The 144179-nt window shown below is 45.1% G+C and overlaps 1 protein-coding gene, 1 long non-coding RNA gene and 2 pseudogenes across 4 annotated transcripts in view; 3 read left to right on the forward strand and 1 right to left on the reverse strand.

Annotated features, from left to right (window-relative positions):
• Window positions 1-23362: 23362 nt before the first annotated feature.
• LOC309629513 lies at window positions 23363-85049 on the forward strand (annotated as a pseudogene). Its single transcript has 2 exons — window positions 23363-30399; window positions 81547-85049. The product of its transcript is annotated as an uncharacterized misc_RNA (transcript).
• LOC309629223 lies at window positions 40147-52536 on the forward strand. Its single transcript, XR_014244930.1, has 2 exons — window positions 40147-51707; window positions 52018-52536. It is a non-coding gene; the product is annotated as an uncharacterized lncRNA (long non-coding RNA).
• LOC309629216 (small ribosomal subunit protein eS10 pseudogene) lies at window positions 58169-67116 on the forward strand (annotated as a pseudogene). The gene has a single exon. The product of its transcript is annotated as a small ribosomal subunit protein eS10 pseudogene (transcript).
• A 50968-nt stretch (window positions 85050-136017) lies between the features above and the next one.
• CHRD (chordin) overlaps window positions 136018-144179 on the reverse strand; it is an 8949-nt gene continuing 787 nt past the window's right edge. The window contains 21 exon segments of the mRNA XM_082393929.1: window positions 136018-136216; window positions 136568-136670; window positions 136833-136987; window positions 137576-137678; window positions 138151-138254; window positions 138531-138587; window positions 138704-138797; window positions 138876-139148; window positions 139472-139585; window positions 140024-140244; window positions 140591-140747; window positions 141391-141510; window positions 141635-141741; window positions 141901-142048; window positions 142125-142207; window positions 142292-142432; window positions 142548-142689; window positions 143048-143135; window positions 143259-143358; window positions 143455-143583; window positions 143722-143851. Of these exon segments, the coding sequence (XP_082250055.1) occupies window positions 136164-136216; window positions 136568-136670; window positions 136833-136987; window positions 137576-137678; window positions 138151-138254; window positions 138531-138587; window positions 138704-138797; window positions 138876-139148; window positions 139472-139585; window positions 140024-140244; window positions 140591-140747; window positions 141391-141510; window positions 141635-141741; window positions 141901-142048; window positions 142125-142207; window positions 142292-142432; window positions 142548-142689; window positions 143048-143135; window positions 143259-143358; window positions 143455-143583; window positions 143722-143851 (2622 nt within the window). The 3' untranslated portion in view covers window positions 136018-136163.

Here is a 144179-nt window from a genome sequence, read left to right on the forward strand (position 1 = left end):
AGATCCCACATGCTGCGGAACAACTAAGCCTGTGCGCCACAACTACTGAGCCTGTGCCCTAGAGACCACAAGCCACAACTGCTGAGCCCGCGTGCCACAACTACTGAAGCCCACGCACCTAGAGCCCTGCTCTGCAACAAAGAGAAGCCACAGCAATGAGAAGCCCATGCACTGCAACGGAGAGTAGCCCCGCTCACCTCACTGCAACTAGAGAAAGCCCACACACAGCAACAAAGACCCAACACAGCCAAAAATAAATAAATTAAATAAATTAATTTTTAAAAAAACATGCATGCATAATTACAGTAACAGATTCCAATATAAATCTTTCAAAATCTGACAGATCTAGAAGATAAAAATTTAGCCAGGACATAGAGGATCTGAGTATTAAAATCAACCAGCTCAATTTAATAGATGCGTATAGAACTTTGAAACCTACAAATACAGAATATGCTTTTTTTACCTTATGTCAATAAAACATTTATATATTTATATATCATATTTCAATATCATGTATATTTCTATATCATACATATACATATATATATCCATCATGTACTTGGCCACAAATAAAACTTGACAAATTCAAAAAAGTGAAGATTTTTGTAGGATATATTCTTCTGATCAATGTTTTAGAATACAAATGAATAATAAATAGAAGACCCCCAAACTATTAACTACTTAGAATAAAAATAACCTTTAAATCAATACAGAAATAAAAATAGAAACCAAAAACTATCCAGAAAGTAATGAAACTTATGTTTTGGTATGTTAAACCTATATTCCAGGGAAAATTAGTCTTAAATGCATTCAAGAAAGTTGAAATTAAAGGAATCAAGAACTCCTCTTAGGAAATTAAAAATGAACAACAAAAAATCCAGCCAAAGGGATTAATAAAAGTAAAAGCCAACAATAGTGAAATAGACAAAAAAATAGTGGAAAGAATAAATAAATCCTAAATCTAATTTTTATATTGTGGTAAAATATACATAATATCTATCATTTTAACAATTCATAAGTATACAATTCCATGGCACTAAATACATTCACTATGTTGTATAACCATCACCACTATCTATATTCAAAACTTCTTCATCATCCTCAACAAAAACTTTGTACCCATTAAACAGTAACTCCCCCTTCTTCCCCCCACCAGCCCCTGGTAACATCTCTCCTACTTTCTGTCTCTATGAATTTGCCTACTCTAGGTACCTCAGATAAGTGGAATCATACAGTATTGGTCCTTTTGTGTCTCACTTATTGCACTAAGCATAATGTTTTCAAGATACATCCATGTTGTATCATGTATAAAAATTCATTTCTTTTTTATGGTTGAATAATATTCTATTGTATGCCTATTCCACACTTTGTTTATCCATATTTTGGTTATCTGTTGACAGACACTTGGGTTGTTTCCACCTTTTGCCTATTGTGAATAATTCTGCTATGAACATTGGTGTACAAGTATCTGTTTGAGCCTCTGTTTTCAAATCTTTTGAATGTATACATAGGTGTGGAATTCCTGGGTCATATGGTAATTCTATGCCAAATCTAATTTTTTTGTAAGATCAACAGATACCTCATGCCCACCATTAGTGACAAAGGAGAGATCAAATACAAACAATAGTAGAAATTAGAAAAGCCATATAACTCCAGATACAAAAGAGAGAAAAATAATCATAAGACAACATTATAAACAACTCTAAAACAACCAACTCGAAAATCTAGAGAAAATTGTTGAATTCCTGGAAAAATACAAATCAACACCAAAAGAAACAGAAAATTTAAACAGATCAGTTACTACAGAAGAGACTGGAAATGTAAAAATAATACAGTATAGGAATAGAAGGACACTTCTTAACTATGATAAAGAACATTTATCAAAAATCAGTAGCAAATATCTTACTTAAACTGTGAAACCTTCAAGCTATTTCCATTAATAGTAAGCACAAGGAAGGGATGCTCACCATGATCATTATTAGTTAAGCTTATTTTAAAGGCTCTATAGCATTATTAAAACAAAATGAAATTATAAGAACAAATTCTGACAGCAGAAAAAATTATCTATACTTGCAGATGATGTGATTGTATATGGAGAAGGACCCAAGGGACTGTAGTAAAAAGAAAAAAAAAATCTATCAGAGAAGAAATAAATAAACAAGGTATTTACAGACTGTAATAACTACTCTGCAGGAAATAGAGTAATGATAAAGAGTAGCTAGGCAAAGGGTCCTACCCTAGATAGACTGTCCAGAAAAGACTCTTTTGTAGGGGGGCTCCTGAAGCTGGACCTGGGCAATGAGAAGGAAGAGCTTGGGGTGGCATTCCAGCCAGGGGGAACAGTGTGTACACCGGGAGTTTGAGGAACTGCAGGAAGGCCACTATGGCAGCAGCAGGGAGGGAGGGGTGGTGCGAGATAGGGTGGGGTGGGGGTAGGAGCCTGTCGGCAAGAGCAAGGAGATTGACTTTTACTGTAAGTGCCATGAGAAGATATTGAAGGACTTCAAGCAGGGGAGAGATTTAGGTTTTTAAAATCTGATTTATATCAGTGTGAGTTGATGGATGTTCACTAAACTTATTGTAATCATTTCATGATGTATGTAAGTCAAATCATTATGCTGTACACCTTAAACTTATGCAATCCTGCATGTCAATTATATCTCAATAAAATGGGAAGAAAAAATTTTTTTAAAATCTGATTTATGTTTTTAAAAGAACATTTTATCTGCTTGTAGAGAAGAAGGCAAGAGGAGCAAAGGGAGACCAATTAGAAAGCTATTGCTGTAGTCCAGGTGGGAAATCACCATGGTTTGACTTAGGGAATGGCAGTGGGTGAAGAGAGAAATGGGTGGACTTGAGATGTATTTTGGAGCTGGACTCAGGCTAGACAGATGGAGGGATGTTAGTTTTCCCTGGTACATCTTCACTGACCTCTTTGTTTTCAAACTCTAAGTGTCATTTTGTTTTAGCTATGTGTTTTATCAGCAGAAAATAGGTAGATGGGTTGTGGTAGGTTTTTATTGGGGATTTTTTTTAATACTGGGATTTAATCCATCTGAAGTAATTATGATCTCTGCTATGTATCTTCTACTTTTTCTTTTGTATTTTTTAGTTCCAGGATTTCCCTTTCCCCTGGTATTTTGTCCCTGATTCTCGAAGGGTTGCCTGAGTTTTCTTGATTTCTCCTTTTTTAAAGCTTTAACGATTTGGAAGTTTAACATCCTATTTTTAGTCTTGTGGTCTAGTAACTGTTCAAAGTCTTGAGTCACGTTAAGTATTAATCTTACCCCTCTGTTCGTCTCCACCATCCACCCCCCGCCCAGTTCCTTTCCCTTTCTTTAGTGTCCTCATAAACATTTGTGATCACTTCGAGTTCTTTTTAGTAGTGAGTTTCCACAGGAACATGTGACGACGCTGCCTGGAATATACATATTCATTTCTCCTTTCTTGTCTCTCAAGGAGAATGAAGACCTGAAAGAGTGTAGGCAGAAGGCCTCCCCGCCTCCCCGGATGGAGGCTGCCACCGCACCGTCCTCACTGCCCCCACCCCACCGCCCCAGCCCCGGGTCTGCACCGTCCCAGGGTTAGTTGGCGTCCGGCTCTCTGCAGGCTGCGGGTGGGCGGAACACCCGGGTCTGGCGCTCTTGGTCCGTACCTCCCCGCAGTCAGAGTACCGGGACCTCGGGCAGTTCAGAGCTTGTCCACTAGGGGGCAGTGGCGCGCTTCCCAGAAGAGACCGCCCGGGGGCTTTTAGTTCTCGGTCCCCTCTCCAGAGTCCCACGACCGGTTAGACTGGTTCCGCCTTCTGTGGGAGATGCAGGGTGAAGGAGCTCACAGACCCCGCAGGCCAGCCAAAGTCGGGGAGGACGCAGAGCCCAGGCACGCCACCCCCCCGCCCCCCACGACATACACACAGGCATCTGGAGGCCCGAGTGGAGGAGGCGGGGGCGCGGGGCGACCCGCGGAAGAAGCCTGGTTAGGGATCAAGCCAAGAGCACGCGGTGGTTCTTAACGTGGAGGGCAGCAGGGGTACCTAGTCCAGTTTGAGACCAAAACTCTTCTCATCCCAGCCTCAAAGCAGTTCTCCCAGTGTTGCCACCATGCCTGAATCCCCACCATTAGAATCACTCCAATTATTACGGAAGCCCCCAGTCAAATGCTCATGTGTTAACCACTGTTACGCAAGGACAACTCATTAATCCCTTGGGACACAATGACACGTTAGCACAGATTAATTTTGCACTGAAGTGGGATTGGGGTAGGGAGACCTTTAGGCTGTAGGTCATTGGGGATGTTGTTATTACCTCAAGGATTGCAACGATGGTCATTGTTTATTTCACTTGTTCCTTGCCAGGCACCTGAGAGCTTTGTCCCATTATCCCTTCTAATAAAACAACATCTTGAGATCACTTGGTCTGCTGGGTTTTTCCACTGTAAAGTTACTATTTTTCTCTTTGTAATTAATGAATATTTAGGGGGAGATACTTTGAGACTGCAATATTCTGTTTATCCTCAAACTTCCCCCCCACTTCTCAGTGTCCTTGGACTGCCTCTGGGACACCTCTTCACGCTGGCATTGACAGTTTTTGCTCTTGGCTCACAGTTTTCCTTTCACCCCAACCCTGCCTGAGTAAATCACTGTATTTGCATCTCCCTCCCCGTCAACTCCCATTCTCTGCTTAATGCCTTTCACCCTGCACCTGGCATTGGCACTCCCAAGTGTTTTTGACTTCCAGGCTCCTGGACCCCTCTTCGGGCCTCTTCCTCTTTCATTTAACTCCTCTCCATTCCTTCCCTCCCCCCCGCCCCGCCTCCCCCAGTGGATTCTTCCTTGGTAGCTCCTTCTCTGTTGAATTCCCACATCCTTCAAACTCTGCAAATAATATCTCTTACCATTTTCTGGGAATAACCAAGCCTGGAGCCTGAACTGCATTGTTGGGCTGCACCCCCCAGGCCTACAAGCCCTGTGCTTGCCCAGCTTCAAGACCAAAGAAAGAGTCCAGAGTCAGCGACAGAAACATCAGTGGTTTAATGGACGGGGGAACTTACATGTCTGAAGCCAGGTCCTGGAGCGATACCCTACCATGTGGGGCGGAGGGAAGGCAGGACATGGCGGCAGGCTTCACTCCCAGAGGCAAAGAGAGATTACCAGTTATGGGGGAATTGACGTCAGGTTGTCTCATCAGTTACCAGGAAAACTAGCAGAGGGGCATGCCCCTTACCACCCCCTTTGATAAGCTATCAGGTGGAGATGTTCTGATCTAAAGTTAGAGCAATCATTAGCTGGGGCGGGAGCAAGTATGTAGGAAGGTCAGTCAGGTGAACAGGGTGTAGGTGAAGCAGGTGCTGGTCAGCAAAAGAACAACCATCCTGGGTGGCCTGATCATACCTAACTTCCTAATTCTTCCTCTGTGTTTTCCAAACATCTCCACCTCCACAAAGCATCCTTTCCTCCTTTCATCCAATCTCAGACAACTAGGAAAGGTCTTTGGGGCCAGCTGGAGCTCTGAGACCTCCTGGTAAAGTAGAAAGAACACCAGCTTTGGAGAAAGTCAGATCTGATTTGGATCCTAGTGCCACCATTTACTAACTATATGACCACTTTTTTTTTTCCTTTGAACTTTCTGAGCATCAGTGAACATTTCAGCGATGTCTAGATAGAAATACTAATTGTTAAAGATTTTAAGAATTGATATTTATGTGTGACAGGGACTTCCCTAGTGGCGCAGTGGTTAAGAATCTGCCTGCCAATGCAGGGGACACAGGTTTGATCCGTGGTCCGGGGAAATCCCACATGGCTTGGAACAGCTAAGCCCCTGCGCCACAACTACTGAGCCTGCGCTCTAGAAGCCACAAGCCACAACTACTGAAGCCCCCGCACCTAGAGCCCGTGCTCTGCAACAAGAGAAGCCACCACAATGAGAAGCCCATGCACCGCAACGAAGAGTAGCCCCTGCTCGCTGTAACTAGAGAAAGCCTGCACACAGCAATGAAGACCCAATGCAGCCAAAAAAAAATAAATTAATAAATTAATTAATTTTAAAAAAATATTGACATGTGACAAGTTCCTGAAACAGACTCTGACATGTAATGCTCAGTAAATGGTAACTATTATAATTACTCATGGTAGGGGTCCCTGCTCCCTCTAAAAACGTCATGCATTACCTCTCCTCTCTCCTACGTTTTCAACCTCTCACTCTCAACTGGTTTCTTCCCTCAGCTTATGAACAAGGTCAAACCTCCCCCATCTTTAAAAACAAACAAACAAAATAAATAAATAAAAAGAAAAAAAAAACCCTCTGTAAGAAAACCCACCAGCTCCCTCAAGTATGTTCACACCTTGTCAGGAAAGGAGAATTTCCACAGGAGGGAATCCTTGGCTTAACCAATGCCTGGTTCTCCCAAATTCCTGTCTCCTGTGGGAATCTCTCGTTTGGCTTTTCTGAATCAGAGGATTGGCTTAAGTCATCAGTTATGGAAAATTCTCAACCATTATCTTTTCAAATATTTTCTCTGCTCCATTTTCTCTCTCCCCTCCTTCCAGAACTCCAGTTAAATATATACTGGATTTTCTCACTGTATCTTCTATCTCATTTATCTTCTCATCTATATTTTTCATCTTTATGCCTCTCTGGGCTTCATTCTGGATGGCTTCTTCTGACTTATCTTCCTTTCCACTATGTGTTATTAACCCACTATTGCATTCTTATTGCATAATCATACTTTTCAGTTCTATACTATCTAGTTGATTCTTTTAAAACTCTGCAATGTTGCTTTCAAAGTTTCCATATCCTTACTTAAAACTTTAATTCCTGCTTTTATGTCCATGGACAAAATAAGCATTGCTTTATTACAAGTTGGATCTAGTAACTCTAGTATCTGGGATCCTGGTGGGTCTGTTTCTATGGCTTCTGTTGATTCTGCCACATATTTTTTTGTTTGTTTGTTTTACATGCCTTGTGTGCCTGTGTACTTCCTGGACCTTTTATTTGACATTACTATTTTGAAAATTAATTTGAAACCTAGGCTCTTCTTCCAGAGAGGATCTTCCTTTCCTTCTGCCAGCATCTGAGGACACTCAGGCCAGGAATGGGCCCTGAGAATATTCTAGATGACCACAGAGTCAGTCCCTGACCCATTTCCAGTTACAGCCCTTTGGGGTCCCTGTCCAGAGCAGAGAGTGGGCATATACTAGGTTTCCACCATCATGGACGGTGAACACTGTCCCTGCAGCAGATCACTCGCGTATCTTTAGGACACTGTGGAATAGATGCAATATCACCCCTCCCCCTCGCCCAAGAAGCTTGGCCTGTTCGCTGCCTTCTCCCATTGGGTGAACACATCTAAGATACGGAGCAAAGGGTCATTTTAGGGTCTTACCCCCTCCATGTTCTATTCTATTAATTCCTCTTTTTCTGTTAGGCCTTCAACGTTATTAAGAAGAAGTTTGATGTCTCCTCCTTTAACTTTTGTAGTTTCTTTAGAGGGAGGGCGGTTCATCCCTTAGTCTACCACTACTGGAAGCAGATGCCAGGGAATCTCTAATGCCCCTGTACCACTTCTTTCCTGGCTGAACCTAGGTCCTTCCTTTTATTCATCCACAGTTGAGCTTTACATGGAGATAACAGGAGGGCATTACAATACAGAGAGCAATGTACAACTGGCCACTAGAGACATCCTGGTCCCTACCCCTGGGTCCACTAGAGGCCAGGAGGCCATCTTCCTTTCTCCCTGACCATCCATCAGGATACATCAGCATCGCTGGTGTGAGTGCTGGGCTTCTGGTGTGGCAATCTGATATGGGTTTGATTCCAAGGTCTGTATAAGTGTGTAGACAGGTTCGATGTCTATGTGTAGACAGGTTCTATGATGAGCAGACCTCTCTGATGTAAGCCACCTGGGAAACAGGCCTGTTCTTAGGTAGGTAACATTAACTCAAACATGAAGCCTGCTCTGATTCCTCTAACATGGACAGAGTCTCTCCGTGCCTTGTGTCCATGGCTCTTTCTCAGTACCTGGTCTGGAGCCTACATCACCCTCCACCTTGTATGATCAAGATTTTATGTGCATGTCATGTCTTCCCTTTTGTGGTGGTGGTTGTTTCTGTTTCATTTTGTTTGCCTTGGTTGAAGAGGCTTGGATTATTCCTATTGCTCAGTCCATGCCATATTATTTTCCTTGGTCTGCACAGAGGCCATTAGTCATTTTATTAATTAACTTATTCTCTTCTATTTCTACTTCCTACTTTTATTACCCCCTCTCCACAGGTCATTATTTTACTGTGTTAATGGACATCTTTATTTGAATGTGTTCTTGAACATGTGCATTGTTGATTTATATGTGTATATTTTTTAAATGTGAAAGATACTACGAAATATATTCTATTCTGTTTCCTTCTCTCTGTGTTTTTAACATCCAACCATGTTCTGTACAATATCTAACTCAAGCCATCTAACCTCTGCATAATATCCCATCATGTGCACGTGCTCCGCTCTCCCAGCAATGAACACTCAGGTTGCCTTCAACTCCTGGCCTTCAACTACTGGTCACCATGGAAATATGCTGGGATGAACACCTTTATGAGAGTTCCCTTATGGGTCTGTATGAGGACTTTCCTGGGATGTGTATCCAGAAGCAGGATTGCTAGGTTATAGAGTGTGCTCACGTGGGACTCAATTTGACAAAGTAGAACCAGGCTCCTTTCCAGAATGGCTGCACCTACCTACACTTCCAACAGTGATACATGATTGACTTCTATGTTACCAAATCCCCTCCAACTTACATTACCCAGCTTTCTAATTGTTGCCAGTCTAATAGGTGCCAAATGATACCTTGTGGAGTATTGAATTTGCATTTTTCTTACCATCAGTGATTTTGAGCATCCTGTCATATGCTTAGTAGCTTCTTGGGTTTCCCTTCTGTTGTTTGCTTGTCCATGTTCTTTGCTCATTTTTTCTATTGAAGTTGCTGGATTTTTTTCTTTATTGATCAGCAGTATTTCTTTGCGTAGTCTAGAATAATTTTAATACCTTGTCAGTTTTAGACATTGCAAATGTTCTCTCCAATTCCACATTGCCTATTTTTTTATAAACATTTTTTTTTAATTTATTTAATTTATTTATTTTTGGCTGCATTGGGTCTTTGTTGCTGCGTGCAGGGTTTCTCTAGTTGCAGCGAGCAGGGGCTACTCTTCATTGCGGTGCACAGGCTTCTCATTGCGGTGGCTCCTCTTGTTGCAGAGCACGGGCTCTAGGGGCACGGGCTTCAGCAGTTGTGGCTCGCGGGCTCCAGAGCTCAGGCTCAGTAGTTCTAGAGCACAGGCTTAGTTGCTCCACAGCATGTGGGATCTTCCCAGACCAGGGCTCGAACCCCTGTCCCCTGCATCAGCAGGCGGATTCTTAACCACTGTGCCACCAGGGAAGCCCCACATTGCCTGTTAACTTTTCTATAATGTCCTTTATAGAACAGAGCTCCTTCATTTTATGTAATCAAATTCATTAAATAAATTAATCATTTTCCATATGATTTGAGCTTTTGAAACTTTAAAGAGTTCTTTCATGCCCCTGGGATGTAATATTTTCCTCCACTGTCTTCTGCTAACTGGATAGTTTTATCCTTCACATTTAGCTCATAACTCCATCTAGAGTCCACATTTGTATGTAGAGTTAGGTAGAGATCCATGTTTATGCTCCTCCCTAGAGTGGGTCTGTTTTTTCAACATCAGCTACTAAGCAATCCATCCTTTCCTCTTAGATTTGTGGCGCTCCCTTGTCGATTAAGTTCCCGTAGCCAGGCAGGCCGACCGCAGGAAAAGAGCCCCAGCTGCGCCTCTAGCGCAAGTCCCTGCCCACGCCCACTCGTGACTCTCACTTCCGCAGGTGTACAAAGGCTAGGCTGAGGGTCTTTGGGGGGCTGAATCATCCCCAAAGAAAGGCCTGTGGAGCAGTGACAAGGCCCCTGCGTGGCCGGAGCTCAGCAGGGGCTGGTCTTGGCCCCCATGAGGCTCAGAAAGGCCACTCCAGAGCTAAGGAACTAAGGAACTGGAGCTAAGGAACTCCAGAGAGGCAACGCAGGGTCTGAGGCAGCCACGCTGGGTCAATTCTAAGATGAGCTCAAGGGAAAAAGAACAGGAGAAGAGCCCATTCATAATAGAAAGGAGGGCAGAAAGGGAGGGAGAAAGGAAGGGAGGAAAAGAGACAAGGAAACGTATCTTTAGGCAATAGGGTGGAGCTGGGCTCAGGTAGAGATGAAACCCCTTGCCTCAGGCAGGGTTCTTAGCCACAAACCACGAAAACTGGCTCTGGCAGATTTAACTAGAAAGGAGGTTTATAAAAGGAGTCATTTGGAGGGCTAAGAGCCAAGGCAGAGTCCAGGGCAGGTGTGTAAGGCCTGTGCCCACTCCAAGGGAGGCCATGAAGGACGAACCTAGCATTTCTAGGTCCCTGTGGGGATCTGGGCCCTCCCCGCTACCTACCCATTAGGTGGGGAATTCCTTACATAGAGGAAGGGGGTTCAAATACTGAGCAGACAAACAGAATAACTATGTCCACTAAGCTCCTCCTCTCCTCTACCCATCTGTGTCCCTGAACTGTGTGGGCATGAGGTATGTCTGGAAAAATAAGAACTTGACCTCTGTTAACAGTCAGGGTTCAAAGATCACTGACACCCTGGAATCCTTGACAAGAGCCACTGTAAGAAGAAACAGTATGACACCAAAGAGAATATTTGCTACAAAGGAGGAAGGCACCTCGTACTACAAACCCCACTCATCTTCAGACCCTGAGGGTCCACATGATAGTGGCTTCAGGAAAACTGGGAGGCTGGCCCTCAGCCTTCCTCCCCATCCAGCCTCCCACAACCACAGGTGTGCACTTTGAGAAGACAGTCTAGGTGGAGGGCCTAGGAGAGTGGCCTCACAGAACGGTAGAGCCCCACAGAGCTCAAAGAAACTTCCTGCGGGGTCCCCCCTCCAGTGGAAGCAGAGCTGTTGCCACCTCACTTGGCCCGAGCATCAATCCCCGGGGAGAACTGCCAGAGACCGAAACCAACAAGACCAGGACCCCTCCTAGCTGTCGGGGCCATTGCCTGTGGAGCCCTGGCCCCAGAGACCCAGCTCAGCCAGCAGCAAGAGTGGGCTCCTCACAGCAATGGCAGCACCACAGGCCAAGACAGGGCTGGAAGCCTACAGCCCAGCAGGCTACGGCATCCCTGGCCGGCCGCTGACGGCGGCAGCTGCAGCATCAGTGCCCCGCGCGCAGCTCGGGCAGTAGTACGTCTACACCTGACCAGCCACCTGCTGACAGAGCAGTAACCAGAGCTGACTCTTGGCAGATGAGACTCCACAGAAGACAAACTGTGCAAGATCCGTAGACTCTCTGTGACCTTGCAAATGTTGGGGGCAAAGAGCCACTAATATGTGGACACTCGTGTTAATCAGACTGGACTTGTAGTCCCAGACTGGTGAAACCTGGTGTGCTGGTACCACAATTGTAATAACAAACACAATTGTCATGTCATGTCGCATCCTCGTGCATTAGCTTAATGCCGGGCAGACAGAGGCACCAGTGAAAGCACAGGGAGCAAAGCGGTATTACTGAGGCACCGCCTCCTGCCCCCGGGAGCACCTACCTGAGAGGTGAGCCTACCTGTTCACCAATTGTTGGTCCGTCGTCCGGCTCCGCCTGGTGGGATGGAAGGGGCAGTTGTCCCCTGTGAAGACCCCTGGGCTCTTCTCCTTAGGGCTGGTGTCCCTGCCCTGCTGGGCCCATGTCCTACTAAGACACACGAGGGCAGAGGTAGTGGCAGCAGGTACCCCTGGAAGAGGTGGGGGAAGCAGTTGTCTTCTTAATACCAGCCGTGCTAAGTTCTTCTGTTTTTCAAGGATAAAGCAGATGGTAATAGAGGACTAAGAAGAGGATGAGGAGCTGGTCCTTCTCCATACGCCAGGGCAGCAGGTTGCTGTGTTCTTCTTGCTGAGCACGTGGGGCCGTAATGAACTGGGCAGAGAGGCACATGAAGGCGGGCTGGGCAGCTGAGGCCTTTGGTGTTGGTGTTCAGGGCCTGAACAGCACGTTGATCAGCCACCTGGCTGCTGCAGCTGTGTGTGATGATGTGTCTCCTACCCACTGGAGACCCTGAGCTTCCTCACCACCTTCTGCTGCTGGCGCCTGGCCTTTGGGGCTACCGTGCCGGCACCATCTGCAGCCTCTGGCACCATTGTTGCCCCTCCGATGGAAGGGCAGGTGCCAGGTCCCACCATGCCTGGCAGGCCCCAGAGGCAGAGCTCAAGAAGCTCAGGGCAGAGGTCATGCTGCAGGATGGGGCCTCCTGGCTCAGACTTGTCCTTGGAAGATGCCCACACTTGGACAGACTATAGTGTCCTGAGAGCCACAGTTTGATTTCCTATCCCGTGAATCGTGTTCTTGTATCCTGGGGTTGTTTAGCTCCTGGGATGGCTTCAGGACCTGTCTGTCTGTCTGTCTGTCTCACTGTATGGAGGTGGTTTCCGGGCCTTTCTGGAGGCTTGGGGGTTCTAGAGGGTAGGCTGATATGGAGGAGTGTGGGGAATCAGGGTGGGCCAATGGACACCCTGGTCCTGGGCACCTGGACGAGTCTTTCCAGTTATCACTGGCGTGATTGTGACAGTGATGTTTAGGAAGAAGTGTATGTGCAGAGCCGTCTCTGCATAGGCTCATCATTGACAACATGCTTGTGTGTCTGCATTTCTTTCTGTCTTTTTTGAAAACACTGCTAACAGGTCAAAACCAAAACCATCTTCCAGGAGGCAGATGCTGGGTGTGGAGATGCAGATTCTTTCTACTGATCCGGGCAGGGTCTGGACGGAGAGAGAGGATTAAGCAACATGTCTGGACATGAGGTTGCGGACTGACTTCTTTTATTGAAGCATAACAGAAATACAGAAAGGTGGATAAATTGCAAGTGTGCAGCTCAATAGCTTTTCCCCAAATCACCTGTGTAACCAGCATCCAATCAAGAAATAGAAATGTACCAGAATCCCAGAAGCCTCTCCTGATTCTTTCCTGTCACTCCCCCTCATGCTAACCACTATCCTGACTTCTAACACCTTAGGTTAGTTTTGCCAATTTGAGGACTTAATAAGAACAGAATCCCAAGATATTACTGATGGACTTTAAAGAACAGAAATGTCTACTACCTAATATTGGGAGTTTTGCTTTGGGATGATATAATCCCCTACCATCATCATCCTCACACTTGTAATAAAGCCTGCTGCACAGATGAATGCCTTTTGTGTGTCTTTCGTTTTGCTTTCTAAAGGGTAGAGGTGGGAATCAGTGAAAGTGGCTGGGCCTCCCCTCTGGGCAGTACAAAAACAGACCAAACAGCGCTGCTGCAGAACGTGTTTATAGCAGATTCACACACTCAGAGTCTGATGGGGGCCCTGGAGTGCTCAGGAACCGTGGACAGAGGGTTGGATTTCTGAGAGTATGGGATGGGTAGGCAATGAGTCAACTTCACCTACATTTCAAAAGATAGGGTGATGCTCCACTAGCATCTGGGTTACAAACTAGATAAGCATGACATTTCATTAGAGGAGATACAAAGAACCACCCATAGGCATCTCTATTTGACATTAACTGGCAGGTTTATTCCCGTGTGAGTTACACCTGCATGAGTCAGGTTTCAGGGCTGAAGCAAACCAAGCATAGCCGAGTCTGGAAGAAGAGAGGGGAGGGAGGAGGATCCAGCCACACGTATGGAAGGGACCAGAAAAAAAAACCCTGCTGGCAGGGGGGTAGCCATGCAGCCACCTATGCAGAAGTGCTGCAGAGGGCATGGAGCGGGTCTCTGGGGCCAGTCTTGGGTAGCGAACGGACCAAATCGCAAAGCAAAAGAGAAAAGTGAAACTTCTGTGCACCCACCCCCCACCCAGCAGCAGCAAGAGTTAAAACCAGAACAGCACCCAGCTGAGCCTCCCAGGGATGTAGGAAGCCAACTCGAGCAAGAGGGCAGGACCCGCCCTTCTGACAGTAACTGCAGATCAGATAGTGTAAGGTGGTTCTCAACCTGACTGCAAATTACAGTCACCAAGGGAGAGTTTACTTTTCACTTTTTAAAAAAATTGTGGTAGAAAATACATAACATAAAATGTCCCATTTTGAGGGATACGGTTCAGTGGCTTTAAGTACATTCACACTGTTGTGTAACCATCACCACCATCCCCCTCCAGAACTCTTTCATCTTCCCACACAGAGACTCCATCCTCCTTAAACACTAACTCCCCATTCCCCCCTCCCGCAGTCCCTGGCAACCACCATTCTACTTTCCATCTCTATGAATCTGGCTACTCTGGGTACCTCATATAAGTGGAATCATACAGTGCTTATCCTTTTGTGTCTGCAGGGGAGATTTTAAAAGCATGAATGCCCAGGCCCAACAGCCCCTGATCAATAAATCAGAACTTGGGGTGGGGGCAGGAACCCCTCCCCATAGCAAATACATCTCAGCACCTGCTGGCTGATGCCTACAGTTCCTTTAGTTGTGGGTAAAGCTAAGGATTTCTCCTTTTTCAGCTGGAGATGAGGGGCTTAAAATGACTGAGGTATCACAGTGACTGAAACTCATCTGCTAAAGACTGATCTATCAGTCAACAAGCATAAATGACTATTATCAGGCACTGTCTACTTTGGAGAGCCAGGAGCACTCAGACAGCAGCAGACGATGAGATGGGGTGAGACAGACACACTGGAGACTCATGGTTACTTTTGGTGGGGGGTGGGAATAAAGGTTAATTCTGTTTACCTTTAGTTACCCTGTGGACAAAATAGGAGTTGGGAGTAGAGGAATTTAGGTCCAACGCAGCTGTGCACTTGCCTGGTTTACTGGAACGTGGCCACCCTGACATATGGTTCCCATCAACTGTATTTTTGCATGATTCTTGAATCCCTCCCCTTTTTTTTATTTGACTGCACTGACTTCATTGCAAAGGAACTTCACTTCCATGGGTTCTGAGGCATGACCAGTGCCTTGTTCAGAAAAGAGCCCCTTGTGTTGCTTGTTTCTGCAGAACTAGAAATACATAGAAAACAATCAGATGGGTTAGAGCAGGGGTCCCCAACTGCCAGGCTGCGGACGGGTACCGGTCCCTGGCCTCTTAGGAACCAGGCGGCACAGCAGGAGGTGAGCTGCCGGCAAGCGAAAGAAGCTTCATCTGCCTCTCCCCATGGCTCACATTACCCCCTGAACCATCACTCCCCACCCTCCTCACCCCCGTCCATGGAAAAATTGTCTTCCCTGAAACCGGTCCCTGGTGCCATAAAGGTTAGGGACCGCTGGGTTAGAGAGACAGAGAAAGACAGGCAGAGATACAAACATATACAGAATAACAGAATGACAAGAAAGATTCACATCAAGCTCCTAAGGCTGGCTCTCCCTATGAAGGGAGAAAGGTATGGGAAGGGGGCTGGAAGGATTTGAATGTTTATTTATTTTTTAAAATCCTGAAGCATACATGACAAAATGTTAACACTTATTCATTCTGTGCTGGCATTTGCTATGTTATATCACTTTTTACTTGTCTTTGTGCCTTTTGGTGTCTTTAAAAGTTGCCAGTATTGCAAATATATCTTTATAAATAATTGTACACATGAATATACATGTATAAAGAAATATTTTGATGACTAAAGAGAGTTCTTACAAAGTTTTTTATGTTAATAATTTTACCATAAAATTAAATTAATAAAGCCTCACAGAAAAGTTGAAAAATACCAAAAATAGAGACGCAAATTAACATTTCCCATAAAACTACCATCCAGAATTTGCCACATTGTGATGTCTTGATAGCTAAGCTTTTTCTCCATGCATTAAATCATTGCATCATTGGGACTTCCCTGGTGGCGCAGTGGTTAAGAATCCGCCTGCCAATGCAGAGGACATATGTTCGAGCCCTGGTCCGGGAAGATCCCACATGCGTCGGAGCAGCTAAGCCCATGTGCCACAACTACTGAAGCCCGCACACCTGGAGCCCGTGCTCCCCAAAAAGAGAAGCCCCAGCAATGAGAAGACTGCGCACCGCAACGAAGAGTAGTCCTGCTCACCACAACTAGAGAAAGCCCGTGCAGAGCAACAAAGACCCAACACAGCCTAAATAAATAAATAAAAACCTTCATTAAAAAAAAAAATCATTGCATCATTGATTTCAAGTTTTCAGGTAGTTTATGATTAAAAAAAATAATACTTGTTCATTGTAAAATGCAGAAAAAGATAAAGAAATGAATCACCCATGGTCTTACTACCTGGAGTGTCCTTATCAACGTTCTTGATGGCAAAACCCCGAACCTGATTCTAGTTAGGAAGAGAAAGACATTACTGGAAAGATTGGAGTAGCATTCATCATCAGTGTGGAGATGGGTTTACCAGTGTTTTTTATTTCATTCATCTCCTCCTCTGGTCTTTATGTGATAGAGTGACCCAAACATTCAGTCAGATTTTGAATGGCTGGACCCTAATGCCAATTTGACCTTAAATGTTATTTCTTTGATGGCTTAATCTGAAGGAGTCACTCACTATTGCAATAGTCTTTTTTTTTTGGAAGGGAGAGGGCTTACCCTTTATCATCCTCTAGCATTTTTCTTGTTTTCTTGAGTTTTTCTTTCTTGTCTCTCTTCTTCATTGTTGTATCCTCAGGGCCTGGAACAGCATCTGACATTAGCAGTATTCATTGTTGAATGAATAAATGAATCAAAGAGCCTTTGGTGGTCTTGCCTACGAAGAATCTTCCTTTAACTACCACTGGACATGTAGCCTAAGAAGGCAACCTGGTGAAGCACCGGGTTTCATCTGCATCCCTGCCCCCCACCTCCTTGTAGAGCAGCAATTATACATCCTTGTGTCCACTAGCCACAGCCAACACCATATCCCTCTTTTTTTGCCTGTTTGCCTTGTGCCTTGAGGAGCCTGAAATATCCATGTGAAGCCTCAGCTTCCAGTTCAATGACATAATCAATGTGTCCCTTGATGAGTATATTCTTCCCTTTGGTGCTAAAACTTTTACCCTCAGGGTCCAGTGTTGCTAGTATGGGAAAAAATATTTTTTATAGCCATTCACTCTTGTAGCAGTCTTAAGATTTTTTTAACTTACCATTTATCATTCTTTACCACTTTTCTTATTTGCCACTGAGGAGTGGGAGGAACTACGTCATCCTCTGTGAGGGGAAGTGTGTATTCTTTTTTTTTTTTTAAACATATAGTTAATGCAATTTTTTAAATTATTTATTTATTTATTTATTTATGGCTGTGTTGGGTCTTCGTTTCTGTGCGAGGGCTTTCTCTAGTTGCGGCAAGTGGGGGCCACTCTTCATCGCGGTGTGCGGGCCTCTCACTGTCGTGGCCTCTCTTGTTGCGGAGCACAGGCTCCACACGCGCAGGCTCAGTAGTTGTGGCTCACGGGCCTAGTTGCTCCGCGGCATGTGGGATCCTCCCAGACCAGGGCTCGAACCCGTGTCCCCTGCACTGGCAGGCAGATTCTCAACCACTGCGCCACCAGGGAAGCCCGGAAATCTGTATTCTTAAGGCCACAGATAAGCTCCACCCCAGCCACCATGGCCACACCGTACATGACCCCACTGAGCACACACTGGGTGGAGGGGAAGGGAGCAGAATGCCATCCGCAGAGTCGACTGTCCTGGTCCCTGGTCACTGAAAACCTCCACTGTGGGAATATTTTGTTCAGCATTCACATGAGATGCATATTCTGGACCCATTCTGAGAGTTCAAGACATTAACTCTTCCCCAAACTTTTTTTGTCATAAATCCTCTAATCTTAGTTCTTCTAGGTCATTGATCATATGATGAGATTTTAATCACACCCCAGGATTTAGTGGTCCTTGAACCATTCCAGAAAAAGTAGAAAATTTTTTAAAAATTTAAATACTCTGTTCAAAGTTCTGCCTCCTGGAAGTGTTTCTTTTAGCTGCTGTTCTTCAGGACTATCTGGAGCGGGACTATAGCACTGCTCAGGGCATCCCTGGTAGAGCCATCTGGAACCAAGCTTGAATGTTTCCCCCTCATCAAGCAGTCATAGAGAGCTCTACACGTGGCCCTACATGTTGGCTGAGGGAGGAGAGGGCAGAGAAAGCATGCTGAGAATGTGAGCAACACTTTCATGCCATTTATTTGTGCTTTCAGGTGATGCTCAAACCTGGCCTCATTGTACCATATCTGTTTGATGATGGAGCATTGTTATGCATGCCTGACTTTAGACTCAGAAAGCACCCAGATCACATGGTTACCTGATGTCCAATATGGAAAGTGTTCACTCTCCAGAAGAGTCCAATAGCAAGCTAAGAACAGTTTCTCAAAATGAGGATGGATGGTCATTTGCCAACATAGTCATGGTTTTGCTCCAGAATTATGGCGCCTTCACTGTGATTCTCCTATCTGGACTTGACACAGCCTCCAGGAAATTTACTACCTCTGGATCCACTAGGCAATAATAAAGCTGCTTGTGCTGCAACCTGTGCCAGTTGGAAGGTCTTCCCTTACATGGGTCTCCACCTAAAAACAAACATATATGGACATTCTACCCAACAACAACAGAATACACATTCTTCTCAAGTGCACATGGAGCATTCTTCAGGATAGACCATATGTTAGGTCACAATTCAAGTCTGAAAACATTTAAAAAGATAGATATCATACCAAGTATCTTCTCCAACCACAATGAGATGAAGTTAGAAATCAACTACAGAAGGAAAACTGGAAAATTCACAAATTTGTGGAAGTTAGCACACTTTCTTTTTTTATATACAGCAGGTTCTTCTTAGTTGTCTATTTTATACATATTAGTGTATATATGTCAATCCCAATCTCCCAATTCATCCCACCATCACACGCCCCCTCTGCTTTCCCCCCTTGGTGTCCACACAATTGTTCTCTACATCTGTGTCTCTATTTCTGCCTTGCAAACCAGTTCATCTGTACCATTTTCCTAGATTCCACATATATGCATTAATATACGATATTTGTTTTTCTCTTTCTGACTTACTTCACTCTGTGTGACATTCTCTAGGTCCATCACGTCTCTACAAATGACCCAGTTTCGTTCCTTTTTATGGCTGAGTAATATTCCATTGTATATATGTGCCACATCTTCTTTATCCATTCGTCTGTTGATGGGCATTTAGGTTGCTTCCATGACCTGGCTATTGTAAATACTGCTGCAATGAACATTGGGGTGCATGTGTCTTTTTGAATTATGGTTTTCTCTGGGTATATGCCCAGTAGTGGGATGGCTGGGTCATATGGTAATTCTATTCTTAATTTTTTAAGGGACCTCCATACTGTTCTCCATAGTGGCTGTATCAATTTACACTCCCACCAACAGTGCAAGAGGGTTCCCTTTTCTCCACACCCTCTCCAGCATTTGTTGTTTGTAGATTTTCTGATGATGCCCATTCTAACTGGTGTGAGGTGATACCTCATTGTAGTTTTGATTTGCATTTCTCTAATAATTAGTGATGTTGAGCAGCTTTTCATGTGCCTCTTGACCATCTGTAGGTCTTCTTTGGAGAAATGTCTACTTAGGTCTTCTGCCCATTTTTTGATTGGGTTGTTTGCTTTTTTAATATTGAGCTGCATGAGCTGTTTATATATTTTGGAGATTAACCCTTTGTCCATTGATTTGCTTGCAAATATTTTCTCCCATTCTGAGGGTTGTCTTTTCGTCTTGTTTATAGTTTCCTTTGCTGTGCAAAAGCTTTTAAGTTTCATTAGGTTCCATTTCTTTATCTTTGTTTTTATTTCCATTACTCTAGGAAGTGGGTCAGAAAAGATCTTGCCGTGATTTATGTGAAAGAGTGTGCTTCCTATGTTTTCCTCTAAGAGTTTTACAGTGTCCAGTCTTACATATAGGTCTCGAATCCATTTTGAGTTTATTTTTGTGTATGTGTTAGGGAGTGTTCTAATTTCATTCTTTTACATGTAGCTGTCCAGTTTTCCCAGCACCACTTATTGAAGAGGCTGTCTTTTCTCCATTGTATATTCTTGCCTCCTTTGTCATAGATTAGTTGACCATAGGTGTGTGGGTTTATCTCTGGGCTTTCTATCCTGTTCGATTGATCTATATTTCTGTTTTTGTGCCTTGATTACTGTAACTTTGTAGTATAGTCTGAAGTCAGGGAGTCTGATTCCTCCAGCTCCGTTTTTTTCCCTCAGGACTGCTTTGGCTATTCCGTGTGTTTTGTGTCTCCATGCAAATTTTAAGATTTTTTGTTCTAGTTCTGTAAAAATGCCATTGGTAATTTGATAGGGATTGCATTGAATCTGTAGATTGCTTTGGGTAGTAGAGTCATTTTCACAATACTGATTCTTCCAATCCAAGAACAGGGTATATCTCTCTATCTGTTTGTCTCATCTTTGATTTCTTTCGTCAGTGTCTTACAGTTTTCTGAGTACAGGTCTTTTACCTCCTTAGGTGCTTTATTCCTAGGTATTTTATTCTTTTGTTGCAATGCTGAATGGGATTGTTCCCTTAATTTCTCTTTCTGATCTTTTGTTGTTAGTGTATAGGAATGCAAGAGGTTTCTGCACATTAATTTTGTATCCTGCAACTTTACCAAATTCATTGATTAGCTCTAGTAGTTTTCTGGTGGCGTCTATAGGATTATCTATGTATAGTATCATGTCATCGGCAAACAGTGACAGTTTTACTTCTCCTTTTCCAATTTGTATTCCTTTTATTTCTTTTTCTTCTCTGATTGCCATGGCTAAGACTTCCAAAACTATGTTGAATAATAGTTGTGAGAGTGGATATCCTTGTCTTGTTCCTGATCTTAGAAGATATGCTTTCAGTTTTTCACCATTGAGAATGATGTTTGCTGTGGGTTTGTCATATATGGTCTTTATTTTGTTGAGGTAGGTTTCCTATATGCCCACTTTCTGGAGAGTTTTTATCATAAATCAGTGTTGAATTTTGTCAAAAGCTTTTTCTGCATCTATTGAGATGATCATATGGTTTTTCTTCTTCAATTTGTTAATATGGTGTATCACATTGATTGATTTGCGCATATTGAAGAATCCTTGCATCCCTGGGATAAATCCCACTTGATCATGGTGTATGATCCTTTTAATGTGTTGTTGGATTCTGTTTGCTAGTATTTTCTTGAGGATTTTTGCATCTATATTCATGAGTGATATTGCTCTGTAATTTTCTTTTTTTGGATTATCTTTGTCTGGTTTTGGTATCAGGGTGATGGTGGCCCCATAGAATGAGTTTGGGTGTGTTCCTTCCTCTGCCATTTTTTGGAACAGTTTGAGAAGGATGGGTGTTAGCTCTTCTCTAAATGTTTGATAGAATTCACCTGTGAAGCCATCTGGTCCTGGACTTTTGTTTGTTGGAAGATTTTTAATCACAGTTTCAATTTCATTACTTGTGATTGGTCTGTTCATATTATCTATTTCTTCCTGGTTCAGTCTTGGGAGGTTATACCTTTCTAAGAATTGGTCCATTTCTTCCAGGTTGTCCATTGTATTGGCATAGAGTTGGTTGTAGTAGTCTCTTAGGATGCTTTGTATTTCTGTGGTGACTGTTGTAACTTCTCCTTTTTCATTTCTAATTTTATTGATTTGAGTCCTCTCCCTCTTTTTCTTGATGAGTCTGGCTAAAGGTTTATCAATTTTGTTTATCTTCTCAAAGAACCAGCTTTTGGTTTTATTGATCTTTGCTATTGTTTTCTTTGTTTCTATTTCATTTATTTCTGCACTGATCTTTATGATTTCTTTCCTTCCACTAACTTTGGGTTTTGTTTGTTCTTATTTCTCTAGTTCCTTAGGTGTAAGGTTAGATTGTTTGAGATATTTCTTGTTTCTTGAGGTAGGATTTTCTTGCTATAAACTTCCCTCTTAGAACTGCTTTTGTTTCATCCCATAGGTTTTGGATTTTTGTGTTTTCATTGTCATTTGTCTCCAAGTATTTTTTGATTTCTTCTTTGATTTCTTCAGTGATCGCTTGGTTATTTAGTAATATATTGTTTAGCCTCCATGTGTTTGTGTTTTTTACATTTTAGTCCCTGTAATTGATTTCTAATCTCATAACATTGTGGTTGGAAAAGATGCTTGATATGATTTCAATTTTCTTAAATTTACCGAGGCTTGATTTGTGACCCAAGATGTGATCTATCCTGGAGTATGTTCCATGTGCACTTGAGAAGAAAGTGTAATCTGCTGTTTTTGGATCGAATGTACTATAAATATCAATTAAATCTATCTGGTCTATTGTGTCATGTAAAGCTTGTGTTTCCTTTTTCATTTTCTGTCTGGATGATCTGTTCATTGGTGTAAGTGAGGTGCTAAAGTCCCCCACTATTATTATATTACTGTCGATTTCCTCTTTTATAGCTGTTAGCAGTTGCCTTATGTATTGAGGTGTTCCTATGTTGGGTGCATATATATTTATAATTGTTATATCGTCTTCTTGGATTGATCCCTTGATCATTATGTAGTGTCCTTCCTTGTCTCTTGTAACATTCTTTATTTTAAAGTCTTAATGATATGAGAATTGTTACTCCAGCTTTCTTTTGATTTCCATTTGCATGGAATATCTTTTTCCACCTCCTCACTTTCAGTCTGTATGTGTCCCTAGGTCTGAAGTGGGTCTCTTGTAGACAGCATATATATGGGTCTTGTTTTTGTATCCATTCAGCGAGCCTGTGTCTCTTGGTTGGAGCATTTAACCCATTCACGTTTAAGGTAATTATCGATATTTATGTTCCTATTATCATTTTCTTAATTGTTTTGGGTTTGTTTTTGTAGGTCCTTTTCTTCTCTTGTGTTTCCTACTTAGAGAAGTTCCTTCACCATTTGTGGTAGAGCTGCTTTGATGGTGCTGAATTCTCTTAGCTTTTGCTTGTCTGTAAAGCTTTTGATTTCTCCATCAAATCTGAATGAGATCCTGCCGGGTAGAGTAATCTTGGTTGTAGGTTCTTCCCTTTCATCACTTTAAATATGTCATGCCACTCCCTTCTGGCTTGTAGAGTTTCTGCTGAGAAATCAGCTGTTAACCTTATGGGAGTTCCCTTGTATGTTATTTGTCGTTTTTCCTGTGTTGCTTTCAATAATTTTTCTTTGTCTTTAATTTTGGCAAATTTGATTACTATGTGTCTCGGTGTTTTCTCCTTGGGTTTATCCTGTATGGGACTCTCTGTGCTTCCTGGACTTGGGTGGCTGTTTCCTTTCCCATGTTAGGGAAGTTTTCGACTATAATGTCTTTGAATATTTTCTCGGGTCCTTTCTCTCTCTCTTCTCCTTCTGGGAACCCTATAATGCGAAAGTTTTTGTGTTTAATGTTGTTCCAGAGGTCTCTTAGGCTGTCTTCATTTCTTTTCATTCTTTTTTCTTTGTTCTGTTCTGCAGCAGTGAATTCCACCATTCTGTCTTCCAGGTCACCTATCCATTCTTCTGCCTCAGTTATTCTGCTATTGATTCCTTCTAGTGTAGTTTTCATTTCAGTTATTGTATTGTTCATCTCTGTTTGTTTGTTCTTTAATTCTTCTAGGTCTTTGTTAAACATTTCTTGCATCTTTTTGATCTTTGCCTCCATTCTTTTTCTGAGGTCCTGGATCATCTTCACTATCATTATTCTGAATTCTTTTCCTGGAAGGTTGCCTATCTGCACTTCATTTAGTTGTTTTTCTGGGGTTTTATCTTGTTCCTTCATCTGGTACATAGCCCTCTGCCTTTTCATCTTGTCTATCTCTCTGTGAATGTGGTTTTTGTTCCACAGGCTGCAGGATTGTAGTTCTTCTTGCTGTCTGCCCTCCGGTGGATGAGGCTATCTAAGAGGCTTGTGTAAGCTTCCTGATGGAAGGGACTGGTGGTGGGTAGAGCCGGGTGTTGCTCTGGTGGGCAGAGCTCAGTAAAACTTTAATCTGCTTGCCTGCTGATGGGTGAGGCTGAGTTCCCTCTCTGTTGGTTGTTTGGCCTGAGGCAACCCAGCACTGGAGCCTACAGGCTCTTTGGTGGGGCTAATGGTGTACTCCAGGAGGGCTCACGCCAAGGAGTACTTCCCAGAACTTCTGCTGCCAGTGTCCTTGCCCCTGCAGTGAGCCACAGCCACCCCCCACCTCTGCAGAAGACCCTCTAGCACTAGCAATTATGTCTAGTTCAGTCTCCAATGAGGTCACTGCTCCTTCCCCTTGGGTCCTGATGTGCACACTACTTTGTGTGTGCCCTCCAAGAGTGGAGTCTCTGTTTCCCCCAGTCCTGTCAAAGTCCTGCAATCAAATACTGTTAGCCTTCAAAGTCTGATTCTCTGGGAATTCCTCCTCCCATTGCCAGATGCCCAGGTTGGGAAGCCTGATGTGGGGCTCAGAACCTTCACTCCAGTGGGTGGACTTCTGTGGTACAATTGCTCTCCAGTTTGTGAGTCACTCACCCAATGGTTATGGGATTTGATTTTACTGTGATTGCACCCCTCCTATCATCTCACTACAGCTTCTCCTTTGTCTTTGGATGTGAGGTTTCCTTTTTGGTGAGTTCCAGTGTCTTCCTGCCGATGATTGTTCAGCAGTTACTTGTGATTCTGGTGCTCTCGCAAGAGGGAGTGAGGACACATCCTTCTACTCCACCATCTTGAACCAATCTTGAAATTAGCGCACTTTTAAACAACCAATGGATCAATGTTATTAGTCTGCTTGGGCCACCATTACAAAATACCACAGACTCAGTGGTTTAAACAGCAGATATTTATTTCTCTAGTTCTGAAGGCTGGGAAGACCAAAACCAAGGTGCTAGCCAATTCAGTTCCTGGCGAAGACACACTTGCTGGCTTGCAGATGACCACCTTCTCTGCTGTGTCCTCACATGGCAGACAGAGAGTTCTCATCTCTCTTTCTCTTCTTGTAAGGACATTAATCCCACCAGGGGGGCCCCACTCACATGACCTCATCTAAACCTAATTGCCTCCGAGAGACCTCACCTCCAACCAACTACCATCACACTGGGGGATTAGTGCTTCAACATATGAATTTTAAGGGAACACAAACATTCAGTCCATAACATTCTGCCCCTGGCCTCCCTAAAATCCATACAGATATACAAAAATATTCATCCCATCCCAACAGTCCCAAAAGTCTCAACTCATTCTAGCATCAACTCTAAAATCAAGAGCCTAAAGTCTTATCTAAATCAGGTATGGGTGAGATTCAAGGTATGATTCATACTGAGGCAAAACTCCTTTCCAGCTGTGAACCTGTGAAACCAGAAAAGTTACCTGCTTCCAAATACAGTCCTGGAACAGGCATAGGCTAAACATTCCCATTCTGAAAGGGAGAAAGTGGAAGGAAGGTGTTATGGTCCCAAGGAAGTACAAAACCTAGCAAGGCAGATATCGTTACATCTTATGGCTGGAGAATAATTCTCTTTGGTTCTATGCTCAGCCCTCTGGTCCTTTGGAGCAATGGTCCTGCCTTCAGGACCCAGTGGATTGGCAACGCCATCCCTATTGCTCTGCTTGGCAGGTTACCACCCCCCGCCTCCAGGTGGCCCCACCCCCAAGGCTCCAGAAGACCACTATCTGACCTGTTGAAACTGAGGTGATGCCCATCCCCCCTACCTTTTGAAACCAAGGAAGCAGCCCTGATGATCTCTGAATTGCCTTCAGGGTCATTTTTCCCTTGTCTTGAAGAATAGCACATGTTCACAGCCAAATAACTTTATGGTCCAGTCCTGTCTATAGGATCTAACAAGCCCAATAGCCTTCCCTCATTTGGTCTGAGCTCCATTCCTTTGGGTTGAAACTGGCAGTGTTGCTGATGGAGTGGCTAATTAGGTCTGTAGTCTATTCCCATACTAATCCCCTTATCAAAGGGTTGTTGGGCCCCACCTTACTGTTCTCTTCAGAAAAACTTCCTCATTTTTTGCAATATGGACAGGGTGAGAATTTTCAAAACCGTAAGTTAGGATCTTTTTTTTTTAATTTATTTTTTGCTGCCTTGGGTCTTCGTTGCTGTGTGCAGGCCCTCTCTAGGTGCAGCCAGCGGGGGCCATTCTTTGCTGCGGAGCGCAGGCCTCTCATTGCAGTGGTCTCTCTTTGTTGTTGAGCACGGGCTCTAGGCGCAGCGGGCTTCAGTAGTTGTGGCGTGTGGGCTCAGTAGTTGTGGCTCGCAGGCTCTAGAGTGCGGGCTCAGTAGTTGTGGTGCACGGGATTAGTTGCTCTGTGGCATGTGGGATCCTCCTGGACCAGGGCTCAAATCCGTGTCCCCTGCGTTGGCAGGCAGATTCTTAACCACTGCGCCACCAGGGAAGCCCTCAGGATATTTTCTGCTTAACAATTGCTTCTTCAATGCATTCCTCTCTTTTCACGTTATATTACAAGCAATCAGGAGGCACCAAGCCTCTCCTTAAACACTTTGTTTAGAAATCGCCTCAGTTAAACATGCATTTTCATTTCTCACAAGTTCTACCTTCCACAAAACACTAAAACATGAACATAATTGTGCCGAGTTCTTTGCCATTTTTATAAAATTTATCACTTTTTCTCCATTGTCTTATAACATGTTCCTCATTCCCATCTGAGACTTCACCAGAACAAGCTTTATAGCCCATATTTCTACCAACATTCTGTTCATGACTATTTATGCTTTCTCTAAGAAGATGGACATTTCTCTATAGCGTTCCTCTTTTCCCTATAGGTCCTCAGCTCAATCACCTTTAACTGCCTGTTCATGGCAATCTTGATCTTTTCTAGCATGCACCTCCAAACTCTCCCAGCCTCTACCCATTATCCTGTTGCAAAGCTGCTTCCACATTTTTAGGTATTTGTTACAGCAGCATCCCACCTCACAGTACCAAAATTCTGTCTTAGCTCAGTCTGCGCTAATGAATACCGTAGCCTGGGTGGCTTAAACAACAAATATTCTTTTCTCACGTTTTATAGGCTGGAAATCTGAGACCAGCGTGCCAAGATGGTTGGGTTTTTGTTTTTGTTTTTGTTTTATTTTGGACACACCACATGGCATGCAGGATCTTATTTCCCTGACCAGGGATAGAACCCTTGCCCCCTGCAGTGGAAGCATGGAGTCTTAACCACTGGACTACCAAGGAAGTCCAGATGGTTGGGCTCTGATGAGCGTCTTCTTCCTGACTCACAGACAGGCACCTTCTCGCTGTGTGCTCACACGTCCTTTCCTCAGTGCATGCACATGGAGAGAAACAGCAGAAAGAAGATAGGTAAGGAAACAGAGGACTTGAACAACACGATAAACCAACTAGATCAAACATATACGAACACTCTACCCAACAACAACAGAATTCACACTCTTCTGAGAGATCTTTGTCTCTCCTCCTCTGTCTATAAGGGCATTAATCTCATCATAAGGGTCCCACGCTTATGACTTTATCTAAACCTAATCATCTCCGAAAGGTCCCACCTCCAAAAACCATCACATTGGGGGTTAGAGCATCAATATATGACTCTTGCGGCGAGACAAATTTTCAGTCCATAACATGTATCATGTTGATTTTATTATCATTCATTTGCTTACCAGTGAGATTCATTATCTTGAATTTCATAGGTTTGTTAAACATTTATGGTTTTTCTTAGATGAGTAGCCAGTTTATGGCCTTTGCCCATTTTCCTACTGAGGTGTTCATTTTTAACTTCTTGATTTGTAAGAGTTCTTTATATTGTAAGAAGACTAACACTTTGTTACATATAGAGTAAAATTTTACAGTTTGCTTTTCTCTTGAAATTGGTTTTTTAACAGTAACTTTAATATATAAATAAATTATTAATTCTAATGTTTAATTTCTATTAATAAAAACTTTAAAAATTTACATATAATTAAGCTTTTCACTTTTTTCTTTATGATTCCTGCTTTGGTATCATTCATAGAAATACTTGAACAACTTCAGCGTCATAGGAATTTAGCAAGGAATATTAGTAATAACAATAGCAAAATTACTAATAATCACTGTCATTTTTTGAGTATTTATTATGTATCAGACACTCTACATACATTATTCTACAGGGATACTTCAGAGATATTGCAGGTTTGGTTCCAGACTACCACAGTAAAGTGAATATCACAATACAATGAGTCATGGAAATTTTTTGGTTTCCCAGTGTATATAAAAGTTATGCTTGGGACTTCCGTGGCGGTACAGTGGTTAAGACTCTGCGCTCCCACTGCAGGGGGCACGGGTTCGTTCGTCGGGGAAATAAGATCCCACATGCTGCACGACACAGCCGAAAAACAAAAAGAGTTATGCTTGCATTATACTGTAGTCTATTAAGTGTGCAATAACATTATGTCTAAAAAACCAATATACATACCCTAATTTAAAAATACTTTATTACTAAAAAACACCAAAACAATTACAATAGCAACATCAAAGATCAGTGATCACAGATATAATAATAACAAAAAGTTTGAAATATTGTGAAAATTACCAAAATGTGACACAGAGGCACGAAAGGAACAAATGTTTTTGGAAAAATGGCACCAATAGACTTGCTTGATGCAGGGTTGCCACAGATCTTCAGTTTTTTTAAAAAACACAATATCCACAAAGCCTGATAAAGAAAAGTGCAATAAAATAAGGTATGTCTGTATTTAATCCTCACAACAAACCTAGGAAGTAATTATTATTCCCATCCTACAGATTAGGAAACCGAGTCTCAAGAAGACAAAGTAACTTGCTTGCAGTCATGTGAGTTGCAAGTGTTGGAGCTGAAATTCAGTCACTGTGCAGATAAATGAGTAGACCCGGTCCCCATCCAGGCTCTGCTGTGCTGGCTGTTAGAAGGGACCCCATGCATGTCCCTTCCCCTCCCCCCCCGAGCCTTCATGTCACCTGTAAAATTTGTTTAGCAATAACTTCCTTATAGAGTTGTTGAGGGATTTTTAAAATTAATTTTTATTGGAGTATAGTTGCTTTACAATGTTGTGTTAGTTTCTGCTGTACAGCAAAGTGGATCAGCTATATGTATACATACATCCCCTATTTTTTGGATTTCCTTACCATTTAGGTCACCACAGAGCATTGAGTAGAGTTCCCTGTGCTATACAGTAGGTTCTCATTAGTTGTCTGTTTTATACACAGTAGTGTATATATGTCAATCCCAATCTCCCAATGTTGATGGAGTTAAATGAGAAAAAAATTATGTAACGTGCCTGGCACCAAGAGACCGTCAGTGGAAGAGAGGCCTCTTTCCTGGAGCACCTAACTCTTTCCCTCCCCTCTCTTTGTAGAGGGGTGGGGCAGAGCCTGTGAGAGAAAGGGCAAACCAGTGCCTGCAGTGAGGGGCAGAGGTTGAAATCCCAGGCCTGGCATCTAAGTAAGGAACAGAGTGTGGTGCAACGCACGCACACCATCACGCCTCCGAAAGAGGTCCCACCCAGGAGTGACTCAGATGCTTTGGACACCTTTCCCTGTGTGGGAAGCGTGGGTGGGGCTGGATCGGGAAGATCTCCCCGCGGTTCAAAAGCAGCCACTCTTGCTTGTGAGGCGTGCCTGCGGGGTTACTGCTCATCTCCCGCTGTCGCCCTGGTGGCCCTGACATACACACTGAGACCATGGGAACCCTCGGGGGACACCTGGTAGCAGGGATCTTCTTCTTCTTCTCACTCTACTACTTGGTGCTGGTGTCCTTGGCCCTGCTACGAGGACAGAGGTTCCTCAAACCCCCTCTGCTCCCAAGGGAGAAGCGAGGGCACAGGTGGTGGCAGCTGGTCCCTGTGGAAGGAGTGGGGAAGGTGGATTCCCCCTGATTCTCATTTTCCCCGAGTTCTTCCACCCGCCGGGAACAAAGCGGCTGATGACGGTGGACTGGGAGGCCCCTCGGCGACCGTTCACGTTCAAGGACGAGCGGCGGCACCTCACCACGTACGGGTCCTTCCTCCTCGGTGGCGTGGTGGACATCGCGAGCCAGGCGTGTGCAGCTGGAGCAGGCAGCCGAGGCGCTGGCCTTCTGTGCGCTGGTGCTGCTGGCGGTGACCCACGCCGAGCACACGGGCGCCCTGGAGACCCGCGTGCACACGCTGTTCACAGTGCCTGCCTTCCTGGTCGGCCTGTGCTCATCATCGAGATCTGGGTCCCCAGCCAGCCCAGCTCTGGGTGCTCAAGACTTGGGTGGGGCTGGTGCTCAGCAGCTGGCTGATGCAGTTGAGCATGCTGATGTACACGCCTCCCTCTGGGCGGCCCTGGAGAGGGGAAAACCCCGTGGACCTCGCCTTCCGCACCATCTTCTTCTGCTGGCACCTGGCCTTAGGGGCCGCCATCTACGGCCTCTGCAGCCTCCGGCATGATCGCTTCTCCTCCTGGAGAAAGGCCCCAGGTGCCAAGTACCACCTGTGCCCCATAGGCGAGGGCAGTGAAGAGCTTGAGAAGCGCCGGGCAGGGGCCCAACTACGAGATGGGGGTGTCTAGGTGTAGAATCTGTCCCTGTGCTGCACCTTTGTAATGAGAGCTTTGAGGGTGCCCACCGTGTGTCTAGTGCAGAAATGTCCTGGGATCTGCAATGTGGCTTTCCATCACAGGGGTCCCCTTCCTTGTTCCTGAATGAACCTTCCAGCTCCTAGGATTCCTGCTATCTATCTCTCTGTTCTCTCCAGGCCTGTCTCTTTCCTGTCTCGCTATTCAGTATGGTTCCTAACCATGGACATACATGAAGTAAGAGCAGGAGTAGTGTTTATCTTTGACAGCTTTTGGGATCCAAGAGGAAGAAATGAAATGAGGGAACAGAGAGAGACGGAGGGTCTCTGGGGACTCGGCAGGGCTCTGCGGGTCTGAGGCTGGGCTGGCTTAGCATGTGCATGTGTGTGCCGGCGGCTGAAGTGGTGAAACGTGTGACAGGGAAGGGGCTCTGTTTTCACATCGTGGTGAGGACTTCTGTTTTCTTCATTTCTCTCTGTTTTTTATTCACACTAAGTGTAGCAGGAAGAAGAGCTGGTTTTGTTGTTGCTGTTTCCTAGTCTAAACTGGACGAGGCTACTTCTGCCTGAGGGAGTAAGGGATGAGGAGAAAGGGGGTGGCAATCAGCTTAGCAGGGCTCAAGTCTGGGGAGAAAGGAGGCAAGGGAGGAATTCCCAAAGGTGGGTGTAAGAAATGAGGATTATATTTGTATAATTTTAAGTTGTTTGGGTTCTGCTGTGACATAAAACAACTCCATTGCTTATGCAGAGTCTTTCAGTAAAGTCATATGATACACATACAGGTGTCTTGTGTGAGTGATTCTGGGGCAAGATCAAAGAAAGGGCCCAGATTTCAGGTGGTGGGAGCAGAAGGGGAAGAACCGCCATGAAACATGGGGCACAGATGACCTCAGTGGTTCTGAAGATGCAGGGACTCGGAGCCAAGAGGGAAACTGCAGCCCCTGGAACCTGCAGAACTTTCCAGCCAGTCACTGAGTTCCTCCCAGAATGAGGAGAGGAGGTGCTAATAAATTCACATACTCAGTGAAATATATGAAAGCAAACTATATAAAAATACTTATCCCTGGGTACAATCAGAAAACTGCTTCTGATAGCATGTGTCTGCTTATGTGAGATGATAAACGCAGCATTTGGAAGTCTGAAGAGGCAGGAAGACGGGAGTAGATGCTGGCCATAGATGTGGACAAAGGACCACAGAGAAAAGTGCCCACACATGAAGCAGCGGCAATTCTGCCATGGCACACGCAGTCAGAGATGCTGTCCTCAGAGACAGAAAACCTCTACGAAGCACAGAGAGGGATTTGCATTTGCAGATGGAGGGCAAGATGGGCTGCACATTGTCCTCTGAAATATGCCTGGACACTCCCTGAAGAAGCAGGGTGCAAGAGTGTGGAAACAGGCCCTGGAAACAGTAGGACAGGGGTTAAAGCGAAGAAGGGGAGCAAGGGAAAGGATGGAAGTGGGGCAGGGGTCTGGCAAGTCACCTGGGCTGGGCTTGCAGAGGAAGGACACTCTGGGTCTAAGGAAGAGACATGTCCTCCTGCAGCAGCTGGAACCAGGCCAGTCTCAGCCTTCCTCCCCAGCAAAGCAGGAACCAACCTAAGGAAAGGTCAGCACCTTTCTTTCTGTCCCCACCCTAAAAAGCCCAGAAACAGAGCCAGCCTTACCGGCGGCTTGTGCACCCCCAGCAGTGAAAGCACCGAGTCCTAACCACTGGACTGCCAGGGAATTCCCAGGGCCCCTCATTTTATATCTTCCGTCCAAAGCCCTGGGTGAGGCCATAGCAAGGGGTCCATATGATCGTTTATCACTGAAAACTAGCAAAAGTTAGATATTTCTGTATTCTTTTTTTCTCCATAAAATCTGGCTGCACCTTCTCCCTGAAGACTTAACACAGATTTACTTTCAGGATGCCTTATGATAAACACACCTCTTTCCCTGTTGGTAGAACATCCTTTATTCAAGGATAATGGTAATACTCTTCCTTCTTCAGCTTGGAAACAAGAAGCTTAAAATGCTAATGACATCACACACTAGCTGAGAACCACCTGCTCAAGTAGAATCCCTCAGTCAACAAATGTAAATAAGTCTTATCAGATGCTGGGCCTGACTTAAAGAGGAGTAATTGGAGGTGCAGAAAACTGATGGCTAGGAGAGAGATGGGAAGTAATTTACAGAGGTGGGTCCTGTTTATCTTCATTTGTGCTGTGTGCGGGAATTCTTGTCCTGCACATCTGGCCCTTGCCCAGCGAATCAGTCATGGCTCTCTAGGGAATCAGAACCAATAGGATGTGGATAGACAGACAGAGAATTTAAGGAATGGACTCATGAGATCGTGAGGACTGGCAAGTCCAAAATCTTCAGGGCACGCCAGCAGGCTGGAGACCCAGGGGAGAGTTGATGTTGCCATCTTGAGTCGAAGACAGTCTGGAGGCAGAATTCCTTCTTCCTCAGGACACTGCAGACTTTTCTTTTAAGACTTTCAACTGATTGGATGAGGCCCACCCACACTATGGAGGGTAATCTGCATATTCAAAGTATACTAATTTAAATGTTAATCACATTTGTTAAAAATACCTTCACAGGGATTTCCCTGGTGGTCCAGTGGGTAAGACTCCACGCTCCCAATGCAGGGGGCCCCAGTTCGATCCCTGGTCAGGGAACTAGATTCCACATGCCACAACTCAAAAAAAAAAGATCCCGCATGCTGCAAGGAAGATCCCACATGCAGCAACTAAGACTCAGCACAGCCAAATAAATAAATAAATATTTTTAAAAAATACTTTCATAGCAACATCTAGACTGCTGTTTGACCAAATAACTGAGTACCGTGGCCCAGCCAAGTTAATTAATCATCATACTCAGCATAATGGAACATGGCCACTCAAACATGATTTATGTCAACTGTGTTTGTCATGATTGTTGGAGACCTTCCTAAAGAATAACAGTAACTTCATTTTAAATGAACTCCATCATTATTGGTTCTGACTGCAGTGTGACTACAACTATATAATGTTCTATGGACTTTATCCCTTCCCTGTATCCTCCAGAAGGAGAATGATAGAGTGATGGGTGTGCAGGTAGGTGACGATTTTCAATTAAAAGAATAATGCTTAGAGGCTATTTTTTCTTTTTCATGTTACATATTTTAGACATCTTAGAAAATAACAAAAAGTAGTTTAAAGTATTTTGAAATCTACCATAATGCTCTTACCCAGAATTAATTACTGCCTGGCAGGGCTAAAAGGTTAGAATGTATTTCAACCACACTAAGAGGTTGGATGGTAGGGTTTACATATCAGAGATGAGGCCTTTCCTGCTGAAGATGACTGATGTGCCTGATGACCAAGGCGTGGCTGACTGAAAAGTGTTGCAGGTGAAGGTCACTGAAGATAAGGAAATCCAGAACTGGGAGTCTAGTGCTGTGGGAAGGAACTGAGTAAGGATACTAACATGCCTGGAAGATGGCAACCTTGGGCTGGAGAAGAACCCAGAGCCCAGTCTGCAGCGAATTTGGAGGAGGAGGAGGTGGTAAGGTATCAAGGATGGCCAGAAGACAGAAAATGTGACTAACATCAGCTTCAAAGGAGGAAGTGATCAGGGTTAGGCAGACATGGTAATACCTACCCCACAGAGGTACTGTGAGAAATAAATAAGGTTCTGCATAAACAACACTTAATACACAGTCTGGTGTACAGTAGATGCTCAATACATATTAGTTTGAGATTCTGAATATACATATGCACAATGACCAGACCATATATAAAAATAAAACTCTGACCCACAATCGGCAGCAACCAGCCCAGGAAGCCAGCCTGCTATCTATAAATCAGACTTGTAGAAAGTCAGCTATCGCTCACTACTAACCAGTCCAGGTAGCCAAATAATAACCCCTATAACAACTGACCCAAAATGGGAAGGACCTGATTAATAACTAACAGCTTCCCTAATTTTTGCCCTGCTTCCAACTTAGGACCAACCAAAGAAAGCCAAATATGCATCCCTAAACAATCACATGATACCCCACTTCTAGTTAGCCAGCCTGCAGCTTCCCTATGCCAACAGCCTCCAATCAAGGCATAACGGATGCCTTCTCTTTTTTTTCCCACTATGAAGCATTCCCATTCCCCTGCCTGTCTTTGGGTCTTTGTCAAAAAGCAAATAAAGGTGGCTAACTCCCTTGCTATAGCAAGCCCTGAATATAAAGCCTTTTCTTGTTCTCCTTTGGTTGGTTTTCATCTATTTTCACATGTTTAATTCTTTCATTTATTCATTCAAGCAGTTATTCAATATTTATTGAGCATATGTTGATACTATATGCCAGACCCCATGCTGGGACATGAGAATAATGACGTGACCCAGATGCGCAGGTCCCTGCCTTCAAGCTCATTGTGGTTGTGGGAGAAGAAAGGCAAATAAACAGCAAGGTAAGTACAGTCTGAAAAGGACTGTGATGAGGGGCAGCTAATCCAGACTTGTGAATCAGGGAAAGCTTCCTAGAAAAGTGATGTCACCACAGGGACCTGAAGGATGAATATGGCCAAGGGAAGAGTGATGAGGGAAACAGTCAGGAACAAGTGAAACGGCCATAGGAAAAGTCCCCAGGCCATTGCATAAACACCGAAGGAAGTGAATGAAAGTGGGATGACTGGACCTCCGTGTTTGAGCCTGGAGTGGTGAGCCATGAAGGTGGAAAGGCAGACAAGGGTCAGAATCCTTCTAGGCCACATGAAGGCATTTGGCATTTATCCTAAAGCTGACAGTAATGATCAGATTTCCATTTTGGAAACATCACTCAGGCTCCATGTGGAGTGAGGCTTGGAGGGCAAACCTGGAAGCAGGGAGACCAGTTAGGAGACTAACAGGTGATGGTGGCTGGAGGAGAAGAAAAGTGCAAGGACTGGGAAGATGAGTTAGATGTTCCCACCCGGGACATCACGGCTGGAGGTCAGTAGGGTCGGGGGGTTGGAGTGGGTGGGACAAGCCAAAGCTTGTACAGCTGAGGAAGAAAGTAAATGCAGTCACTGAGAAAATGAAATCCACAGTGGGGGCTGGAGAAGAAGAGATGAATTCTGGATGGAGACATGAAGTTTAAGGTGTCGTTCTGCAAGAAGGTGGATGAACTTGTCTGGAGCTCAAGAGAAAGGATGGGTAGAGAGGGCAATCTGAAAGTCATAAACGGTCATTAAAGCCATTTATGGGGATGGATGAGATTGCCGAGGGATAGGGTACGGGGAAGAGGGCTTGGAACGGGACTCTGGGAGGCACTACACCTAACTGGAAAAAAGAAGGCAGGCACTCGTAAGGCAAACCAAGAAAGAGTAGCCAGGGAGATGTGGGGAAAACCAGGACCTTGCTGTAATATAGATACTAAATATTGATATTGTTTTAATAAAGGGAGTAGCAAACAAAGCCTCGTTTCTTATTCCCAGTTCCTCCTTCCCCTTCCAGAGAAGGATGGTCCCCAGGACACTGGGAGGGAACTTACTCTACTAATTACTAGTGGAACTGGTCATGCATTGCCCCATAGTGTTGCCCAAGCTGCATCAACAAAGTGCTAGCGTTGGTACACATCATTAAGTAAAACTGGATGATGAAATAATGGGAAGAAATGCACATGCTTAGGACAAGGACGTCCCCCTGAGGCAGGAGATAGATAGCCCCCCTCCCGCACCCTCCCCGCCCATGGTAAACAGCTGGAGTTTGTTCCCTGTGGACCGATACTCCAATATGAAAATAGCAGGACAATTGAGAGAGGAGGCTGGGCCCTGCCCAGATAAGAGATAAGAGACCACATATTTCTCATTCTCAAAGTCAAGGAGACCTTCCCGACTAGAAAGCTCCTTGGAGGTCAAAAGGGAAGTGATGCTAAGCTACCCATAGGCCTCTTCTCTGGAATCCATCTTAGCTGAGAGATGCGAGAGCACACATGGGAGGATCCTGAGATATACCAAATATAGACTCAGAACCAGGCAATTTAAAATGATTGGCCAAAGGAAACCTGGAAGAAATGCCCCATATAAGTGATTTAAACTACCATGAGGGCACGACTCTTTCTCTGAGTCCGCCTGTGTGTCTATCCACCCGTATTGTACTCTTTTTCCTCCTAATAAACACTTTATTTCACTACTCTCCGTCTTTGTGAGAATTCTTTTCTGCAAAGCCGAAGGGCCATGGCCTTGTCACTGACCACTGGTGTAGCGGCTAGGATTCAGCGCTCTCACTGCCGTGACCCAAACTCAATCTCCAGCCAGGAACCGAAACCCTGCTTCAAGCCGCTGCAGGCCGAGGCCACCTGGGATCACCCTTACGTCACGCCCAGCTGAGGATTTTACTAGTATCTTGGTTAGGTGGGACTGGCAGTTAATTCCAGGACCACCGTGGGCATTATTCCAGTTTGATGGTTGAACTGTATACAGTTAACTATTTAGTTCATTAGCCCGGGTTACTGAGTGCCTACCATCATATTTCCTCACTCTTCAATAGCCTGTGGGTACAAAAGGGACCACAGGAAGGATAATGGTTTATGTTTCAAGTCCCCCAACCTCTTAAGCCCCCTCTGAGGTACCCCTCCCCGTCCCCACAAGCCTCTCTCTCTCTCCGCCCCCCCCTCCACTTTCCCTCTCCCTCTCTCTTCTCTCCCCTCACCCACAAGCTCTGGGCCTTCCAGTTTCCAGGAGAGCCCAGAGATTACCCTTCCGCCTTCCTCACTGCCAGTGGTGTCCCTGGTAACGAGGCCGCTTTCCTCTCTAATTCGCAATTCTTTAAAGACTGCATAGAGGCCCTCCCCCCCGCCCAACCAGGAAAAAACGTCCTTCTCCCAGCACTGTGCGCCCACCCTCGGCGGCCCTCCACCCGCCTGAAAACAGTTCCTTAACTTCCCCTGGCAACCCCACTCTCCAGGGACACAGTCCCCAAGGACCAATCTCCGCGTGGCAGCATCCTCACTGCCTAGCGCATCAACCGGTCCTGCTGTCCTGGGACAGAATCTAGGCGCGTGGGGACTGGGAGACAGAGTTGGGAGAGACACTTCCCTTCTTTTGTACTTCTGATTGTTTTATCATGTACAAAAGAAAGAATACGGGTAATACGCTCGATTTCTTTTTCAACGAAATCAAAATTAAAACTGTACTAAGGGCACAGAACTATCTAGTAAACCGTGAGGAACGCACGGAGCCCAGTTCTGCCAGGCTGCCCCCGGCTGTGCCTGATGTGCTCCACGGCCACCCTCTTGTTACAGGGGTTCCGGCCTGAGAATGGCCGTGGTGCCAGGGCCCCTCACCCCTGCGCAGTTCCTCTCCCCTCCTCGGGACTGGGGCGGAGGTCCGGAACTCAGCCCGGAGCCCACCTCTGCGCGGGCGAGGGGCTGCGGGGACGCTGCGGCGCGTGGCGCGACCGCCCCAGCGTGCGCTCAAGGGAGGAGCGCGCCTCCCACCGCGCCGCACTTTCTTTTCCCGCCTCGCCCTGGAGGTCCGCCCTCGCAGCTCGCCCGGGAGAGTGTCCAGACGAGGTGGTGTACCCGCCCCTCCTGGGTCGTTTGTATCCTCAGCGCCCGGCACCACACCAGATTCGGGAGGCAGAGGCTGCGCGGGGGAGGAAGCTTCGCGTTCTGCGTGGGTGCCCAAAGCTAGGCCCCAGCACTGCTGTGCCCTCTTATGCCACGCCCGCCCGGGCGAGGGCAGGCCGGCCCCAGGTACTCATAGGTTACACGCCTGATCTGGGGAAATGAGGAGGGAGGTGGATGAATCACTGATGGATGGACTGATTCTTAGATCTTTTCTGCGTGCACTATTTCTCCAGCTCCTTCTAAGCACTCGGGAGGAATCGGCGAACAAAACAAAGCTCCCCGGCGCTCTCAGATCTAGAGTGGGAGGTGGCAGTGACCTGATTAGTTCATATATTGATGTTTAGCCCCAAGTGTCTACACCACCTCCTCCTACACCCTATTAAAAGCAAACTTTCCTTGACAAATTGGTCTCCATTGTGCACCAAGGGAGCCAGCAAGTGGCAAAAGCATGCTGATTGGGGGAGGGTGTGGGCAGGAAGAGGTATGAGGTTGGGAAACACAATGCCTACCTTAAGCAGAGACATTTTTTTCATTCGTAAAACATCATTTATCATCATCATTTGGGCTTCTCAAAATTTCCTAAGTGCCCCAACCTCTTTTTTAGTCGCTAATATTTGAAAAGAAAGAAAGGATGGCAGTTTCATTCCGCAAGGTCATAAAAACACTTCTATTCACTCGTTATTTAACAGTTTCTGGCAAGATGGTTGAGATGCCAGATGTGGTGACAGTTCGTCAGAAGAAAAAGCACAAGTTTGAAAGGCAAATGATAGGGATACATGAATGTCCTCAATGGGAATAACAAGGTTTAATGACCAGACAATAGTGCCCCAAATGTCCGATTAACAGGAAGCGTGGAGCAATGACAAAGGAATCAAAACCAGAGCACCGCCAGACAAGAGGAACTCCAAACAGGCCCTTCCCAGGCATGTTTCTTTTCTTTCTTTCTTTCTTCCTTCCTTTCTTTCTTTCTTCCTCTTGTGATGAAAACTTTTAAGATACACTCTCTTAGCAACTTTCAAATATACAATACAGTATTATTAACTGTACCCCCATGCTGTACATTACATCTCCATGACTTATTTATTTGATAGCTGGGAGTTTATATTTTTTAACCCTCTCCTCTCATTTCACCCGCCCCCTCTCTGGTGACCACCAATCTGTTCTCTCTATCCATGAGCTTGGATTTGTTTGTTTTTTGTTTGTTTTTAGATTCCACATATAAGTGGGATCATACGGTACCTGTCTTTCTCTGTCTGACTTATTTCGCTTAGCATAATGCCCTCAAGGTCCATCCATGTTGTTGCAAATGGCAAGATTTCATTCTTTTTTATGGCTGAATAATATTCCATTGTATGTATATACACTGCATTTTCTTTGTCCATTCATCCATTGACAGACACTTAGGTTGCTTCCATATCTTGGCTCTTTTAAATAATGCTACAATGAACATGGGGCTGCAGATGTCTTTTCTAATTAGTATTTTTGTTTCCTTTGGATAAATACCCAGAAGTGAATTGTTGAATCACATGGTAGTTCTATTTTTAATTTTTTGAGAAACCTCCATATGGTTTTCCATAGTGGCTGCACCAATGTAGATTCCCAACAACAGTGCACAAGTGTTCCCTTTTCTCCACACCCTTGCCAACACTTGTTATTTCTTGTCTTTTTGATGACAGCCATTCTGACAGGTGTGAGGTGATATCTCATTGTAGTTTTGATTTCCATTTCCCTGATGATTAGTGACGTTGGACACCTTTTCATTTACTTGTTGACCATCTGCGTGTCTTCTTTGGAAAAATGTCTATTGAGATCTTCTGCCCATTTTTAAATCTGATTGTTTATTTTTTTTACTATTGAGTCGTATGAGTTCTTTACATATTTTGGATATTAATACCTTATCAGATTTATGATTTGCAAATATTTTTTCCTATTCGGTTGGTTGTCTTTAACCAGTCATTTTTCTTAAGCTGCAAAGCAGAGTAGTTTGTGCCGTATTTAGTTTCAGGGCTTTTTTTGTCTTTTTTTGTAATTTGACACTACCTGCTCATTTAAGTGACATCCTGTGTGAAACCTACATTCACACACAGGATTTATATGCAGACAAAAGAGCATACCATGATTTACCTGTAGACAGAGTCAAGTTCAGAAAATTACTATTAATGATCCTACCAAACTCAATACCCTCTTTTTGTAACAAATACTTTGTCAAGGTCCTTTACTATCTTGAACTGAAATTCATAGATAATATAATCTGTCTACATACATGATTGCAAAGACTAGGGATAGATAGATGATAGATAGATAGATAGATAGATAGATAGATAGATAGATAGATGACACTATAATATCTGTCAATGCCTCCCAGCCAGAGACCCTCAGGAACACACAGTTGAATAAGTTAAATCTATTGCTCTTTGCAAGGAGGGAAAATATGCACCACAGGGAAATGTGGTAGAAGGGACTTGGAGGATTTAGGTTTGTGTTAGGTGGCTTTCAGGAGGATTCATGGAAGTGGTGCTTTGCTTTGGATTAAATGCTGTTGAGAAGTGGGAATCATTCTATAGTTGGCTCTTTTGATAAATGTGACCCAGAAGGAGGGTAGATTAGAGTAAGACTAAAGGTATCATTGTAAAGGAGCGGCAGACACCTGTACTAGCCAAGATAGGGAGATGTTTAGTCATTTCTCTGGTTTGGACCACGTTCACATTCATCTGTGTTCAGACATGATTACAGAGTGTTCTTGTTTTTATCTAGATCCATCAAGGTCTCAGAGTGGCTTCGTCTCATACTGGCAATCTGTGAAATTGTTGATGTGCAACAGGAGAACACAATGCTGAGCAGTGAGTGCCAGGCCAACTCCCAGGTGTCATGGATGGCTTTTCTCATTTTCATATCCTAAGTGAAATTAAAAGGAGAGATAAAAATGATCCATAATGAAATAATGTACATTTCAATATATAAATGCTCCAGCATAACTATATTAGAATACATAATAGAGTCAGATGATTGCATTCCCTTATATGAGTCATTCTGGATTTAAAAGTAAGAATATTGGAAGTGTTTCCTTACAATAAATGCAGAAGAATGAAAGAGAGTGGTTCCAACTATCATCAGAATTTAAATTAGTGTTAAGATATATAATAACACACCAGGCTCATTTGTATATGATAAGAGGAGGAAGGAATAACCTTAATGGAAACAGGAATAACATGTTAAGCAAATTATAGGCTGTCAAGGAAGAAAACATAAAGAACAATATTCTCATGACATTAGCCTTACTTGTGAGTAGTGAAGAAAAAAAAAACCTTTTTTGTATGACATGGAGGAAAAGAGTGATGAAATATCTCAGAGATCATATCTCCTGTCTTGAAATTTCCATACTCATTCAGTGCATGCATACTATTATTTAAAAAGACCTTAAAGATCATATACAATAAACCCAAAAATAAGTCGTATTTTAATATAATGGGATTCTCTCCAGGCCCCTGACCAGCCCTTGTTGCCAGACCTGAGTCTCAAACTGAGGCAGACTAAAAGGATAATAACACTTACCCTACAGGGTTGGTGCTATGATTAAAGATAATGTTTGGTAGCTCATACAACTCAATAACAAAAAGACAAACAACACAATCAAAAAAGGGCAGAAGACCTAAATAGACATTTCTCCAAAGAAGGCTTACAGATGGCCAATAAGCCCATGAAAAGATGCTCAACATTGCTAATTATTAGAGAGATGCAAATCAAAACTACAATGAGATACCACCTCACACCAGTCAGATGGCCATCATTTAAAAGTCTACAAATAATAAATGCTGGAGAGGGTGTGGAGAAAAGGGAACCCTCCTACACTGTTGGTGGAAGTGTAAATTGGTGCAGCCACTATGGAAAACAGTATGGAAGTTCCTCAAAAAACTAAAAATAGAGTTGCCATATGATCCAGCAATCCCACTCCTGGGCATACATCCAGACAAAGCTATAATTCAAAAAGATACGTGCACCCCAATGTTCATAGCAGCACTCTTTACAATAGCCAAGACATGGAAGCAACCTAAGTGTCCATCGACAGATGAATGGATAAAGAAGATGTGGTACATATAGACAACGGAACACTACTGATACTAAGTCATATAAATGAATGAAATAATGCCATTTGCAGCAACATGGATGGACCTAGAGATTATCAGATTAAGTGAAATAATCAGAAAGAAAAAAGACAAATACCATATGATATTGCTTATATATGGAATCTAAAATATGACACAAATGAACTATTCTATGAAACAGAAACAGATTCAGACATAGAAAACAGACTTGCGGTTGCCAAGGAGGAGGGTAAGGGGGGAGGGATGGATTGGGAGTTTGGGACAAGTAGTTGCAAACTATTATATGTATGTATAACTGAACCACTTTGCTCTACACCAGAAACTAACACAACATGGTAGGGAATTCCCTGGCAGTCCAGTGGTTAGGACCCTGTGCTTTCACTGCCGATGGCATGGGTTCAACTAAGGTTGCACAAGCTGCGGCAGCATGGCCAAAATAAATAAGTAAATAAATATTTTTAAAAATTGTGAATCAACCATGCTTCAATAAAATAATTTTTTTTAAAAAAGATAACGTTTGGAACATGTATAGTTCATGGTGCTCTAAAGCTAGCCATTGTCATCAGTTTAGTCTTTGGGCCCCGTGCGCACACACACGCGCGCGCACACACACACACACGTCTTTGGGCCCCGTGCGCACACACACGCACGCGCGCGCACACACACACACACACAAAGATGAAGAGATAGGATGTGTGCTTGCTTGAGTCTCCATGATTACATGGAAGGTGCTTGATTGAGTGTGTGTGGTCGAGTTTGCAGGAGAATCCCAGGCGACGCTGTTGCAGGCTTTTGACAGTGCAGGCCGGGTATGGGGGGATCACGGGAGATGGAGAGGACAGGTTGAACATAACTGAGTTGGAACTTGCTCAGTTGGGTATGTGGATACTTGTGTACAACATGCTTCAATATATTTACCTTTGTGCCTTTTTTTGATAGTACAGACCTCTGGGAAAATAGTTTTTATTAACATCGCAAAAATGCAGGGACTTCCCTGGTCGTCCAGTGGGTAAGACTCTGCACTCCCAATGCAGGGGGCCTGGGTTCAATACCTGGTCGGGGAACTAGATCCCTCATGCATGCTGCAACTAAGAGTCCACATGCTACAACTAGGAGTCCGCATGCTGCAACTGAGACCCAGCACGGCCAAAATAAATAAATAATTTTTTTTTTAATTGCAAAAACTGCAGCCCTACATTTTACATGCTTGACTTTTGGACCCCATTTATTTCACTGTGGCCTGGGGTTCTTTCGCTTCATCAGGTGGTGGAGAATAGAAGCTGAATTGGAAGAGAAGACAAGAGGTCTTAGAGAAGTTAGCATTGGGACTGTATCAGAGTAACAGTGAAAATCCTGAAAAACGGCAAGGAATCCAAAATAAATAAAAGAAAACACAATTTTCTTTGCATTGTGCTAAACATCTGTTGCTAATTTTTTTTAAATGGCCTACAAACCTATGTTGTCAGCAAATTATAGCTGAGGCTCAATCTGTGGCACATACAATGATATTGGAAAAGGGAATTATTGTTTCTATGAAATCATTTTCAAGGGTTGCGTTTTACTGTCAATGCCTCTGTATGAATTGTCATTAACTTTGAAAATAAATTTCCACTGTGGCTTTTTTATCCCTTAACCTCATCCATGTGAGCAGAGCGCTTCCTTGTCCCCCAGGGGGCTCTCGTCCACTAGAAATCAAAATTTCCTAGCCTGATCCCAACTCACAGCTGATGTTCAACAGCTTTCACCATCTCTTTGATTTTTCTTAGAACAGTATCATCAGAATTCAGTGGAATAAAAATAACATTTCAGTTGGATTTTTTCCTATCATCGTTCTAATAACCTATCGTTTGCTGGTAATTTGACTTTTTTCCCCCTACAATGTGTTGTTTACCCTATTTTGCAAGCCTTTATATTATTTCAAAATTCCAGCTTTCAAACTTTTCCTTTAAATCTCAGAAGTATGATATGCTATCAATTTTATAAATGTGTTTCTTTGTAAAATCTTCACTTTATCTTGATGGGGGGACGTCACTGTTTATTAGAAAAGAACTGCAGAGTTGGCATGTTCGCAAGGGTTCAACGTGGGCAGATACAAAACCGAGTTTTCAATATTCAGCTGAATATTGTTGACTCTTTTCCTTTACATTTGACATTTTGTCATACAGGCCAAATCACTATATTCCTATGTAAATGCAGAATCACCATGAAGATGACAGTTAAAAGGCGGACAGATTTGGTGACTCCAATAATACAAGAGGATTGCCGTCAGCAACTTCTCAAAATGGTGAACTCTGAAATAAAACACAGTACAATCTTTCCTTGATGTATGCCGTTGTTGCTTCCCAGGAAATCTGCTATTTAACTAAACCTTGCCAATAAAACCAAAAAACATAGAAACACTTTGTGTTCATTTGTAAAATGGAATTAGTTCTGGGCTCAAATAATTATAAGCAGGTTTTTCACCTACCTAATTCCAGGTTCAGTTAGATTCTAGAATTGGATCATTATAAACAGGTTTTTCACTTCTATTTAAAAGTCCTGAGGGACACAGGAGAAATCTTTTGTTGTGCCAGTGTGGCCCCACTAAATGCCGACAGTAACCCCTATTCATTATGACCAAAAAAAAAATACAAATTTCCAAAATTCTCTGGGGAGCAGTAGCGCCCTGCAGAGGACCATTAATTTTTATGAAGATACAATTGTACATCTGTGGTTTATGATCTAAGTTACACCTGATTTACATAAAAATATGGTCACTCAAACATGATCAGGGCTGTTTTAAGAGCTTTATGAGGCTCAGTCCCTTACTTTGGAGGCCCTACCTTAATTATATCAAGCATTTAAAATGCACCCTCATCCTACAGTAAATATACTAATAGCAAGACTGGCTATGTGCCATGCACCATTCTAAGTATTTTACAACAACCTTCTGAAGTAGGCACTATTATTATTCCCATTTTGCAGATGAGGAACAGGCACAGAGAGGCTCAGTGACTTGCCCAAAATCACACAGCTCCTAAGTAGGGGAGCCAAAATATTATACAAAGCTAGGCACTCTGATGCGGACATACTATGGCCTGTGTAACTCTTGTAGAGTTTGTATTTAAGAATAATTTAAGACATCCCTTATGAGTTAGTTGAGTTGCAGATGACTTAACCTTTGTCAATTTCAGTTGTGGAGTTTTTGTTTAGTGTTTTGAGCCAGTCATTTAATTTGAGGTCTCAAACATCCTTGTAAGGTCCTTAAAAGGCCCCCAGACCTCATACTAAGCCTGCACTGTTGAAAGCCTACAACAGCACCTTCCATGCAATCAGGGAGACCCACAGCAGCACTCACCTTCTCTCTCCTGGTTTTTAGTGTGTAGCTTCTAGAGCACCATGATCCATGCAATTGTTATCTCTAATTTTAGCACCCATCCTGTAGGATAAGTGTTATTATCTCAATTTATGGAAGAGGAAACTGGTATCAGAATAAGTGACTCATTCAATGTTCACATTGCCTAAGAAATGACAGAGCTGAGAATTCAATCCTGGTCCTTAGGGGTCCAAAGTCTCGGCCCCCGTGATCTCAGTTTGGGCCCCATGGGGCTTTCCTGTCTCTTTGCCTAACACTCCTTCCCTAGTAATGGAACCTCAGCAGGTTTCCATATGTCCTGCCACCCAGTTCCCATCAGCAAGAGGCACAGCTACTAGTTCTTTCCCTACAGCCACTGTCATCCCATTTCAGAGCCGATTAAGCCCTCAGACTCTCATTAGAGCAAAGCCAACTACAGAGGTTGTTCTGGATGGGGAACTCCAGAAGACGATGTTCTCAATGCCAGACCTCACCTGCTCCTCTTTTCCTGGGCACTAAAATCACCCATCACTTCTCCTGACCATGCTTTTTTTTTTTTTTTTTACAAACAAAAAAATTTTATTGAAGTATAGTTGAATTATAATGTTGACCATACTTCTTAAGAGTTCCCTTTCCCCACAACCCCAGAGGCCATGACTGCACCAAATTTCCCCTCATCCTGGTTGCCTGAACCCCTGAGGGTCCAAAGAGCCTGGGGAGCAGATGTTACCAGCTGGTTCCCCTCCCTCGAGACTGAGATGGACTCCACGGGCCCTTCACCTGGAGGCCTCCGAGAATGAGGCTGAAACAACCAAATTTTATTGGGCATGTGGTAGAGAGAGCTGAGAGAAGCTAGGGTGTGGGGACCCAGGAAGAGAGAAGCAAACAAGAGATCCCTTGCAGAGCCAGAGAGAGGGAGCGTGCATGTGCACAAAAACAAGAGAGAGAAACTCAGTCCCTGCCTATCTGGTCCCCAAATCCTCCTGAGGTCTCCTACCCTTCCAATCCTTAGGCCTCATGAAATCTGCCAGTATCCTTCCAATAGAGTCCTTTCTTGCAACCAAAGTTCCCTGCATCACCTGCTGAGCCCCACTGCAGCCTCAGGTGCTAAACCCTAGGGCGGGAGCAAAAAGGACCAACTCATCAGTCCCAACCCTCTCACTCCCATCCGGATCTGGGATCTGGCAGGTGGTGGCACTTAAGTGAGTTTTCTGAGGGCCTGTCACCTATTCACCTCTGAGTCGCAAACACTCCAATAAATGATATGGAGTTGAGAGTATGGGAACAATCTATTAAATAAAAAATATAGCAATGCCATAAAGGCTGGACTAACTCTGAAAAAAAAGCTAGAGGCTAGGAAACCAGAAATTTCAGTACAAAGTGAAGATGCTCCAAAATGAGACTAGGAAAAATTTGACAAAACATAGCATTTTCAAAGAAACGCTTCTGGTGTTTAATCGCAGAACTGCTGCAAAGGGCAGAGAAAACCTTCAAAAGTTTATTCCAAGGGAAAAAAAATAAAGAGGAACCAAATTGGGATAGGTGTTGGGACAGTAGAAATGAAAGGCTTAAGGGTGTGGAGTTTGAATCTTAATGCGGCAGACATAAAAATAGAATATAGAAGAGAACTTGCATATGATAAATACATTTGGGAACTACCAACTTGAAACCATGAAAATAGACGTATTCTACCTGAAAATAAGTATGGTGTGGTTTGTAATATTTTTTAAGGTTACCAACATTTGGAGAATGTGATGAACAGTATAAATCCTCTTCCCAGGTAAAAAAAAATACTCATAACACAAAAATATACATAATTTTGCACATAATTTCAGGAGGTACTCAGACTCCAAATACAGCAAAGACAGTTGGGAATTTAGAGCCAATGAGCAGAGTAAGGAGGTCAGTGGATAAAAAAATTACTAAGAATAATTGATTAGACATCAAGGGTAGAAGTATTCTTGGTAGGCAAGCCAAAGTGATCAGATACCAAGGAGAGGGGTATTCTCAAAACACTAACTTAGAGTTTCCCTGGTGGCGCACTGGTTAAGAATCCGCCTGCCAGTGCAGGGGACACGGGTTCGAACCCTGGTCTGGGAAGTTCCCACATGGCGCGGAGCAACTAAGCCCGTGCGCCACAACTACTGGGCCTGTGCTCTAGAGCCCGCAAGCCACAACTACTGAAGCCCACATGCCTAGAGCCCGTGCTCCACAACAAGAGAAGCCACTGCAATGAGAAGCCCGCGCACCGCAATGAAGAGTAGCTCCCACTCGCGGCAACTAGAGAAAGCCCACATGCAGCAACGAAGACCCAATGTAGCCTAAAATAAATAAATTTATTTTAAAAATAAATATGTACACTAACTTAGTAGATTCTTTGCTAAAACAGGGCCTTAACTGGGGTGGTCTACCTTATAGCCCCTCCAGAATGCCCCAAGTCTAGCCCCACTGTAGACCCCAGCCCACTTTGCTCTAGCTAAGCCCTGTCTGTTGAGCGCCTGAATCTGCTCCCTGAGGTCCTCCTTTCCATGTTCACTTTGCCACTTCCAGACTCTGGAGACTCAGCAGTGACACAGATGGTTCAAGGCCTGCCCTGCCCCACCCACTGGATGGTACCTCTCAGTTCAGAGGCTTATCTATTCACCTGAGCTTGCTGGGCCCGCACAAGGGAACATCACACAACCAATAAAGTGATGATCGCCTGAGGATCTGGAAATATAGCCACAATCTACGTCATGGAGAGCAGGTATGTAGATACTCTTGTAACTAGACATGTCTCCACAGGAAACAGCCTAGTAAGCAACATGGCTGAATTTTCTTTCTGTCTCTTTTTTGGCTTAAACATTGTTCTGGTTTTCCTACTCACCAAAACTTGTATGAATTTCACAGAGACAATGATAAAGAAAGCAGACACCAAAGAGCAGATACTATATAACTCCATATACGTGAAATTAAAAACAAGGAAAACCAATCTATGATGATAAGAGTCAGAATAGTGGAATTTCTGTGTTGACTGGGAATAGAACAAGAGAGCCCTCTGGGATGCTGGAAATGTTCTCTCTTGATCTGGGGCGTGATCACGTGGGTTTATACATATGCAAAACTTTCTCAAGTAGTACCCTTAAGATTAGTGCACTTCATTGCATATAATTTATACCTCGATTAAAAAGCACAAAAACATTTATTATGGGTTCTTCCCTTCCACAACAGTATTTCCTGACTGGGTATACGTTTCCCCTTGCTGATCTGTCTTCTGGAATTCCTGGGTCCTTTTCCTCTTTCCTGAGCCTGGAGATTTTCCTTTCTGGAAGCTCTGTCTGGAGCTGAGAGCTACCAAATGGAGTTAAAATACTCTCAATCAAGGGACTTCAGGTTCTCTGTTCCATGTGCCAGTTATCAGGTTATTGCCTTTCAGCTCCAAGACTGTTCCCAGTGATAATGCACCTGGACCTTAAAATATTTCTCCTTTGCCAGCTGGCCAGATGCTAAGCTTTCTCAGTAGTGGGCTCTGGAAAGAGACTGGGGGAGGAGGGGGCCAGCTTTCCAGGTTCCAGTGTGCTTCCCTGGGCAGTCTCCCGCAGCATGAGGCTTCTGCAGCACCTGGTCCAGCTACATGCATGGTTTCTGTAGAACCTAGCAGCCAGCAGCACCGGCACTTCTCCCTGGGCAGCTCCCCTCAACCCCCAGGGAACTGTTCCTCAGTGACTCCAGCTAGCACAGCACCTCAGCAGACCTCACCATCCAGGGAGCCCTGGCTGCACCTTCTTCAGTGAGGTCTGGATCTCAGCCTGTGGAGGGAGACCCTCTTGCAGACTGCTCCTTCTTTCTGTCTCTCTCAGCTCTAGGTATAGTGACTGCTCCTTATATCCGCTGCTACTGTATTCATCTGAGTTTTCTCCACCAATTACCAGCCAGCCTTTATCCCAATCCCCTGTTATACTTAATGATTCTTTACATTAAACTTTCCCTGTTCAAGTCACTGTGCGGTTTCCATCTCCTGACTGGACCCTGACTGATACATTCCCCTTGTGGGGTTTGGGGATGTGGGGTTTTTACAGATAGAAGTAGCAATTGTCAGAGTGGTGATGCACTGAGGTAAAAGGCTCTGCTACCAAATTGCTGGGTGATCCTGGGTATCTCAGTCCATTGGGCAGCTATAACAAAATACCATAGACTGGACAGCTTAAACAGCAGACATTTATATCTCACAGCTCTGGAGGCTATAAGTCCAAGATCAGTGCCAGCATGGTGGAATTCTTGGTGAAGGCCCCCTTTTGCAGACGGCCATCTCCTTACTGTATCCTCACATGGCAGAGAAAGAGATCATCTCTCTTGTGTCTCTTCCTATAAGGGCATCAATCCCATTCATTAGGGCTCCACCCTCATGACTAATCACCTCCCAAAGACCCTACCTCAAAATAGCACACTGGGGGTTAGGATTTCAACATATGAATTTTAGAAGGGGACACAAACATCCGGTCCCTAACACTGGGAAAGTCACTTTTCCTTTCTGGCCTCGGTTTCTCCTGGGATGAAATGGGGAATGTGTCTGCTCATCCTCCACTACCTTCACAGAGAGGTTGTGAGAATAAAGTGGAAGCACTGTGAGCTCCTCGGTGGACAGGTGCTGCTGAAATTCCCGGAGCTATTCCACCTACTAAAGTGGCTCGCAAAATTGACTGTTACGTAAAGATCTCTGCATTAATCAATTGCCACCCCTCCCACTGCAGGGAGGGAAACAGGGGTGGAGGAATACAAGAAGGCCTAGAGACTTCTGGAGGTAAGCAGGGGTGGCAGGACCTCTGGGAGATTCAAGGCAAGGGCAGATGTTGAGACCTACACCCTGTCTCTGCCCTCAGATTAAGCTGATAGTCGGGGTTCACTTAGCATCGTATCTGTGACACTGTTCCCCAGCACATATTTGACACTGACCAGTGCTGAAATGGGACGCTCTTGTACAGCATCTCCGCACTGTGCAATTCCAGGTGGCGCCATGCACGTCACAGTTTTGCAAATGGCCCTCCCTGGTGTTGTGCAATGTACAGCCTGCGCAGCCATACGCAGTAGCCCTGCCCAGTTGAGGGAGGCTGAGGCCGTGGCCACACGCTCCCTGTGGGTCATCTTCTCTGAGGTCCTGAAGGGAAGGCCCTTCAAGCAAACTGATGACACAAGGAACTTGCACCAGGCCTCCAGGGGCCACAGAACAATCATACTGATTTCCACCTGACTGTCCTTTACCACCCAAAGGGCAGCATCTTCCCTGGTTCCCGTCCCTGCCTGTAGTTCTTCCACCAGTACCTCCAACTTCAGGCTTACAAAATTCCTTATCGATTAGCATGATGTATCACACGTCATTACTTCAGAACGAGGAATCCATCTTATGGCAAAGGAAGTATGAAATGGACATAGGATCACAGGATCTATTGCTCTTACTGTGTTCTTAGCATCTGGAAACAAACATCGGAAGAGAATGTTGGAATGGCCTGTTAAAGTCTCATTTAAGGCACAGGTTTCAGGGCAACACCCTGCGGGGTTGAGGTGCATCCTCTAAGATGAGGTATACGCACTGGCCAATGGATGATATACAGAGTTGTTTCCTCTGTAGCTGTTCAACATGCATCCAGGAACCAAGAGGGAGAAGTGGGATTGATCCCTCCCACCATCAATCCCAGTGGCCTACTTTCAGACTTGGTGATTCCGGTACCTACAGCCTTATGCTCTGTTGTATCAGAAGATCTGGCTCTCATAGTAGGGGAAGGAGGGGAAAACTTCAGACAGGCATACCATAGGGTCTGAAGCTACACCTACTACCTGGACCCTTGGGAATCCCATGCTGGTAGACCAATAAGGATAGGTTACGGGCAGGCAGGAGTGATGATTGACTCTGAAAGCCATGAAGAGCTAGAGTAGCTATATGATGGGGGACGGAAGGACTACAGCTGAAACACAGAGGTTCCATGCCCAGTGATAATGGTGAGCCGTCAGTTACTTCAACCACTGCCCGACAAAGGCAAGGTAGCTAAGGCTCAGATCCTTTGGGATGAAGGACTAGGTCTCCCCACCAGGCAACCAACCCACACCAGTCAAAGTGCTGGCGACAAAGAGGGAAATCTATGATGGTGATGGAGAAGGAGATGATAAATACCAATTTCAGTTTTGGGACCAGCTGCACCAATGGGGACCATAGCTTGTTCTACTGACACACTTATGTTCTTGCAGAGATTGTAGCTGACCACATTTTGATGGGGTCTCTGAGGTGGATTGGATTTGCTGGAAGGCAGGAACAGATCTGAGTGATACAGGAGGCCTCTTGTGCACCACTTCAAATCCTCTTGGCCACAACTCTTACTCCAGCCACTGCTTTGGCAACCAGTTTTGCACAGACTTCACCCAGTTCTTAGCCTGCACAGCCTGACTGTGCCTTGCCTTGGGCCCTTGCTCCCTTACTCTGAATATCCTTCCGCCCTGTGTCTCCTGGACCCTTCTCCTACATTTCTGCCCTCTCCTTCTCATTAGCTCTTTTGGTTCCTCGTGCCCTGTAAATATAGGTTCTCCCCAGAGTCCACTCTTTGGCTCCCTTCTTGGTGTACACATTCTCTCCAGACAAACTTGTCTATTCAGATTGCTTCTATCTTTATTTTTATTAAGCTATTTCCCAGATCTCCAACTTTACTCCTGTATTTCAGATCCACACTTTCAACAGCTGGCTGGAGACCTGCATGAGGAAAACCAACCAACATTCCAACTCAGGTAGTTCTTGCCAGAGAATGATTATTCTTTTGCTTATATGAGAGTTGTGGATTCTACATATTTAAAGTATTCTATATTTTTAATAAAATGATAAGGAAAGCACACACACACACACACACACACACACACACACACACACACACTCCACTCTTGGGATCCTGAGCCAGGGGAGCTGGCAAGCGTCCCTCCAGGACCCAGAATTCTCAGTACCTGATTTTGTTCTCCACCCTTCCTCCACCACGCATTTCATAATCATTCTGTAGATTTACATTCACCAGTAATCAAAGCCAACAATCTCAGTCATGCATCCCAGTTTCTGCCTTCATCTCCTATATTTCTAGCTCACTCCCCCATTACCAAACTCCAGCAATGCTTTGCCCCACAATGACCTAAGATCCACTGATCCTACCACCTTTCCCAGTGCCTAGATCCCTAGATGTCCCCTCTTCCCTCCTTGCCAAATTTAATTTCCTCACCCAATTCTTATAATTTCTCTCTTTATCACAATCTAATTCCTTTGCACCTCTTTCACTTTGTGATACTAACTGAGAAAAATGACAGACCAGGTTAAATCCAGCCCTCCACCTACTCCACACCTGCCCTCATGCACCTGAACCTGGCTGCAGAAAAAAATGCAAAACTGCTGACTGTTTTCTCTCTAAATCCATGACATGAACCTCAAGCACATCTCAGCTGTAGCCAAGCAATCATCCAATACATCCTAATCCTATAGCCCTGAATGACGATTTCTTCACCTGTCTTCCCCTCAGACCTCCAACACCTTCTTTAGCTTCACTCTTTACTTGTGACCTTGTTTCCTGTTTTACTGAGGAAATGAAATTTGCCAAAAAAGAACTGTCCTGGACTCCCACCTACCACTTCTGTGCCAGCATACTCTGTATTACCTCCTTGATTATAGATAAACCATCTGTGATCCTGACTAAAGCCAATCCCTCCCTTATTCAAGGACATCTCTCCAGTAAACCTACCTTCTCTCTCACAGCATCAGATTTTCCCTCTCTACTCTTTCCCATAAACATACAATCACACTATTATTTCTCCCATTTTCTTTTTTCTTTTTTAACATCTTTATTGGAGTATGATTGCTTTACAATGGCATGTTAGTTTCTGTTTTATTACAAAGTGGGGGCTTCCCTGGTGGTGCAGTGGTTGAGAATCTGCCTGCTAATGCAGGGGACACGGGTTCGAGCCCTGGTCTGGGAAGATCCCACATGCCGCGGAGCAACTGGGCCCGTGAGCCGCAACTACTGAGCCTGCGTGTCTGGAGCCTGTGCTCCGCAACTGGAGAGGCCACAATAGTGAGAGGCCCACGCACCGCGATGAAGAGTGGCGCCCGCTTGCCGCAACTAGAGAAAGCCCTCGCACAGAAACGAAGACCCAACACAGCCAAAAAAATAAATAAAATAAAATAAAATAAAATAAAATAAAAGAATTACAGGGGTCTACATCTTTAAAAAAATAAATAAAATAACAAAGTAAATCAGCTATACATATACATATATCCCCATATCTCCTCCCTCTTGCGTCTCCCTCCCACCCTCCCTATCCCACCCCCCTAGGTAGTCACAAAGCACCGAGCTGATCTCCCTGTGCTATGTAGCTGCTTCCCACTAGCTATCTATTTTACATTTGGTAGTGTATATATGTCAATGCTACTCTCTCACTTCGTCCCAGCTTACCTTTCCCCCTCCCCGTGTCCTCAAGTCCATTCTCTACGTCTGCATCTTTATTCCTCTCCTGCTCCTAGGTTCTTCAGAATCTTTTTTTTTTTTTTGATTCCATATATATGTGTTAGCATATGGTATTTATTTTTCTCTTTCTGACTTACTTTACTCTGTATGACAGACTCTCGGTCCATCCACCTCACTACAAATAACTCAATTTCGTTTCTTTTTATGGCTGAGTAATATTCCATTGTACATATGTGCCACATCTTCTTTATCCATTCATCTGTCGATGGACACTTAGGTTGCTTCCATGTCCTGGCTATTGTAAATAGAGCTGCATTGAACATTATGATACATGACTCTTTTTGCATTATGATTTTCTCAGGGTATATGCCCAGTGGTAGGATTGCTGGGTCGTATGATAATTCTATTTTTAGTTTTTTAAGGAACCTCCATACTATTCTCCATAGTGGCTGTACCAATTTACATTCCCACCCACAGTGCAAGAGGGTTCCCTTTTCTCCACACCCTCTCCAGCATTTGTTGTTTGTAGATTTTCTGATGATGCCCATTCTAACTGGTGTGAGGTGATATCTCATTATAGTTTTGATTTGCATTTCTCTAATGATTAATGATGTTCAGCATTCTTTCATGTGTTTGTTGGCAATCTGTATATCTTCTTTGGAGAAATGTCTGTTTAGGTCTTCTGCCCATTTTTGGACTGGGTTGTTTGCTTTTTTGACATTGAGCTGCATGAGCTGCTTGTAAATTTTGGAGATTAATCCTTTGTCAGTTGCTTCATTTGCAAATATTTTCTCCCATTCTAAGGGTTGTCTTTTTGTCTTGTTTATGGTTTCCTTTGCTGTGAAAAAGATTTTACGTTTCATTAGGTCCCATTTCTTTATTTTTGTTTTTATTTCCATTTCTCTAGGAGGTGGGTCAAAAAGGATCTTGCTGTGATTTATGTCATAGAGTGTTCTGCCTATGTTTTCCTCTAAGAGTTTTATAGTGTCTGGTCTTACATTTAGGTCTTTAATCCATTTTGAGTTTATTTTTGTGTTTGGTGTTAGGGAGTGTTCTAATTTCATTCTTTTGCATGTAGCTGTCCAGTTTTCCCAGCACCACTTATTGAAGAGATTGTCTTTTCTCCACTGTATATGCTTGCCTCCTTTATCAAAGATAAGGTGACCATATGTGCGTGGGTTTATCTCTGGGCTTTCTATCCTGTTCCATTGATCTATATTTCTGTTTTTGTGCCAGTACCATACTGTCTTGCTTACTGTGGCTTTGTAGTATAGTCTGAAGTCAGGGAGCCTCATTCCTCCAGCTCCGCTTTTCTTTCTCAAGGTTGCTTTGGCTATTTGGGGTCTTTTGTGTTTCCATACAAATTGTGAAATTTTTTGTTCTAGTTCTGTGAAAAATGCCTTTGGTAGTATGATAGGGATTGCATTGAATCTGTAGATTGCTTTGGGTAGTAGAGTCATTTTCACAATGTTGATTCTTCCAATCCAAGAACATGGTATATCTCTCCATCTGTTTGTATCATCTTTGATTTCTTTCATCAGTGTCTTATAGTTTTCTGCATACAGGTCTTTTGTCTCCCTAGGTAGGTTTATTCCTAGGTATTTTATTCTTTTTGTTGCAATGGTAAATGGGAGTGTTTCCTTAATTTCTCGTTCAGATTTTTCATCATTAGTTTATAGGAATGCAAGAGATTTCTGTGCATTAATATTGTATCCTGCTACTTTACCAAATTCACTGATTAGCTCTAGTGGTTTTCTGGTAGCATCTTTAGGATACATGTATAGTATCATATCATCAGCAAACAGTGACAGCTTTACTTCTTTTCTGATTTGGATTTCTTTTATTTCTTTTTCTTCTCTGATTGCTGTGGCTAAAACTTCCAAAACTATGTTCAATAATAGTGGTGAGAGTGGGAAACCTTGTCTTGTTCCTGATCTTAGTGGAAATGGTTTCAATTTTTCACCACTGAGAACGATGTTGGCTGTGGGTTTGTCATATATGGCCTTTATTATGTTGAGGTAAGTTCCCTCTATGCCTACTTTCTGGAGCGTTTTTATCATAAATGGGTGTTGAATTTTGTTGAAAGCTTTTTCTGCATCTATTGAGATGATCATATGGCTTTTATTCTTCAGTTCGTTAATATGGTGTATCACATTGATTGATTTGTGTATATTGAAGAATCCTTGCATTCCTGGGATAAACCCCACTTGATCATGGTGTATGATCCTTTTAATGTGCTGTTGGATTCTGTTTGCTAGTATTTTGTTGAGGATTTTTGCATCTATGTTCATCAGTGATATTGGTCTGTAGTTTTCTTTCTTTGTGACATCTTTGTCTGGTTTTGGTATCAGCGTGATGGTGGCCTTGTAGAATGAGTTTGGAAGTGTTCCTCTCTCTGCTATATTTTGGAAGAGTTTGAGAAGGATAGGTGTTAGGTCTTCTCTAAATGTTTGATAGAATTCGCCTGTGAATCCATCTGGTCCTGGACTTTTGTTTGTTGGAAGATTTTTAATCACAGTTTCAATTTCAGTGCTTGTGATTGCCCTGTTTATATTTTCTATTTCTTCCTGGTTCAGTCTCGGAAGGCTGTGCTTTTCTCAGAATTTGTCCATTTCTTCAAGGTTGTCCATTTTACTCATATATAGTTGCTTGTAGTAATCTCTCATGATGCTTTGTATTTCTGCAGTGTCAGTTGTTACTTCTCCTTTTTCATTTCTCATTCTATTGATTTGAGTCTTCTCCCTTTTTTTCCTGATAAGTCTGGCTAATGGTTTATCAATTTTGTTTATCTTCTCAAAGAACCAACTTTTAGTTTTATTCATCTTTGCAATTGTTTCCTTCATTTCTTTTTCATTTATTTCTCCTCTGATCTTTATGATTTCTTTCCTTCTGCTAACTTTGGGGGTTTTTTGTTCTTCTTTCTCTAATTGCTTTAGGTGTAATGTTAGGTTGTTTATTTGAGATGTTTCTTATTTCTTGAGGTAGGATTGTATTCTTATGTACTTCCCTCTTAGAACTGCTTTTGCTGCATCCCACAGGTTTTAGGTCGTTGTGTTTTTGTTGTCATTTGTTTCTAGGTATTTTTTGATTTCCTCTTTGATTTATTCAGTGATCTCTTGGTTATTAAGTAGTGTATTGTTTAGCCTCCATGTGCTTGTATTTTTTACAGATTTTTTCCTGTAATTGATATCTAGTCTCATAGCATTGTGGTCAGAAAAGATACTTGATATGATTTCAATTTTCTTAAATTTATCAAGGCTTGATTTGTGACCCAAGATATGATCTATCCTGGAGAATGTTCCATGAGCACTTGAGAAGAAAGTGTATTCTTTTGTTTTTGGATGGAATGTCCTACAAATATCAATTAAGTCCATCTTGTTTAATGTATCATTTAAAGCTTGTGTTTCCTTATTTATTTTCATTTTGGATGATCCGTCCATTGGTGAAAGTGGGGTGTTAAAGTCCCCTACTATGATTGTGTTACTGTCGATTTCTCCTTTTATGGTTGTTAACATTTGCCTTTTGTATTGAGGTGCTCCTATGTTGGGTGTATAAATATTTACAATTGTTATATCTTCTTCTTGGATTGATCCCTTGATCATTATGTAGTGTCCTTCTTTGTCTCTTGTAATAGTCTTTGTTTTAAAGTCTATTTTGTCCGATATGAGAATTGCTACTCCAGATTTCTTTTGATTTCCATTTGCATGGAATATCTTTTTCCATCCCCTCACTTTCAGTCTCTATGTGTCTCTAGGTCTGAAGTGGTTCTCTTGTAGACAGCATATATATGGGTCTTGTTTTTTTATCCATTCAGCCAGTCTGTTTCTTTTGGTTGGGGCATTTAATCCATTTACATTCAAGGTTATTATCGATATGTATGTTCCTATAACCATTTTCTTAATTGTTTTGGGTTTGTTATTGTAGGTCTTTTCCTTCTCTTGTGTTTCCAGCCTAGAGAAGTTCCTTTAGCATTTGTTGTAAAGCTGGTTTGGTGGTGCCGAATTCTCTTAGCCTTTGCTTGTCTGTGAAGGTTTTAATTTCTCTGTCAAATCTGAATGAGATACTCGCTGGGTAGAGTAATCTTGGTTGTAGGTTTTTCCCTTTCATCACTTTAAATATGTCTTGCCACTCCCTTATGGCTTGCAGAGTTTCTGCTGAAAGATCAGCTGTTAACCTTATGGGGATTCCCTTTTATGTTATTTGTTGCTTTTCCCTTGCTGCTTTTAATATTTATTTTGTATTTAATTTTTGATAGTTTGATTAATATGTGTTTTGGAGTGTTTCTCCTTGGATTTATCCTGTATGGGACTCTCTGTGCTTCCTGGACTTGATTAACTATTTCCTTTCCCATATTAGGGAAATTTTCAACTATAATCTCTTCAAATATTTTCTCAGTCCCTTTCTTTTTCTCTTCTTCTTCTGGGACCCCTATAATTCGAATGTTGGTGTGTTTAATGTTGTCCCAGAGGTCTCTGAGACTGTCCTCAGTTCTTTTCATTCTTTTTTCTTTATTCTGCTCTGCAGTAGTTATTTCCACTATTTTATCTTCCAGGTCACTTACCTGTTCTTTTGCCTCAGTTATTGTGCTTTTGATTCCTTCTAGAGAATTTTTAATTTCATTTATTGTGTTGTTCATCATTGTTTGTTTGCTCTTTAGTTCTTCTAGGTCCTTGTTAAACATTTCTTGTATTTTCTCCATTCTATTTCCAAGATTTTGGATCATCTTTACTATCATTACTCTGAATTCTTTTTCAGGTAGACTGCCTATTTCCTCTTCATTTGTTTGGTCTGGTGGGTTTTTACCTTACTCCTTCATCTACTGTGTGTTTCTCTGTCTTCTCATTTTGCTTAACTTACTGTGTTTGGGGTCTCCTTTTCACAGGCTGCAGGTTCATAGTTCCTGTTGTTTTTGGTGTCTTCCCCCAGTGGCTAAGGTTGGTTCAGTGGGTTGTGTAGGAAGGGACTAGTGCCTGTGTTCTGGTGGATGAGGCTGGATCTTGTCTTTCTGGTGGGCAGGTCCACATCCAGTGGTGTGTTTTGGGGTGTCTGTGGTCTTATTATGATTTTAGGCAGCCTCTCTGCTAATGGGTGGGGTTGTGTTCCTGTCTTGCTAGTTGTTTGGCATAGGGTGTCCAGCACTGAAGCTTGCTGGTCGTTGAGTGGAGCTGGGTCTTAGCATTGAGATGGAGATCTCTGGGAGAGCTTTTGCCATTTGATATTACGTGGAGCTGGGAGGTCTCTGGTGGACCAATGTCCTGAACTTGGCTCTCCCACCTCAGAGGCACAGGCCTGACACCCGGCCGGAGCACCAAGACCCTGTCATCCACACAGCTCTAAAATCAGCAACAAGACAAGGATGCCCACTCTTGCACTTCTATTTAACATAGTATTGGAAGTCCTCGCAGAATTTATTGGATACAGTGAAAGCAGTGCTTAGAGGGAAATTTGTGGTTGTAAACACCTTGCATGAGCTTAACCATAGACTGGTCACAGCTGAGGAAAGAGTCAGTGAGCTTGAATACACGTCAGAATTTCCCAAACTGTAGAGGACAGATGGTAACAACTCTTCTCCCATTTTCAAAGAAAAACTCTTGATCCTTCCTTCCCTTCCAGAAACCATTCCATTTCTCTGTTCCCCTTCATAAAAAAGCCACTTGAAAGTATTACTTGTACTCATTGTCTCCAATTCTCTATTGAATCCTCTTCAGCCAGGCTTTTGCCTCTATCACACTATGAACGTCTCTGAACAAGGTCACCAGTGACTTCTGTGTTGCAAAATCCAATGATCGGTCCTCAGTCCTCATCTTACTTGACCTATCAACACACCTGGCACAGTTCATTGCCTCTTCCTCCTGGAAATACTCTCTAGCAAGACACCACACTCTCTGGGTTTTCCTCCTTCCTCACTGGCTGTTCTTTCTCAGCCTACTGGTTCTTCAATTTGTATTTCTTTACTTTGGAGTACTCCAGGGCACTCCTTCACTTCTTCCTCTATACTAACTCCTTTAGCAATCTCGTCTAATGTTATGATGTTAAACATCTTTTTTTAAAACATTCAACATTTTTAAAAATTGAAATATAGTTGATTTACAATATTGTGTTAGTTTCAGGTAACATGTTAGTTTCATGTCCAACAGGCACATGAAAAGATGCTCAACATTGCTAATAGTTAGTCTGATGCAAATCAAAACCACAATGAGATAACACCTTACATTGGTCAGAATGGCCATCATCAAAAAGTCTACAGATAATAAATGCTGAAGAGGATGTGGAGAAAAGGGAACCCTCCTGCACACTGTTGGTGGGAATGTATATTGGTGAAGCCACTATGGAAAACAGTATGGAGGTTCCTTAAAAAACTAAAAATAGAGCTACTGTATGGTCCAACAATCTCACTCCTGGACATATATCCAGAAAAGACGAAAACTCTAATTCAAAAAGATACATGCACCCCGATGATCATAGCAGCACTATTTACAATTGCCCAGATATGGAAACAACCTAAGTGTCCATTGACAAATGAACGGATAAAGAAGATGTGGTACTGTATGGCACACAAACATGTAAAGACAGGGAAATATGTTCAGTATAGCACATAACTACATTTTAATTTTAGTTTATTTTTAATTTTTATTGGCATATAGTTGATTTACAATGTTGCGTTTTTAAGGTGTAGAGCAAAGTGAATCAGTTATACATACACATATATCCACTCTTTTTTAGATTCTTTTCCTATATAGGCCATTACAGAGTATTGAGTAGAGTTTCCAGTGCTATACAGTAGGTCCTTATTAGTTATCTATTTTATATATAGTAGGGTGTATATGTCAATCCCAATCTCCCAGTTTATCCCTCATCCCACCCTAGTAACCATAAGTTTGTTTTCTACATCTGTGACTCTATTTCTGCACATAACTACATTTTTGTTAAGGTAAAGACATTTTCAACATTACATTATGTAGGATGTGGAGTTTCAGCTCCAGGGGTAAGTGCAGGGTCTTCAGTTCCAGCCTCCCCCATGAGTTCTGCTGTGAACTGCAGGTAGATGCTCATTCAGTTCTCAGGCCCAACCACATCCGGCTGCCATCTGGCCAGGAGCAATGGTCAGGATCACATCTACCTCCTGGTGGTTCTTATAACCATAGAACAACCATCTTCTTTCCTTTCCTAATGGGGATGCTTTTCTTTTAAACATTTAAAACTCTAACAGAAGAGATTTCTAATTAAAAATAGCAGACTAAACATCTCTGTTTATTTCCATTCCCTCCCACATCCTCGCTAAAATTAAAGTGAAGGACTAAAAAATGGATAAACCTACAGCCACAAGAGAATGAAAGGCGGTCCATCAGCTGATAAGAGATTTTGACAAAATTCTAGAAGACAGGAAGCAAAAGAAGGAGTGACAAGTAAAGTAGCAAAATAAAGGAAACTGCAGAGTAGAATACTGGCACAGAGAAAAAATACAGAAAAGAGCCGTTTAGCCCTACAGAATGTCAGAGAAGTTCAGTTCTCTAAGGAATCAAGTAGAGTAGAACAGCAGAGGGCAAGTAGGGTTGAAAACAAGGAGGCTAATTAAAATCTATATAGAAAATAAACAATCCCCCCATTCTCCCCTTCCTCCAGTTCCCCTGGGGTCAAACCAGACATCCATCCTTTAGGGAGGAGAATAGAGTTTCTTTCCCTACAGAAATGAGTGGCCCAGAGAATAGAACTGCATATTATGGCATTAGAGGATCCCCCAGCATAATGGCCAGCTCCCGTACAATCACCCCGAAGCAAAGCCCACCCCCAACTCAACACACACACAAAGCTCCTGATATGCTTTTTGTGCCACGCTCTTAAATAGGAGCAGTCAGTCAAGAATCACTAGAAATTTGAGGAAGGCTTCCAAAATAAATAAAATCAAGATTTTAAAAAATGACTCAACTGAGTTCCCATGGAATACTGATAGTTTCTTACATCCAAATCTCTTCACACAACCACCAAAACCCATACAAACTAACAAGGAGAGCAACTCAAATCACATATAATCTATATCTATACCATAACTACAAGGCAGAGATTCCACAAACTTTAATTTACATGTAAGAGGCAAATTAAACATATGATATCAGCAAAGCTGGCTCCAGAGCTCACTCCAGAGCTCTAACTAGAAAGTCAGGTGAAGACTGCAGGGAAGAAGGATGGGTTCAGGGGAATTCTAGCAGTGGAAGAACATGAATAAAAGTCACCACTTCAAAAAGAGAGGGTATCATCTTGAGTAGAAGAATGCTAAGAATCCTTCTCCAGCTCCAGCCCCGGATGCAGCAGCTATCTCGATGTTGATGCCCAAGAAGGACCTGCTTGTCATTTATGAACTCCTTTTAAGGGAGGGGGTGATGGTGGCCAAAAAAGATGTCCACATGCCTAAACACACTGAGCTGGCAGACAAGAATATGCCCAGTCTTCACGTCATGAAGGCCATACTGTCTCACATCACCAGGCTACAGGAAGGAACAGTTTGCCTGGAGACATTTCTACTGGTACCTTACCAGCAAGGGTATCCAGTATTTCTGTGATTGCCTCCATCTGCCCCCTGAGACGGGCCTGCCACCCTGCACTGCAGCCGTCCTCAGACTGGCCACAGCCCAAAGTTCTGGAGGGAGAACAACCTGTAAGACTCACACAAGGGGAAGCTGACAGAAACGCCTACAGACCAAGCATTGTGCCCTCTGGTGCCAAAAGGAGAGCTAAGGCCAGGCTGGGTCAGCAACTGAATTCCAATTTAAAGGTGTGTTTGTTTGGCCGTGGATGTGGTCAGCCACCTCAGTAAATCTGGAAGAGATTGTTTAGTGTTGAATAAACCTGTAGGAAGGAAGGAAGGAAGGGAGTGAGGGCGGGAGGGAGACTGAGATTAGGTCTGCCACCTGGCAGGCCAGAGCACTGGCCACTGAGGAATCTAGGAGAGGCTCAAAAATTCACAGAACCAAAAATAACAGTCTTGGAAAGCCTCCACTCCTAGGGAGAGGAAGGCTGCTTAGAAGGGGGAAGCATTACTTGGAGACTGGGAAATGGTGGAAAGTAGAAGTCCTACAGAAACAAAAGAAAATTGCAGAATCAGAAAACACACTAATCTCTCCCTCAGAAAAGCACAATCTATTAAAGAAATTTCACTCCACTTATCAATAGAAGAAGACATTCCTGAACTAAGAACCTTAGTAAACCACCCAAGCCCTTTACCTCTCCCCACAAAGAAACACCTGTTATTAGCAGGCCGGGAAAATTCAACACACTTTTAAATAAACAAATCACAGGCAGCATCTATACCAAGCCACTTTGAGAAGAAAACAATAAGTGAGATGCTAATATGTTCAGCTGATGAATTTATTCCCCTCCAAAACAACAAAGAAATGGATGAAAATCGTGACACAATATCCAACAGCAATTAAATATTATTAAATAGGCATTTGAAGATATAAAACACCAAAATTCAAATTTTCTGGATAGAAATGGACAGAAACCAAGATGTGAAATGAGTTAATCAAACTCAGGAAAGAGATAGAAGAAAAAGTCAAATAGAAATATATACAGAGAAGCAAGAAGAACTACAATCCTGCAGCCTGTGGAACAAAAACCACATTCACAGGAAGATAGACAAGATGAAAAGGCAGAGGGCTATGTACCAGATGAAGGAACAAGATAAAACCCCAGAAAAACAACTAAATGAAGTGGAGATAGGCAACCTTCCAGAAAAAGAATTCAGAATAATGATAGTGAAGATGATCCAGGACCTCAGAAAAAGAATGGAGGCAAAGATCAAGAAGATGCAAGAACCTAAATGTCCATCATCGGATGAATGGATAAAGAAGATGTGGCACATATATAAATGGAATATTACTCAGCCATAAAAAGAAATGAAATGGAGTTATTTGTAGTGAGGTGGATGGAGTCAGAGTCTGTCATACAGAGTGAAGTAAGTCAGAAAGAGAAAAACAAATACCGTATGCTAACACATATATATGGAATCTAAGGGGAAAAAAAAAAAGGTCATGAAGAACCTAGTGGCAAGATGGGAATAAAGACACAGACCTACTAGAGAATGGACTTGAGGATATGGGGAGGGAGAAGGGTAAGATGTGACAAAGTGAGAGAGTGGCATGGACATATATACACTACCAAACGTAAAATAGATAGCTAGTGGGAAGCAACCGCATAGCACAGGGAGATCAGCTCTGTGCTTTGTGACCACCTAGAAGGGTGGGATAAGGAGGGTAGGAGGGAGGGAGATGCAAGAGGGAAGAGATATGGGAACATATGTATATGTATAACTGATTCACTTTGTTATAAAGCAGAAACTAACACACCATTGTAAAGCAATTATACTCCAATAAAGATGTTATAAAAAAAAAAAAAGATGCAAGAAATGTTTAACAAAGACCTAGAAGAACTAAAGAACAAACAAACAGAGATGAATAATACAATAACTGAAATGAAAAACACACCAGAAGGAATCAATAGCAGAATAACTGAGGCAGAAGAACGGATAAGTGACCTGGAAGACAGAATGGTGGAATTCACTGCTGCAGAACAGAATAAAGAAAACAGAAAAAAAAGAAATGAAGACAGACTAAGACACCTCTGGGACAACATTAAACACAACAACATTCGCATTAGGTAGGGGTCCCAGAAGGAGAAGAGAGAGAGAAAGGACCCGAGAAAATATTTGAAGACATTATAGTCGAAACTTCCTGAGCATGGGAAAAGAAACAGCCACCCAAGTCCAGGAAGCAAAGAGAGTCCCATACAGGAAAAACCAAAGGAGAAAACACCGAGACACATAGTAATCAAATGTGCCAAAATTAAAGACAAAGAAAACTTATTGAAAGCAGCAAGGGAAAAATGACAAATAACATACAAGGGAACTCCCATAAGGTTAACAGCTGATTTCTCAGCAGAAACTCTACAAGCCAGAAGGGAGTGGCATGACATATTTAAAGTGATGAAAGGCAAGAACCTACAACCAAGATTACTCTACCTGGCAAGGATCTCATTCAGATTTGATGGAGAAATCAAAAGCTTTACAGACAAGCAAAAGCTACAAGAATTCAGCATCACCAAAGCAGCCCTACAACAAATGCTAAAGGAACTTCTCTAAGTGGGAAACACAATAGAAGAAAAGGACCTACAAAAACAAACCCAAAACAATTAAGAAAATGATAATAGGAACATAAATATCGATAGTTACCTTAAACATGAATGGGTTAAATGCTCCAACCAAGAGACACAGGCTCGCTGAATGGATACAAAAACAAGACCCATCTATATGCTGTCTACAAGAGACCCACTTCAGACCTAGGGACACACAGAGACTGAAAGTGAGGGGATGGAAAAAGATATTCCATGCAAATGGAAATCAAAAGAAAGCTGGAGTAGCAATTCTCATATAAGATAAAATAGACTTTAAAATAAAGAATGTTACAAGAGACAAGGAAGGACACTGTATAATGATGAAGGGATCAATCCAAGAAGAAGATATAACAATTATAAATATATATGCACCCAACATAGGAGCACCTCAATACATAAGGCAACTGCTAACAGCTATAAAAGAGGAAATCGACAGTAACACAATAATAGTAGGGGACTTTAACACCTCACTGACACCAATGGACAGATCATCCAAACAGAAAATTAATAAGGAAACACAAGCTTTAAATGACACAATAGACCAGACAGATTTAATTGATATCTATAGGACATTCCATCCAAAAACAGCAGATTACACTTTTTTCTCAAGTGCGCATGGAACATTCTCCAGGATAGATCACACCTTGGGTCACAAATCAAGCCTCAAGAAATTTAAGAAAATTGAAATCATATCAAGCATCTTTTCTGACCATAACACTATGAGATTAGAAATCAATTACAGAGAAAAAAACGTAAAAAGTACGAACACATGGAGGCTAAACAATACGTTACTAAATAACCAAGAGATCACTGAAGAAATCAAAGAGGAAATCAAAAAATACCTAGAGACAAATGACAATGAAAACACGACGATCCAAAACCTATGGGATGCAGCAAAAGCAGTTCTAAGAGGGAAGTTTGAGCAATACAATCCTACCTCAAGAAACAACAAACATCTCAAATAAACAATCTAATCTTACACCTAGAGGAACTAGAGAAAGAAGAACAAACAAAACCCAAAGTTAGTAGAAGGAAAGAAATCATAAAGATCAGAGCAGAAATAAATGAAATAGAAACAAAGAAAACAATAGCAAAGATCAATAAAACTAAAAGTTGGTTCTTTGAGAAGATAAACAAAATTGATAAACCTTTAGCCAGACTCATCAAGAAAAAGAGGGAGAGGACTCAAAGCAATAAAATTAGAAATGAAAAAGGAGAAGTTACAACAGACACCACAGAAATACAAAGCATCCTAAGAGACTACTACAAGCAACTCTATGCCAATACAATGGACAACCTGGAAGAAATGGACCAATTCTTAGAAAGGTATAACCTTCCAAGACTGAACCAGGAAGAAATAGATAATATGAACAGACCAATCACAAGTAATGAAATTGAAACTGTGATTAAAAATCTTCCAACAAACAAAAGTCCAGGACCAGATGGCTTCACAGGTGAATTCTATCAAACATTTAGAGAAGAGCTAACACCCATGCTTCTCAAACTGTTCCAAAAAATGGCAGAGGAAGGAACACACCCAAACTCATTCTATGAGGCCACCATCACCCTGATACCAAAACCAGACAAAGATACTACAAAAAAAGAAAATTACAGAGCAATATCACTCATGAATATAGATGCAAAAATCCTCAAGAAAATACTAGCAAACAGAATCCAACAACACATTAAAAGGATCATACACCATGATCAAGTGGGATTTATCCCAGGGATGCAAGGATTCTTCAATATGCGCAAATCAATAAATGTGATACACCATATTAACAAATTGAAGCAGAAAAACAATATGATCATGTCAATAGATGCAGAAAAAGCTTTTGACAAAATTCAACACCTATTTATGATAAAAAATCTCCAGAAAGTGGGCATAGAGGGAAACTACCTCAACATAATAAACGCCATATATGGCAAACCCACAGCAAACATCATTCTCAATGGTGAAAAACTGAATGCATTTCCTCTAAGATCAGGAACAAGACAAGGATGTCCATTCTCACCACTATTATGCAACATAGTTTTCGAAGTCCTAGCCATGGCAACCAGAGAAGAAAAAGAAAAAAAAAAAACTATCACTGTTTGCAGATGACATGATACTATACATAGAAAATCCTAAAGATGCCACCAGAAAACTACTAGAGCTAATCAATGAATTTGGTAAATTTGCAGGATACAAAATTAATGCACAGAAATCTCTTGCATTCCTATACACTAATGATGAAAAATCTGAATGAGAAATTAAGGAAACACTCCCATTTACCATTGCAACAAAAAGAATAAAATACCTAGGAATAAACCTACTTAGGGAGCCAAAAGACCTGTATGCAGAAAACTATAAGACACTGATGAAAGAAATCAAAGATGATACAAACAGATGGAGAGATATACCCTGTTCTTGGATTGGAAGAATCAATATTGTGAAAATGACTATACTACCCAAAGCAATGTACAGATTCAGTGCAATCCCTATCAAATTACCAATTTCATTTTTTACAGAACTAGAACAAAAAATCTTAAAATTTGTGTGGAGACACAAAAGACCCCAAATAGCCAAAGCAGTCTTGAGGGGAAAAAAACAGAGCTGGAGGAATCAGACTCCCTGACTTCAGACTATACTACAAAGCTACAGTAATCAAGACAATATGGTACTGGCACAAAAACAGAAATATAGATCAATGGAACAGGATAGAAAGCCCAGAGATAAACCCACACACCTATGGTCAACTAATCTATGACAAAGGAGGCAAGAATATACAATGGAGAAAAGACAGTCACTTCAATAAGTGGTGCTGGGAAAACTGGACAGCTACATGTAAAAGAATGAAATTAGAACACTCTCTAACGCCATACACAAAATTAAACTCAAAATGGATTAGAGACCTAAATGTAAGACTGGACACTATAAAACTCTTAGAGGAAAACATAGGAAGCACACTCTTTCACATAAATCACAGCAAGATCTTTTTTGACCCACCTCCTAGAGTAATGGAAATAAAAAAAAAAAAAAGAAATGGAACCTAATGAAACTTAAAAGCTTTTGTACAGCAAAGGAAACTATAAACAAGATGAAAAGACAACCCTCAGAATGGAAGAAAATATTTGCAAGCAAATCAATGGACAAAGGGTTAATCTCCAAAATATATAAACAGCTCATGCAGCTCAATATTAAAAAAGCAAACAACCCAATCAAAATATGGGCAGAAGACCTAAGTAGACATTTCTCCAAAGAAGACATACAGATGGCCAAGAGGCACATGAAAAGCTGCTCAACATCACTAATTATTAGAGAAATGCAAATCAAAGCTACAATGATGTATCACCTCATACCAGTTAGAATGAGCATCATCAGAAAATCTACAAACAACAAATGCTGGAGAGGGTGCGGAGAAAAGGGAACCCTCTTGCACTGTTGGTGAGAATGTAAATTGATACAGCCACTATGGAGAACAGTATGGAGTTTCCTTAAAAAACTAAAAATAGAATTATCATGTGACCCAGCAATCCCATTACTGGGCATATACCCAGAGAAAAACATAATTCAAAAAGACACATGCACCCCAATGTTCATTGCAGCACTATTTACAATTGCCAGGACATGGAAGCAGTCTAAATGCCCATCGACAGACGATGGATAAAGAAGATGTGGTACATATATACAATGGAATATTACTCAGCCATAAAAAAGAACGAAATTGGGTCATTTGTGGTGACATGGATGGATCTAGAGACTATCATACAGAATGAAGTAAGTCAGAAAGAGAAAAACAAATATCGTATATTAATGCATATATGTAGAACCTAGAAAAATGGTACAGATGAACCAGTTTGCAGGGCAGAAATTGAGACACAGATGTAGAGAACAAACGTATGGACACCAAGGGCAGAAAATGGCGGGGGTGGGGGTGGTGGTGTGATGAATTGGGAGATTGGGATTGACATGTATACACTGATGTGTATAAAATGGATAACTAATGAGAACCCGCTTTATAAAAAAAATTTTTTAAATAAAAAGAAAAAAGAAATATATACAAATATCAACTCAATATGTTGTACACCTGAAGGTAATATAATGTTACAAGTCAATTATATCTCAATAAAATCTTTAAATTTTTTTTAATTAAAAAATTTCAGAAGTTAAGATTAAATCACAAGATGCCCAAAGGAGATAGATGAAAATTCAACTGAAAATATAATAAGAGATATAGCCAAGAGAAAAATAAATAAATAAGGAGGTAAAATGATCAAAGAAAAGATGATAGCTATAGAGAATAGGCAAAAAAGATTTATATACATATAATTGGAGTTGCTGAAAAAGCAAAACAGAACAATGGAATGAAACATATTATTTAAAACTATAATCCAATAGTGATTGTAGTAATGATTATACAACTATATATGACTTGTCAAAACTCATCAAATTACACACTTCAAATTGGTGAACTTTATTTTATATGAATTATACCACCATAAAGTAGATTATAAATTAAATAAATATGAAGTGTTTAACCCCAAAGAAATATAACCCCAGAAAACTTTCTGAAAGTAAAAATGGCCTAAATCTACATGTTGAATGCACCTATGTACATAGGAAAATTGACCAGAATAGTCAACTCTGAGATATATCAGAGTAAAACAATTTTAAAGGTAAAGAAAAAAATCCTCTTGGCAGATTTTCCAAATCAAATACAAAGTAAAGAAAATCAAGTTGTCATCCTATTGGATAATCATTAGTGCAAAACTAAAAAAATAGTGAAAGAAAGTATAACTGACAATTTGACCAAAAAAAAGGAAATTATAGAAAATACTTTATTAATCTAAAAGAACCAAAAAGGAAGAAAAAAGGGAACATAAAACAGATGGGTTCATCAAATTTACCAGTGCTGAAAGAAGAAATTAAAAGTTCAAGAAGTGTGGTGTTTTTTTAAAATCTGTATTTGGCATTTAAATTTTTCCAACAGTTCTAGCTATGACAGAGTAACACTGGACTAGCCCTCCTGCCATAAATAATTACAAAACTAGACAAAATGTATAAAGAAAATTTTTTTAGATATTGGAACAACAGGTAGTGCAGAACCGTGATCCCTAAGAGAAGAAATGCCCATATGAGCTCCACCATAACCTGGCTTTCTTCCTGGAGACAGTTTCTAGAGCACAGTACAGAGAGGTAGAGCCCAAGCAGAGAACAGTGGGCTCATTGAGCTGAAGAGGCAGAAATTAGATTTTAGGGCTGTTGAAACAGCTGAAATTTGTGAGGCAGCGTACTGAAAAGGAGAGAGCTGTAAGAGAAGGAGATTCAGAAATCTGCATAGGGGGTCCCCTCAAGTGGTTGACTGAATACTCAGCTGAGCATAGAGAGATGAGTCTGCAAAGCCTGGCAGAGAACAGCTATTGAGAAGTTGGGAGCCGCACAGAGATTCCAGCGGTCTCACAGGACTGGGAGACATAGCTGTTCCAACCAGCCAGAGTGGCTGAACAATGGTGCAGTTCAATTAAGGCCTCAGAAAGGCCACATCTTAGGAGTAGAGCTAGTCTAGCTCTTCAGTAAGGAATACTCTAAACCAGTCCTAACAAGGCTTAAAACAAGTCTTGAAGAAAAAACTCAAACTGATTCACCAGTAAATCGATTGCCTACTAAAATGAACCTCAACAAACTTTAAAGAAAAGCCGCATAATTCCCACAGTGTAGAATGTACAATGTACACATGACAATCAAAAATCAGTGGACAGGTGAAGTAGCAGTAAAATGTGATTCAAAATCAAGGAAAAAAAGTTAAGAGAAACAAACTCAAACATGATAAGAGGTGTTGGAATTAACAGACACAGACTTTTAAAAAGCCATTATAAAAATGTTTAAGGATTTAAAGGGAAAAACCGAACATAATGAGTGAACAATTGGGGAAATTCAGTAGGTAAAGGGAAACTATTAAAAAGCATCAAATGGAAATTCTAGAATTGAAGAATACAATATCAGAAATAAAAAATTTGCCAAATGGGTTGAAGGGCAGATTAGACACTGCAGGAAAAAAAGATCGGTGAACTTGAAGGTAAGTCAATAGACCTATCCAAAGTGAATCACAGGGAGAAAAAAAATGCAAAAATTGACCAGAGCCTTAGTGACCTGTAGGACAATATTAGGCAGTCTAACACATGTAATTAGAGTCCCAGGAGAGATGAGATATTATAGCATGCAAAAATATATTTGAAAAAATCATGGCTGAAACATTTCAAACATCTCAGATATTATGAGAAAATATCACCCCACAGATCCAAGAAGCTCAAATGCTAAAAACCAAAGATAAACAGAAAAATCTTAAAGGCAGAGAAAAATGAAAAAAAAATTAAACAATGATAAAACATTGACTTAGAAATAACACAAACCAGAAGACAATGGAACGACATCTTTAAAATACTGAAGGGGAAAAAATTGCTAACCTATAACTACAATTCATGCAGTGAAAATATCCTCCAACAGTAAAGGCAACCAATAAAAGGAACCAGAGCTCCTTGGAGAAATAGCTGATTCCAGGACTAGGACATGGAAAGTACAATATGAACCTGGGACATCTTATAGAGCCAGGAAGTACTGATCAATGTGGAGGGAATGGTTAAGTTTGAAAATCATCATTTTGCAATCATCATAGTAAAAAAATTGGCTCAGGAAAATGGGTGCTAAATCTATAGGGAAGTTGATAAGGAGCAGGATATTTACAAGGTCTTAAAATTTCTCCGCAAAGATGGCTTATTAATTGCAAGGAAAAAACAAATTGATAAAGCAGACAACACCTTGACTGGGTAATCCAAATGAACATCACCAGCAATGGGCAAGTGAGCATGCGTGCCTTTAAATGTGATGTCCTGAAAAGAACACAATGTCACATGTATATTATTACTGCCCAGGATGTGTAAGCTAAATCTAATCACAATGAAACAAGGAGATGCAATCTTAAGTGCATAAAATTACCTAGGGAGTGTACTTGCCAAAAATGTTTAACCTGTTTAACATAATCAGAAAAATGCAGAACATTCCACAAGATGGCTAGCCCAAGCTCTTCAAAAAGTCAGTACCATGAAAGCTACCCAAAAAATTTGTAAGGGAGAACTGTTCTAAGTTAAAAGAGAATAAAGAAACATAATAACTAACTGTAATATGTGACTCATGACCCAATCCTGGATCTAAAAAAAAAAATGCTATTAAAGTAAGTTTGGGCACAAATGGTAGAATTTAAATATGAACTGCATATCAGAAGATATTATTCAATTAGTGTTAGACATTTGGAGTGTGGTAATGATCTTGAGGTATGTAGGAAAATGTCCTTATTCTTAAAAGAAATATATGCTGAAGTATTTAGGACTAAAATGTCATGATGTCTACAATTATTTTCAAATGATGCAGAAAAATAAAAAACTAGAAATAGAAAGCAAATGTGGCAAAATGTTAATGACTGATGGTTAGGGAAAGGATATATGAGCATTCAGTGCACTATTCTTTCAACTTATATGTAAGTTGAACATTTTTTAAATAAAAAGTTGAAAGAAAAATAAAACAGGAAAAATGACCTTGGAGAAAATAAGGCTAACTCTGGGAACAAGAGAAAATATACATACAGGGACTTCCCTGGTGGCACAGTGGTTAAGAATCCATCTGCCAGTGCAGGGGACACGGGTTAGATCCCTGGTCCAGGAAGATCCCACATGCCGCAGAGCAACTAGGCCTGTGCGCCACAACTACTAAGCCCGCATGCTGCAACTACTGAAGTCCGCAGGCCTAGAGCCCATGCTCCGTAACAAGAGAAGCCACCGAAATGAGAAGCCCATGCAGCGCAATGAAGAGTAGCCCCTACTTGCCACAAGTAGAGAAAGGCTGCACGCATCAACGAAGACCAAACACAGCCAAAAAAAAAAAAATATATACACACACACACACACACACACACACACACACACACACACACACAGTATCCTCAGGGAAACTTGAGACACTATTACAAGCGTAAAAAAGAACAGGATACTCTAAAACCAGAAAATTCCGTAAACAAGACAACACTCTTAGAAATTAAAATTTTGATCATTAAAAAAAATTCCAATAGAAGGACCAGTAGATCAGAAAATAGATGTAAAAAACAACAAAATAGGAAGTGTGAGAGAAAAGATAAGAGCTATAGAGGATCAGTCCAGGATTCCAACATCTGACTAATAAAAGCCCTAGAAACTGGAAATAGAAACATGGTGGGGGGGAGTATTTTCAAAAAATAAACCAAGAAAATTTCCTAGAGCTGAGGAACGTTTGACTTCTATCCAAGATCCCAGAACAATGAATGAAAAATAACGCCACTGAGGCATACTTACATCATTTTTGTGGAAGTTCAAGATGCTGGGGATACAGAGATGGTTAAAAGATTCCAGAGATATAAACAAACACACTGACATGTCACCTACAAAGAACCAAATGTCAAGCAAGGTTCTGAACATTTTGACCAGATAGCTTGACGCTCACAGCCACTGACAGAGTGCATCACATACCAAGAGGTCTCCCTGGGGACGGCCCCTATACTTTGCCCAACACCACTGTTACTGGCATATCTTTCTTTTTCATAAGAAACTGAATCACCAGAGAGCAGGAATACCAACTTATTCATCTTTATATCCCTGTCTCTTCTTTATTTCTAAAGTCCTGCAAAATATATACAAAGTTCTTTTGAATAAGCTATAGTCAGCTTCTCTCTGTCCTTATCTCATCGTTTCCTTCCCTCCCATTTTCTGTCCCCTTCTTTCTCTGATCCCTTGTTCATCCTGGAAACACTGATCAAGACCTAGTGTGCTGGGTCAGGGGCTATCAAGTGAACAAAGACCATTAGTGGTTTCCAGGAGCCCACAGCTGTGAGGAGACAGACCCCATGCAGGACATGGCCCTCCTGGGAGCCCGGATGTCTTCCTCCCCAAATTACAGCACAGAATCCAGATGTACCTACACAATAGTTTAATGTTTCCTATTATTAAACTTGAGTTAAACACAGATTGAATTTTCTATTTTTCTAATTTAAACATTTAGCTAAGTTTTAACTTATGGAATTTTGTAAAAGGTCAGGGGCTCCTTAGGGAAGAAAATGTTCCTCCTTCACATCATCCAGGGAGAATCCATACGTTCCTTCCATCTTTGTAGCCCCTCCCCGTGTGAGTTGCTCCTTGAAACAGGAGGCCACAGGATGCAGACGAGGCCTCATCAGCAGAACTGGGCCTGATGATGACAGTGTGAGTGGCCCAGGGACTCTGGGTGCCTTGGAAGGGGGACTGGGAGAGCGAAGGTCTTCGCAAATAGTTCCCAAAGGAGCATCTCCCCCTAGTGGCCACAAGTGGGAGCTGCAGTGCTCTCAGCCAAAGAAATGCCAACGCAGTGTAGGGCTTTCCACACACATCCTCCACCCCACCCCTACCCCGCAGACGCTGGACCCCCTTTTCAGAATCTGGCCTGTGCAAAAGGCACAGGCGACCTGGTTCTCCATTTATACAATCTCCCTGGGTCCTGGGTGGAACTTACAGGTGCGCTGGACTTTCCTTGTCTGTGCCAGACAGAGCCCCTGCCCTCCCAGGCCTGTTCTGTGAGGGCAGCTGCTTCCCGTCGCACCCCTTTGGGCATCAGAACCTTGATAACGAAGCTTAGCTTCAGCACTCTTCCCTTGCACAGGGGAGAGGCCTTAGCAAAATGTTCATATGGACACATGTTTAGGCAATATCTACAAAAGTGAGATCTTTTTGGTATTATTTTTCCAAAAGAGGGTCCCACAAACTTTTTAAGCTTTCAACCACACAAAGTCTATACATATCTGACCCTAATGGTTGCATAGGGGCCACTTGGTGTAGAGCTCTCTGAATAGTTCTTCCACTCAAATGTCCAGTCCCCAATCCCACTTCACCCCCTGGAGGCCGCAGAGGACTTTGACAGGGCAGTCTGTGCAGGGGTCAAGAACATGGGTTTACAGGTCAGACAGATGTAGGTCTACCTCCCACTTCTGTCCCTAGGCATGCTACTTGATTGTGCCTCTCTTTCTTCATCTGAAAAACAGGGATAATAATCGTACAACCTCTTTGGGCTGCTGTGAGTACAGAATCAGAGAATGCACAGAAAGACTTCTGTTTGATGCCTGACCAGTAGAAGGCTCCAGGAACAGTGGTTACGGGAAGGTCCCTAAATAGATACGTACCCTGGGAATAAATATATATACCCCTAACTTCAATTCAACTCTCTATGTTAAATTGGACCAAGTAAAACTGCCAGTATTTCACTGTTTTTTGACCAACAAAAATGGCAGTTTCACGTGATTTCCCCTAATAGAACATATGATGACAATAATTCCATAAGGTGGCCAGGGTGTGGCTATTGGTAGGGACCCCCAGTCCCTCATGGTGTATCTGTGCTTTGCCTGGAGAGGCTGAAAGAGGCAGTTTGATTCCTTGCTCTCTTCTCCCTCCAGGATCCCCACTCTGTAGCCATAAATACCTCTGATAGAAAATAAGTCCTGGGATGTAATGTACAGCATGGTGACTATAGTTAATAACACTGCCTTGCATATTTGAAAATTGCTAAGAGAGTAGATCTTCAAAGTTCTCATCACAAGAAAACAATTTTTGTAACTCTGTGTGGTGATGGATGTTAACTAGACTTATTCTGGTGATCATTTTGCAATATATGCAGATATTGAATCATTATGTTGTATACCTGAAACTAATATAATTTTACATATCAATTATACTGCAATAAAAAAACTTATTTAGAAAGTTCTCACCAGCCAGACCACAGAGGGTCCCCCTGCCCCCAGTACTCTATGAAACGCTGTCCCCTGCTGTCGGTCCCTCCGTGGCACCAGCTGCTCTCTGGACCACAGCTCCTGTTTGGTAGGTGCTGGGGCTCTCCTGGCCTCTTCCTATCCCAGTCCTTGACACCTAATCCAGAATCTCTCTTTCCTCACCCGGCCCTCAGGGGAGCAGGGGAAAGTCTGGTGGGGAGGGAGCCAGGTCCACACTGCAGAGGCCCCACCTGGTGGCCAGCCTAAAGCTGTCCCTGAGAATCACAATCTCACAAAAGTACCCTCTGGCTGCTCTTATTTAACTAGTTCCACCCCAAGTGGCCCCCAGGCCACACACTCTCTGAGAACACACGCAGAATCCCAGAGCCCCTGCCACGGGCACGAAGCACAGTCCTGACAGACGAGCTGGGTGCTCAGCTGGTCATTCAGTCAGACCACAATCCCAGGAGCCCTCAGAGATCAGAAGGGAGAACGCCACGCAGACTGTGCCATTGGAGTTCTCTGAGAAGCAGAGGCTGACTGAGCTGGGAGGAACCGAGGTCCACCAGCTTGTGACGCAATGAAAGAAGGGGGAGGAAGAACGACGGGATGGACAGCCATCGTGACGCAGGCATGTCAGTTTCCACCAGCCCCACGGGAGCTCTGGAACAAAGATGTCCAAGGTTTCCTGTTCAGAGTCCCTCACTGGGCAGAAGTAGCCAGGCCCTATCCATCGTCATGCTCACATTGGCTGGGCTCAGCTCAAAAATTGAAACTGACCTTCAATGTGGACCCAGACGCTGAGGCTGTAAGCTCACCTCAATCCTCGAAGCTTCTCGAAGGAGAGAAGCAGGCAGTGCAGCTCTGTGCCTGCCACAGTACATGCCTTGTGCTGCATGGACCCGCTTTTCCACACACATGAGGCAGACTCTGGGGGCCTGTCTTCTTTCAGGAAAATCTACAAGAGGGAAGTTAGGGGGATGAAATAGAGACCCCATTCACTGCAGGTGGTCTTGGGGCCACAGCTGGTACCCATCGCCTCCCTCCTCTACCATGCATTCTAAATTCCTCTTGCCCTCAGCTACCACCTCTGCGGTCTCAGTGGTTTACCTGTGGTATGACCCAAGCCCTGGTTCTTGAGGAGTCTGAGCTCCTGGAAACAAGGAAATGCACCATCCAGATCCTCCTTCAAGAAAAGACGTGCTGACCAGCTGGGAGGAGTGTGATTGCTGACCGTCTCCAGCTGTTCATTTCATCGGCATGGGCCCCAGCCCATAACTGAGCAAGGTGGCGGCACAGGGCCTAGCTTTGCACCAGTCTTTGCTCTGGAGCTGCCCCACCGGGCGGCAGTTTATCATATTTTCATTTCCATCTGACGGCACCCCCTGCTCAATACTGCCCTCTTTCCTGTCACAGATGTTACCCTCCAATGAAACCCTTACACCTAACTCTGCATGCCTAACTCTGTCTCAAAAACTGCTTCCTGGAGAGCCCAACCTGTAACTTGGTACCAGGATTGGTTCAAGAAAGCATCCACCATGGAAGAGTCACCATGCAAACAAAATGACTCAGGCAGCTTTTATCGGTGGCCACCCCATTGCCAGCACGATGGACACATGAACAAAGTAACAATGATGGCAGAGACAGAGGCGATGCAAGGGCCCAACAGCATGGATTCACACTTAACAAGGACAATCTAGCTGCTGCTGCTTCTGAATGTCCAATTGGCCAGCAACACAGACCAGTGCTAAGCCCCGTGTGTGCTATTCCATGAGGAGACCAACCAGCCACATGGTAGCAGGTTGACTACATCGGGCCCCTTCTGTCCTCAAAGGTCAACAGTTCATTCTCACAGAGATAGACATCTAGTCTAGGTGTAGGTTTGCCTTTCATGCCCATAAGGTCTCAGCCAGCACTAGTGGTTGTGGAATGCCTGATTCACAGGTGCTGAATCCCGTACAACACGCATCTGTTCTAAAACTGTACCCAAGATATCCTTTAATCGTGTATGGTGAGACATGCAGAGGTGAAAATGACTGTCATGAAGGAAGAAATTTATACTCACAGATTTCTAGAAACAGGGGCCTTCCATGCCGTGCCACACAGGACCACCTGGGGAAGGACCAGTGTTGTTCAGGATGCAGAAGAGGGGCAGAGCATAGCTTGAGCCTTTATTAGGGTTCTTGTGAGAAGGAATGGGCAAGGCAGGGCGGTACTCTGAGTCAGTTTAGGATTGGATAGTTTGAATGGCTTCCTTGGGCTCTGGGCTATAGAGGTGGACCCTAGTTAATAATTGGTACCTCGCCCTGGGGTGATTTGGAACAAGGTATGTGAAAGTTTGATAAAGGAGCTAGTTGGAGATGAGCTCTGGATTGGTTGGTTCGTATGTCAAAGGCGCACTTGCAGGGAAGTTGTCTGCTATCTCTAGGAATTTGTGAGCCTTGGGAGGGGCAGTCTCTCCAACATCAAGTCCCCAAATGCCAGAGGATCAAGAATACAGGAAACGAGAAAATATAGTCAATACAACATCCAACCAGGGCATTCCCTTACAGCAAAGGAAACAAGGCATAATCACAGGATTCACTGGTGATATCGCCTCCCACACCACTCAGAGGCAGAAGTTCAGGGATTTGGTGTCTTCCAGGGTATCCAACCAATGTGTCATGGTCCCACAGACCTGCCTTGGGTCAGGATCCAACCATCTTTGGAGCTATATTATACCACTCAGCCACTCTGTCTTTCTGTCTAAATCCTGACCTTCAACTCCAGCTCTTTTTTCTTCACCCACTGTATGAGATGAAGGATTCTTTGTAAGATGCCAAAGAAACCCTCAGGCTCTCACACTTGTTTTCAGTTGTTTGTTAATTGCCCTCAGCTTTTCATTATGTGTCTGTGGGTTATCAACCCAACTATTCATTCCCATCTATCCACGCATGTGTGTGCAGGCATGTGTGTACAATTACGTACACACGCATACCTTTCAAATGCCTCTGCCTACCTTTCAAATGCCTGATCATCACACAGGCTAGTTCATTATTCTCTACCTGCACATTCTCCCAAGTCACCACCGGTGAAATGTTTAACAGTGGGAATACCAGCCCGAGCTGGGGGCTGGGATGTGGTCCTCATGGCCAGCTGGGTGATGGAGTGATCAGTCCCCAAACTCCATCTTACTGACTAATCTCTTGGACCACTCCTGAAAACAGATGCTGAGATGGAGTTAGGAGTCCAAAAGTTTTATTGGTGAGTAGGACTTGGGAAAAGAAAAAGGCAAAAGCTGGAGTGGGCAGGGAGAATTCTCCAGCTATGATGCAGGCCTGCTGAGGTCTCTGCCTGCCCGCCAGGGAGCTCCGGAGCACATGTCACCCATTAGAGAATCCAGCGTGGGGGGGAAACGGCCGGGCCCTTATGACACCACCTTGTCGGGCTGCTAGCTGGAGGCCACCGTGAAGGGATGTGCCCTCAGCTGGAAAACTGAGGTTGACCCTGAAGGAGACTACAACTGAAGTTGTTAGCGCACCAAATGCTTGGCGGCTGGGCAGCGAGTCCTTTCTGGAAGAGGTATCTGAGAGGAGCATCTCCCAGCGCAGCAGAGATGATGACAAGACAGCCTGAGAACTGGTGATATATAACCTGTGATATCAGTTTTCGTGTGAGCCTGTGCAGGGTACAGTCAAAACATAGAGTTGCTTCTCTGGTTAATAAAGTGGTGTTGGGTAGAAGTTTACCACGAAGATAAGGTGGGAGGGGATATTGCAGAGAGAGGGAACCAAATGGTCAAAGACCAAGGCAATGCAAAACATGGGTATGTTCTAGAAAAATACAGAGAATCCAGAGAAGCTGAAGCATAATATTGGCAGGTGGCGGAATGCAGGCATGAGTGATCAAAGGGGACAGGTCACAAAGGACCTTGTTTGCCTGGCCACAGAACTCCAGCCTACAGCCGACACAAGACACCTGAAAAATGTTCATCAGGAAAATGACACGATCAGGTGTGAATATTCGTATTCTGGCAGCCATATGGAAAAGAGAAACCAGGAGGTAGAGAGGACATGGGCCAGCAGAGAGCCGAGGCGGGGTGGTCAGAGGAAAAGGAAAGTCTACCTCTGCAGGAGGAGGAACTGGCTGGACATGGTAAGGGACTGACTGTGGGTCTGGATGAAGGGAGGAGACCAGGACGATGCCTTGGTTTCTGGCTTGGGCATCCAGTTGGCTGTTCCCCTGCTCCCAAAAGAGACAGATCCACGTGCTTTCTCTTTCTCCCCCAATCTCTACTTTCCCTTGACCTCTGGTCTCTTCTCCCCAGCCCAGGTCCCTCACACCACTGGACATCACTTGTCCTCCTGTCTACCTGATGCACATGTACAGGAGACAGTACAGGAAGGCACTCCGGCAGAGGCTACCAGGCATTTCCCAGTGGGCAGCTCACAGCCCCTGCCCAGGTCACCTCTCAGTCCCAAGTTCTGGGACTCTTTGTCCCATAGAAATGGGTGGTCCAATAGTTAAGCCCCCCCAAACCTCCACCCCACCCCTGGCTGCCCAGACCTGCCAGTCTATTCTCCCCTTCTGCCCCTCCCCCCATCTCCCTGCTTCAGCCCCTGAGCCTACACTTTCCTCTTGTATTTCCCACCCCAGGGCCCTCCACTTGCAATGTCTAAACCATCAAGACAAGATTCAAATTCCACCTCCTCCTTGATTCCCCCATTTGCCCCAATCTCTACTGGCCTCGGTGTTGTCCTCTCCACCCCTATTGTGAGGTTTTACACACTTGTAGTTCTCCTTTGCTACATGTCAAGAACCCAAAGACAGTGTCTGTTCCAGGCAGGGCCTTGCTCAGAGTAGCGGTAGGGGAGTGTCCAGGGAAGGAGCAAGAAGGCAGAGCCAAGACCCAGTGACCAGGACAGAGGGCAGGGGATGGTGCAGAAAGACAGGTCGTGGCATCTCAGGGCAGGAGGAACTGAGTGTCAGTGGCTCTGTCACCACCACTGTGCCTTGGCAGGGCAGCCCAGCCAGAGCTGTCAGGGCCTGCAGCTGCAGAATCAAGGCTCAGAAGCAGCGCCAGTCCAGGTGGTGCAGCGGAAAGCAGCGTCCAGAACCTCAGCCACAGCCCTTCCCTTATAGCCACTGAAAGACCTGGGGAAGGGCAAGCACACAGGGGCTCGGGTAAGGGTGGAGAACTTGGCCATCAATGGTAGTGAGCCTGGGTTTGTATTCACTGGCTGGTGAAACCTGGGGTGTTCCACTTGGACTAATAATAAATAACAATAAGTGTCATCTATTGTACTACCAGGGCGCCAAGTACTTCACATGCATTCTTCTAACAGTGGGAAAAAGGCTCAGGGCTGAGGAAGGGAGCAGAGTCGTGTTTGTTGTAGCGGTACCGCCCTGTTCTGGAGCCCTGCCATCAGGGAGGAGCCCGGCCAGCTCTCAGCTACCTGAAAATGACGCGGGCCCACATGGGGCCTGTGCCCTCCCCCTGTGTGGGCAACAGAGGAGGGGCCAGCAGGGCCTCTTCTGACAGTTGAGAGGTGGGGAGAGTCCCTCACAAGCCCCAGCCCCCCACTCCCGAGCAGGCTGCTGGCCGAGGCATGGGCGCTCTCTTGGGACACCTGGCTCTGGCGCTGCTCATCTATCACAGTGGGCTCTACTATACAGTGATGGTGTCCCAGGCCCTCTCGCGGAGCCAGAAGCTCCTCTTCCCCTGACTCCCCGCAAGGGACAAGCAAGGCCAGAGGTGGTGGCAGCGGGTACGTGCAGAGGGAATGGTGAAGATGGGCGCTGGCGAGATACTGATATTGGGAGAGTCCTTCTTCCCACCTGGAACCAACTGTTTTCCCCTGATAGACTGGGAGGCTCCTCGGCGGCCTTTCCAGCATCACAATGCGTGGCAGCATGCCACCATCTTTGGCTTCTTCCTGCTCAGTGCCCTGGTGGAGCTCACCAGCCAGGCGTGGCTGGCTCAGCGGAGCATGAAGCTGGAGCGGGCGGCCACAGCCTTGGCCCTGGTTGTGATGCTGCTGGAAATGGTGGCCCGCATCGAGCACAAGAACGCCCTGGAGATCCGAGTGTACACCGTGCTGATGCTGCCTGCCTTCCTGCTGGCCCTGGTGCTCATCGTCGAGGTCTGGGTCCCTGACCAGCCCCCACTCTGGGTGCTCAAGGCCTGGCTGATGCTGGTGTCTGGCTCCTGGCTGCTGCAGGTGACCTCGATACTGTATGCCCCACTTTCTGGGCAGCCCTAGTGGGCAGACAGCCCCGCGGACCTCGCCTTTCTCACTACTTTGTTCTGCTGGCAGCTGGGCTTAGGGGCTGCTGTGCTGGCTGCTGTCTGTGGCCTCTGCAGCCTCTGGCACTGTCGCTACTCCTCCTGGTTGGGATTTCCAGGGGCCAGATACCAGCTGTGCCCCACAGGTGACAGAAACAGAGAGCTTGAGACGCTCAGGGCAGAGGCCGTGCTACAGGATGGAGACATCTAATCTAAAGACTGTCCTTCTGTCCCCAGCTGCGCTTTGTCTTGTTCCTATAAAGAGCTCTGTGAGGATGCCCACTAGGTGGGTGACACTGCAATGTCCTGGGATCCACAGTGTAATTCCTATCTCAGGAGCCATGTTCCTTGTCCCCAAGTAAACCTGCCAGCTATTACTGGGATGGTTTTTCTATGCTGTCAATCTATCAGCCTTCCCGTCTGTCTAGCTTACGTTGTGAGTATGGTTTCCAGGTCTCTCTGAGGGGATTCCAGGGCTTCTCCTCTGGCTGCTTCTGGAATGCAGGAGGAGGTATGGGAAGGGGAAATGGGAGGAGATGAACATGAGTTGGATGGATAACCCAGTGTTCCCAGCCCCATTGCATTACTGATATCTGGTAGGAAAATCTCCCTTTTTTTAAAAACAATTTATTTATTTATTTGGTTGCGCCGAGTCTTAGTTGCGGCTCACCGGCTCCTTAGTTGCAGCATGTGGGCTCCTTAGTTGTGGCATGTGAACTCTTAGATGCAGCATGCATGTGGGATCTAGTTCCCTGACCAGGGATCAAACCCAGCCCCCCTGCATTGGGAGCGCAGAGTCTTAACCACTGAGCCACCAGGGAAGTCCCGAGTCTCCCTTTCTTATTGTTCTTCTTAAAAAGCACATTGTCTATCCTTGACCTTTCCCAAAAGTTGGGATACAGCTACTTTTAAAAGTATGATAATAATAGGGACTTCCCTGGTGGGCCAGTGGTTAAGACTTCGCCTTCCAACGCAGGGGTTGCGGGTTCGGTCCCAGCTTAGTTGGGGAGCTAAGATCCCACATGCCTTGCGGCCAAAAACAAAAGACCAAAACATAAAAGAGAAGCAATACTGTAACAAATTCAGTAAAGACTTTAAAAAAAAAATGGTCCACATCAAAAAAAAAATCTTGAAATAAATAAATAAAAGTATGGTAATAATAAACACAAAATTCAAGAAGATGAACCCCACAGGGGTGGGGGAGTGAAGGGGGCAACAGAATAAAATATGGTGGGAACACAGAGGTAGATGTAGGTTACTGAAAATGTTTTAGTTCTTAAAACTAGTAGCAGGTTCATGGGCATATCAATAAGTAAATAAAATGAAACATCAATCATGGACCAACAATGAGAGTTTGTCATGATCCAAGGTCATAATTAATCCAGCCTGCACACTCAAGATCCACTTAAAGCTGTGAATGGGAGTAGGAACAGAGTTGGGTCTCTTGCGGGAGGTGGGGGAAGGCTGTGTGCATTTGTGCCTGAGGCTGGAGAGTTGAATGTAAGAGAAAGAGAGAAAGAAAGAGTCCGTCATAGTGGCTCTCCTCCACATTTGTATATTGTGAGGATTTCAGATGCCTTCATTTTTCGGTTCTTTTTGTTTCTGTTTTCTATGTTAATTATAGAAGGATGGAGAACTTGTTTAAAAACAAAAGTGACTCTATTCCCTTCTGCCCTGAGGGGAAAGGGGGCAGGGCTGGCATAACTGGCAGCAGATTCTGGAGAGGGGAAGGGGGACCAAGGCACTTAGTGGAGGCCTGAGCTTAGAGAGAAAGGGATCTGTGAAGAGTTCCAGCAGTAAGGCCGCTAAAGAAACGTGGAAGATGGTGGGAACACAGAGGGAGAGGTAGGTTACTGAGACTGTTTCAGTTCTTAAAACTGGTGGTGGGCAGGGAAGAAGAACAAGAAGAAGGGGGCTTCCCTGGTGGCGCAGTGGTTAAGAATCCGCCTGCCAACGCAGCGGACACGGGTTTGAGCCCTGATCCGGGAAGATCCCACATACCGCGGAGCAACTAAGGCCAAAAGGCCGTGTGCCACAACTACTGAGCCTGCGCGCCTAGAGCCTGTGCTCCACAACAAGAGAAGCCACCGCAATGAGAAGCCCAAGCACCACAACGAAGAGTAGCCCCTGCTTGCCACAACTAGAGAAAGCCTGCGCACAGCAACGAAGACCCAAGGCAGCCAAAAATAAGTAAATTAAGTAAATAGATTTAAAAAGAAGAAGGAGAAGAAGCCATGTTCCTGAGCATAGAAAACAGGCTCTGGGAGCTACGTGGCAAATGGTTAAGTTTGAGAGAGAAGGGGAGCAAGGGAAGGAACGGGGAGCAGAAAGGGGCTGGCAGACCCATCCTGGAGGGGCAGGCTCCAGATGTTGGAGGACAAAAGATGCCTCATTCTTCCCCAGAAACTTCAACAGCTGGAACCAGACCAGCCCCATCTTATCTTCCCAGGGGAGCAGGGACCCCACTGAGGAGAGGGCAAGCGCCTAATTCAGGAGATCTAATTCAGGTGGACTAGATCTAATTTCAGGAACCCTGTTGGCAAACGTGTCTCTGCACCTACTGACCAAAGATCCAAAGGTGAGCAGATGAGGAAAGAGGGAAAGACACACAGAGCACAGGCTTCCAGCTAGCCTTGTGGGGAGCGAATTCACACAGTTGGCCCTGTGTACCTTTGGTGGCCCTGCAGACAATGAGCAGCTTTCTCTACACATCTGTGCTCTCACCCAGCTCAGCAGGAATCTGGCCAGGCAGACATATGACTCACACCAGCGGATTTCTCATGTGTTTTTGAGACTTAAAAGAATGCCAGCTTCATTATAAAAGAAGTTCACTCCCAAATATCATAATTGAGATGTCACTCCATTGTGCTATTTCCATGGAGGAAAAAATAATATTGATTCATTTTTCTTCTGCTCACAAAAGTAATAAAAGTTCATTGGAAAACAGCTGAAATCTCAGAAATGTATGAAGAAGAAAATTAAAATCGTTCACAGGCTGACCATTCGTTCAGTCAACAAACACGTACTGGGCTCAGACCTTTTTAATGCCAGGTCTGCTCTGGGCTGCAGAGATGAACAGAACTGACAGAGCCCTTGTTCTTGTGTTGCTTCCATGCTAGCGGGGAAGGCAGAAAGGAGACAATTCAATAGGCGTAAAATATATCAGGTCGTAATAAACAGCATGAAGACGAATAAACAGGGCAAGGGGAACTGCGAGACTGGGGGCGGGGGGGGGTGTGCAGACTTCATATTTGGAGAATCAGGTGACGTTCTACCCACAATGAAGCAAAGTGAACTTTGAGGGTTTTTTCCTTCCCATCTTTTATTTTTTATTTTATTTATTTTTTTTTTAATGAAAGCTTCTTTATTTATTTATTTATTTATTTATGGCTGTGTTGGGTCTTCGTTTCTGCGCGAGGGCTTTCTCCAGTCGCGGCGAGTGGGGGCCACTCTTCAACGCAGTGCGCGGGCCTCTCACTGTTGCGGCCTCCCTTGTTGTGGAGCACAAGCTCCAGATGCGCAGGCTCAGTAGTTGTGGCTCACGGGCTTAGTTGCTCCGCGGCATGTGGGATCTTCCCAGACCAGGGCTCGAACCCGTGTCCCCTGCATTAGCAGGCAGATTCTCAACCACTGCACCACCAGGGAAGCCCCCCCATCTTTTAAATATATGTTAACATTTTTATTATTGTTTGCAAGTTTTCAGATGAACATTTTCTAAAATCAACATTTTTTTCCTTAAAAAACTAATATTTGTTCACTGTAGAAAACCTGGAACATATGGAAAAGTAGAGAGAAGACAAATCTCCCACAATAGTACTACCCAGGATAATCCTTCTGGGTGTGTCGGTGCATTTCTCTCCTTCTGTGTCGATTGCTAAACTCACAATAGTATTCACATTATTGAATACTGCTTTTCTTCTCTTAATTCTCTCTCTCGTAAACATTAGCCCATGGTGGTCAGGGTTTTGAGAGAGAAAGTACCTCTGTGCAGGAAAAGGCCTTCATAGAAACCCGGGTGCCCGGCTCCCCTAGCTGGCTGCCAGGTGCCGCCCTGTCTCGGTCACCCTGGGCCCTCCATCCAACATGTCACTGAGAGAGCTGGACCCAAGTAATACGTCCTGGACGCCCAGAAGTCAAGTCTCAGGAAGATGGGCCACCTTGTGTCAGACTCAAGGGGAGCTGAGTTGCCAGCAGGGCTGAGGAAGTATTTGTTTCAGAGCTAGAGGTGAGGGAGGGTACAAATCCCCAGCGGGGTCAGGCAGGAGCCAGAGAGAGACAGCAATGTCTGTCCCCAGAGCCAGAGTTGATAGTCCCTCTACCCCAGAGACTGGGCAGCCCCAGACTTCTCTCTAAGGCTCCTACAGGAGAGCCGCCTTTGTCTTAGGAAGAAATGGGGATGTTACCGGCTGCTGTGGTTCCCTCCCTCACCGGCAGGCTCCACGCCTACCGCTTCCCTCTGGGTCTGAGCTTCCTCTTTCTTGCTTCTTTGCCTTAGGAGACCATCATTCTGGACCTTTGACCCCTCACACTCACCCCTCACCCTACCCAATCGGGTCATTAGAAGATTTTATAAGCAACGTTGTTCTTCAAAAACCTTCGAGCATGTCTACTGAACCCTAAGAAGGGTTTGCTTATCTGTGAAGGGTGGAAGTGGCTGGTCAAAGGTGCTGGGACCTTCTCAGGATCTGTGCTCACGTCCTGCCTATTTCACCACGGTCCAAATGGTCCAGTACTTTGAGCAGTCTTTGCTCATTCTCCTACAAAGTCTTGCTACTTTCTAGCTGTGTGTCAATAAGAAAATCACTTGCCCTTTCTGAGCCACTGGGGACTGGTAGGAATTGGTCCTAGCATTCCGCAATTTCATAGTTGCTTAAGGTCAGAGCCCAGGGTCATCAACAAAGAGCTTGGGAGCCCCAAAGTGGTGACACAGAAATCCTGCTTTGTGGAGAAGAGGCTGGGTGCAGGCAACAGGGATGGTTCCATGTAGAAGGTGTTATGGGAGCTGGGCCTCGGAGTCCCTCTAGCATAGTTTTTAAGAGCATGAAGTTGAATCTTGGCTCTGCCACTTACTGTCTGGGTGCAACCTAACCACTTCTAGGCTTCAGTTTCTTCATCTTACAGCTTCAGTAATGATGCCTATCTCATAGGCTTGTTGTGAGCTTTTACAGGTTAAGGACAGAGAGGTCAGCATCAGATCTAGACTCAAGGTGAGGGCTCAAAAAGTGGTTCTAAGGGACTTCCCTGGTGGTCCAGTGGTAAAGAATCCGCCTTCCAATGCAGGGGATGCGGGTTCGATCCCTGGTCGGGGAACTAAGTTCCCACATGTCGCCGGGCAACTAAGCCGCGTGCCACAACTACTGAGCTCGCGAGCCTAGAGCCCTCCTGCTGCAAACTACAGAGCCCACGCGCTCTGGAGCCTGTGTGACACAACTAGAGAGAGAAAACCCTCACGCTGCAACTAGAGAGAAGACTGTGTGCCACAATGACCCGATGCAGCCCAAAAAAAAAAAAACCAAAGTGGTTCTAATTATTTTTATATTATGAACCATGATTATTATTGACCAGGTGAAGAAGGGTGAGCAGTGAGGGCGTGTCAGACAGAAAGAACACCATTAGCAAAGGCTTGACAGGACAAGGTGTGTTTAGAGACAGAAGACCCGTCTGCAGGGCTGGGAAAGTACGTTGGGTGGGATCAGGGACCTGGGAGTAGGACAGAGGGTGAGGCTCCGGCAAGCTGCCCCGCTCTGCTCCCTAGCTCACATTTCTGATCCCCACCACCTGACCAGGAATTCTGTACAGCAACGCCAGCCACACCCCTTGTGCCCCACCAGCCTTCACCTGCCCGAGTGGGAAACGTCTCTCTAGCTCCCCCACTGCTGACAGAGCCTATGCCCTTGTCACCACCTGTGTGGACAGCACAAGTCTCCTAAATGGTCCTCCTGGGCCGCCACAGTGTTGCCTCCCGCACAAGTCCCACACAGGCCCCGGAGCCAGCTCTGCAGAATGTCGGTGTGGGCAGCTTACAGCCATTCCACCTGCCCGCTGCCTGAGCAGAGAGTGCCTGTACAAAGCACTTCACGGGCTGCCTTTCCCCTCCATGTCACCCCCTCCTTCTCCAGAGTCTAGATGACAAAACCACCTGCCTTTACCCAAACATACCACAGACTTGTTTCTGGGCCTTTGCACGTGCTCATCCCCCTGTCTAGGATGCCCTCCCCCAATTCTTCCCCTGAAAACATTTTTTGGATCATTTTGTACCCAGTCCACTCTCCCTTCTTAGGGCCGTGTGGCTCCAGAACAACCTTGATGCTGGAACTATTGTACCATGTGCTTCAAAGATGCCCCCGTGCCCCGCTGCCAGGCTGCGAGCTATCGGCTCATCTTTACATCTTCAACACTGTGCCTAGCTCTTAACAGAGGCTCCAAAGAAATGTGTGATTTCTTCGGAGGAGTGATTGACATTGGAAAAATAAGGCCAGAGCATGGAGAGAGGGTTAGGTTATGGGGAAGCACCAAAGATTTGGAGGCCAAGAAATGGCATCCTGATGTATTTTAGGGAGATGATCATGGGCAAGGAGAGGGCAGGCTGAATGTGCCCAGGACACTGGGACTTCCCCACCTCCAGAGAGAAGCAGGAGGAGGAGAGCAGTGGACATCGGCTAGGAGAGTCAAATGGCCGTGACGAATGAGGAGGGTTGGTCCTCCACCACCCCTTTAGCAACGACCCACTTAGAGGGTTCGCTCCTGTACTGCAAAATGAGAGCCACACTTGCAGAGTCATCCTGTCAAACCGGAAAAGGAGAAGCTGGTGCAGCCGTGAGCCGTCTCCAGCTGCTCTCGTTCCTCGGAAGGTCTGCGGCTGCCTGTTCCAACAGAGAGCCTGCAGCCTCAGGATGGAGGGGCTTCACTGCGGGGGGAGGGGGTAGGACAGGGCTCTCTGGGGGAGGGGCAGGAGGGTGGCGTCCAACCTCTCCTGACCTCCAGGCCCCACACCCACCGTGTCCTTCACTCCTGCAGCCACTGCTGGGACCTGAGGCCCTTCCCCATCAACGCCCTCCTTGCCTTCCAAAGATCTCCCCAGCCCTTCCCCTGGCTCTCTCAGAGGAAGGAAGCCCACTCTGCTCTGTGACACCCCTCGTACCCTTTAGGGTGATTTCAGCTGCTGGTTACAAAGCTCAAACCACACTGCTTCAAACGACAGGATTTACTGGCTCCCATAACAAAAAGTCTAGGGCAGGGAGCACTTCCAAAGGGCTTTGATCCGCAGGCCTCTACTCTGTTTTCTAGCATCTCCAGACAGCATGTGGCAGCCCCTGCCACTCATATTTTGAATAGAACAATTGAAAGGAAAAAACCCCCTCTCTGTATTCCTGCATTGCACACCTCTGTCCCATAGCATTCGCCAGAGTTGGACCTGTGCATCCCTCTTTTGTATGTATACCTATCCTTCCCCCCTCCTGATATTTTTGTCTGATTCTCAGAAGAATCCGTGACCCAAAAGAGATTACAAACCATTACCTAGCAGAAAAAAAAGTAGTCCATGATAATTAATTCTAAATGCTGAGCAAACATTCAAGTTCTGTTTGTAATTTTAAGCACCTGGTTGTGGCATAGGGTTCATTCTGACTCCCAAGGAGGCTGGAGAAATTCTCAGAGCATGGAAGAGGCAAGACAGAGGGCACTATAGCAGGAAAAAGACAGAAAAGCTAGAGCTGAACACATGACCGGGTAGATTTATTTCTCTTTGGCCTCATCTAGCTTCAAACATGACTAAATGCTTAAAGAGGAAAGATTGAAAGTAAAAATCAAAGTTCATTTATTATTTGTGTTATATAATATACATAAGTCCATATATAAAACAGTATACCTAGTTATTTTTACCTGTTTGTTCTCAGGGCAGCTGTATGGACAGAACCATTCTCAATTCATCTTTCTTGTTGTTTTTATGAAACCCTAAATTAAAAGAACTCCACCCTGGACTTCCCGGGTGGCGCAGTGGTTGAGAATCCACCTGCCAATGCAGGGGACACAGGTTCCATCCCTGGTCCGGGAAGATCCCACATGCTGCAGAGCAACTAAGCCCGTGCGCCACAACTACTGAGCCTGTGCTCTAGAGCCTGCGAGCTACAACTACTGAGACACGTGCGTGCCACAACTACTGAAGCCCGCGCTCCTAAAGCCCGTGCTCCACAACAAGAGAAGCCACCTCAATAAGAAGCCCACACACCACAACAAAGAGTAGCCCCAGCTCGATGCAATTAGAGAAAGCCCACGTGCAGCAACAAAGACCCAATGCAGCCAAAAATAAATAAATTAAATTAAATTAGAAAAAGAACTCCACCTGAGGAAAGGGAACCCTCCTACACTGTTGGTGGGAATGTAAATTGGTGCAGCCACTATGGAGAACAGTATGGAAGTTCCTCAAAAAACTAAAAATAGAGTTGTCATATGATCCAGCAATCCCACTCCTGGGCATATATTCAGACAAAACTATAATTTGAAAAGATACATACACCCCTATGTTCATAGCAGCACTATTTACAATAGTTAAGACATGGAAACACCTAAACGACCATCAACAGATGAATGGATAAAGAAGATGTGGTACACATATACAATAGAATACTACTTAGCCATAGAAAAGAATGAAATAATGCAATTTGCAGCTACCTGGATGGACCTAGAGATTATCATGCTAAGCAAAGTAAGTCAGAAAGAGAAAGACAAATACCATATGATATCGCTTATATGTGGAATCTACAATATGACACAAATGAACTTATCTACAAAACAGAAACAGACTCACAGACATAGAGAACAGACTTCTGATTGCCAAGGGGGAAGGTTGGATTGGGAGTTTGGGACTAGCAGATGCAAACTATTACATAGAGAATGGATAAACAACAAGGTCCTATTGTATAGCACAGGAACTATATTCAACATGCTATAATAAACCATAACAGAAAAGAAAATGAAAAAGAATAAAAATAAATAAGTAAAGAAAACAACTCCACCTAAAATTAAAATCATGAGGATCTAGGTATAAAATAAATAAGATACAAAGATATGTTGTACAGCAGAGAGAATATAGCCAATATTTTAAAATAATTATAAATAATTATGTTATAAATAATTATTATAAATGGAGTATAATCTAAAAATTGTGAATCACTATATTGTATACCTGAAAATTATATAATATTGTAAATCAACTATACCTCAGTAAAAAAAAAAAACACAAGGAGACACCCCTATACACCTATTAGAATATCTAAAAGTAAAGAGATCGACTATACCAAGTGTTATTGAGGATGTGGAGCAACTGGAATGCTCTACAATGCTGGTGGGGAAGCAGAATGAAACAACCACTTTGGAAAACAGCTTGGTAGTTCTTCTAAAAGTTAAACATACACCTACTATATGATCCAGCCATTCCACACCCAGGTAGCTACCCAAGAGAAATGAAAGCACATGCCGTACAAAGACTTATACACAAATATTCATAGCGGCTTTATTTGTGATAGCTAAAAACTGGAAATAAGTCAAATGCCTATCAACAGATGAAAGGATAAACACATTGTGGTATGTCAATACAATAGAATAGTATTCTGCAATGAAAAGAAAAGAACTATTGGTATGCATACAACAGCATGAATGAATCTCAAACCAATAATGTTGAGTGAAATGTCAGACAAAGAGTATATACGTATGATTTCATGTATATAAAATTTTAGAAAATTCAGGCTTCTCTGTAGTGACAGAAAGCACATCCATTATTGTCTAGGCAGGGGAGAGAAGGCAGAATTACAAGGAGACACAAGGACACTTTGGGGGGTCATGGATACATTCATTATGTTGATAGTAGTAACAGTATCGCAAGTGTATACATATGTCAAAGTTTATTGAATATCAACTACACATCAATAAAGCCACTTAGAAAAAAGAACCCCAAATGTTCACTACACCTTTCTCCTTTTCTTCCTGGAAACTTGTGCTTAGGGCCTTATTTTAAATTCCCCCTTTCTTCCCTGTCTCTCCTTCAATTTCATAATCCGCCTAAATTATGCAGGATTCTCCACTCTGGGCTAGGGAGTAATGTCATTCTTTCATGACAGTGAGATTAATACTGGGAAAGCTTTATCCAAAGTCCAGGCTCTTATTCAACTCATCCAAAAGAATTTGGGCACGGAACACAAAACACAAAGAAAGAAACACACACACACACACACACACACACACACACACACACACATACACACTGAGGCTGAGGAGCAAAGAACAAAGAAGCAGTTTATTGAGGCAAAAGCAAAGGACACAGTCAGAGAAGAGTGCGGTGTCCTCGAGAGTGAGGGGTGCACTCTTGAGAGATGGGGGGTTTTTTTCCTCCCCCATCTTATTTTCAGCCCTTTAAATGGGTGGGGGTCTTTTTGATTAGGGATGGAATATTCTTTGAGGGGAGGGTTGAGGTGTGGCCTGGATTGCACCAGGTTGCATCAGCTTCTGGTCCTGTGCATTTGTCTCCTGAAGCCACCATTCATGCGCTCTAAGAGCTATTTTCCCTTAAATTTTCCCTTTCTAGTCGAGCACCAAACGTGGGAGGTCATACTGGGTCATCAGCAACCTGTGCATTTTTATTTGCGCATGCTCCACTGTTTTCATGGTGAGAGTTTCTTGCTCAGATGCTACAAAGTTTCTGTTTTAGATGCCATTCCTCCATGTGTCATGGCCTCATTAAGTGCAAAACAAGGAGGTGGTTTGCCTTCTGCTTAATGCCTATACATGAGGAGGCTGGCCTTGGACCTGGCCCTGTCTTTCCTGCCTCAAGATGAAAGTGTCAGGGCTCAACTAATCAGAGTCCATTCACAGCATTAACCTACCCCATATTTCCTCTCACGGTGCCAATCAATTCCCAGATGTTAACCCCACTGATCTGGCCCTATGCCACAGGTCTGAGTTCTTTGCTAGTCTAGGCAGTTGTGTATCTCAGAGCTGGAGTGGCTCTCCTGGAAGCAGAGTAAACAGAGAGGAGTCTTTCCTGAAGGGCATGGCCAAGCTCTGAGCAACAGCCACTTACCTGTTCCAAGGGCAGAAACTGTTACTACACCTTTTATTACTTTCGCCAGGGTAAAAAGTGTGACACCTAATGCTACATATCTTGCATCAACGACAAAATGGAAAAATGTTCATGAAAAGAAAGCCAAAAAGCAAACAAAGATGGCTTCTAAACAGAGATGGATTTATAACAGGATATTACAAGTCTTTCTAAAATACCTCTTGCTGTGTACATTACACACAGAAATAATAATCAAAGCTGTTAATTCCATCTGCTTCCTATACCAAGGGAAACTTCCTCATGTGTGGGAGTCAGGAGGCCTCAGATCAATGGAGGGCATTTCCCAAGGGTCTCCCAGAACCTGCTCCTGGCTGGCTTTTTGCCTTCAGGGCCCCCTCCACTTCCCCACTGCTGTCCTAGAATGCCACCCTCTGCCTCAGTTTTCCTCTCGTCACCTGGCCCTTAACTCATTGCTGTTTGGCTTTGGCCCCAGCCCTCCAGTGAGGCAGCTCTCGAAGGCCCCCAGCATCCTCACTGTTGCTCTCACGACCTTTTCTCGGGGCTGATGCTATCATCTCTCCGTAGTGCATACCCTTCCTCTCCCTCCTGCCCTTCCACAAGTCTCCTGCTACCTCTCCCACCACTCCTGCCCACTGTTCCTCGTTTTATCCCAACCTCTTAAGCATGGGTAATTTCCTAAATTCTATCCTAGGTTGGCTTTTTTCCTCTCTCTCTCTGCACAGGCTCTCTCTGAGTATCTTTTACCCTTCCATGCTTCAAGTTTTATTTTATTCAAATGACTCCCAAATCTACATGGCTAGCCCTAAGCTCTCTCTCCAAGCTTGAGATTCACAGATGGTGGCCTATAAATAAGATATATTCCTAACAAATGAAAGAAAAGATATTTTTTAAATCTGCAACTCAAAATTATGAAAGGGTCCCTTGGTGGATTAGAAACTGTGGAGATTTTCTAAAGATAAAATGCTGACGAAATGATGATGGGATTGGATTGAAGAAAGAAAACACAGTCCAAAACGTGGATGGGAGAGCACCATGCCCAGAGGAAGGAGTGCCTGGGAGCTGGACAGGACCAGGGCAGCTCAAACGGAGAACCACCAAGAGGAGCAGTGTTTGGTCTCTATAAACCAAGCCCTGCCCACATTCACGCAAACACCACCAGTCAGAGGTGACTGGGGCATCTCCCTCCTGGCAACACAGTGGATGTGGGCTGGAGTCAGAGAAGGCAGGGTCCCATGCACACCAGAGACTGGAGCACCCATGCCACAAGACCAGCCTAGGCCATCCCCTGTTCCCAGCTGCCCAACCCTCCCCTTCCCCACTCACTCACATCCCACTCCTTCCCCAGGGAAGTAGCACAAACAGATACTAGAGAGCCCAACTCGGCTCCAATGAAGACAAGCCCAGTCAACAGTCAGCAAACTCTTGGGTAAGGCCAACACCATGAAAGATGTGGAGCAGGCAACAAAAAGGAACTTACAGAGGCAAAGTGTATTCACAGCAAGACCTAAACATAATCCAAATCCTCGGAGGAATAAGTGAGGGTCTGGCATCCAAGAAACAAGAACAGGCAGGCTGTGCTGAAAAAGAACCAATGCAAACCCTTGAAAATAAAAAATACCATAAAAGAAATAAAAAAATAAGCAGATGAGCTGATAACAAAATAATGACAGTTTATAAGAATTACTGAGCTGGAAAACTGACCTGAGGGCTTCTTCTGGAATGCAGCACAAGAGGAGGAAAATATGAATTGATTTATTTAAGAGATGTGGAAAATAAATTCTGAAGTTCCAGTATCCCTCTAATAGGTGTTCCAGAAAAAGAAAGTAGAATAGAGAGGGATTTTTTAAAGAAATATTAAAACTAAAAAATAGAATAGAAAATAATATAATGTTGTGTTCCCACCAATCTGTACTGACAATTTATAATGTTTTACCTGGTGTGCGTCGAGTAATATTTTTAGAGAACAAAACTACAGATAAAGCTGATGGTCTTTCTGACCCCCAATCCCCCTTCCCCACCTTTTTCCTTCAGGCAGCAACCACCATCATGAATTGGTGGATATCTTTCCATTCCATTATTTATATTTATATATATATATATATATATATATATATGTATATGTATATAGATATATATATATATATGATGTGTATTATATAATATATATAATGTTGCATGTGGCTTTAAAGTTTACTTAAATAATAATATACTGTATATACTGTACATAGGGTGCTACAACCCAGAATTTTCACTCAGTAGTGTAAGTTTTAGCTTTCTCCACATTTATGGAGAGAAGACCAGTTAATTTCTCTGGACTGCTGTAGAATGTTTCATTGTATTCCTGACTATACCACATTTTTTTATATAGTACTTTATTTAATAGATGGATTTATGCAATAGTTCCAAATTTTTACCACCATGAAACAATGAAGCAATGTAATAATATGGGCCTTATTCACTTGGGTGAAGGTTTTTCCAAGTGTATATCTAGAAGTAGAATTGCAGGGTCATAGGATATGCACATTTCCAATTTTACTAGATTCTGGCAAACTGCTCTTCAATTTGTACTCCAACAAGTAGTGTATGGCTGTCCCCATTTCTCCTCAACCTCACCAATACTTAATATTTTCATACTTTTTAATTTTGTCAGTCTGATGGATGAGAAGTGATACCTCATTATAATTTTTATTTGCATGACCTTGATTTCTAGCCAGTTTGACCATTCTTTCATAGTCTACTGGCCATTTGGGATTCCTTTCCTATGAATTGTCTCTTTGCCTTTTTTTTCAATTGAGATATAGTTGACATATAACATTATACTAGCTTCAGGTGTATAATATAATGATTCAATATATTGCAAAATGATCACCACAATAATTCTAGTTAATATTCATCACCACACGTAGTTATATATATTTTTCTTTTGTTGGGTACTTTCAAGATCTACTCTCTCAGCAACTTTCAAATATACAATACAGTATTACTAACCATAGTTACCATACTGTACATTACATCCCCAGGAATTATTTATCTTACAACTGGAAGTTTATACTTTTTCACCCTTCACCCATTTCACCCACCCACCGCCTCCCTAAATCCTTTTTCAGTTGCATTTATAGTGTTTTTTCATACAAAAGTTTCAAATTTTTACATAGTCAAATGTATTCATCTGTTGGGAGATACTTTTTTTAAAAGAATGGGTGTTTCTTGAACCTAAAAAAACTGAGTCCTCAGAATTGAGAGAACACACAGAGTACTAAGCAGAATAAATATAATAAATGCCCATTTAGACCCATAGTAGTGAAAGTTCAGCTGTCTGGGGTGGGGGGAAATTGTTGTTTGTGCTAGTGTTTGCAATGGGAAAAGAGAGAGGGGGAGCTCTGGGTACTGGGAGAAACTGGCAAATAACTGAGGTCTCGCACATTCACTGGTTTCAGGCTGTCCTTCGTAGCCACTTCACAAATCCCCAGTTCCTTGAGACATTAAACAGAATTCTGGAGACTCGTTAGGGAGCATGGATGGAAGGATTTTGTTGTTACTGTTATTTTGTTTTGTTTTGTTTTGTTTAAACACAAAAACTAACAATTCAGAGTTCACAAAGCATTGTTTACACGTTAGGCTGAACCATCTGAAACTGCCATTTCTGTAGAGCGAAAGAGCATTGAATGTTGGCAGTGTCCTAGAGTTCAACCTAACACATGATTTCATTTCATACTGAACTCTGTGAGGTTTGCACTATTATTATCAACATTTTTTTTAGAGATGAGCAGCCAGTGGGGCAGGGAGCTTAAGTCGGCCGACAGGGGCTTTAGGGCAGAGGTGAGCCTGCCTGGCCCCATCTCCCAGCCTCACTCTTTGAGCAGGGCTTCCTCCGTCTGAGAAATGGGAAACACACTTCATATTCCTGTCTCCCGCAGGAAGATTGTGCCTGTTACGGATGTCACCTGTCTTCTAGGGAGATTAAGCTCAAGATAATCAGTGGCAAGAAATGGTCTTTGCCCGCAGCACTTGACCTCGACCTTCAGACAGACAACATGCTTCAGGCACGACATATGAGCTGGAGGAAAGTGTGTCAGGGCAAGAGTGGACTGCAAACCAGAGACAATCAGGTGAGCAGGGGCGAAAGAATGATTGTTGTGTGCGTCCCAGCTGCTAAATGCTACGTTCAGAACCCTAAGTAACGAGTGTGCAGTTTCCTTACACCAACAGTATTCCAGGAGGAAAACCTCCAGGGCCTGGGTGACATCTTCAGCAGGCCCGAGATTTTCTGCTCATTTTTAGAACAGGGTCTGCAGTCACTTTGGGTTGCAAACACAGTCTCAATTCAGTAACTGGAATGCTAATGCAAGGTATTCATCAAAACTCTCAACTTATTTTTACCTTAAATCCTCTCTCTTCCCCCAGCCTGGGCCTGCCCAGCTGCACCCCGCAGTGGGGACAGTAGAGAGGAGTTGGCTTCTTCCATCGTTTTCCACTGGGCCTCCCCAGCCAGTTGCCATGGCTACAACTCTGCTGCTCCATGGGAGCAGGTGGGGAAGGGGCAGAAACAGCTGGCAGTTGACTTCAGGCTTCCTTGCCAGGCAGATGTTAAATTCGGCCTCTCTCTCATGGAGTGCTTTAATGCCCTCTCCACGAGGCTCCCCACTCAGCCTCTTTCTCCCGAAGTTCTCTCCAACCTGTGGATGTATCTCAAGTCCAATCTCATTTCTGGTGGTCACGTGGGGCCCCTTCCTCAGCACCAGCCTTTAGCTAGTGGGGTCCCTCCACACAGGACCCAAGACATGGACCCCTCACAGGCTCACTGCTGTGAGGCCCACCTCTGTCTAGCAGCAATTCCCATGCTTCCTGTACCCCCCAAAAAAACTCTGGGAGTGCAGGGGGTCCCAGGGTGGCGGCAGCAGCCCAACCAGCGCAGCTAGTGAGCCCTCCTCTCACCTTCCAGATTCCCCAGGTGGGACCAGAGCCCAGGCCACCGCGCCCCAGCCCTAGGGGTCACATGTTAAGCTCTTGGTATAGCGTCCTCACAGACAATCATCCTCAGTAGGTTTGAGGTGAGGAAGCAGGCACTGACCCTGACCCCAAGATGGGACTCACAGCCCAGCTTTCTTCAAGGAAATCCTCCTCACAAAATCCTTCTGCCTCCTCTGTTTCTACTTTTTCAGAGTCTCAGTGGAGCCAAGGGGTTTCAAAAGTCTTGGAACAGATGTTGGCATTTCCTTAGAAAATCTCCATAAGGTGACTTGGCATCACGCTTTGGATTTTCACATCTATGATACATATTAGTACCTCGTGGAAAATCTAGTTTTAAGGCCCTGTTACATTTATATGCATTGACTCTTTACGTTCATAGGTACAGATAACATTTTTTTCATTTTAAAGATGAGGAAAACTTGCAACTTGCCTGGCGGTCCAATGGTTGAGACTTCATGCTTCCACGGCAGGGGGCGCAGGTTCGATCCCTAGTCGGGGAAATAAGATCCCGCATGCTGCGTGGCACAGCTGGGGAAAAAAAAAAAAAAGGCAGGAAAAAAAAGGTGAGGAAAACTCATCTCCACGGACTTAAAGAGGTAAGGCCAAGGTCACCCAACCAGTCACTGATGGAGCTGGGATTCCAATCAGGTCTGTCTGGGGTCATCTGGGAGGTACATGCCCACTGGCCTTGAGCCCAAGGAAAGAATCTGAAGACCCAGAGGGAAGTGCTTCCTTCATTTAAGACCCAGGCCCCAAGAGGTTCTGGGCTACTATAGAGCTGATATAGGTCAGCTCCTGTGGCTTAGTCCAGCCTACATCCTCACAGGACACATTCTGGGACCTAGTTGCAGAGAGAGGGATGGGAGGACCGGGTTGTGGGAAGGACAGATAATTCTACTGATCTGGCAACAACCCCATCTAAATGTGACTTTCGACTCAGAGGAGGGTGACAGGAGGGCGCCGGGAGGGCTGACTCACCTAGTCCATCATCCAAGCCAAACACTGTGAGGAAAGGGCTCAGCTCAGCCAAGACTGTAACTGCAGGAGGATGGGGAGTCTGTGCTGGGATCCCAGCCATGCCTTTGCCTCAGCGTTTTCTCAGTGTGTTTGGGCCTCCTTTTCTCCATGACTTCCGTGAGCTTGGGAACAAGGCATGCTGGGACTTCAACAGGTGGTCCAGAACCATCACAGGAAGGTGCTGAGAGGTGAGAGATGGAGGAACTGACTAAGCTGGTCCTTATAGGAGGGGGAAGATATGGCACTGGCCAGATCCCAAGATGGGCTTAGTTTGGTCTCCAGTGAGGTCCACTCTGGTGGCCGTTTCCAGCACAACAGCTAAGAAACCATGTTCTATCCACAATGGAATGACTATTTAACACCATGGCACAGACGCTTAATTATACAGAGAGATATTTACAATATATTATTAATGAAGACTATGTAGAGCAGGATCCTATCTTTATAAAAGCAGTGTTGTTGCTTGAACAAGTGTTTCTGGAGGACAAGCCTAAAAGGTGCAGTCTGAATTCTTGGCTCTGTTGATCACTGTGGGTCCCGAGATTACACCCCTTCAAATAAGTTTCTTATTTATCCTCAAGCTGACCCAAAGACTTGGGGTCAGTACAGGGTCCAACCCCTTCCACTTCCTACGGTCAGAGCCACTCACCTCCCTCTCTCCTACAGCCCCTCTCAAGGATCTGCTGGCCGGTCTTCTATACCCTCCAAATACGAAGGGAGCTGTCATACCCTCATGTCATTTCCGCAGACAACTGGGCCACTCACTGGGCACCCATCTGTTGAATGATCCCTTCAGGGATTCCAGGAAGCCCCTCCCAATCCTACCCCCAGTTTCTGATGGGGGCTGCATCCCTGAGGCCAGAATGTGTTTTGGGCACTTTCTCAATGAAGAACACACATGTGCGTGTGCACACACACACACACACACACACACATTTAATCTAGGACAATCTACCTTGAAACAAAAACACAAACACACATATAAATGTTTTGTTTTTGTTTTTTATATGCAACAGGCTCATAATAGGTATATTGTCCTGCCTCTAAGATTGAGCTAAATTCACACATAGGTCTGAAACATTTCTCCAAGGAAACAGTCTGCAGAGATGCAAATCTGCTGCCCCACTACAAAGATGATCTTTCAATACGTTGTGCAAGACAGCCTGGCTTCTCCAGGTCACAGTGTCTCAAACCTCTGCGTGCCAGAAGAGGGTCTTTGAATGACTTGCACAACTAAAGACCTATAGGGAGATTGCTCAGGACAAGGGGGTGAGGTCACACAGCTATCTCCTTACACTGAGAACTGTTCTTCTTGCAGCTCCAAAATTACAAGGTGTAGATTCTATTGGGTTGGTTTGTTCTTATTCTTTCAATCAGAAGGAAGGACTGGCTTCCACTGTTATGTATTTATGCCTACATATGTATGCTTAGAGAAAACTCTAGAAGGAAATACAACAAAATATTAAAAGTGGTTATAGCAAGGGCTTGGAATTGTTCTTATTTTCTTTTATTGTTACCTGTGTTTTCCATAATAAATGTTCCTTCTCTACTTTACCAAAGAAGTCAAAGCCGTTTTCTTGAACTGCCTCAAAGTTCTGTTGCCTTCTCTCTACCCCTCCCTTATGTCTATACCCACCTCTGTGTCCACATTCGTCCTTCTCTCCTTCCCTCGAAAACCAGAGACCAAGGCAGACTTTCCTTCTGTGTCCTTACTGCCTCTCACTATGTTCTTACTATGCCTAATATGTAAGACTGATCTATTAATACATTACAGACGTGTGGTCAGTAGTCATACCCCTAATAAATAAGAGCTCAGTAAATGATAATGATGATCATTGTTTTGACTCTTGGTATCTCAGTTTACCTCATCTGTAAAATGGGGTACAGTACCTACCTCATAGGTTTGTTGTAAGGATTAAATGAGTTAAATATATGTTAAGCACTTAGAAGAGCACCTGTACATAGTAGGTGCTCTATAAGTGTTTGCTAGTCTTAGTGTTACTAGTACTAATTAGCATTGTTAGTATTAGTATTAGTGCATTCATCCATTTCTGCCAAAACTTTGACTCATTAGTTATCTCCCTCTCTCTCCCATATTTAAGCCTCTTTCTGTCTTCAAATTCCTTCCCTTAGTTTATTCAGAGTCAACTATGTCCCACCCCCCAAATTCATCCTGTGATATTACTGACCTATCTCTATCCACCCTTCAAGTCCAGGCATCTGGGAAAAGAGGGTTTGGAGATTCACTCTTCCACTTGTGCTCACATTCAGCTCACCATCGCTCATGACACAGTGCAATCTGCTTCCCCCTCACCTCTCCAATGAAACTCCTCCAGTGAAGACCACAAGTAGCCTTCCTTTGCCAAACTCAAAGGACACTATTCAGTTTTTATCTTTCTGGACCTTTCTTCCTTGTCTGACTTCACCGAACTGCACTCTTTCCTGAAACTGTTTTTCTTGGCGCCCCTGTTCTCCTCCTTCTCTGGACTCGGCCTCCTTGCCTGGGTTCTTTCTCTTCCCTCAGTCCTTAAATGCTGATGGTCCCCAGGGTCCATCTGCAGCCACCCACCTCCCCAGGGAAGCTCATCACTGCCTCACTACTCATCTCCTTCTCCTGGAATAACCAACTCTGCACGTCTAGCTCTGGTGTCTCCCCTAAGCTGTAGACCCATATATCCTAGTACACACTGGATACTTACACCTGGAGGTCTCACATCACTGTCTGAAATTACACTCATCATCTCCTTAAACCTATGTGCCCTTCAGGGTTCCTATCTAAACAGATAAAATGTCAGGTGGTGACTCCACCACCACTATCCTCCAGTGAGAGGCTCAGGAAACCTGCTTGGCTTCCCTCTAATCATGCGTCCACCAGCACAGCTCATTTCTCGAGCTTTTCTCAAGCCTGTCTACATCTCTCCACAGTCCATGTCAGAGAGTGGCAGTGAAAGCCTCAGTCTCTCTCCATTCTCCTCCTAACCTTCCTCTTTCCGCATTCCCCTCTTTCTCTATTTACTCATTCAGTCAGTCGTCAGTCAGTCAGTCAGTCAACAAGCACAGGTTGAACATCTACACTATGCCAGGCTCTAGGAATATGGAAAGGAAATCCTGAGGGAGCTCAGGATTTAGTGGGAGAGGCCACCATCAACCCCAGTGTCATGAAATATGGACACACAGGGAGCTTAGGAGTCCTTCTGTCTGAACTGACAGTTATACAGATCTGGATTATGATGATTTTTACTACAATCTTTCAAACAAAGAAGTAAAGACACTTACATCTAAGTATCCAACACCCAGCTCTATGGGATTCTGATATTTATCTTTCCCCTGTGTGTTTATACTGTATACTATATATATGTAACTATATATAATATACATGTTTTCAAATTTCATGCAAAATGTATCACACTCTATATGTCATTTCGCAAAGTGATTTTTTTCTCAACATTATGTTTTTGAGATTTATCCATATTTATATATGTATATTTTCACTGCTTTGTAGTATTCCATTTATTTATTCATTCTCTCGTTGGTGGATATGTAGATGATTTCCAGTTTTTCCCTATTATGAGCAATGTTATAGTGGATTCTTTTTTTTTTTTTTTAATAAATTTATTTATTTATTTATTTATTTTTGGCTGTGCTGGGTCTTCGTTTCTGTGCGAGGGCTTTCTCTAGTTGCGGCGAGTGGGGACCACTCTTCATCGCGGTGCGCAGGCCTCTCACTATCGCGACCTCTCTTGTTGCGGAGCACAGGCTCCAGACGCGCAGGGTCAGTAGTTGTGGCTCATGGGCCCAGTTGCTCTGCGGCATGTGGGATCCTCCCAGACCAGGGCTCGAACCCGTGTCCCCTGCATTGGCAGGCGGATTCTCAACCACTGCACCACCAGGGAAGCCCCTATAGTGGATTCTTATACATGTACTATTTCCTAGTGCATATGTGAGGATTTCTCTAGAAGTCAATTGCAGAGTTGAAGGACATGCACATCTGAAGTTTATCAGACGTTGCCAAATTGCTCTTCAAAGTGGTTGTACCAATCTATTTTCCCACTAGCTGCCTATGAGAGTTTCTGTTTATCTACTCTACGTCCTTGTAAATACTTGGTAGTATCCCTTTTTAATTACTTTACCAGTCTGATGGGTGTGAAATGTTATCTCGTGTAGTTTAAATTTTTATTTCCTTGATTATTAATGAAGTAGCCCATTCAGATTTCCTTTTCTCTTAATTGCCCTTTCATACTTTATGCATATTTTTCTATTCTATTTTTTATCTCTTTCCTATTTCATTTGTAGAATTTTTTTACAAATTGTAGATACTAATCTTTTGTCAGTTCTCTGCGTAGCAAATACCTTCCCCTAGTCTGAGTCGTATCTTCAAGTTTCTTTAAGATGTCTTTTTTGAACAGAAGTAGTTCGTTTAAAACAGGTAAGACATCATTCATTCCTTTTGTGATCTATTTTTGTGATCTATTTCAAGAAATCATTACCTGCCCAAAAGTCACCTCTCCATATTTATTCTAAAAGCTTTAAAGATTAGTTTTTTAGTTCTTTATTTTGGAGTATGGAACTAGGAGCCTAATTTGATATCCTTCCATGTGGATAACCAATTTTCCAAGCATCATTTATTTTTAAAAGTAATTTCTTTCCCCTACTGATTTGAAATATCAGCTGTTGTATATCTTTTCCATATGTGTGTGGGTCTCTTCCTGGGCTCTCTGTTCTGCCTCACCACCCCACTCTCTAATTACTATTCCTTTACGATACCACTACGTCTTCTTATCTCGTAGGTTAAGTCTTCCTTCCATCCCACCTCCTCGTGTTCTTTTCCAAAATTATCTAGCTCTTGCTCTTCCATGTGAATTTTAAGATCACTTAGTCAAATTCCATCAAAAAAACACTTCATTGGAATTTTGATTGAAATTAAATTAAATTTATAGATTGTTTGAGAGAAATTGGCATGAACATTGAGTCTTCTGATCCATGAACATATGTCTCTTCATTTATTTTCAGATCATTTTTGGCTTCTTCCCACAATATTTTGTCATTCTTTTCCATAAAAACTTTCCTATCTTCTGTTAGATTAATCACTGGGCACTTCACAACTTCATCTTGTCATTATGAATGAGATCTTTGTTTTTTCTATTACATTTTCTAACTGGTCATGATTGATGAGTAGGAAGACTAGTAATTTGGGGGGAATTCCCTGGCGGTCCAGTGATTAGGACTTGGCGCTTTCAATTCCTGGTCGGGGAATTAAGATTCCACAAGCCATGCGGCATGGCTGAGGGGGGGGGAAAGAAAGTCAAGACTAGTAATTTTTCTATGTTGACCTTGTGTCAAGCAATATAGCTGAATTAATTTAATACTTTAATAGTTTATCTGTAAATTCTTTTGAATTATCTATGTAGACAATTATATTCTGCAAAAGAGAACACTTGCATTTCTTCCTTTCCAATTCTTCTACTTCTTCTTTTTTCCCTTGGGTTGTTGCATGGGCAAGGTTCTCCAATGTGAAAAAGAAGTGACGATAGTAGGCATCCTTGTCTTACTCCCGAGTTTAAAAGAAATGCTTCTGAAATTGTGCTATGTGAGTATGCTTGCTGTTGATTATTGATGGATAACTTTGCCATGTTCAAAAAGCTTCCTTCTAAGCCCAGTCTGGTAAGTTTTAACCTGAATGGATTTAAAATTTCATCAAACGCTTTCTCTGCATCTGTTAAGATGAACATATATTTTCTCCTTTAATTTTTTGATATAGTGAATCATTAATAAATTTTCCTAAGTCAAACATTCTTGAATTCTGGGATAAACTCTAATTATACACCACTTAATTCATTTTGCTAGTATTTAATTTCTAACTTTTGCATCTAGGTGCTCAAGTGAATGTATCAGTTCTCCATTGTAATAATAACAATTGTCCCAAACTCACTGATTAAAACAACAATAAACATTTATTACATCTCAGTTCCATGTGTCAGGAATACGGGAGCAATGTAGCTGGGTGGTTCTGTCTTGTGGTCTCTCATGAGTTGCAGTTAAGATATTGGCCAATGCTACAGCCATCTGAAGGCTTGACTGTGGCTGGAAGACTTCTAAGATGACCCATTCACATGACTGGAAAACTGGTGCTGGCTATTGGCAGAAGGCTCAGTTCCTCATCACGTGGCTCTCCTCAGGGATGCTTGAGTGTGTCTATGACATGGCAGCTGGCTTCCTCTAGAGCAAGCTATCCAAAGAGTAAGGCAGAGAAGCTCTAGTGACTTTTATGGATTAGCCTCCAAAGTCATATGCTGTCACTCCTGCAGCACTCTAGTGGACACACAGACAAGCCATGATTCAATGTGGAAATCTATGCAAGGAGTCAGTGTGGGAATCTACACAAGGATGTGAATCTCAGGAGATGAGGGTCCTTGGGGGCCATCTTAGAGGATGGCTACCAGTGAGATTGGTTTATAACTTTCTTTTCTTGAACTGACCTTGCTTGGTTTGTATCAAGAATATACCAGCCTCAAAAATTAATTTCCCTGGTTCAATTCTCTGAAGCAGTTCTTTAAAGGTTCAATAAAACTCATGTCTTTTGAAGAGAGAGATGTTTGATAAGTTGCATGATTATTATTGGTTAATTCAAACTTTCTATATATTCTTGGGTCAAGTCTGATTATTCATATTTTTTAGAAAAGTAGCCATTTTCTCTGTTTTCAATTTCATTGACCTGAGTTGTTCTGTCATCCTCTTACTATTTTTTAAAATTTCTGGGACTTCCCTGGTGACACAGTGGTTAAGAATCCGCCTGCCAATGCAGGGGACAGAGTTCGAACGCTGGTCCGGGAAGATCCCTCATGCCGCAGAGCAACTAAGCCCATAAGCCACAACTACTGAGCCTGCATGCCACAACTACTGAAGCCCACACGCCTAGAGCCCGTGCTCCTCAACAAGAGAAGCCACCACACGAAGAGTAGTCCCCGCTTGCTGCAACTAGAGAAAGCCCATGTGCAGCAGTGAAGACACAATGCAGCCTAAATAAATAAATAATTAATTAAAAATAAATAAATAATAAATAAAATTTCTACTTCATTTCTAGCTATGCCTATTTTTTGTTTCTAATATTGTTCATTTATGACTTTTTCCTTTTTTTTTTCCTTGATGAGTCTTGCTAAGAGTTTGTCTGTTTTGTTTTTTCACGGAACTGCTTTTGTGTTTTGTTTCTTTGTGTTCTACTTTTTTAACTTCCATTATTTTTACTATTCTCCTCCCCTACTTTCCTTGGGTACTCTGTTATACTTTTTCTAGCTCCTTGTACTGAGTGCTTAATCTTAAATCTGTCTTGTTTGTAATAAATGCCTGAAAAATTAGAATTGTTTTGGCTTCATCCTACAAGCTTTAATATGTAGTATTTTTGTTATCATTCAGTTCTAAATACTTGGTAATTTCCATTGTGATATCTTCTTTAACTTGCTTTAGAAGTGACTCCTTACTTCTAAACATGTGGGAGATTTAATGTTATTTTTATTGTTAATTTACAATTTACTTGTTTTGTGATTGGAGAACACAATTTTCATGATGTTGACTGACATCATTTTTCACCTGGTATGCAGTTAATATTTCACAATTGTTCCATGTGTTTACATTCTTTTGTTTATTCTAAGTCTCACAAATCCAATTCATGGGCCCATGAGAAAATGGTCCAGCCAGACAGTCCTACAGTGAAACCCACCTTGGACAAACCCCACCCGTGTACACAGAGCTCACAGTCAGCTTTTTCCTAAATATTAACAAGCTTTATCCTAAATATTAACAAGCAAATATCATCAAACATTTGAACTTCCTGTGTGAAGAAACAAAAATAAACAAGTAAATAAAAAGGAATTTTGAAGAAATAAAGACAATTTGAGAACAGGAAAAAAGTTGCTTTAAAAATCTATAATTGGGACTTCCCTGCTGGTCCAGTGGTTAAGAATCCGCCTTCCAATGCAGGGGACGTGGGTTCAATCCCTGGTCAGGGACCTAAGATCCCACATGCCGTGTGGCAACTAAACCCCTGCGCCACAACTAGAGAGCCTGAGTGCCACAACGAAAGATCCCGCATGCTGCAACTAAGACCCAACGCAGCCAAATAAATAAATATTTTTTAAAAAAATCTATGATTAATATCCTCAGAGAGATAAGCAGAAACATGTGGATAATAAAAATATGAGAAAAGAAATGAAAATTTTAGAAGGAGGTTTAGAAATAAAGCTAAGGAATCTGAAGGTGAGAAAGTGAGAGAGCAAGAGAGATTAAAAATAGAAGAGAAAAAGTAAGACCTTTAAATGATCAATCCAGAAGGTCCAACACCCAAATAATAAAAAATCTACAAAGAGAAAATGGAGAGAGAAAAGATCAAAAAAATAATTTAAGAGGGTCATTTGTAGAGATGTGGATGGACCTGAAGACTGTCATTCAGAGTGAAGTAAGTCAGACAGAGAAAAACAAATATCGTATATTAACGCATATATGTGGAATCTAGAAAAATGGTATAGATGATCTTATTTGCAAAGCAGAAATAGAGACACAGACGTAGAGAACAAAGGTATGGATACCACAGGGGAAAGGGAGGCGGGAACTGGGAGATTGGGATTGACATAAATACACTATTGATACTATGTATAAAATAGACAACTAATGAGAACCTACTGTATAGCACAGGGAACTCCACTCAGTGCTCTGTGGTGACCTAAATGGGAAGGAAATCCAAAAAAGCTATATGTACACATATAGCTGATTCACTTTGCTATACAGCAGAAACTAACACAACATTGTAAAGCAACTATACTCCATTAAAAATTAATTTTTAAAAAATAATAATTTAAGAAAAACTTCTAAGAAGAAAGGACATGAGTTTCTAGAGTAAGAGAGTCTCCACATTCTCTGGACAATTAATTTTGAAAAGATCCCACCAAACATATAATCATTAAATAGCAGAACAATAATGATAAAAGAAAGGGCCTAAAATTTTTCCAGGAGAAGAAAGAGTCCTTATATAGGATCTGGAGTCAAAATATCAACGGACTTCTAAACAGTAACACTGGAAGCTGAAAGGTAATAGAGCAGTGTATTCAAATTCTGAGAGAAAATTATTTCTGACCCAGAATTACATGTTCAGCCTAACCATCACTTAAATGTGATGGTGGAAGAGACATTTTCAGAGATGAAAGTGCTCAAAAAAATATGCCTAAGTCTTACACACTCTTGTGTAGGAAGCCACTGAAGAATATATTCCATAAAAATGAGGGAATACATCAAGAAAGAGGAAGACACAAGACACAGGGTGTAAGCAAAGGGAATCCCCATGGTGACAGAGAAGGGATGTCCCAGGAAGACAGCTGGACAACAGGCCTAGGCACAGCCACCTGCAACAGAAACAGGAGGACAGACGGTTCTGGGAGGAAATGTCCCCAAGGAAAACATGAAATTAATAGATTACCTAAAATGTTAAAAAAAAAAAAAAAGATTACCTAACATGTTCAGACATATTGAGAGATGAGTCACTCATAGGAATAGAAATCTAATCAAACAAAACAGATCATTATTATCACCAGGGAAAAGAAAAAGTGATAAAAGAAAGGAAATGTAATCATATCACAATAAAAAGTTTAGCTGTGAATAGTACTGATATAGTAATACTAATATGAGCATTGAATAACTAGAAAATATGATGTAATTACTTTGAAAGGGAAGGGGTGGAGAATTTGGAAAGGAGAAAAATAATATCTTTCATAATAGAAAAGCAATATATAATACCTAATGAAAAATATAAACAAGGTATATAGAAACATAGATGCAAAAAACAACAAAATACTAGCTAAAGGGAGTTGAAAGTGTTTGCCTTTAGGGGTTGGGAACTGGGGTGGGGTAAGAAGGGACAAGGGGCTGCAATTTTTCGTTAGAAGTTATCCACGTGTACCTTGGAGATATTGTGGGTTTGGTTCCAGGCTACCATAGTAATGCGAATATTGCAATAAAGCAATAAATATTGCTTTAAATTTTGCAATAAATAAGTAAATATTGCAATATTGCAATAAATTTTTTGGTTTCCCAGTACATATAAAAGTTATGCTTACAGGGACTCCCCTGGCAGTCCAGTGGTAGAGACTTCGCCTTCCAATGCAGGGCGTGCGGGTTCGATCCCTGGTCAGGGAGCTAAGATCCCACATGCCTCGTGGCCAAAAAACCAGAACATAAAACAAGCAATATTGTAACAAATTCAGTAACGACTTCAAAAATGGTCCACATCAAAAAATCTTAAAAAAAAATTCTTCTTACACTATACTGTAGTCTATTAAACACACAGTAGCATTATGTCTAAAAAACAATGTACATAACGTAATTAAAAAATATTGCTAAAAAATGCTAATTATCATCTGAGCCTTCGATGAGTTGTAAATTTTTGAAACAGTAACATCAAAGATCACTGATCACAGATCACCATAATAAACATAATAATAATGAAAAAACTTAAAATACTGCTAGAATAAACAAAATGTGACACAAAGACATGAAATGAGCAAATACTGTTGGGAAAATGGTGCTGATAGACTTGCTCAATGCAGGATTGCCATAAATCTTCGATTTGTAAAAAACACAATGTCTGCGAAGCACAATAAGGCAAAATGCAATAAAATGAGGTACGCCTGTATTAATTATCTATTGTTGTATAACAAATCACCCAAAACTAATCAGCTTAAAATAACAATAAACATTTGTTATCTCATTTAGTATCTGTGAGTCAGAAATTCAGGAGTGTAGCTAGGTGGTTCTGGCTGAGAACCTCTCATGAGGTCATGGTCAAGATCCCAGCCAGGGCCATAATCATCTGAAAGCTTGACTGAGGCTGGATGACCCCTTTCCAAAGTGGTCCACTGACATTCCTGGCATTTAGTGCTGGTTGTTAGCATGAGGCCTCGGTCCTTGCCACACAGACCTTTCCTTGGGGCCGCTTGAGTGTCCTTCCCACATGGCAGTTTCCTTCCCCCAGAGCAAGTGAGCTTAGAGAAAACCAGGTGGAAGCTGCCATGTCCTTCATCACTTAAACCGAGATATCACACACCATTATGTCCTGCAATGTCCTTCTGGTTACACAAGTCAGCTCTATTCAGTGTGGGAGGGTAGAACACAAGGGCATGGCTAGGAGGCATGGGTCATTGGGGACCATCCTTAGAATCTTTGAGAATTTTTTAAATTTTGTTTACAGTCAATGCTCATTTAGATTTATCAACATATCTTTATCGCTTTCTGTGGTTAACATTGTTTCTTGTACCCTTCCTTTTCTTTCTAGGTTCATCTTTTCTTCTTGAAGTACATCCTATAATAATTCTTTCAATGTGGGTATGTATGGAAATGTCCCTTTTTCCTTTAATTTTAACTATAAGTTAGCTGGGCATAAAAGTCCAGTTGGCACTTTGAAACTACTACTCCAACATCTCTGGCCTTGGTTTTTGCTGAGGCCAGAAGTTCCTTTATAAGTAATCTTTTTTTCAGGTCTACTGTAAGGTCTTTTTCTCTTTGCATTTGTTTGTCTGCAATTTCCCCCAAAATATTCTCTGCTACTACTCCCTCATGTGTTACTTCACTGTGGTTCCATTCACTTTCTTCTTCCAAAACTCCTATTGGACATACATTGTCCTTCATACAATCTATCCATCATGTCTCATAACTGCTCTTACATTTTTTAATCTTTGTCTGCGTGTACTGTATAGGTGTTAATTCCTAAGTAATGTCTTCTAACTCACTAACTCTCTCTTCATATCTAGTCTACATTTATTCTGTCTACTATGTTTTTTAATGATCAATGTTTTCATTTCCAAGACCTCTAATTGATTCTTTTTGTATCTCCTTGTTCTCATTTCATTTCTATCTGCCTCCATTCATTTCTTGTTAATGTTAAGCTTTCATTTGCCTTTTTAGGCATCCTAAACACTTGTTTTAATTCTTTATAAGATTTTCACAAAATTAAATTAATCTGGAATGAACTCAAATTCCAAATGTTGATTCTGTTGACTGTTTTTCTTACCATTAAGTTTTTTTCCTTGTATTTTGGTTTGAATCTCAGTGAGTTGGAGAATTTTTGAATTTTGTTTTTATATCTATTTTTCACTCTGTCTCTGTCCTGAGCTGGGACTCCAAGCCCAGCTGAAAACCAGGTCCTAGAATAGCACTTTAGGGCTCCCACTCTGCTGTGGTATGAGGACATCACACACCCAGGCATGTAGCCAGAGGGTGGCTTGGCTCAGCTCCTAGTCAAGAGTCTGTCTTCATCTTCCCACATTTCAAGTCCCAGGCTGTACATGGACAGCTGGCTTTTTTTTTTTTTTCCCTTGCCTCTTTTCACAAGCAGAGAGAGCCTCACCCCACCCCTGGCTTCAAGGAGCCTGGCTGTTGTCCCCTGTCTCACACAGAACTTGTAACCAGGAGCTAAACCTCTGGCAGCTACTGCTTCTTCTAGACCCCGAGGCTACCAGGCCCTCAGCCCCACTCATCACACTGCATTTCTGACCTGCTTCTCGTACACAAAGATATCTATCTTGGTTTAGGGCCCAACTATGTCCTTTTGTTTATCATTTTTTCTATTTTATTTATTATTGCTCTCTATTTGGAACAGAGGGCGTAGGCCACAGAATGAACTCACTATGCCATCTTGGCTGGAAGTTGGGAACAGAATTGTGTGGTTGCCATACCTATAGAGAAGTCCTGTGTTTCCTTTTATTAAATGTAAAAGAGGAAAGATCATTTTATAAAAATTCAGTAGGCTTTGATACATGGGCTTTGCTATGAGTACTATCTGTGGTTCTGACAGAACATGTTCCTTCCTCAGGATAAACGAGGTAGAGTCCGCGTGTCCCCACGTTACTCACAAGCCCACTTACTCCACACACACTCTGCGAGTTGTTCTTTGAAGCGGAGGCCGCAGGACACAGACGAGGCCTCAGCAGCATCCATTCCTCTCTCCTCGGAGCAGAACAGGGCCTGCCTGAGCATGACAGCAGGGAGTGGCCCTGGGACCCCAGTGGCCACAAGAAGAAGCTGCAGCGCCCACAGCCAAGGAAATGCCCACCGGATTAAGATTTTCCATGCACGTCCAATCCCAGCTGACCTGGGGCCTGTAGAGATGGCACAGGCAGCCTGAAGGTCTCACTTACACAGGCCCCAAGGTGGAATTCTCTCTACTGTCTCTCCTGCTCTACCAGAACCTAGCCCACCCAACCTGGGCCAGTTCTGTGAAGGCAGCTACTTCCTGCCTGGAGCTTCTGAGCATCAGAACCTTGATTCTAGGCACCACTTGGTCCAGAGAGCTATTTGAATGGGTTGCTTAACACACAAATGTCCAGAGGATCCCCACCCCCATCGAGGCCACCCAGAGGACTGTGGAAAGGCAGTCTGTGCAGGGGTCCAACATGGGTTTTGGGGATTAGATAGACCTGAGTCTGAATCCCACCTCTGTCACTCACTAGCTGTGTGTCTCTGGGCAAGTTACTTAACCTCTCTGTGCCTCTGCTTCTTCATCTATGAATAAGGGTAATACTTTCTTATTTTAATGGGTTGCTGTGAGGATAGAACCAGATAATCAGATAACTCCATCTCCCATATACGTGCCCCCTATTTTGGATGTGCCTAGGCTCTTATAGCCCCTTCCTATCCTATTCCTGGGACCTATAAGCTTCAATCAGCCTCTTCTTGGCCTTGGGTAGCTGTGATGGGGAGATTTTTTTGAGGAGGAACCAGGCCCAGATGGAGTCCATACAGCAGAGGCCCTACATGAGGGCCAAAGTCCTCCAGACTAAGCTGTCCCTGAGAATCACAAATTCACAAACATACCCTCTGACTGCTGGTGCCTGGGCGGCTCCTGTTTAACTATTTCCCACCCAGTGGCCTGCAGACCATACTCTCAGAACACACGCCTGCCAGAGGTACGATACAAGCACAGCCAAGCTGGGCTTTCAGCTGGTCAGTCAGTGAATTATTAGGCACCTGCTCTGTGCTCGCACCGGGGTTCTAAGGGAAAGGCGATCTCTGCCCTCAAGGCGTTCACAGCAGGGTGGGAAGGCTGACTGCAGACCCTCTCTGCAGGACTGTTTCATGACTGCTGTAAAGAGAGGTGCAGTGCACAGGAGAAGCACAGATCAGGGTCAGCCTGGGATCATCAGGGACGCTTCCCACAGGAGAGGTTGATGGCTGGGCGCTGGAATGTGGAGTTAGAATGTGCTGAGGACAAACTTCATCAATTCGTTGAACACTTTTGTTTTCAACATCTGCCGCCCTCTCCTCCAGCATCTGTCCTGTGCCCTGGGGATTCCATAATGCTAAAGAGAACAGCAGTCGCGGCTGTCCAGGTCTTGGCCTGGCACTCACAGCTAGGCTGTGGTGCTCTCCTGTGGAATATAAACAATTCCACAGAACATCAACCTCAGACAAGGCCACTCTGTGACCGTGATGGATCTAGATAGAAACAAGCCCAAACCCCATAAGTCCTTTCTGACACCCCACACTGAGACCTCGCAGCTCCCCATGGTATGCGTTCTCCTCCACTGCAACGAGCAATAAACCCAACTGGCTCCACTGCAGGTGAGTTCCTGGTGGTCTCTGGGTGGAGAGTGTTACAGTGATGACCAAGAGGTAGGACTTTAGTGGAGACAATTAAATGATGGGCAAGCCACGTTGGAGACATGGGGGAGGAACATTCCAGGCAGATAGAATAGCCAGTGCAAAGGCCCTGAGGCGAGATGCCAGGCATGTTTGAGAAATAGCAAGTAGGCCAACCTAGCTGGAGTAGAAAAGTCAGAGTAGGTATTCCAGGCAGAGGGAATAAACTGTACAAAACTTCACATAAAAGAAAGTAGGCCCTTGCCTGGCAAGTGCGGGTAGTTCTATGTGGTTGAACAGGAAAATCAATGTGTCTTTGGTGGGCTGCACCCTCAGGCCTACAAGTCCAGTGCTTACCCAGCTTCGAGACCGAAGAAAGAGCCCAGAATCAGAGACAGAGACATCAGTGGTCTATTGGATGGGGGAGCTTACATGTCTGAAGCAAGGTCCTGGAGAGGCACTGCACCGTGTGCAGCAGACAGCAGGCAGGACATTTTCAGGTATTTTTCTTCAGTTTCTAAATAGCCAATTCAGTTTAAACAAATAACAGGAATAGACAATAATACATATCATTCACGCACCTGCACATGCCTCACTTTCAGAGGAACATGAATCAGCATTCAAGTTAACCTTTGCCTCCGCTGTCAGCTCAGCCTCTGTGGCCTTTCTTAATATAAAAAACAATGGTCAGGGACTTCCCTGGTGGTACAGTGGTTGAGAATCTGCCTGCCAATGCAGGGGACACGGGTTTGATCCCTGGTCCGGGAAGATCTCACATGCCATGGAGCAACTAAGCCCGTGCCCCACAACTACTGAGCCTGCGCTCTAGAGCCTGTGAACCACAACTACTAAGCCTGCATGCCACAACTACTGAAGCCCGCATGCCTAGAGCCTGTGCTCCACAGCAAGAGAAGCCAACTCAATGAGAAGCACGCGCACTGCAACAAAGACCCAACGCAGCCAAAAAATAAATTAAAAAAAACAAAAAAACAAACAAAAAAACAATGGCCAGCCCACAGCTGGGGCCACCACCTTATTGTCTTAACTTCTTTTTCCCACGGTAATGACAGCCAATATCTCCGCAACAGCCTTAGGGGTGTCTATGAGTTCTCCGTACTCTCTAGGCGGCCTCCATTCGTCAAGGACGGCCACCACAGGGATTACCACATACCAGCAGACAGCCACCCAAGGATTACCCCTGCAACTTTCAGGATCACCCCAGGAGCTTTTGAAACCGAGTCCCCCCTAAAACCAAGTTCCTCTGATGAGTTTATGATTAACCTCTGTATCCAAAACGTTATTCTCTGTCTTGTCCAACACCTGTTCTTGTCAGGATTAAGGAGTATCAAAGTAAAGGGGGGATTGAAACCAAGCAGGACCCTGTGGGGCCCTCCTGGGCACGAAAGTCTTTCCAAGTCCCCTGTTTCTTATTTGTGGGAAGGGGGGATGGGAGACTTCAGCCTCCTAGACCTTCCTGAACACCAAAGAGCAGATTCAAACAGTTGCTAATCAGGGAAGTAAGGAATGCAGAAACAAAGGTGGAGCAATCAAGAAACTCTAGGGCAGGACTTCCCTGGTGGCGCAGTGGTTAAGAATCCACCTGCCAATGCAGGGGACATGGGTTCGAGCCCTGGTCTGGGAAGATCCCACATGCTGCAGAGCAACTAAGCCCATGCACCACAACTACTGAGCCCGCGTGCCACAACTACTGAAGCCCGTGCACCTAGAGTCCATGCTCCGCAACAAGAGAAGCCACCACAATGAGAAGCCCATGCACTGCAACGAGGAGTAGCCCCTGCTCACCACAACTAGAGAAAGCCCGCACGCAGCAACAAAGACCCAACGCCAAAAAAATAAAATAAAATAAGTTAAAAAAAAAAAAGGGGGGCTTCCCTGGTGGCGCAGTGGTTGAGAATCTGCCTGCCAATGCAGGGGACACGGGTTCGAGCCCTGGTCTGGGAAGATCCCACATGCCACGGAGCAACTAGGCCCGTGAGCCACAACTACTGAGCCTGCACATCTGGAGCCTGTGCTCCACAACAAGAGAGGCCACGATAGTGAGAGGCCCACACACCGCGATGAAGAGTGGCCCCCGCTTGCCACAACTAGAGAAAGCCCTCGCACAGAAACGAAGACCCAGCACAACCAAAAATAAAATAAAGAAAAGAAAAAAAAAAAAAAAGAAACTCTAGGGCAGTGATTAATGCAGGGTCCTTGTTACTCCTCAAGGAATATACAGAACAATATCTTTGAATTCTTCTACTGAAACTAAGGCCCCCACTCAGGTGGAGGATGGTAACTTCAGGCTGAACACAAGATTCCTGGAACATGGCCCTGTTACCTCACCACCAGCCAATCAGAAGAAAGTCACACACCCTGCAGCCCTCACCCGAAATTTTGCCTATAAAAACTTCTCCCTGAGAACCATCAGAGAGTTTGGGGTTTTTGAGCATGAGCCACCCATCCTCCTTCCTTGGCCCTACAATAAACCTTTCTCTGCTCCAAACTCCAACGTTTCGATTGGTTTGACCTCACTGTGCATCGGGCACATGAACTTATGTTCTCTAACACTTTGGGGCTCCACATGTTAGTGGATGGCCACCTGAGAATTACCCCTGAAACATCCAGGCCCCACATTAGTGGCCAGGCCTCCCCACAACTTTCCATTCCCCGTCCCTGTTTCCCAACATCTCGGCGCTCACAGAAGTGTCCTACGTCTCCTGGCTGCTCTGCCAACTGTTGGGCTGCACCCGGCAGGCCTATAAGCCGTGTGCTTGCCCAGCTTCAACACCAAAGAAAAAGCCTGGAGTCAGTGACAGAGGCACCAATGATTTAATGGATGCGGGAGCTTACACATCTGAAGCAGGGTCTTGGAGCGACAGACACCCCGCTGGGTGCGGCAGACGGAAGGCAGGACATGGCGGCAGGCTACGCTCCTGGGGGCAGGGGGAGATTACCAGTTATGGGGGAATTGACGTCAGGTTGGCTCATCTGGTTACCAGGAAAACTAGCAGAAGGGCACGCCCCTCACTGCTCCTTTGATAAGCTATCAGGTGGAGATGCTCTGATCTAAAGTTAGAGCAATCATTAGCTGAGGCGAGGGTAAAAATGTAGGAAGGTCAGTCGTGGACACCGTGTGGATGAAACAGGCACTCGTCGAGCAGGGATGTATAGAGAGCAAGAGAACAACCATCTCGCGTGGCTGGATCATACAGTCTTGTTTTGAGGAAGAGGGACAAGAGCCTTTGTTGTGTTCTTAAAGAGATTTTTAGCAAAGTCACCATGGGTCCTAGCGCTCTGTCGGAGCCTCTCACGATGGCATTTTTCTTTGATATGGTAATAGAGTAAATAAATCAGTACGTTCTATCTTTGAGCACCATCTACCAAAGGGAGACCCCCACCTTTTGGATGATCCTGCCAGCTCACCCTGTGGATGTATGTCTCTCTAGACATCTGGGGAAAAGCCTGTCCCTTTGGTGTAGGTCTAATGGGATAACATAGACCAAGCATTTGTGTGGTCCAATGTGATATAAGAGTGAGGTGGATTGAACAAATTTTATCACCAGCTGCAATTTATGCCCTGGAAAAAATACAAAAAAGCGTCTGCCTTCTCGTTGCTGGCAACATAAACCGGAAATTCCCTGCACCAACTCAGGGCTGCAGGCCACAGGTGTGAACACACACACACACACACACACACACCACACTATACCATCATTGAGCCCCAAGCCCAGCCAGCTCAGGACTCAGTACCACTCAGCAATTAAATTTTCCCAGAGAAAAAGTTATGCAGGTGACAGCCAAGTACTGTTTTAGCATTGGCATTTAACAGAGAACAAAAGTGAACTTTTAACTCTTTCTTTCTCTAGGTATCCTAAAATTTCTGTTTCATTAAAATTAATGGAATCAAGTACAGTCTGGTCCATGAAAGGAGTAAACTCTGACTTGAGGCAGAGCCTTAAAAACACCATGCACTAGGGACTTCCCTGGCGGTCCAGTGGTTAACAGTTTGCCTTCCAATGCAGGGGGTGCGGGTTCAATCCCTGGTCGTGGGGCTGGGATCCCACATGCCTCGTGGCCAAAACACCAAAACATAAAAGAGAAGCAATATTGTAACAAATTCCATGAAGAGTTTGAAAATGGTCCACATAAAAAAAAAAGTCTTTAAAAAAACCAAAAACACCATGCACCAGATTTCTATTTCTTATCCTGCTGCCAATCAGGAGCCATGGAAGTGTTTTTGAACAGAATGGAGATATCATCACATTTAAACTTTTGAAAGATCACTCTGGTAGCTTAATGATGGTGCACTGGTCCCATGCCTTCATCTCCACTGCTTTCTGAAATCCTTTTTTTTTTTAATGTTTTTAATATTAAAATCCATAAGGAAAGAGAGAACAAGAGAGATGTCAAAGGCAACATTTTGGAAGCTGGAAAGCAACTAGACAGACGGTAACCAATGTACCAGAACCAAGAAAGTTCAATCCTGAGCTGTGGGGCAGTAAAGAAAAAGATCCTATTTATATCCCAGAAAAGCCAAATGGTTCAGGAATTGGTGGCACCAGGTATCTCTGAAAGTGGAGAGGGAGGAGAAATGCTGGTGAAGCTGGAGCCAAAAACAGGAGAACTGAGGACTGACCCCTGCCCCCACCCCACCCCATTGTTTCCCTCATTCCAACAGACACTGGAGGTGTTTTATTCTGAAAGGGTAAAACTGAGGGTCTCTGGACTGGCACGCCAGGCAGAGTGAGGGCAGGGGCCCACACTGAAAGCGGGATCAAATGCGGGGTTACGTGCTGAATACTGAGATGCGCCCCATCCATAGCCTCCTCGCCCATCTGTTCCCCAAAACTGGCAGCCACATTCCTAACCCCCAGCCGCGACGCTGGAGGAGCCATCTGCAGGAATCTGAGCAGCCCAAGAAGAAAACCCCAAAGATCCTGAGGGCCACACTCCCTGGGAAGCAACCCCACCAGCCCAGCCCATCCTGCAGCACAGCTTGCAGCAAACTGGCTGGACCTGGTGACCCTGCCTAGGGGGTGAGGGAGGGATGGAGGAGTCCACACGACGCCTGGCTTCTGTTCACCTGGTGCCAAAAGACACTGACCCACGTGCCTTCCCCTGCCAATCTCCTCCTCCTGGCCTGTGACCTTTCCCTCCCCCACTCCAGGTCTCTTATGCCATCACACGTCTCTTGTCCCCTGTGTCCACCCAGTACCTAGGGCCAGGCAGGCACTCAGGCCCAGGATGCAGGCCTTTGGTCCCAAGGGAGGACAGTGACCATTCCCTCAAGGCCAGGGTAGATGCAGCTGCCCACAGGGGTGAGGGGTCGGGGCCTGCAGTCTCCCAAGTACTGCCCACGGCAGGCCCTCCCCGAGGGAAGGCAGGCCCCGGGCAAAAATTTTGTGTGGCTCTGTCAACATAAACAATTTGATTTGATAATGTATTACCAAAATTCATGGGCCCACAAGAGCCACGCTGATGGACTGAAGAGGTACTTAATTATTTGTTTATTGTCCAGTCAGAGCACTCAAGACTCTCTGTAATATACAGGCCCCGTCTCTTCCTGTCTAGTCCAGGAGCAATCTCTTCATGTTGTTTACGGCCAAGGTTGTCATTCTCAGCGAACTTCATAAATCTCACCTCAAGGAAAAGGTAGCAAGGCTGTTATTACTCACAATGCTGTGGCTCTTCGGAACCTGTTTATATTGAAACAACAGAGACCTCCCTGCCTCTGTGGTTCTCTAATACTATTTATTTAATGTCCATCCCATCACTGCATCATCCTTTTCTTTTTTAATTAACTAATTAATTAATTTTGGCTGCGTTGGGTCTTCGTTGCTGCACGCAGGCTTTCTCTAGTTTCGGCGAGCGGGGGCTACTCTTCGTTGCGGCGCGCGGGCTTCTCACTGCGGTGGCTTCTCTTGTTGCGGAGCACGAGCTCTAGGTGCACGGGCTTCAGTAGTTGTGGCACGTGGGCTCAGTAGTCGTGGCTCACAGGCTCTAGAGTGCAGGCTCAGTAGTTGTGGCGCACGGGCTTAGTTGCTCCGCGGCATGTGGGATCTTCCCGGACCAGGGCTCGAACCCATGTCCCCTGCATTGGCAGGCAGATTCTTAACCCCTGGGCCACCAGGGGAGTCCCACTGCATCATCCTTGGTGTGGCTTCGGTGATTCTCTCAAAGGTTGTAACGGTGCTTCCTTGATAATGATCACAAATGCAAGTCTTACCCAAAGTATGTAAAAAAAGGAAAAAGCACTTATTTATTTTCAGATTATGTTAAATTTACCATTGGGGATTTTACAGTGTGAACATAGAAGAGCACATCTTCCAGCCGTGACCCCTCAGGAACGCTTTAGGTCACAGTCATGGAATTTTTAGAATGTGACCTCTTTCCCTGTTGACCACATCCCCGCCCTCCACACACCATGGAAGGAGAGGCGAGGGAGCCCATGGCCAGAGTGAAAGGAACAGTCTTGTTCACACTCCCCATCACTTCACAGCAAGTGCAGACACCCGTGGGAAAGGCCCCTTGCTGCCGAGCTGGTCTGAAAGTCCTTGGAAGAGACGGGTGTCCCCAGAGGACGGCCCGACAGGTGGTGTGGAGGCCCCCGGCAGGGAGGGGAGGGCACACAGGGACCGCTCGCTGCCACCTCTGCCCTTCTTGGGTGCTGTGGCCCCAGGGCAGCGCTGTGGTTAGAGCACCGCCGGGCCAGAGCTGAAACGTGGACACACACATGCAGGCTCCAGAGCTGGCAGCAGCCCAGAGCCTTGAATTTGTCCTGAGTCCCGCGTGACTCAAACTCATGTGATCCCACACAAAAATACTGTGCTGGCCAGCAGGAGCAATCCACTCACCAGGCTGCCCTCCGGGAAGCGGGGCCCAGGCACGAGCCCCAGGACGACACCACTGGTATGAGTTCCAGAACTCCTCAGGGCATGTGGCTCACCCCAGCAGAGAGGTGGAGACACCACAGAGGAGACTGACAGGACCCGGGGCCCACGTGGCTCCTGGTCCTGGCTTGGGGGCTCTGCCAGGAGGGCAGCTCTGGCTGCTGTAGGTCATCCGAGTGGGGCTTGGAAAATTTTGAGGAACAGGCTTCTGGAGACCATCACCCTCACAGGCCCAGTTCAGGCTCTGGGCACCCGGCCCAGCTGGTGCTGCCAGCCCAGCCCAGCCCAGACATCCAAGTGGGTTTAGAATATTCTAAGGAGGGCACTCAAAAGCACTGGGCCCTCTGAGGCCCGGCCCAGGGCAGAGACCTGCTTGCCCACATCTGAGGACTATACTGGCCCAGGGAGCCAGTTTACCTCCAAGCTATCATCTCAGCCCTGAGCTTTGGGGGCCCTTGGTTCTTCTGGCAAAGATATGACATCCAAGGCCCTCCCCAGGCTGTCCCAGCCTGTCTGTCCAACCTCATGCCCCCACCTCATATTCCTTCTCTCCCCCCACCGAACCCACACTCTCCCCTTGAAATCTCCCACCCCAGGGCCCAGGGTCTTCCCTCCACTGGCAATGCCTACAGCTTAGGGATCCTCCACGGCTCGGCTCAAATGCCACCTCCTCTGTGAGGTCTGCTCTGTTGCCCCAGCTGGGAGTGTGTCTGTCCCCAGCTCTCTGCTGGCCTCAGGCGTCATCCTCACCACTCCCGGCTCAGTGTCACAGGACTTTATGCATGTCAGGTCTCTCATACCAGACGGTAAGGACCCGGAAAGCAAGGTCTCTACTGAGCAGGGCGTTGATTAATTAGAGCAGAGAGTGCGGAGGAGGACCCAGAAAAGGAACACAAGGGCCCAGAGGAGGAGACAGGAGGGAGGGGCCCATAGTGAAAGGCAGGTCCTGGCATCTGCAGAGCAAGAGAAACCAAATCATTGGTAGCACCAGTACCACTGCAGCCCACACAAAAATGTACCCATCGCATAAGGATACTTTGTCCCCTAGGAAATGCCTCAGGGTACCTGCCTAGCTCACAATGGTTCTCTTCGTCTGTGAATTCTTCTGCCATCCTACTTACCCACACCTCCACACAGGTGGGACCACATTTCTCCTGTGTGACTCCATTCTCTGGCCAAATTCCCTCTCCAGGGATTTGGGGATTGATCACAGCCAGGGAATCTCTGAACACAGCTGGGACTGAGTATCTGTAACCCACCCCCACCCCCACACTGTGGGTAGACCACCCTGTACTTGGAAAGGCAGCAAAGACCTGTGTCCAAAAGAGGGAACTACAGTGGATGAGCCATGATCAGGGGTATTGGCCAGGTCTTGTTCAGAAACAAGGGACAGAAGCCCAGATCAAACCAATCTGAGCAGAAGGGACAGCCGTGATCAGCAGTGGCCAAGCACAAGAGTGCCGTGTCCATGTGGCAGAGCTTTGTCCTTCTCTCCACTTCTTGACTCTACTTGGATCTAGTTCTTTCCCATCGTGGGTATAAAGGCCTTTAGAAATGCCAGGAAAAAAATTAACACAACATTGTAAATCAACTATACTTCGATCAAATAAATTAAAAAAAAAAAAAAGGAAATGTCAGGGAAATGAGAATTTCTCCCCTCATGTTCACGGCTCTGCCCACGGGAGACTCTAACTGACCTTGGACCACATGCCAGCTCTGAGGGAAGAGGAGGGCCAAAGAAGGTGATGAACGCCCTCCCCTGCATGTCTGCGTGAACCAGGGGTGGAGGGGTGGGAGAGGAGACCCCAAAGGCACTAGAAGATGGACAAGCATGGTGAGACGTCCAGAAGTCCGTTGACCTCAGTGCTGTTCAGAGCAGAGAGAAGTGCCCGGCTCCAGCCTCAGACGGCCGAGCACCCGTGTTTGGGTGGAATCCCCTCCATCTTCCATACACATTTTTCCCTTTTTGGGTAATCTTACTGAGGATGATTTCTGTTATTTGTGATCAGAAGAGCAAGATGACCCCAATCACGTGTATCTATAATAGCACAGGAAAATGTCTAGGTGGTGTACCAAAATCTTAACAGTAGTTATTTCTAGGTATTGAGGTGATAGATTATTTTAGTTTTCTTCTTTACATGCTTTTAAAATTTTTTCCCAGATTACATTAATTTTACTTTTATTTTACAAGAACTAAATACCTGATGTAGCAAAAATTGTAAAGAAAAACAACAGTCGTTTTTTTTAGCAAGAATCCTGACACTCAGGGATTGAGATTATTGACATTTTGGCTTCTTACCATAGACACACACACACACACACACACACACACACACTGTGGCCTATGGAGTTGAGTGACACCACCCTGTAGGTACCCGTGTGCCAATGAAGTTGTCACAAAATGTTTGGCAACATTAAAGTAGTGTTTGGTACCCCATGGAAAAATAACTTGAACTCTAATCACATTTGAGTTTCACAGATGTATAGGCAGAGGTAATGCACAGTTGGGTGGATGGTGAAGAGATCCAATGGAAGCCCATAACACGAGCGGCACCTGGAACCCCGGGAAAGTAATCACCGTGAGGGAGGAAGTGGGCCAGGCTCACCACCACAGTGTGAAGGTCAGGGGCAGTAGCGAGATCAAGGTGTCTGGGAGACAGCTCCTGAATATTCCAAACTCACCTCCTCCTGGAATGCAAAGATCTGAAGTTAAAGGGGTAGGGAGAGGTATATCATGAGGAACTCACCCAGCTACGTTACTTTGGAAAATTACTTCTATGTACCTTGTTTTCCTTATCTGCACAATGGAGATGGGATGATAATACCAAGGACCTCACTTGGTTGTTTGGAGGACCACATGTATGTTTAGCTCTTGTCATAGTGCCCCTCGCTTCACAGTAAATATTCAGTAAATGGTCATGATGGTGATGATGAAGGAGGCATGCCTCATCCCAGAGGGCTACAGAGTCAAACCAGTGCCAGGGCAGTGTGGGGAGGAACCACCATTAGGAACTCAAGCATGGGACACAGACATACATGCCCGCCCCCCTAAAAAGCTAAACTGAAATAGGAGGACTGTGAGCTCCGGAGATCTGGGGACAGGTGGCAAGGCACACTTAGGTGTAGAAGGAAGAGTGAGCAGTGCCCCATGACTCAAGGACAGAGGATGAGGGTAGCCGTCATCTCCGCGTGGGCAGCCGGCACCAAGGGGGAGGTGCACAAGGACCCAGAGATCAGTGGTCCCAGCCAACAGCAGGGACAGAGGCCCATGGCAGGGAGATGGGAGGCAAGGGACAATGGAGCAGAGAGATGGTGAAAACAGCAGCTGAGAAGAGGGAGCCCAAGCTTCAGGAAGCTGCCTGCATTTAAATGAGACTCCCCAGCCCCCATCTCTGTCTCCATTCCCATCCTTGATCCCAGGATACCTAGAGAAACACGATACCAGGAAAGGCATTGGCCCGACATTTTGGTAGGTGACAGCAACTGACCCAGCACACTGAGGGGGAAACCAGTGACTTTACCCAGAACCCACAAGTGTGGGGGGCTTAGGAGCCTCCGATGGGAGATCTCTGAGCCCTCTGGCACCAGCTTAGAACAGTCTTCTGAGGGGCACATATAACATTAGGACCACGGCTCTTGACCACAGATGCATCCCAAAGTTGCTGCACCCTTCCATGGCTGGCTGCTCTGGGGGAGAGCTCTGTGCTGAGGAAGGGCCAATCACATCTCCTGCCCGTGCCTCTGAGGCCTGCCTTTGTCCTCATCCCTCTCCTGCATCAAAATCTCCTGGGGCTTTTAAAATCTGTTGCTACCAGGACCCCACCCCCCGAAACTCTGGTTTAGGGGCTGGGCATAGGTGTTTGTAAAAGCGCCCAGGTCAGAAATACTGCTCTACATAATCTGTACCTTGCAGACCTCTTTTTTTTTTTTTTCACTTTTTTGTTTTGAATTTTATGTTTTTATACAGCAGGTTCTTATTAGTTATCCATTTTATACATATTCGTGTATATATGTCAATCCCAATCTCCCAATTCATCACACCACCACCACCCCTGGCCACTTTCCCCTCTTGGTGTCCATACGTTTGTTCTCTACATCTGTGTCTCTATTTCAGCCCTTGCAGACCTCTTAAAGACCTATGGTGAAACAGACACGACTTGCTAGAGAATGCCGTAAACTGGATGAGGCCCCGTGAAGCCTTCCTCAAGGGCACCTGGATTCTGGGCACTGAGTCTGTGGACACTTGGACAGCCTCTCCCTTCACTTAAAACTGAAATGACCCATTGAATCCATGGCCCATGAGTCAAACCTGCATTTGAATCTTCGCTCAGCCACTTATACAGAGTGTGTCTTTGTATGCCTTGCCCAATCTCTCTAAGCCTCAGTTTACTCTTCTGTAAAGTGGGGATAATTGTACCTACCCCAGGACATTGTGGATGAAATTAAGAGTGCATGGCACATGGCAGGCACCTAATAAATGACAGCCGTTATTACTCACCGTGTCATTACCCCAGACCAGGAAGGACAGAATGAGCACGTTAACACACCTGCCATAACAAACCCCCAAGCACACCACCAACTCCACAAAGCACAGCGGCGGAGGGGCCAGGTAACACTGCCTGCAATGGAGCAGCATCAGGACCAAATTAGACACCCTCCCTTTGTACCGGTGACCGGCCTCCCTAATGCGGGCTTGTCCTGGATTCATTCTTCAGCTTTGTCCACCTGCCTCTACTTACCTTTCTTTTCTCATTCCTCCTTCCCATCTTTACTTCTATTTTCTCCAGTCTCCTCATTTCCACCTGTTCTTACCCTATTTGTATCATCGAGTTTCGTGAGTGGCAAACAACAGAAACTAACTCTTGCCATTGTAAGCAAAATAGGAATTGGTAGGATAAGGAGGAGGAAGCAGGGAAGTTCTCCAGAGCAGTAAGAAGAATGTCAAGGTCTCAGCACAGGACCACCTGTCCACGCACCAATGCTATTGACACAACAGAATTCACCCGCCACCATCTTCAAACCTTTGGTCATGAATTCTCAAGATTCACAATCCCAGGAGAGGGTATCTGATTGGTTGAGCTCAACTCACCTGCCCACTCACTGCTGTCCCAGAGAGAGAGACAAGTTGTCCCTTTGGTTTACACAATGGACCATGAGCCAGCCTCTTTTCAAGACCCCTCAGAGTGGAGAACTCTGACATAGTGGGTGATCTCTGAACTGGATGATCACCAGCTAATTTAGGAGCTAACAGGACTGGAAGATTTGATTGGCAGCCACAAAATGACAAGTGATCACGACACTGTCGTCTTTCCCCCAATTTGTATTAACGTACAATTTACATACAATGAAATTCACCCTTTTTAGTATTTAGTTCTGAGAGTTTTTGCCAAATGCATATAGTCATGTAAACACCACAACAACCAAGATATAGAATTGTTCCATCGCCCATTAAAACTTCCCTGTGCTCCTGTGTAGTCGACCTCTCCCCCAGCCCCAGTCTCTGAGAACCACTGATCTCTTTTCTGTCCATGCAGTTTTGCTTTTTCTAGAATATCATATGAGTGGAATCATACAGTATGTAGCCTTTGGGGACTGGCTTCTTTCGCTGAGCATAATGAATTTGAGATCCATCCATGTTGTGGCGCGTATTCATAGTTCATTACTTTTTATTGCCGTGTAGCGTTATTTCATCGATGATGTAGCACAGTTTGTTCATCTTGTCCACCTGTTGAAAACATTTGGGTTGTTCTCAGTTGCTGACAGGTTTTAATAAAGCTTCCATAAACATTCACCTACAGAGGTTTTGTGTGAACATAGTTGTCATCTCACTAGGTAAATACCTAAGGCTGGAATTGCTCGATTGTATGATAAACATGTGTTTAACTTTACAAGAAGCTACCAAACTGTTTTCCAAAGTGACAGTACCATTTTACATTCCCACCAGCAATGTATGAGAGTTCTAGTTGCTTCACATCCTCACCAGCATTTGTCTGAAATGTCTTTTTCCTTCTTTCCTCACTTCATCCATAGACCATCATCACTATAGCCAAATATTCCCTGGGCATCAGCTGACTACAAAGCCCAAAGATAGGCATGGGGCCCTCTCTTCTCACCCCTTACTTTCCCCTTCTGTCCATGGTGCAGATATCCCCCCTCCAGCCCCACCAGGTAAGCTACAAAAGCTTCATTTCAGAGCCAGGCCAGGTCCTGGAGGACGCTTGGGTGGGAGAGGGGACACTCTTTCCAGGGAAGCTGAAGAAGGAGCACTGCAGCTGCTGGCAGTTACATCCTAACCCCACTCCTTTCCCATGAAATGCAGCTCCAAGAACTCTAATCCTCATAAGCCATGTACCTGGGTTGTTCCTTCTCAGAGTAGATTTATATTGAAGAAGTAGAATTTGTGCCTCCTGATATGATCCAGTGGGAAATATAAAGAACCCCTATGAAATGTTCCTGTGGAAAATGAACCAGAACCAGAATCTAATCAAGACTCTATATTTAACTTTCAGTTTGCAGGAAATATAGGGGATGGAGGAGCAAATTAAATGGCACTACGAAGAGACAATACATAAATCTAGAAGGTGGATCATTCTCTAGAGACAAATAATCCAGTTTCTCCAACAAATCACTGTTATGAAAGAAAGAGGGGGAGAGACTACAACCGAAAGAGAGGATTTGAGAAACATAGTAAGAACAAAAGATGCACAGCCAAAGGCACTTAAAGAGGTATTCCAAAGTTAAACATTAGATTCATCATATAACTACTAAGTCCAGCAATTCCATTTCTAGACAGATGCCCAAAGAATTGAAAGCAGGGACTCAACCAGATGCTTGTACACCAATGTTGATAGCAGCATTATCCACGATAGCCAGAAAGTGGAAACAACCCCAATACCCATCATCAGGTAAATGAATAAACAAAATGTAGAATATACATACAATGGAATATTATTATTCAGTCTTAAAAAGGAATGAAATTCTGATACATGCTACTACATGGATGAACCTTGAAAACATTATGCTAAGTGAAATAAGACTGACACAGAAGGCAAATATTGTATGATTCCACTTCTATAAGGTACCTAGAATAGAAAAATTCATAAAGACAGAAAGCAAAATAAAGGTTACCAGGGGCTGGGGGGAATGGGGAGTTATTGTTCAATGGGTACAAAGTTTTTGTTTGGGATGATGAAAAAGTTTTGGAAATGGATGGTGGTGATGGTTGCACAACATTGTGAATGTCCTTAATGCCACTGAATTGTACACCTAAAAATGGTTAAAATGGTAAAATTTATGTTATATATATTTTACCACAAAAAAAGGAATTCCATCTTTATTCATATCTTGAAAAACATTAAGGGAAACCCATAATGTTTCCCACAGCCCACAGCAACATGCTAGAATCTCTTCGCTCTGGTGCCCTCTTCCCTCTCACCCCACGTACATGGCTGCACTCTCCTCCACATTCACCTTACCACCTGCCCTCGACTCTCTCACCACTTGATTAGGTAGATTGGCTTAGCCTCACTCCCAGCAAGAAAGAATGCTTCCTTTGGGCTGGGAAAGGAGAGGGAGAAGGAGGCTGGCTATGAAGGACTCTTTGACAGTGGAAGGGCTGTGGTCACGTCCACAGTAATAATTTTCTTTCGTCCCATCACACAATGGAGACCTGAGTACTCAGTTTCCTCTACCCCAGAATAACCTCACCCTTTCATGGTCACGCCTAGCACTTTCCACCCCCCTAATGATTCTCACACCCATCAGATCCAAGTACAGTGAAGTCACTGAGTACCAGCTATATGCCAAACACATTACAGACCTTTTCTATAGTCCTTATAACAATCATGCAGCTAACCATTATTATCACCATTTTGCAGGAAACTGAGGCTCAGATATGTCAAATGACTTGCCCAAGGTCACATAATCAAAAAGCGTCAGGCCTTGGATTCAAACCACTATACTAAGTTGCTGCTAGTTCAAGACTGGCCATATTTCTGGGAAGTTTTCCAAAGCAAGGAAACTGAGGTGAGGGAGGTCAAGCGACCAGAAGGGTTACTAGCAAAGCAGGCTTTTCTGGTTCCCCAGGTCCCTCCTCCTCCACTCACCCCCCGTTGTCAACTGCCTCCCTTCTCCTCACAAAATGTCATCAACTGAGCCCCAAACGTTCAGCTGAGTCTTCTTGGCAACTAAAATGAATACACACGTTGCAAACTATTAAGGTGACCACAGCTATGCTGGGAGAGCTCAGTCCAGCTTTGGAGCCGCTTTTGACTGACCCCGGGGAAGCGGCCCCTCCCCACCAGTGGCGCATCCCTGCCTCCCTCTGACTGCCACTTCCCAGCTCCCTCATGGCTCCCGCTGGCCCCGACTGTGCGCCACTGTAGGTGTCCAAACTCACTCCTTCTTCATCCAAGGTGCCAAGTAGCTGCCCTGCCGTTATCTCGCTGGACCCCGACCGAGGGCCAAGTTTATCCCACGGAGGAGGCTCTCAGGCTGCGGGATTTTCAGCTCGTCCCTTGGCCTCCGTGTCTGGCTGCACCCAGATGTGGCAAAAACAGGCACTGTCTCTCTTCAAACTCCTACACTCCACGGCCAAAGCTCATGAGATGTGTGACAATAGGGCCAAGTGAAGAAAAGAGGGATCTAAAACTATAAACACAGGATAAACTCAACAAAACCCACAGAAGGAAGAAAATACTTCAAAAAACTTTGGATTCTCTGCAAAGAATTTTTCCTGGGTTTTTTCTTTAACCAAATTTTCTACTTCAAGCAAACATTATTTTTATAATTAAAAAAGATGGTTCACTAGAAATACCATTAGAAATGTTCAAGGAAATCATGGTCTATTCATGTGCAGAAGAAAAGATCAGGGAAAAAATCAGAGATAAACGAGGATTACTTCTGAGCTGGCATTTTAATTTTATTAAGTAATTAACTTTGAATTTCCTTCATTTTATACTGTTCTGTTTGCCAAAACAGAACATTACATTTATAAAGAATGTGGACTCATTCTTGAAGAGTCATTACATTTATGATGAGACAAAAATAAAACCCTACTTCTTTTATTCCTGTCAGGAAGTCCTCTCATCCATCTCTCTCTGGAGGAGGGGAGGGAGAATTTAAAAGCGACTTCTGAAGGTCTTCCCTGGTGCCATTTCCAGTGGTACCTCGGTTGGAACCTATGAGAAAAAGTTCCTTCATAATGACGTCAACCTTGCTTTTTAAAAAAAGCCTCTAAAACTTATGAAAAACACAGTTGATGTGAATCATATGTCTGAGTGGCCGAGTTCCCGCTAAGCTGGGAGAGCACACAGATGTGCAGGACAGAAATTCCTCTCCGCACAGCAACTATTCCTCCCCGAAGCTGTTGAAGGTAAATAGCCCGGCCCTTGTCAATGTCTCTGCCTGAAGGGTGGGCTGCAAAATCCCCGTTTCCCTCCATCCTCCCGATTCAGTCTACCTTTTTTCTAACCCACCCCCTTGTCAAAAAGGAACAGGATATGACGCTAATTATTTACATTTGTTGACTGGTAGTTCTACTTTAGCATGTGACCTAATATCTTAACCACTTGTTTGCATTTTAAAACTCCCATCTTCCAGTTGTGGAAGGAATTTCAGGCATCAGCCAGCAGGTGCAGTAATATTTGTGTTGGGGAATATGGGGATGAGTCCTGGAAGTAAACGTGATTTAGACCTCCTGGGACCTGCTGGGCTGGTCAGAAGGAGAGGTGCTGGGCCTCTCACCGGGTGGGCTCCCCACTCCTTTGGAAGACGAGCTGAAGCTGGTCTGGTTCCAGCTGCTTGGGGAGAATGAGGCATCTTTTGTCCAACATCTGGAGCCCACCCTTTCAGGATGAGTCCACCAGGTACCACCCCCCATCACCTTCCCTCTGCTCCCCTTCTCCCACATTAACCCCTTTCCTCAGAGTTTCCCAGCATGGTGCTTCTTTAGGTGGCATTCAGTGAGATGTCAAACTACAGCCTGACTTGTCTGCCAACCTGAAAACCTCTTCATGTTTCATGTGGCATTTTGGCCTCTAACGTTTCCAACCACAAATTATGTGCTTAAATTGCAGCCTTGGGCTTCCCTGGTGGCGCAGTGGTTGAGAATCTGCCTGCCAATGCACGGGACATGGGTTCGAGGCCTGGTCTGGGAAGATCCCACATGCCGCGGAGCAACTGGGCCCGTGAGCCACAATTACTGAGTCTGCGCGTCTGGAGCCTGTGCTCCACAACAAGAGAGGCTGCGATAGTGAGAGGCCCGCGCACCATGATGAAGAGTGGCCCCCGCTTGCCACAACTAGAGAAAGCCCTCGCACAGAAACGAAGACCCAGCACAGCCATAAATAAATAAATTAATTAATTAAAAAAAAAAAAAGCTTAAGAATATTAAAAAAAAAATAAAAAATTGCAGCCTCTTCCTTGGTAGAGATTTTGCCATAAGGTTCCTTCCCCGTTATGAATAGAACCTCTTCCCTTATTCCTTTTCCAGACTCAAAAGTGCCTGGATGGGTTGTATCTTGTAAGCAAACACTTGCAGGCAGAACTGACGCATTAAGGTATGTAACCTAATTGTACCAGCTGGTAGATAGTTCTTTTACGCTTACTCTAGTCATACTTCATCTTTATATAGTATATAATTCAAGTGTTAGAAGAAGGGATTTCATACGATTGAATCAAGACCTCATCCTCTGTTCTTGTGGAGGTCCACTTCTCTCCCTAATATTCCAAGGGGCTCCTTTTCTCAGAATCTGCTCTCAGAGTTTAGATATCTACTGACATATTGATTTCACATGTATCTCACAGTTATGGCAGGTCTCTTCCCTTCTCTCCTGATAAGGAACTTAGGCCCACTCACAATTTCTTTAAAAAATCATTGCATATCCGTATGGTTCATTCTCTCCCCTCGTTCCTAGTCTTTAATCAAATGTCTCCTCACCAGAGCATTCTGTGGTCATCCTTGTTAAAACTACACTCAGGTCCTCCTCCCCCAGAACTCCCAGTTCCCCTGTTCCTGCTTTATTTTTTCCATAGCTCCATCTGTTTCTGGCACACTATATACTTATTATATGTATTGTCTGTCTTCCCTCACTAGATTATAAACTCGACACAGGCAGGACTTTTAGCCAGCTTAACTGACTACTGAGTCCCCATCACCAAGAACAGTGCCTGGCACCAGAAAAGATGCTCAATAAATATTAGTTGAGCGACTAAACTTACAGTAGCATGGCACATTGGCTGAAAATGTGGAGTGATTGCTACTCACAGTGTGTTTCTGGACCAACAGCATCATATCACCTGGGAACTTGTCAGCTATGCAGAATCTCAGGCCCACCCTAGACCTTCTGAATCAGAGTCTGCATTGAAACAAGACTCCCAGATAACACATATGCACATCAAAGTTTGAAAAGCACTGATCTGTATCACAACAATGGAAACAACTTAAACTTGGATCCTGGACAACCCTGTTCTTAAGAGACATTCTTATACACAAGAGGTAAGTAACAGGGAGTCTCTGGGGAGGGGACCTGGTTGGCCAATGGGATAGGGATGGAAGGAAGAAACTATTCCCTAGGAATCATTTTGTGCCCTTTGCATGCAATTAGTAGCTATTGATAAGTGATTAAATTGATTACTTGTGAGATGAATTGTACATAATAAAAGGCCCTCTGCTGTTTCTCCACGGGATGTTTCTCCCCAGCCTTCCTTCTCTGTAGCCTCGTGTCTTGCTGCTTACTATCTGCCACCCCAACTCTCCCTCCAGACCCGTATAAAGAATATGTCTCTGCTGCTACCCACTTAGAAGGCAGAAAGGACTACAGAAGGTTGGGTTTTAAAGAACAAGTTCATTGCTTTTTTTTTAGATTCACATAAGGGAGAATAAAACAGAAATGAAGGAAGCTGAAAACTTCACATTCTAACAAACGTGGATAAAAATAATAGATGCGGTGTGGATGCTCTGCTCTCTCTCACATAACACACTTCAGACGTGTGCGCGCGCGCATGTATACAGACGCCAATGCTCCCAAAAAGCACCCAAAAAAGACACAAACTTGCCTCTGCTTTCCTGTCATCTTCCCTCATCTCCCCTCAGAGTGGGGGCTGGTCAGGACCCCAGGACTCCATGGTAAGCACCAGGGCCACCAGGGCCACCAGGAAGAGTGGCAGCAACAACAGGCAGGTTCATGAGGTCCACCAGCTACTTGGCAGTTGTCGGCCCAGTACCCGGACAGCAGCCTCACTGCCCCCTGCCTGGAGAAGGACTCAGTGGGATCCCTGTTGCAACTCTCCTCCCACTGGCACCTGCTACCTCCACCTGTCCCCCATCTTGTCCCACTGCACAAATGGAGAGTGAGGACTCTCTGTCCCCACAGTAGGGCCAGGGACTCAGCCAGGCACGGGGGACTCCAAAAGAGGAGGAAAAGGCGTGGCGTCTCACAAGAAGGCTGTGTCTCAGCCCAGGATCCAGCCCAGCCAAGGTAGGCAGACAAGAAGGGACATGAATGACTCCTCCCAAGGGACAGCTGGGGCCCTGGCCCACCAGGAGACAGCCCCACCAGACGACGTCTACTGCCCCCAGACGATGGGACAACTCGCAGGCCTGCCCAACACCCATCAGCTGAGGAGCTCGGACCCCGCTGGTGGGCTCCGGTCAATTCGCTGAAAATCAAATCACTGAATATCAACTTGCCAAGTTCCCTGATTTGGTGAGGATTTTTTCAGACTTTCTGGGGGTTTGGCTCCCCTGCCACTTTAAATGCAAAGGATCAGATTTCCCTTAAATGCAATCTCCTGCTTTCCTTATTTGTGCAGATTTACATGTGTTCCAGCTCCTGAGTTGATCATACAAATACCCTCAACTGGGTCAAGGAAGGCATCACAGCCCCTACACAAGCGGGAACAGAGGTGCTACAGGGGCAGGACCCAGAGTGGGGCTCCAGCTGGAAAAAGGAAAACTCAGAAAAATACTCAATGATTTCTTTTTTTTTTTTTATAAAGTGACATAGGCTTTTTTTTTTTTTAAAAGCAATTCCTTTATTTTTATTATTTATTTATTTATTTTTGGCTGTGTTGGGTCTTCGTTTCTGTGCAAGGGCTTTCTCTAGTTGCGGCAAGCGGGGGCCACTCTTCATCGCGGTGCGCGGGCCTCTCACTATTGCGGCCTCTCTTGTTGCAGAGCACAAGCTCCAGACACGCAGGCTCAGTAGTTGTGGCTCACGGGCCTAGTTGCTCCGTGGCATGTGGGATCTTCCCAGACCAGGGCTCGAACCCGTGTCCCCTGCATTGGCAGGCGGATTCTCAACCACTGCGCCACCAGGGAAGCCCTCAATGATTTCTTAATAGTGGTTATCTAGGGGTTGGAATTCCTTCTTTCTAACAGGTGAGTTTTTCTTTCTTTTTCACACATTTGTGTATTACCGTAATTATTCACAGTGATTTACTTTTATGATGAGCAGAAATAATTCTGGCAGCTCCCTTTGTTCATGAGCTCATATATCAAGGCCAAAACAATGTTATAAGGGCGACTCCATTCTCAGACCTCCATGATCATTCCACGATCCCTAAGAATTTTTCCACTTTTGTCATCTGCAACAATGTCTCTCCAGTATTCCAGAATTTGCTCTATGTTTTTTCCTTCACTCATCCTCTTTGACTACCTAAAATCTGATGAGCTAAAATGTGCCCCTTCCAGCATGCCTGGTGAACTCCCTCCTTGTCCCAATTGTGTTACTTTATGAAATTACCCCCTCCTGTCCCTTTTGTTGTGTCAGAGGTGTCACACTTTTGTTTCTCTATCTCCCATTATTTTTATAAAAGACTAAGGGTGAAATGCAATGAAACAGTTGTTCGGAAACTTTTTTGAAAGCAACAAACTCTTGTTTAGAATGCAAACTCTTGTTTAGGCTTTCCCACAAGTTGAGAAGCTGACGTGCGTTTTAGAGTGGCGGACCCTGGACTCCCCACTCCCAGTAAGCACCTGGGCCGCCTCTCTCCAGCCCCCATTTCTCCCTCAGCCCCGAGGAGGCATCTTCTGCAGTCTGTAGTCATAAATTACTCAAATACCCGCCTGGACACGGACTTGGCCCAAAGTGAACTGGCAGCTGCCAGCAGCGCCACCATGCGATGGCTCCGAGTGGCTGTTCATCGTGTGACATGCCCCAAATCCCATGTGGCATATAAAAGATGGCCAAGGGAAGTCACTGGAGAATGCTGAAAGGTGACTCTCAAGTAAAAAGTGGCAAAGTGGAGGGCTGTATGTGAGGGAGTTTTCTCTTCAAAACCCAGGTGTATCAGAACCACCCCCATTTCTCCTCTGACCGGAGCCCCTGTTTTTACATTCCGTCTCCTTCTGCCGGAGAAGCTCGGAAGCCCAGTCAAACTCTCTGCAAAGTAGAAGGCCTGACTGACCCCAGGGTAACAGATCTAATTTTAAATCCTACCAGCAGGGCTTCCCTGGTGGCGCAGTGGTTGAGAGTCTGCCTGCCGATGCAGGGGACATGGGTTCGAACCCTGGTCCGGGAAGATCCCACATGCCGCGGAGCAACTGGGCCCGTGAGCCACAACTACTGAGCCTGCGCGTCTGGAGCCTGTGCTCCGCAACGAGAGGCCGTGACAGTGAGAGGCCCGCGCACCGCGATGAAGAGTGGCCCCCGCTCGCCGCAACTGGAGAAAGCCCTCGCACAGAAACGAAGACCCAACACAGCCAAAAATAAATAAATAAATAAATAAATAAATTTATAAAAAAAAATCCTACCAGCAACAGTTGTGAGACACTATAATATTCAGCAAAAATGCCAGCCCGGGCAGGTCACTGGAAACTAGTGTCCAAATCCTGCTTCAGGTTGCCTGAGTTCTTGAAGCTCTATTCCATGTCAAAGACGGCCCAAGCCCCTCTGCGGAATCCGGGCATGCCAGCCCCCTGCTGTGCCATCCTGTCCCCTTCCCTGGGGCTCTTCCCGCTCCCCAAGGGTCAGAGGGAAGCCCCAGGAGCCGGTGGCCCTCTCTCTCCCTGCCTACCCTCAGACCCTTCTCCACTGGGGCTCACTCAGGCCCCTGGTCACAAAGAAACAACCACTAGCCCAAAGACTGGAAAAAAAAGTTTTAATAAATACAAAAATCTCCAATAATGACTCTGCTCAGCTCAGGGGCAGCAGGAGTGAAGTGGGGGGACCCTTGGTGCTGAGTGAGGATAAATTAAAAATCGCAACAAGCCAGTGACATTATGTACAGAAGGAAAGGGGTTGGGCTTCCAAGGCAGAGGCGAGAGGGTGACAAGGCCGAAGCTGGAGTGGACATGGCACTGGTCGGCCCTGGCTACCCCTCCCCCTTGTGGAGCTGTGGTTCCCAGAGGTAGTGGGGGAGGGAGAAGAGGCAGAAAAGAGGGGCCAAAGGCACTGGATTTCCCGCAGGAGAATGCGGGGTCCTCGGCGCCCCTCCTCCCCCAGCCCAGGCCCCATCCTCTTGGTCACGCGGCCTTCTGGCTGCTCCCTAGGAGCCTTCAGCTTCTTTCTCCAGCTCTGGAACTGTCCTGGTGTCTGCAACTGCTGGAGACAGAGGGAGTGAACTTTAGAAGAGGAGTGAGGGAGTGGGGTGGCAGGGAGGACACAGCAGAGCTCCTCTGTTCTGGTCCCAGAAAGGTCAGAATGTTTTAAGCAAGTCAGCACACACCAGTTGCATGACTTTAGCCTAGTTGCCCGATTCCTCTGAGCGCCAGAAATCTCATTCCTAAAGAAAAGGTAATCGAGAACAAGTCCACAAGTTTGCTGTGACGGGGGGACGGGGTGGCACTTGTGCAGCAGTGGGCGCTATTCCCGCCACGTGGCAGGGGCTCCCTTCCCTCCCCAGGCGTCCCACAGGCAGCCGGGAGCTGCTGCCCCAGACCCCTCACTTACACCGCCGCCGGGGTGTGCAGTGGGAGCAGCAGCGGCTCTCCTTCCCTGGGCCGCAGGACAGTGGCAGTGAACAGTCATCCCGCTCACAGTGGGGCACCCCTGCCTGGTGCAGGACAGACCAGATCCTGAGGGTCCCTGAGGCGCTGGGGCACAGCGGCCTTCAGCCTCTTGGGGGAAGCCCGCCCCCAGGAGCCTGCCCTCCCTGGGAAGTTGCCCTCCCCCAGGCCAGGTCCCCAGTGCCCGCCTCACACAAGCCCTCACTTACCCCACATCTGCAGGTGATGCAGCTCATCTCCCCAAAGGGGGGCACCGAAGGGTGCCAGCTCTGGCTCTCCGGGAACCACTGCCCTGCAAAACGGCAGCCCCGGGGCCCATCAGCCTGCATGGGGTCCCCCAGCTGGGGGTGGGCCCCTGACCCCACTGTTGGCAGGGAGAGAAGGAGGGAAGGAGGAAGAGGTCAGTAGATGTGAGCTCTGTGAGGGCCATCCAGGTTTTATTCGTCACCCAGCAGTTTCTGGCACTTAGTAGGTGATAAATTGGATGGATGGATGGATGGATGGATGGATGGATGGATGGATGGATGGATGGATGGATGGAAGGATGGAAGGATGGAAGGATGGATGGATGGATGGGTGGGTGGATGGATGGATGGATGGGTGGGTGGGTGGATGGGTGGATGGGTGGATGGATGGGTGGATGGGTGGATGGATGGGTGGGTGGATGGATGGATGGATGGATGGGTGGGTGGATGGGTGGATGGGTGGATGGATGGGACAGGAACTGGATCCCATCACAGCCCACTAACACATGCACATTCTTTCCAGCGCGTGTAGATCCCTGGCTCCAGGCTAGGCACAGAGCAATGCTGGGTAAATACTGAATTAGCTGAGACATCCCTTCCATCCACCCTCACTAGGCATCCCCTCACCATGCATCCCCCCCCCCGACCCAGGACAAGGACAAAAAGCCTTATCTGCCCCAAGAAGCCTCAGTGCCCACCCCCCTCACCTGGACACTGTTTGCAGCAGTCAGTGGGGTTGGCACGGACAGGCTGGGCACAGGCCAGCCGGGGACACTGCACCTTCTCACAGTGCACCTCTCCAGTGCCCCCCTGTAGGGATCCATTGAGTGAGGGGTATCAGGAAAAAGGAGGAGCACATAAGCCTCCTGCTTCCTCCCTCTCCTTTCCCATACCTCAAAAGTAATACATCCATGGCCTTTTACTCAGAGGCCCTGGGCTGGGGCTTTTTATGTACCTGAACTCAAATCCTCATTGTGGCCCTGCAAGGTAGGTGCTACCACATCTGCTTATGGGAGAGGAAAGTGAGACTCAGGGACGCACAGAAAGTGCCCAGGGTTACATGGAGCTAGTCAGCTGGCAGAGCCAGAGTTCACACCCAAATCAGCCCCTGCCCTTTTCCTATATGTAGGAAGCCAGCTCTCAGAGCCCAGGGAACTCTTCTCATGTTATTTTGATCCCTGAGCCCTCCTCACCAAGACTGGGCTTTCCTCTCCTAGCAGCCCCCTCCCCAGCTCTGCAGACTCGCTGGGTTCCAGCACCAGAGAAGACTGGGCGGCCATACCTTGCAGGTGCAGACAGCGCACTTAATTAAGCCAAATGGGGGCACGACAGGGTGCCACCGGGTGCCCGCTGCCCGCCAGCTCCGGTCGCCATCAAAATAGCAGCCTGGTGGGGGACAGTGCCCAGCTGCCATTAGCACTGAGTTCATTGGCTGGGCCCACAACCAAGGACTGAGCCTCAGGCCAACCCCACAGTAGTCTAACCCCAGGGCCCACTTGTGGGCCAGTGAATCTGATGAAGCCTATCAGGTGTCACTTGTAACCTGTGCCCCTCAGCCTCCCTCCGCCCCCATATACACTCTCCCCTTCCCATCCCCCCACCCCCGTCCCCATCCAACAGCTCCTCTGGATTCCCTACCCCTCCACGCCCACTTCTGCTCACCCTCTCCAGGGTCCCTGTTCTTCGGCAGCCCCGGCAGGTCTCCGACATCTTGCTTCTCTGTGGATCCAAAGAAGTAGTGAAAGCAGACGGTGGCCCCCTCCTTCCCTCCCCAGAGGCCTCACCCCCACGCGGTGGACCCTCCATTACCCTCTCTGCTCCTGCAGGGCACTCACCCAGGCACACAGGGCAGCACTGGTCCGGCGCCTGCACCGGGCTTGGGCAGCTGGGTGGTGGGCACACCATGGGGTCACAGATCACCGTGCGTCTCTACAGGGAGAGGTTGGGGGTTGACTGCAATCCTGCCCCAGAACCCAGGCCCCAGTGTGCCCTTCCAGGGCCTCCTACCTGGCAGGTGCAGAGCGAGCAGAGCGGGTCATAGTTAGGAGCCCAGCGAGCCCCATGGGGGCGCTGCTGCCCCTCGAAGAAGCAGGTGTTGGGGTCTCGGAGCCGCCCGGGGCCACCAGGTTTGGCTGGCGCTGGGGCGTCTGGGCCCAGCACAGCGGGCAGCGCAGCCGCCTCGGCCACCACTGCATCCAGAGCCCCGGGCACCCGCACTTCTTCGGCCCCTGCCGCCGCCAGGCGCAGGCCGCCCGCCTCGCACTGGTTGGTGATGTGCACCTGAGAGGAGAGGCAGGTTGAGGCAGCGCCCGGGCTCCCCCTTGCGTCTCCACCAGCAGCGGCCAGTCAGCCCAAGACACCCTGAGCGCCCCTGCACCCCAGGAGGATGCTATTATCCACAGCAAGCATCCCAGCTGCCAAGGACAGATGGTCAGCTGCTAGCCTCATTAAGTACCTCGTCTGGCTTCATCCTCCCGACCAGCCAGGAGGGAGTGTGTGTGATTCTACCAGCCCCGGAGTTCAGAGAAAGCAAGGGACTGACTAAGGCACACAGTGCTAGCCCAACCCCGGACCACCCCCTCCGGCCCGCACTGCCTGCCTACCTGCCCTTGCAGCTCCCCTTGGGGGCTACCCTTGGTGGTGATCAGCAAGGAGGCAGAGCCCTGTGCCAGGTGCCGCAGCAGCTCAGGCTCCAGATCCTTCACCACGCCCTGGGCCTGTGAGTAGACAGAATCAGGGACGGGAACAAGGCACTCTAGGGCTGAGCCTACCACTCCCAATTCGTGGGTAAGGACACTGAGGCCCAGGGAGATTAAGTAAGGCCTCCAGGATAGCAAAGCCCAGCAGCAATGGTGTAGAGCACAGAAGCCAGGTCTCTCTGGCCCCGATTCCATGGCAACCCACCCCACGTCGGGGGCTTGGTCCATCCCACATACCCCTCTGGAGGTTCAGGATATTACATACTATCCAAGAGATCCCACCAGAGTAGGATGCAGGAGAGAGGATGGATAATAAAAGGCTGAGTCAGATTCATACCCAGGTCTGTCTGACTCCTGAGGCTGCCTGCTCTCTGCTTCTCCTGCCAAAGGCCCACACAGCCTTTCATGCGAGAAAGTAGATCTTTTCCAAACTGCCTCCCACCATCACGTCCTCACCTCTGGGCCATAGAATCCCTTCAGCAGCCGCCGGGGCCCTGGCATCCCAGGAGGCCCGAGGAGGTGGGCAGTGATGGTGCCCTGTTCTGAGCCACCAAGCCCAGCCAGCAGCACTTCATAGTGCAGGTGACAGTGGGTATCCAGGGAGAGCCAGGCATGCCCTGCTGCCTGGCTCTGCACGGGGGGCAACACCAGGGCTCCTGCCAGGGGCACAGGTAGTGCTGGATCCAGACAGAGGAGAGGTGACAGATGAGAAGGTGGCCTAGAGCAGCGACTCAATCCCGGCATTCCCCGTCTCCCCCAACACGGACTCCACAAGCTGCCAGGCACTGTCCACAGGCCCAGGGCTGGGGCGGCAGCAAGTGAGAGCCCTGCACCGTGTGCGGTAACAGGGAGGGTCTCCCGGCAGGGCCACCCTATACATCCCCACCTTCTCCAGATGCCACCTGGAGCTCAGGCACAGAGAAAGACAGCACGCCAGGCTCCGGCCCTCTGGCACCATCCCTCACATGCTTGAGCCACAGGTTAGAGGACACCAAAGGGCAGGCAGACCCCCGGAGCACTCACTATCATGGCGGGCGCTGTGCCCACTGTAGGGCAGGGCAGCCACGTGCCCCCGCAGCTCTCCATCTGGGAAGTCCTTGGTGCCCACGTTCAGGAACAGCTCATTCTGCAGCAGCATATGAGCCCCCCGGGCACCCAGCCCAGGGCAGACACCCACAGCCTGGGGGGCAGGGAAGGGTGAGCCCCAGCTGTAGCCTGCCAGGTCCCAGATGAACCCCTCCTCAGCTTTCACACAAGCCCGAGATTCTGAACCCTTTCCATGTTTTGTGCCCCCACTAAACCCATACACACTTCCACACACCAGTAACACTGGATAAGAACCTGGCAGGCCCAGGTTCAAGTCCCTTCCCTGCCACTTCCTACCTATGCACCCATCTTGAGGAGTTACTTAATCTCTCTGATCCTTCACTTCGCCATCTATTAAATGAGTACTGTGAGGGCCAAAAATAACAGAAGCAAGACAACCAGTACAGTTTGTGACACATAGAAAGGGTCAATAAATGGCAGCCACTGCTATCACGTTTACTGTTATATGATCTGCTGCACTGGTCTCCCTGTGTAACTCCTTCCACTTGACATGAGCTTCCGAAGACAGGGGCCACATCTGATTTTCTTTGTACTGCAGTCTTTAGCCTGAGGCTCACTAAAAATGTGTCCAGTGAATCAATGCATCAGTGAGAGAGCCTGTGAGTGAGTGAACGATGCGGAACATCCCTGCTCATCCAACATGGCTTCCCACAGCCCCCTGCACTGTCAGCTCTGGTGCCTGGGACCTGCAGCTCTACTCTGCCTGAAGCACTCACCATGTATCCTCCCAGCTGGAGTCCAGCCATGTGGCACAGGACAGTGTGCTGGTTCCTCCGCTGAGGCTTGGTCTCCAGCGTCATGGCCACCACCTCACTGCCTGTACCTACCACCTGTACCTGGAGGGCAGGGTCAGGGAGGGCAAATTGGAGTAGCAGAGAAGGCCTGGGCCCTGAACCATTGCAGGCCAAAGCCCCGCCCTGCCCTGCTGCCCTCCCACCTCCTCCATCCCCCAACTCTTACTTGGTAGATCAGGGAGCCGTTTCCTAGCAGTGTAAGGCTGGCTGAGCCGGCTGCACCTGTCTGAACGGGGATCAGGGCATCGGCCCCACAAAGGACACTTTGCAGAACTGCAGAGGGGCAAGACAGGTGGAGGCAGGCTTGCTGCATGGCCATTCACACCCCCAGCCCCCAGGATCCCCTCCTATACCCCACCGGCCCCTCCTCTGGCACTTCTCTGTGCCTCTCAGTTGTGTGTGCCCGGGGTGCCAGGCTTCGCCCTGCCTCACCATCACAGCTCTGCCTGGCAGCAATGTGTCCACTGATGCGCAGCCCTGGCCCACTTGCCCTCTCCAGGGCCATCTGCAGCTCCCCCAGCACCAGCCAGTCCATCTCCTGGGCTGTCAGGTTGGGCAGCACTTCAGCAAAGCCCGGCTCCTGAGGGCAGAGCAGGGTATGGTGGGCACAGCAAGAGGCCAGAGCCCGTGGCAGTAACAGCCAGACCCTTGCTCACCTGGGCTGAGGCATTGGCCTGGAGCTCTCGTAGTAGCTTCCCCTGGTGTAGAATCTGGAGCCGCAAGGGAACCTGGGCTGGTCCTGCAACAGCCGCACATGTGGATACCTCTGAAACATAGGTGATCTCCCTACCCTCCTCACATGTGCTGCCCCCATCCCACTTACCCCCACTCCTGGCTTCCAGCAGCCCACGGAAGAGCAGCAAAAAATGCAAGGAGTCCTCTGTGTCACTGAGCGTGAGGAGGGCAATGCCCCCTATGCCCTGCTGTGGGGGGCCTTCCAGGGTCAGGATGGCACTGAAGGTCTCTGTGGGAGAAAGGACCATGAGAGCCCACCAGAAAGTCCCCTCCTCAGCCCACTCCATTCCTGGGGGTAGAGAAGACTCCAAACTTCACGTCCAGGAGCTGTTTGCTCCCCTCACCTGCGGCCAGGGCCCGATGCCGGATGAGAGGCCCCCAGACCTCCCCTGAAGGGTGACTGGGTGTCACGAGTGCCACATGCAGCTGTTCTGCCCTAAGGAGCCGCAGAGACAACCGAGGCACTGCTCGCCACACACCACAGACCTGGAGCAGAGAGACAAGACGACTCTGCTCAGAACGCAGGACAGGCCTGCTGAGAGGCCCATGTCTGGTGAGGAAGGAATATGGGAAGCTGCCCCCAGGCCCTCCTAGGAAGTTTGAGAAGGGGCCCTGGAGCCAGATGCCAGGGTCCAAATCCTGGCTCCACCACTTACTAGCTGTGTGACCTTGAGCAAGTCACATTCTGCTACTGAGCCTCAGTTCCCTCATCTGTAAAATGGGCATCATAATGTCAGTGCCTTTCTCCCACTGGGCTGCTGTGAGGACCCAAGCAGGTAATGCAGAACATGCTCTCAGCACAGCGCCCAGACTGGATAAGCACTCATAAACGGCATCATCTCACCAGGCCATCTTGGGTAGGGGCTGCAGGGTGTTCAAACAGGATGCTGCCAGTGGAGTCTGAGAAGCGGATTCGGGTAGGGCGGTCCAGCCTGGAAATGAGAGTCCCCTGAGCACGGACTCTGAGCCTAGGCCAGAAGCAACCCCTCCAGCCTCTCCCAATTCTCCCTCCCTGGCCCCCAGCTGACCCCTCCTCCCTCCTTCCCCTTTCTCACCGCCGGTAGGAGATGGAGAACCGCAGACTAGAGCGCAGCAGTGACACTCTGGCCCGTGCCACCGCTTGTGACCTTGGCCCTGTCAGCAGCGCCACGAAGTCTGTGAGGGAAGGAAGATATCCCTAGTACCGTCACCCGCTGCTGCAGCCCGGCCCCAACCATGACCCCAGTCCTCACTTACCCAGCCCCTGCCTACCCGTGTGGCCGTCTCCACGCCCCCGATCCTCAGCTCCCGGCTCCCCGCGGTCGCTGTAGCTTCGGTGCTCTGGGTCCCGCGGATACTCGAAGGCCAGGCCCGTCGGCTGCTTTTCCAGACCGCTGCGCTCTGCACCGGGGGTGGGGGACGCGGGTTTCAGCTGGGCACGAGGAGGGCCAGTTGGCCGCTCCATTCGCTCCATCCGCGTGGCCCAGGACCAAGCATCGCGGCCCTGCTGCCCTCCTCTCACCGCGGAGCGGGCCTTACCCTGGGGGCAGGTCTGGCAGCAGTGTCCAGGCAGCTGGCGCGGCTGCCCGCAGGCCAGGGTTGGGCACTCAGGTTTGATGTTCTTGCAGCTGACCCTGCCCGCGCCCCTTGCGCGGCGACCCCACTGAGGCTGCTCGCAGAGAAGACGGGAAAACCGAGTGAGGGCAAGACGCCGTTGGTGAGACTCAAAGGCGAGCCGGGAGGAGGCACGGGACCAGGGCAAGGTCGTCCCACGGGGTGAGACTGCTCTGTTACATACAAGCTGCATAACTCTAGACAAGTTACTTAACCTCTCTGGGCCGTAGGGTCCCTATCTGAAAAATGGGAGTAATGATAGTATCTATCTAGCATGGTTGTACTAGGAGTTAAGCGAGAGACAGACGAAATGGAGTTGGCAAAGAGCCTGCCACACAGTGGGTGATCAAGAATAGGCAACACCTGAGACTTGAAGGGGGCGC

Source organism: Balaenoptera borealis, assembly GCF_965194805.1.
Source record: "Balaenoptera borealis genome assembly, chromosome: 5".
Lineage (NCBI taxonomy): Eukaryota > Metazoa > Chordata > Mammalia > Artiodactyla > Balaenopteridae > Balaenoptera > Balaenoptera borealis.